At 46.9% G+C, this 144179-nt stretch overlaps 2 protein-coding genes across 3 annotated transcripts; one reads left to right on the top strand and one right to left on the bottom strand.

Moving 5' to 3' along the window:
- Positions 1-25588: 25588 nt before the first annotated feature.
- On the top strand, positions 25589-30650 carry SOD3 (superoxide dismutase 3). Its single transcript, XM_045771446.2, has 2 exons — positions 25589-25801; positions 29255-30650. The coding sequence occupies exon 2, from the start codon at positions 29271-29273 to the stop codon at positions 30009-30011; it is 741 nt and encodes a 246-aa protein (XP_045627402.1). The 5' UTR covers positions 25589-25801; positions 29255-29270; the 3' UTR covers positions 30012-30650.
- Positions 30651-33838: 3188 nt separating this feature from the next.
- On the bottom strand, positions 33839-135824 carry CCDC149 (coiled-coil domain containing 149). Of its 2 annotated transcripts, XM_045771338.2 has the most exons (13): positions 135684-135824; positions 101518-101679; positions 99118-99156; positions 84297-84404; positions 69017-69133; positions 68055-68227; positions 67272-67344; positions 65736-65820; positions 63493-63637; positions 55326-55402; positions 53860-53892; positions 49213-49329; positions 33839-39115 (listed from the first exon to the last, which is right to left on the bottom strand). In XM_045771338.2, the coding sequence occupies exons 1-13, from the start codon at positions 135729-135731 to the stop codon at positions 38694-38696; spliced, it is 1599 nt and encodes a 532-aa protein (XP_045627294.1). In that variant the 5' UTR covers positions 135732-135824; the 3' UTR covers positions 33839-38693. The 2 variants fall into 2 exon arrangements, with proteins under 2 accessions (XP_045627294.1, XP_045627293.1); XM_045771337.2 differs by lacking the exon at positions 53860-53892.
- Between the last annotated feature and the right edge of the window lie 8355 nt (positions 135825-144179).

Below are 144179 nucleotides of genomic sequence, written 5' to 3'. Positions count from 1 at the left end.
CTTAATGTCTCTGATCCTTACTCCTTTTCTGAAAGGGAGGAATAAAGTCTACCTTACAAGGCCATCGAAAGGATGAAATAACATATGCATGCCTCACCGTAAAGTCTCAATCAGTGGTAACAATAACAGGCTAGAGGTAAACCAGAAAGTCAATATAGCTCAGGGCTATTTTTAACAGACATGCAAGCAAAGCTGAGGACTGGATATAGGCTATGCTGCTAAGGCTCTCCTTGGCCAACTTTCCAGAAGGAAACTGGGGATACAATAGAATAATTTTGTTGGGATTGAAAAAAAAAAGTACTAACCAGAGAATAAAGAACTGAGTTAGACTGAGTGGGAGAGAGCTCTATGGCTATAACGAGTGTGGATTCCTCTCTACAAGTAGGGAAATGGAATTCTGCACTACGTCCAGCTTTTAAATTTGTGATGCTTTTAAATATACCTAAAATTACAACACTCAAAGCTGGAGAAGTTGCAATAAAGCTGCTATACCCATAAGTTTTTGGTGGCAAATTGGTATTATCTTTTAGGAAAGTAATTTGGCAGTGTGAATTAGAAGTTATAAAAACGCTCATATTCTTTCACTTGGTTACTTTCCTTTTGGAAATGTATTCTAAAAAATTATCCAAAAGAAGGAAAATGAGGAAAGTGATAATTATCTGTATTTGAGCAAATAAATTGGAAGAAGCTATAGTAATTTTTATTTTTTATTGGGATATAATTGACATATAATATTGTGTAAGTCGAAGGTATACAATATCTTGATCTCATACAGTTATATATTACAATATGACTACCACAGTAGCATCAGCTAACACCATTATCATGTCACATTGTTTCCTCTTTTGTGATGAGAACATTTAATATCTACTCTTTTAAGAACTTTCAATTAGATAATACAGTAGTGTTAACTATAGTCATACTGCTGTGCATTAGGTCTCCAGAAAGTATTCATCTTCTAACTGCAAATTTTTACCCTTTGACCAACATCTCCCCAATTCCCCAAGCCCCCTAGGCCCTGATAACAGCCATTTTACTCTCTGTTTCGCCAAGTTCGGGGTTTTTACATCTTTAGATCATATAAATGATATCATGTAGTATTTGTCTTTCTCTCTGGCTTATCTCAGTGTTATGCCTTCAAGGTTCATCCATGTAGTCAGGGATGGCTGGATTTCCTTCTTTCTCATGGCTGAACAAAATTCCATTGTAGATATATGCTACTTTATATATCTACTCTTTGCCCATTCATCCACTGATGAACACTTAGGTTGTATCCATATCCTGGCAATTGTGAATAAGGCTTGCAATGAACATGGGAGTGCTGGTATCTTTTCAAGATCCTACTTTCACATCCTTTGGATATATACCCAGAAGTGGATTGATGAATCACATGGTAATCCTATTTCTAATTTTTTGAGGAACTTCCATACTTTTTCCACAGTGGCTGAACCAATTTATATTTCCACCCACAGTGCACAAGGGTTCCCTTTTCTTTTTAGTTAGATGCAGTCCCACTTATTGATTTTTGCTTTTGTTGCTTGTGCTTTTGCTATCATCTCCAAAAATATTGTTGCCAAGACCAATATCAAGGAGCTTTACCTCTGTATTTTCTTCTAGGAGTTTTATGCTTTCAGGTCTTATATTTAAGTCTTTAACCCATTTTGAGTCAATTTTTGTGAGTAGTATAAGATAGGGGTCCAATTTCATTCCTCTGCATATGGTTATCCAGTTTTCCCACCACAGTTTATCCTCTTCCCATTGAGTATTCTTGGCTCCCTTGTCAAATATTGGTTGACCCAATATATGGGGGTTATTTCTGGGCTTGTGTTTCTATTCCATTGGTCTATGCATCTATTTTTATGCCAGTACCATACTGTTTTGATTATTATATAACTTTGTAGCATAATTTAAAATCAGGATATGTGATTCCTCCAGCTATGCTCTTCATTCTCAGGACTGCAGTGGCTACTAGGAGCCCTTTGTGGTTCCATACAAATTATGAGATGGCTTTTTGTGTTACATAAAAATGCCATTGGGATTTTGATAGGGACGGCATTGAATCTGTAGATGGCTTTGGGTAGCCCACTCTTTCCCATAATAAACAGCCTGTGTTTGCAGCTGGGTAGCTCTCTCATTCTGCTTCCTTCCTACAGAAGGTCGGAGGTCCAAAGGCCTCTTTCATTTTGTGCTGCTTCTGACTCTTTTGGTTAAGATGGCATTACTTTGGCCAATATAATTCTTCTGAAAAATTTCTGGGTTTTTATGACCCTTATTAGAATTCTCTTCATTAGACCAAAACCACAATAGTTCTTTGAGACGGACTGTTCTCTATCTCAGACTGCCTATAACACTGGTAAGGGCAATATCCTGGAGAGCCCAGAAGCTCTATTATTTAAGAGGTATGGTCTACAAAGCGTGATTTTAAGATCCTTAAGACACATTTTCTTCTGGTTGACGATGTCTATGAGATGCCACCTGGAATCTTTCTGAAGCCCTTAAAAACATGCTCTAAAGTCATCCCTCTGACTTCAATTTTACCCTATGACCACATTTTCCCAAAAATCTTGCCCCAAGGCTCTTTCTTACTTTAAGAAACCTTTGCTGGCTAAAAATATTCTCTTGGGCCCTTTGTATTTCTTCCAAATTCTCCATGAAAGCTGAATGGTTGGTTTTTCAGCTTATCTGTTTATATCTCTCTGCTTTCATTTTATTATAGGCAGCTTGACAAAGGCAGAGGACATCTGAAGCATTCTGCCTGGAAGTTTTCTTAGCTCAATCACAGAGTTCACTGGATGCGTTTTCTACTTTCCACATGACAGCAGATGATGGTTTTGCTAAACCTTCCACCATTACACAATACTGGTCTTCGGCTCCTTATAACATTTTCCTTACTTTCCTTTAAGCGTTCACTGACGTACTTCTCAAGGCCTTCCAGCCCTTCCCTCTTGCCCAGTGTCAAAGTCAATGCTGCCCATTTTAGGTGTATGTCATAAGCCTTTAGGTTTACGTTATAAAGCCCCTCCTTTTCACGCACCACAATTCATTTTGGTTAGTATGGCTGTGGAGGACACTGCCGCACAACTTACTAGTTGACACCAAACATTTTATTTTGCTCATTTTGTGCATCAGAAATTTGAAAAGGGCTCAGCTGAACAGTTCTCACTTGGGGTTACTCACGCAGTTGCAGTAAGATGTCAGCTGGGCGGCAAACCTCTGATGACTTGACTGGGCCGGATGTCCAAGACGGCTCGTTCCTATGGTTAGGAGTTGACGCCGGTGTCAGCTGGGAGCACATCCAGGCTGTCAGTTTGTACATACGGGCTCTCCAGCATGGCTGTCCCAGGATACTTGGCCTTCTTACATGGTGCGAGTTTCCCCTAGAGTTAACATCCCAAAAGAACCAGGCAAAAGCTGCTTGGTCTTTTCTGACCCAGTCTAGAATGCTGTACAGCATTGCTCCCGCTGCACTCTGTTGGTACAAGGAGGTCACTAAGCCAACCTAGATATGAGGGGATGAAACACAGACACCACCTCTCAATAGAGGAATGACAAAGAATTTGCAGGTTTGTTTTAAAACTGCCACACAGCCCGTTAAATTCTCTAAGATTAAGTACAAAAGCAGAGTCTAGGATTGCATGTATACTGGGACTGAAATGATACACAAGGAATAGGCACATGGAAAACATTGGAAAAATATGCAAACGTTATTATAATTATTCTGTTGTTATGGATGATTTTCTCCATGTATTTTATAATAGGAAGGAAAGACAAGAAAACAACACATGTAACATATTTCTAAGTGATTCTATACTTTTGCTTTCTGACCCCTCCCATTTTCTTATAGTTTACACTTAGGGTAACTGTGAAGGGGTGAGATGGGGCACTGAGAAGGTGACCCGTTGGACATGGAGGCAGCCCTGACTGCACTGGGAACTGACTGAGCAGTGGTCTCCGGCTCTTATATGACACTTCCAGGACTATCGAATTTTGGGCCAGGAAGGAGCCCAAAGGTGTTATCTTCTTAGATACAGGCTTAAGAGCTCCCAAAATAGGTTTATACATTCCATTACAATCAAATTCTGTCTCCCCCATGAAACAATCTACAGCAGAAATAAATCAAACAACGAAATTTAAAAATGGTACCAACCTGGGCTTGCTTTCAGTCACCCAACCAGTGTGGGGTCCAAAGTCATCCACCTGTTATACACCACGCCACATCTTGCCTGCCCACCCCATTCTCATATCCAGAGAGCTTTCTTGATCCATTTTTGCTCACACAGCAGGGCCCATATCACAGTAGAAGTGGAAGAACTGCTATGAACTGAATCGTGTTCAGAGGTAGGGCCCATAATGAAGTAATTAAAGTAAATTGAGGTCATCAGGGTGGGTCACTAATCCCACAGGACTGATAAGGGAAGACACAAGAGAGCTCTCCCTCTTAGTGCATACAGAGGAAAGGCCAGGTGAAGACACAGAGGGAAGATGGCCATCTGCAAGCTAGGAAGAGAGGCCTCAGGAGTAATCCAACCTGCACCTTGGTCTTGGACTTCCAGCCCCCAGAACTGTGGGAAATAAAATATGTGTTAAACATATTTTTTAAAGATTTATTTATGAGAGAGAGAGAGAGATAGGGACAGAGAGAGAGAGAGAAGAGAGAACATGCCCATGGGGGCAGAGGAGCAGAGGAAGAAGGAGAGAGAGAATCTCAAGCAGACTCCCCACTGAGCATGGAGTCCTATGCGGGGCTCAATCCCATGACCCTGAGATCATGACCTGAGCTGAAACCAATAGTTAGATGCTCAACCAACTGAGCCACCCAAATGCCCCCCAATATCTGTTGTTTCAATCACCCAGTTTGTAGCCTTGTTATGATGCCAGAGCAGACTAATACAAGGCCCTTCAAGTTGGCTCCTGGAGTCCTTGTGATATGTCCTCATTATTTATTGAATACTTCTTTATTTTCTGGAACAATACAGTGTTTTAGGTCATCTAATGTTCTTCCTGCCTATGGCAAGTAGAAGAATGCCCCACACCCCATCAATGTCTGTATCTTAATTCTCCAAACGCATGAATATCTTACCTTGAAGGTGATCAGCCCAGTAGGTATACTACCATCATATAAAATTGTTTTCCACGAAGAAATCTTGAAACATACACATTTGTAATATTTTCTGATGAGAGAAATACTGAAAATGAACGTAACTGAAAGTCAAGAAAATGAGGAGCCGTTTCCAGGATGAGGATGGTAACCACTACTGTGTCGATAATTCCAAGGGATGTAGCTGGCCCTGGTGCTGAAGCTTCCAATTATTTATAGAAGTCGCTTGCCACCTCCGCACAGCAGGGGTAAGTGGAAATGGTACAGAGCCGCAATGGGATGGGCGTGGGTGGGTGGTACAGAGCGTGGAGGGCTTATACAGTGGGAAAGGGCCAGGCATGAACTGAAAACTATTCTTTGAGGGAAGACATAGAACACATAAACCAATTCCCAACAATTCCAATGCGTCTTACGGTAAGGGACAGATCTAGGAGCTGAGGGGAAGACAAAGGTACTTAAGACACAGTCCGTGTCCTCAAAGAATTTATAATCTAGGGATAGATTCTCATTGACATGGGCAATGAGAGAGATCACCTGGGATATATAAAGACATTGTTCTGGTATTGGCAAGTAACCCAGAGGACTCATTTAGTGACCCAACCGATGGCTAAATTTAAAAGAGGGGGAAACAGGGGTGCCTGGGTGGCTCAGTCGTTAAGTGTCTGCCTTCAGCTCAGGGCGTGATCCCGGCATTCTGGGATCGAGCCCCACATCAGCTCCTCCGCTGGGAGCTTGCTTCTTCCTCTCCCACTCCCCCTGCTGTGTTCCCTCTCTCGCTGGCTGTCTCTATCTCTGTCAAATAAATAAATAAAATCTTTAAAAAAATAAAATAATATAAAATAAATAAAATAAAAGAGGGGAAACAGAAAGACACAGCAATGAGAAACCTGATCTAAAAAGGTCAGCAGAGAAAATCATACTCACCCCAAATGAAGCTTTATTTATCACAGTTGAAAGAAGCCTGATACAAAAGAAACTACAGAATATAGCAGATCAAGGTCTTGTGAAAACACTTAGCTTTTGTGATCGTCACACCTGTTGTTTGCTGACTTTAAACAGCTGCACGTGAATAATGTGAGCAGGAACGAGGCAACCAAAGAACTCAAGAATGCTAGTGCTGTGGCTGAAGCTGCCTCTCTTGACATTACCCCCAAGATGGTGAAGAAATCACCTGGAAAATGTCAAAAGCATTCGGCTAATGTGTCCTTTTCTACGCTTCTTCTTGTTGGCTCCTGTTCCCTATGAACCCACCAGAGGTCTTCAAGTTTAACTTCATGCTTAACTCGAGAGTGCCACATGCCTTTTGCATCTTTGTAACATATTGATAATGGAAGAGTTTTAGGAACTCTCAGATCCACATAAGAAATGTGCTTTGTGCAATGGTAAAGCTCAGGGTTTGGAGTGATCACCCAGGTATAAGGCCTTAGAAGCTTTACAGGCTGTGTGAACTTCATTGAGTTACTAAACTTTTCTGGGCCTCAGTTTCTTTTCTATAAAATGGGAGTGACAACATAACAAGCACACTCGTGGTAAGTGGGGTCTGCAAGATGCTTGGACACTTAGAGAGAGACTGAACCTGGTGCTGTTTCACCTTGACTAAGCTAAGCTCTCGGTCTCATAGCAGGCCCTCGAGCTGAGTGAGAAAATCCTTTCCTCCTTTGTTGTAGAGCTTGGCTGTGTCAGCCTGGCCTAAACACTAAGATGTGGTAAGATCTGGGGGCTTTTGAATGGCAGCTGAGGGAAGCTCATCCAAGCCCCAAAGCAGCCCAAATTTGGGGTGTCTGTCAGGGAAACTGACCTATTAAGAATCCAGGATAGACCTGGGCCCATAAGAGCTATAAGCTTTTATTTGTACTTTCCTTTCCTGTCTTTACTGCCTCATCTACACTAGGCCTCCTTAAAAGTGACACCCTGGTCTCTGATCCCCTGTGGGAACCAAGGGGAAGAGGCTGCCCATTTTGGGGATTCAGTGGACACAGGAAGGTGAGCCCTCACTTCCTGAGGTCACCTGGCAGGAGTGGACTTACCAGCAGAGTAGCACTGAGGGCAGAGGCACTGAGTGGAGGCATGATGAAGAGGCCTGAGTGGCAGAACCCAGGAGTCGGTGCCCAAGCACATGGGAGAAGGCAGCCCAAGGCCTAACGTAGCTGGACCATGCGGTGATGAAATGGAGTATTTTCTGCAATTAAGTAGGCAGGGTCATGGATCTAGTCCCTCGGGTTACCAGCCCAACACCTGCCTTTGATGGAACACACACACCCCTACACCCACTGGTGATGGTCACTGTATTTAACCACTACTGTGTCGATAATTCCAAGGGTGTAGCTGGCCCTGGTGCTGAAGCTTCCAATTATTTATAGAAGTCGCTGGTGACTTGGAAAGGCTAAAAAACATTTTATAAAGGAGAAAAGGGGTAACTGGATTGTCCATGATCTTTGCAATAAACCATGGATTCCATCCTGAGACCAGCAGAGTTCTCAACACCAGCCTTTTTTGAATTCTGGATTTTGATACTGGCATTCTCTCTAGAGAACAGAGGGAATCAGATTTTCTGGATGCCCTGCTGGGCCAGGAATGAACTCTTTAGTTGCTGGGTACCAGGGGAGTCCAGGAAGTCCCAGAGGAGGGGATGAGTAGCCGGTAGTGAAGAGGCAAATAGGGGACTCATTAGGTCAATGTCTATTTACCAAGTAGTATGAAAATAGGATGAAATTCTAAAATTTTGACAACCAGAGCAGCTGGGTACTGAGGCTCACCAGTCTTATACACACAAAATCTATCCACAATAGAGGTGTCCCCACCCTGATGTCATTTCATGACAGGGTTTAGATAGAAAGTTGACGCTCTGGGTCCCCTGAACTTATAGGAGAGCAACAGTGCTTCAGTTTAGGCCACCTCCCATGCTCGGACGGCTCTTTCCACAACCCTCCTCCATAGCCAGGGAAGCTACACGGGCGAGACCTTGTGCTACTGCCCCTTCCCCTTGAGTTTCCAAAGAGAAGCAGGTCCACATGCCCCAATTCCCATTTTAGGGCTGTGCTCTGCCTTGCCTAAAAATAAAAGGTTGACTTATTTTTAACTGTAGCTCTTCTGCTTCTAGGCCTGCATGAATGCTAGTTGATTCGTAGCTGGCAAAATGAAACTATTTCCATGACCACAGAAACCCACTCAAGGTCCCGACACATTCAACCCACACCCTCCTACTCCAAATCAATGAGGCTGACTCAGTTTCCTGTTGACTCACAGCAGTTCTGGCTTTACCAGTCAGCTGGTTCCACAGGTTAAAAGTGGCTCAGGACAGAACCCAAGATCCCTGGGAATCAGAGCATCACATAGGGTCCCTGTGAGAGACTCAGGAGTCCTCAGACTCCCTGCATTGTCCTCATGGCCTGGACGTCTTCACAAGGCTGAGTATTTCTAGTGTGCACTCTGAAATGGGAGCTCGAAGAAGAGTGGGAAGTACAAGGCCACCTGAAAGCACATGGCTGAGACTGCTGCTGAGCCAAAGGCCTTCAATTGCTCATCTGTTACTTGAAATCAAACACCTTGAGATTTTCATGCAACCTGATGGTTAGCTACTTAGAAAAACTGGATTCTAGATTACACCCCCAGTCACTATGGAAGAACATAAACTCTGTTGCTGATGACATGAAAAGGCGCTAACACACTTTTTATAAAGGAGAGAAGAAATAATTAAGTTGTCCATGATCTTCCCAATAAACCACGGATTCCTTCCTGTGGAGACTGATAGAACTCTCGACACTAATCTCTTTTATTTCTGGGTTTTGATGCTGAGGTTCTTCTGAGAGAGCAGAAGGAATCAGATCTTCTTAAAGGAATATATTCCTGGCTTAAGATCAACCTTTTTATATCTACTCTAGTGAATCTCCTTACGCAATTAACAACACTCATTCCTGCTGACAAAAAGGGCTGATAATCTTCTAATAAAAACAGCCAATTCCAAGATGATGGCAGGAAACACTGTCTCTTCTCATAATTCTTAATTTTAATAATTTTTATAAAGTCTGTGGGCTCTGGGAGTAGGGCTTACAAACGGCAAGGAAAGGGTTCCTCTTGGGGGAGTAGCCAAGGAATTTCAGTGAGGATCTGTAAGCAAACCAGAGAAACACACCTTCAAGCTGTCGCTGAGCTCCTATCTCTGCATCCTCAAGAGGCCATGTTGGAGTCGCCCCAAACAACCGTTAAATTGTGATGGCTCATCGTATGTGTCAGCTTGGCTGGGCCACAGTGGCCAGACATGGGATCAAACATCATTCTGGATATTTCTGTGAGAGTGTTTCTAGATGAGATCAACATTTAAACCAGTGGACCTTGAGTAACGCTGGTTGCCTTCCCTAATGTAGGTGGGCCGCATCCGGTCAGCTGAAGGTCATCAGCAGGTGGCCTTTGGACTTGAACTGTCGCATCTGCTCTTCCCAGGTTTCCAGCCTGCAGGCCCATTGTCCAGATTTTGAATCTGTACCTCCATAATCACGTGAGCCAATTCCTTAAAATAAGTCTCCTTCTATGTGTATATGCCTCCCCTTGGTTCTTCTCCGGAGAATCCGAATACCAGTGTGTTTTCCTATTTCCCTAATTTGATTCCCTCCTTATATTCTTTTCACAGTCTTGGCTGAACAGGGGAATCACCAAGGGAGCTTTAAGAATCACAGATGCCTCTGTCCCCAACTGCACAGCCTGATTTGATTCGTTTGGGCTGTAGCCTGCGCATCAAGATTTTAAAAGCTTCCCAGAGCTAAAGCTCTTCGTCTATCCTATTCTTGACCAGCCGATTGGCTCCTTCTGCTGCGAGACTCCAGAGCAGGGTCACGATGTCCCAGGAATGGTTTTTTGTTGTTGTTGTTTTTTTTTTTTTCTCACCAACCTACTTGTGAGAGCTCCCTAGGTCACCAAGTGTGAACCACGTTACATTGTGTTTACACAAATTCCTGTCCTTAAGAAGAAAAGCATGCTTTTCAATTTCACTTCAAAGTTTTACATGAATTCTTTGGTGCTGGCGGGTGGATAGTTCATTTGCATCCATTTTACTCACAAGGAAACTGGGGCAAACACAGACAGTTTCTTCGCATAGAGTTCTTCCTAACACCATAACTGTCCAATGAAGGAATAAATTGCCTTTTGAGAATTTCTTCCCATAGTGATTCTCATGAAGCCACGGAAGCATGTCTGCTGCTGGATTTGCACATGAGCAGAATGACGCACACACGAGGTTATCCATTAAAACCTGGTTTGTGAAAGTAAAAGACTGGAAACAACCTAAGTATCTACCACGAGGGACTGGTTAAAAAATTATAGCACATCCGAAAATGACATGCTACGCAGTCATAAAAGGGAATGAGCCAGTTAGTTCTTCATGCTCTGATATGGAAAGATCCAGTTGTGCGCTGGCGGTACCTTGGACCAGTCCGTGAGGGCAGATTATTAGCCTGTGTTCTTAACTCTGCAGCCAGTAACCCCACAGGCTTGAAACTGGCCATGGTGGCAGTGAGGCCATGGAAATCTGTACATGCTACCCCTCAAGGCACTTCTCACCCCATGAGAGCTCGTGTTAAACATTTCTTAGCATATCATTGAAAAGATCTCCAAAACCTACTGTCGGGTGCATAAAGCAAGGTGTAGCACGATGTGCCTCGTACGCTAGTGACTGTGTAAAACAGGGGAAATGACATACTGAAAACCTCTGATTCTTCAATATTTAAGTACAGAATTACTGTATGACCCAGCAATTCTACTCCTAGATGCATACCCATGAGAAATGAAAACATACGTCCACACAGAAACTTGCACACAAATGTTTATAGCAGCATTAACCGTAACAGCCAGTGGGTGAAAACAACCCAAATGTCCATCGATGGATGAGTGACTTGTGGCACATATGTACAATAGACTGTTATCCAGCCATAAAAAGGAACAAAGAACTGATACATGCCAACACTTGGAGGAACCTCAACAACATTATGCTCTGTGCAAAAAGCCCAACAAAAAAGGTCACATATTGTGTGATTCTTTTTATATGGTGTATCCAGAATAGGCAAATCCATAGAGACGGAAAGCAGATTAGTGGTTCCCAAGGGATGGGGGAGGGGGAAGTGGGGAGTAATAGTTATTTAATGGCTGATTGTTTTAGCCTTTGTTTCTGGGTTGATGAAAAAGTTTGGAAAACTAGACAGAGTACAATAAAGGCCACTGAACTGTGCACTTGAAAATGACTATCTGTGAATTTCACTTCAATTTTTGGGGAAAAAAAAAAAAAGAAGAAGACCTCTGGGAGACTACACATAGAAACTGGTAAACTAACTGTCCCAGGAGAAGAGAATGAGTACCTAGGAGACAGGGCACAAAGGTGACTTTACCATGGATGCTTTTTTACTTTAAAATTTTGAACCATGTGGCCAAGAGGGGTTAGGAAGGTGTAACAGATACATGCATACCCTCTACAAAGCGCAAGATAAATAAGTGGAAAATGTGTTAGTGACAGATTGCAATTAATCCAGAATCTATAAAATAAGGCTCTAGCTCAGTTCTCCAACGACTAGCTTTCAGGCACCCATTGGTTGGGTTAAATCCACCATACTCTATCAGGTGGGAGTATCTTTTCCAGAGGGCGATCAGGTGGGAGTTTCTTTTTCAGCTGGCAATTGGTCATCTTGATTTACTCTGCCCTGTGAGCGGAGGACACAGCGGAATGCTCGGGAGAACTGGTAATAGGGTGGGTGAGGTGGATCTGGGAAATGTGCCTATGTCCTTGGGTTAGTCACATGACCTCTTTGAGCCTCACTTTTCTCCTCTGTAAAATGGGGATGATCAGACCTACCTTTCAGAATTGATAGGGAAATCGTACAGAGAATTCAGATAAAATAGGTACATGCCCAGTACACGACAGGTACTCATCAGGGTTAATGATCTTTCCCAGGAAGAGGGCAGGGCTGCCGGATTCTTTCTGCTCAGGAGACTCTACCTGGCGGCTTATCATGAAGATATGCTCAGCCTTCACTGTTCAACTAGTCCAGCCACTAGCATGGTCTTTCTCTGCGATCTTTACGAGACTTCCATTTCTTCTGCTTTTACAAATCAAGACTGTATCGTTGAAGTAGAGAGAGGATAAAAAAGTAAAAGTAGCAGACTCCTAAGAGTAACTAGAGCTGAGATTTATTGAGTGCTTACCTGGGGCCTCGTATTTTAAATGTATTATTTGTAACACTTAGAACAGCCCTAGAAGCAATATATTTCCGCTCTCATGTTACAGGGCGTAGAGTAAGGCACACACAGTCATATAGCGCCAGCAAGAGTCAGAGCACGGATGGGAGCCCAGGCCCGCCTGACTTTCCGCTTGATCCCACCCCACCATGGAACCCAACTTGCAAAATCCTGAAGTCAAGACTCCTGCTCTGCGTGGGCTTAGAACAATCAGAGAATGTGGATGCACGTTGGAAGGGGCCCCAAAGAGTATCGAGTCTAAACCCATGCCCCTGCCCCCTTGGCAAGGGACTCTTGCTTCCACAATCTTGCTTTTGAGATGGGGAGCTCACCACCTCATGTGACAGCCCCTTCCAATTTTAGACAACTCTAATTACTAGGAAGACCCATAATGTGCTATTTGCCAGTTAGATTCACCTGCTATTTTCATTACAACTCCATCCACCCTGATGAGGCCATCATTAAGACACCCTCAGCTGAAATCCTGAACTCCATTACCTCCTGGACTTGCAATAAGGCCCCTAACACCACTGCCAAATAAAGTTTCTCCAGAACATCAGCACTGCAGACAGAGTCACGAACGGGATGCTGATTACTGCTTCAATTGAGTCTGGGATAGGCGATTAGCTCTTCCTGAGAAAGGGTTATTCTGGGTGGGATGTTTCGTCACTCGGGATAGAGGTAGAGCAAATATCGCGGGAGTTTAGAATAATCGGCATCATGTGTATGCAACACAATTCCTTGGTTAATTAAAATAACGTGAAAAGCAATGAAAGCTGATTTTTGTGTTCCTCCTTCTCCGGGTTTTCAGGTTCTCTGGCAGTTTTTCTGTGAGTTGAAGGACAGTCCGTTTTAGATGATCAAAAATGAGCTAACGTTGCTAGCTTCCTGCCCCATGAGCTTCCTGTAAGACCCAACGACTGACGGCGGAGATGAGAAATGGGTAGGAATTGAAACGGGGGTATCTGAGGTCTTGTGAGCGTGTGAGCTGTGCTCCTCCGAGTTTCCACAGGGGAAACAAAATATGTTTCTGTGATTGAGCGAGCTGCGGGAAACGAAAAGATGCCAGGGTCAGAAGACTAATGGAGCTCCGCTGGGATTTCAGGTGGCAAATAGGATTGAGAATCTTAACTTTAATGAAGACAACAAAAATCACATAATTAACACACACTGTTAACACCTCATTAGTCTCCCGGGGCTTAAGTTATGCTAAAAATAATCAACACATTTTGCTTAAATAAGGTGCTCTTACAGGTGGTCATGAAGTCTGCCTTGGCCAGAGCAGCACGAGACCGTGCCTCTCCCCTCTCTTCCGATGCTCAAAAGCAGGCTTCATCTTCCTTCTGAGGAATGGATTACTAAACACAAATGTGGAACTGTGGAGTGGAAATAAGGGCATTATTGACTCTCTCTGACTCTGAGCCAGACTCCCAAATTGCACACAACCCTATTTCATCACCCGGGCCGCCTACGTGAGGATTATCTTCTAAATAAATCTGATGTGAGAAGGGCACGGGTGCTGACTACAAGTCAAGTCGGGAGATAGGCAAGTTATATGTTCGGTGCTTTCTCCTCTCTTCTGTGTGGCGTTCGAAGCATTAAAACTCCTCTCGTATGTTTATACACACCCTTCCACCTGATCTGAGTTTGGTGCTGGACTGCTTTGACCAACAGAATTTGGGGGAAGTGAGATTTTAAGCATTCTGACCCCAGGGAAACTTCTGCCAGGCCCTGAGCCCCGAGCAGGGGCTATCCAGCCTGGTGGCAGCCCCAGCAGCCAAGGGTCAGCAAGTGCGAAAAGAACCCCAAGTTCCTAGCTGGGAGCCTCTTTATTCACACCTAAGTTAACTGTTAGCAGGTAATTCCATGGAACGAGCTTCGTCCTTCTCATCTAACCTTCTTGCTGTCTTTATAAAATCCTAAACTAAAGAACTTCCTTAGTTCCTTAAAGGGCTAAAGATAAATATCTGAACTCGTGTGGCAGACGCTGCTAGCTGCCTACCTAATAAACAGTCTTCCCTCCTTCTTAATGAGGAAAATTCAATTTTGTTAGGGTAGCAATAGGTTCAGCTAAGACCACTCATTCTGCCAAATTCTTATGGGTCGAGGGAGGCCCTGTGGCCGTGAGACATAGATTGAAGTCTGGGACATAAGGTGCTGCTACTCCCCCGCTTTCTTCTTCCTGCCTGAAATAAGATGCCACATCTAGATGGGTGAAAGCCAGCGGGCAGCCGATGAGGCAACAGCATGAGCTCAGAAGTCTACGCACTAATGATGGTGGAAAGGAGAGATGGGAAGGCTCTGGGCTCTGATGGAATAACGGAGTCACTCTGCCGGCTGTGGACCTTTTGTTCTATGTGACCGACATCTAAGTGCTTAAGCAACTTTTTTTTTTTTTTTAAAGATTTTATTTATTTATTCGACAGAGACAGCCAGCGAGAGAGGGAACACAAGCAGGGGGAGTGGGAGAGGAAGAAGCAGGCTCCTAGCGGAGGAGCCTGATGTGGGGCTCGATCCCATCACGCCGGGATCACGCCCTGAGCCGAAGGCAGACGCTTAACCGCTGTGCCACCCAGGCGCCCCTTAAGCAACTTTTTATCATATTTTCTGTTATTTGCAGCCAAAGGCACTCCTGGCAGATATTGTTGGGTTGATCTCATTGAAAACTGCAGTCTGGATTCTGGTGCCTAGAGTAGGTAAGGGAAAAAGCATTCTTTACTTAACACTGCCTGGATGAAGGCCAGTTCCTCACAGGGGACACTGTACCAGTTTAGGCTACAAATAAAAGAAACCCCTGGCTTGCACGGACTTAGGTAACAAATCACAGAGTGGCAAGTCCAGAGGTAAAAAAGACACAGGTGCGGAATCATCACAGCCTTCGGGACCCAGATTATTCCATCTCTCCACTTGGCTACCCTTGGGGAACGCTATGTGCTCATTAAACTAGATGAATCAGAAAATTTCCTTGGTGAGCCCCTGGGTCCCCTGGGGTAGGATTGGATACCTGAACAAAAGGAAAGGAAAAGCAGGGATTGATAATCATAGGGAACCCAAAGTGGGCTCTACACACATGTTGTATCAGGGCTGCGCAAAATGCCGAAAGCCCCAGAGCACAAAATGATGCTGATGGTTCTACCAGCCTACTGCCAGCATGGTTCAAGCACTTTCCGGCAGCCACTTAAAAAAGGAGGGCTTGTTTTCTTGTCCATTCAGCTAACATTTATGGCTTCCAACTGAATGGTCTAATTCATTCATCCTAGTTGACTGGTCTCATAACAGGAAGCAATTAAAGTTTCCCAAGGGACCAAGCAGTCCCCTTGTAAAAATGGAATATCTGGGAAAAAACACACACACACACACACAACAACAATTACTCCCTTCTCTTCCTCCCAACTAAGCCACCTTCGCATTACGAGAGCGTGGCACTGAAGGAAACCCAAAACTCTGTTTAAGTGGAAAGATAAAGATTCCAATGTCTGTTTAATAACAAAACAAAATCATGGCTGCGTCTTGGAAATAGTCTCTCAGTGCGGAGCTAACGTTCTTAGGAATTTCAAGAGCAAGTGCCGCACTGGGAATGCACGCGATAACGGAGCGACAGGATCCCATGATGGGTAGGCAGCTTCACGAGAGTTCATTTCTCGCGAGAACACCAAACTGCTTATGCAGAAACCACCATGGCTGTGGCATGCGTAGGGGAGAGCAATCCGTAGGACCAGGAACCACCTGCCAGACAGACGGAGCTAGGACCGAACAGAGAGGCACCTGTGTTTTCCTTCGGGCAACTATGCCTTTCCCTCTCTCCTCAGGAGGTTCTGGGGTGCTGGCCCAGCTCCTGGCTCGAGGGGCGGGGCTAGGACCCAGTCTCGTATGCCATCCTCGGTAGTGGGTTCAGATGTGCCAATACGGCCCGGATAGGTTCCGTGAGACTCACCCTGGGACTTTGTTGGAATTATCAGGAGTTGTAGAGTTACCGGAATATAAGAGCCTGGATTTTTTAGTTATAGAAACAAATAAAACCCCATTTGCTGAAGTTGATGTGAGTTGCATTTCTGCCATGTAAGGAGATCTAGCTGATATACAGAAACAAAGATGCCAGACCCTCTTGAGTCTTAAAGAGGAAACGGTCACCTGTGACTTTTTGAAAAAAATAATTTTCTATTCACAACTGTCTCCCTAACCCCAACTTAATACCTTCATGTATTTCCTAGCTCAGTGTATAAAATGAAATGTCCTCAAAAACAAGTAATAAAATTACATAATGGGGTGATTACCATATGCCACGCCCTTTGCTGATTACTTTCACATACATAGCTCATTTAATCCTCACACAATTCCTGTCCCTGTTATTACATATGAGGACCCCAAGGTTCAGAGTGGCAAATGCAGGGAGGAGGTGCCAACCTGGTTAGCCTGAGGTCAAGAGCAGTGCTCTCATCTCTCTGGACCTGGGAAAGAGGGTCCAGCAATGGTCTCAGTTGTTTTAATACCTCAACAAGACAACCATCGCCGCAATGAAGCCTTCTCTTTTTGCTCTAGAATGCTGGCTCATTAGAGGTCTGATCTCAAACTCTGTTAAGACTCAGTTTTAAGGCCAGCAACATATAATGCAGAGTTCCATTTAGATGACTGCCTGGAAAGACCCTGAACTTGAGGTTATCCTCACACCAATGAGGTCAGCCCAACAGCTGCCAACCTTGGGTATTCTGCTAATGTTTACAAATGTCTCTGCCTTTCAAATTTATCAAATTAATAAGCAATAAAATGTATCTTTGGCAAATGTAAACCCTCATGTAAGAATCCTGTATTCAATATATAGAACGCTTCATTGCCCCAGAGAGACTTCTCATGTCCCTTTGCAGCTAATTCTAACACACACCCACATCCAATGCCCCTTCGCCTCATTCTTGGAAGCCACGGTTCTGACTTTTATGATACTAGAGTTGTTGACCTGTTCTAGGACTTCATGTGAACAGAATCATACAGTATGCACTATTTTGTGTCTAGCTTCTTTCAGCCAGGGTTAAATATTGTTGAGATCCATTCATGTTGTTGTATGTATCAGTAGTTTATTTCTTTTTTTTTTTTTTTTTTTTTTTTAAAGATTTTATTTATTTATTCGACAGAGATAGAGACAGCCAGCGAGAGAGGGAACACAAGCAGGAGGAGTGGGAGAGGAAGAAGCAGGCTCATAGTGGAAGAGCCTGATGTGGGGCTCGATCCCATAACGCCGGGATCACGCCCTGAGCCGAAGGCAGGCGCTTAACCGCTGTGCCACCCAGGCGCCCCTTATTTCTTGTTTCTGAATAGTATTCAATTGTGGAAATATAACACAAATGATCTACTCACCTGCTGCTGAACATTTGTGATGTTTCTAGTGGAGCTCTTAGGATTAAAGCTCTTACATACACTCTTGAATAAGTCTTTGTATGGACATCCATTTTCATTCCTCCTGAGTAAGTATCTAGGACTAAAATGATCAGACCACATGTTAAATGCATATTTGACCCTATATGAAACTTCTTATCAGGTTTCCAATGTGGTTTTATAGCCCCCCCAAAATGTATGAGAGTTCTAGTTAATCTATGATCTTACCAACATTTACACTGTCAGTCTTTGTATTTTTAGCAAGTAGACTGATAACAGAGTGATGTTAAGTGTGATTTTGTGTTGCATTCTCCCGACGACCAATAAAGATGCTTATTGACCATTTGTATAACTTCGTTGTGAAGCATTGGTTAAATTCTTTGATCTACTTTTAAAATTGGACTTTCTTCTTATGCTGTTGTAAGAGCTCTTGATATATTCTGGATACAAGTCTTTTGACAGATATGTGTATTAGGAATATTTTCTCCCTGTTTGTGACTTGTCTTCTCAGTTTCATAAAGGTGTCATTTGAAGAACATTTTTTTTAAAAGACTTTATTTATTTATTTGAGAGCATGAGACAGGGAGCATAGGGGGAGGGGTCAGAAAGAGAGGGAGAAGCAGACTCCCCGCTGAGCAGGGAGCCCGATGTGGGGCTTGATCTCAGGACCCTGAGATCATGACCCGAGCCGAAGGCAGACACTTAACTGGCTGAGCCACCCAGCCGCCCCTCTCTCTATATTTTCTTTTGCTATTATTTTGTCGAGGAACTTTTTTCTGCGCTCATGAAGGATATTGGTCTGTCAAGATTTTGGTTTCAGGGTTATGCTAGCCTCATAAAATGAATTGAGAAGAATTTTCACCTCTATTTTCTGCATGAGTTTAAGTTTGGTATACCTTCTCTCTTAAATAGTTGCTGACTGTTTGGTAGAATTCACCAGTGAACCCATCTGGGCTACACTTTTCTTCGTGGGAAGAATTTTTTAAATTTCAAAATAGACATTAAATATATAGGGCCATTTAAACTATTTCTCTTTTGTCAATTTTGCTGTTAGGTTTTTCAAGAATTTTTCCATTTTATCTGTTATTGCATTTATAACCATAAATTTGTTCAAAATATTTACTTTTCCTTTTGATAGCTATAAGATATGAAGTAATATGCCCTTTTTCATTTCTTTTATTGGTAATTCAGAACTCTCTCTTTTAATTAGTCTTGCTAGAGCTTTATCAATTTTATAATCTTTCTAAAGAAACTTTTGGCTTTTTAAACTTTCTGTAATGTTTATCTGTTTTCAATTTCATTGATTTATGTTCTTTATTATTTCTTTCCTTCTATATACATTGAGTTTAATTTGCTGTTATTTTTATAGCTTCATAACATTTAAACCTTAGTATTTTTCTAACATCGGCATTTAAAGTTATATATTTTCCTCTAAACACTGCTTTGGCTGCATCCCACAAATTTTGATATGTTGTTTTCATTATGACTCGCCCAGAAATATTTTCTAATTTCTCTTATGGCTTCTTCTTTGACTCATGGATTATTTAGTGTACATCATTTAATTTCCATATACTTGGGGATTTTCTAGATCTCTCATGGTTGTTGACTTCTCTTTTTACTTCGTTGCAACCAGATAACACAGTCTGTAAAGATTTAACCTTTTAAAATGTAGTGAAAACAAGATACACTAGGATATGAACACTCCACGTAACCTTGAACACTTATTCTGAACTGTTGGGAAAATATCATTTCTGTCATGCTGGTTGATAATGTTCCGATAATCTATATACTGTCTATTTCTTCTATCATTTAGTAAGAGGATATGTTAAAAAATGTCCAACTATGATTTATGGATTTGTCTATTTCTCTCGTTAGCTTTATAAGTCCTTGTGAAATGCATTCTAGAGCTTTGTTAGTAGCTATGTAAACATTGAGGAGTACTGGCTTCCTGATAAATGTGCCTTTTATCATCATGAGCTGTCCGATTTCTGTGACAATCTATGGCAACAGTCATTGTCTTGACATCTACTTTATCTGCTATTAATATAATCATGCTCATTTTATGCTTACTGCTCTCATGGTATATCTTTTTTGCATCCTTTTACTGCCAATCTATCTGTGTCTTTCTATTTGCTATCTGTCTCCTATAAGCAGCGAATAACACTACTGAGCTGCTTTTTAAAAAATGAGAGAGATCACATGGAAGTCTGAATCTGGGCCTCTCTTGAGAAATGGAAGATATGGCAATGACAGGCTGCCTTCCCATATGGCAACACATGGTCGAGTTGCCGCGGCCCCCTATAGACTCGGTGTATCCTCTTCCATGTGTCGCCATCCCCACTCCTCTCTGCTGTGACCAGGCCGTGGGGCTAAATTGCCATTTTTCAATGAGCTGCACACATTTCTTAAGATAAATATCTCCCCTACAGTATGAGGACACAGTGGAGATAAGAAGGCTGTGTGTTTGGAGACAAAAAGAAGAGGACATATATCTGGCCCATTTTATTCATTATATAACCTGTCTGGCCCCCATAGGCATTTGAGTTTTCAATTCCTGTTGTAAATATTCAAGTTCTGTTTGAGATGATCTAACTGTGAGGGTTAGAATTAAAAAGGAGAGGTGCTGGTTTCAGGCTATACAAAGCCATTTTCTTTCACAAATGGATGCTCTCACCTGTAAACGCAATTTCAAGTCTATACTAGTGCTTATATAATGAATATATGCTTACAAATGAAAAGATAACTTTATTCTGGCCGATAAAACCCAACTGGAACAACACTCTAATTATTAAAACATGTCTCTGTAAGTAAAATAAAATAGTTGCACCAACACTTAGATCCCATCTCTTTCGCCGTAGCTTTTGAGGGAAATAGGCTAATGAGAGATAAATTCCTCTTTTGGATGTAAGTTTTGAGGACAAAGACCAGTGTGAAAAGCCTCTTACACCAAAATGGACAAAAGTTGAGGGAAAGATTTAAAAAGTTCCATGCCTTGGCCCCTGGATGGAGCTGCCGGGAGATTATGTGAGGAGAATGCCATAAAACCCAACCCTATTGCTCCCGTTTGCTCCAAAACGGACAAGAGGGCGTCCTGCACAGCTGGCCCAGGGCCCAGGAGTACTATGAGAAGGCCCATTGCTCTGTTAAATTGTTCCAAAATTAATTCCATTTAGTAACTGCTGTAACTGCTCCGATCTTCCAGATGCTGCTGCCCCCATGAGTGGTCCTGGTGGGTGATGGCGATTTGGAAGTTGTGGTGGGAGTTCCAACCCACTCCATGCGAGACCATCACTGAAGATGGGCCAGAACCATATTGGATTCATTTTTCTGAGTGAATCACATGGCTGCTTCCCTGTTTTCTTTCCTGAGCCTTGAATATCCTGTCGGCATTCAGACTTTCTAATTTCTTTTTAAAAACAGAGGCTGAGTCAGAGGACCTCTCTTTTCTCCATAGCTTCTTCCAGCAACAATTTTCCATAATCCTAAGAGTAGAGAACATTCTAATACATTTGTCTCTAGATTTTATTCTCTACATGTTGTGATGTGTGAGCATTCTGCACAAGCTCCTTGAACTTTTTATGCCCATCTTTTCTGTGAGTTTGGTCACTCCATGAGTGTGCAGGAAAGGGGCTGGGCCAAACCAGCCACCTGAGTGGGGAGACTACTGCCTCTTCATGGTGAGCTTGCAGGGTGTGTGTGACGGGAGCAGCACGGGAAAAGTGAGGAGATGGTCGATGGAGTCTCAGAACTGGTGAGGTAGGAGGTTGGCAGTCAGAAAACCTGGTCATCTGGGCACGAACCCTTCCTCTGCACCTAACAGGTGTGACACTGGCCAAGTCAATTAACTCCCCTGGGTCTGTTTCCTTATCTATAAAATATGGGAGTGACCTAGAGAGGATGCTAGGGTCTCTCATATATTGGTCTCTCCAAACAGACTATGGGCTGCTTGAGGTAAGGCTGGGATTTCTACAACCTCATAGTCATGATGCCCAATGAAGGGTCTGGCACATAATTGTATCAGTTGGGCATGATTTTGGCTGCAAGTAACAGAAGCCCACTAACAGTGAAACATACTGGGGCTTCTTTTCTCCTCTACAAGAAGACCAGGGCTGTGCCGGGGTTGGTTAAGGTGCTCAGTGAGGCACTGTTTTCGTTTTTCTTCTTTTCTTTAGTATTTTTTTCAGTGAGGCTTTTGAGGACCCAGATTCTTCCCCTCCTCCATCCTGGGCATGTTGGCTTTTGTTCTCATTCCTGCCAACATATAGTCCAAAAGGAGCTGCCACATTGTTAGACGTCAAACCCACATTCAAGGCAGGAGAAAGGGGAAAGAGTTGGCACCAGCCACTTCTGTCCTTTTAAAAATGAAAATAAAAGCTTTCCCTAAAGCTGCATCAGGTTCTATATCTCACTGGTGATAACTGGGTCACATGACTATCACTAGCTGAAAGGGACACTGGGAAAGCAAGTGTCTAGCCTTACAGTGTCTACAGTGGGAGGCAGCAAGAAGAGGAAGGGGTAGTTGTGGCTGTTGGGCTAGACAAATATTTTTATTTATTTTAAAAAGATTTTTATTTATTTATCTATTTTGGGAGAGAGAGAGTGTGTGCGGAGGGGCAGAGGGAGAGAGAGAGAGACTGTTAAGCAGACTCTGCGTGCAGAGTGCCGAGCCTGATGCGGGGCTTGATCCCAGGACCCTGAGATCATGACCTGAGCCAAAATCAAGAGTCAGACGCTTAACAGATGGAGCCACCCCAGCACCCCTGGGCTTGGCAAATATTTTTAAATAAATATGACTCAAAAGTGAGCTGAAAATGCTTTTCTTTTCCCAAAAGGAATGTCCTCTGCAGCTATTTTGAGGAAGCAGCACTACACTGGATGTGCTTTTCAGTTACGCACACTGCTGTCGTTTTTTGTATGGCAAAGCAGGAACGACCTGAGTCTCCTCTCGCAGGTACAGGCAGGAGGAGGGACTGCAGGCAAGGTCAGAGTCCACGAAGACCTCGGCCAGAGGGGCTGCCCCCTGGTGTTTTCCTGAGGGAAGAACTTCACGCACACTAACTTTCCGGTCGGAAAGGCACTGCTTTCGTGTCCTGTCACTGGTCGTGTTCCTCACACGGCCAGCCACGTGTCATTAGCTGAGAAGTTCCTGGCTCTTGCTGGCCTTCATTACCTTCTGATCCACACGCATTGACCTGACATTGGAACAGAAGGATGCCACGTTCACAGTGAGAAGGCAGCTGGCCAGAACGTGGCACCGGGACACAAATGCCATCTCTCTTCTTCGTGGCGGGGGGGGGGGGGTTGTGTGCTCTTAATATGAATGAGAAGGTGCAGGCAGGCGTGCCTGGGGGACTCAGTCAGTGAAGCGTCTGCCTTCCGCTCAGGTCATGATCCCAGGGAACTGGGATCAAGCACTAAGTCGTCCTCCCTGCCTCTGCCTCTCCCTCTCCCCCCTGCTTCTGTGCTCTCGATCACTCTCTTTCTCTCTCTCTCTCCCTCTAAAATAAATAAATAAAATCTTAAAAAAAAAAAAAGGTGCAGGCAAATTGCTTAGTAAATGCCGAGCACACGAGGCACTTTCATAAATGCTGGGTGTTCTGATTTTATTGCTATTAATAAGAACGATGCTTCTTTCCCCCTGCCCACCTTACTCACGAGGACCTCCTTTTCCCCATATCGCCTAGAGGTATTTGGACAAAATGCCAAGATCCAAGCCTGAACTACGAAGTTCCTTCACTCCATCTCCACTCCCCTCGGGGTTTCTGGGCCGACCTCGGGCAGAAAGACACACTGGGAAGCTTTCTCAGGTGTGTTGAAAGTACTCGCCATGGGTAAACTGTCATCACGGAGAATTTGGCCTTTTTGGGAGACAACCTTGAAACCCTAATTATTGCTCTCAGGAATTTTCTCCTCATGGGAACCACTCTGTTTCCTGGTGGAATTTTATTCTATGGGTTTTCTGAACACAATGAAAGGGAAACTACAACAGGGATCCCTGCACGCAAGAAGTTCAAAGTTCTCTGGCAGAGATCTCTTCTACACGGATGGGAGTACTTCTGAGCACGTCTCCGAATACTGCGGCTTTTACAAGCCTCACTTGGTTTTTTGTTGTATTATACATTAACAGATGTGGAAAGAAAGAGAGGTCAGTGGTTCAGCGTCTCGCTGCACGGCAGTCACTGATGTTAGGAGATAACTGTGGGTGTGGGCTCACCTGTTGGCCCTTCCCTTCATCTCGCAGGCCGGGAGGTTGTAAAGTATAATGATTAAGGAGACAGGCTTAGGAATCTGAGCCTTGAGTTTAGATCTTGACTTTGCTGTTTTCCAACTCTGCCACCTTGGGCCCATTACTTACTCTTCCTGAACCTCATTTCCTTATCTACCAAGTGGGCAAATTCATACCCACCCCACGGCATTACTACAAGCATTAAATAAAATGCTATACGAGAAGGCATTTCTCAAAGTGTTCTGTTGCAAGTTCAAAAAACTGAACCTGGACAACTTAAGCAAAAGGAGAATGCACTGACTGACATCATAAAAACAGACCTTCAGGTATGGCTAGATCCAGGCGCTCACACTGCCATTAGGTCCAGATTTCACTCTACTTTTATTCTGCTTCCCTCCACATTGGCCCTCTCCTTAAATGGGTTCTCCCTTAGCGGGGCAAGGGGGCTACAATAACTCTAATCTTTCTAGCAGTCCAGGAAAGGTGTCAATGCATCTCGTTGGCTCTGAATGAATTATCCTGGAACCCATGCAATGTTTTGATTAGTCACACTCCCACGTCTGGAGCGAGGGATGGAGTCAATGTCTTCTGCATGGAATGAGCCCTGGTTTCCAAGCAGAAAACTGAGGTGCTGTTGCCAAAGGAAGCAGGAATAGATGTTCCCAAAGCTGACTGCACACCAGAATGACCAACTTTAAAAAAACAACAACAGTTCTAGGAAGCTGCCATTTGATTCACTCAGCCTGGGGTGGAGCCTAGAAGTCTAGAGTTTGAACAAACTTTCCTGCTGCCAAGACTAGTGTTTGGGTCTCTAGGGGCCCCTCCATCCCTCCCCAGCTGCACTCCCTACTCCACACTGGATGGACCTGTTGACATCACCGTTCCCTCCCAGAGTCTGAAGCCCCAGACCACAGGGGCTCATGCAACTTTGGGTACCCAGCCTGGAGGGAGCACCCATAACCCATTTGCTGAAGGAAGGCGGGAAGGCAGACAGGCAGACAGACAAGCCGTCTTCTTCCGTGTGGGCTTTTCTGGGAGAGAAAATCTTCTATTTCGGGAAGGGGCTGCCATGATGGAGAAAAGACCATGGCAGCAAAGGCAGGCAGGCCGCCAGGAGTGGAAAAGGCTCACGGTCCCCTGGGCCACACACTCTTAGAAGACTCCTCCATAACTTGAATAATAAAGCGACCGCAACAGTGATGGCGATGGCGTGTGAGCGTGACTGTGTGCCGGCCGCGGGGTTAGCATTAGATCCCCATTTTACAGATGATGAAGGGGATACCCCCAGGGGAGCTGGTCCAGGAGCACAGTTAGGAAGTGACACAGCTGGGCCTGGGCAGCCTGGCCCACGTGACCACTACCCACCTGCCCCGCACCTCTCAAAGGGCTGGCACCCCAACTCGGGGAGAAAACACCACGCATATTTGCAAGGGGCCCATTTCCTTCTTAGAAGCATCCAGCAAAAATAAGTCAACAGCGGAGGAAATCAGGGGAGAGCAAGAAAGAGACCATTGTCCCCCTGTCCAAAAAGGCTGTTTTCTGCCGACTTCTCATTCCCCGGCTGCAGGCTGAAGGTCACTGGCTATGCCTGCACAAACCAGTGAAGTCACAAGAAGGAAAACTTGGCCGGGGTACCCGGGCTGGGGAGGGCGGAGGTGGAGACAGAGGAGGGTGGAGTCAGAGAAGGAGGTGGCCTGGCCATTCCTCTCCCGGAGACAGGGCTTCCTGAGCCTCCCGCAGTCAGCCCAGTGGCCTGCCTCCCTGGCTGGGACCCCTCCCGCCGGCTGGCTTCCACAAACGGCCCAGCCTAAGGAGTCAGCCTGCATTCCTGCGAACGCTGGGTGCTGCTCCCCGCTTCTCAGAAGGAAAGCTCTCTTGGAAGAGCTGGAAAGGTGGGTGCCAAGTTGAAGTGCATTTGCTTCTTCTCAGAGGGTGCTTTTTACACGTTTGGAACTGGGGCGGGGCGTCTGACCTCTGCTTGGAAAAGTGCTGGGTCATCTTTTTGCGAGGGATCCATTGAAGGACAGAACCTGGCTGCTCTGAAGGGGTTGACTTGGGGGGGGGAGGGGTGAGGGGGACATTTCACCTTTGAAGGCCTGTCCCAGTGGACTTCAGGGTTAAAAAAGAGAAATCTGGAGGGAGGAAGGCCGCCTCTCTGGATGCTGCAAGCCTTGGGTGCCGGGACCTACGAGGGCAGAGCCACCTGCTTTAGGGGAGCCTCAGGCTCCCATCCAGGGCTCCTTCTAGCAACGAGCCAAGGAGCTGGAACATCGGGAAGGTGTCAGAAGGGCCACTGTCTTCCCAGATCCAGACCCAGGAAGGAGGCACAGGCTTCGTGGCTTCCTTCGTCCTCTTCCTCCGATAACCTGTCTTCCCTTCCAGACCAGGCAGAAAGCCCCCCAAACCACAACCACGTGGCCATTCACAGCGCAATCTCAGGGGGTCGGTGTGCATGTGTGAGATGGGTGAGCTTGATGCCGACTGGCCTCAGGAGGCAGAAGTCAAGGTTTAGAGCCACGGAGTCAGGGCTCACCTGGGGTTGAGGAAGAATTTTTTTCTCTTAAGAGAGAAGAATCTCCTTAGAGCGTTCTCGAAAAAGAAAGATTGATTGACACACACGAACAATCTGTTTTTGCTCTGTTTTTAAGGAAGAGCTTTCTAACTGGCAGAGCCCTCCCGAGGGGCAGGACTGCTGGCAGGGGCGGGGGAGGCGATGATGATGATGGAGAGCTCGAGGCTGAGGCCTGGGGTGGTCCCTGACACCCGCACCTGCTCCCTGGGGCTCCGGTGTGGAACCCCACACCAGGCTATGTCTTAGGTGGTGGTACCCTTGACATCACTTTCTGGGCTTCTTCTACCTTCCTGCCACTCCTTCTTGGAGCCTCTCCTGGGTACCTCCTCTTCCCATGGCTTCAGCTGGTCATCCTGAAACTTCTATCAGAATTTCCCTCTGGTCTGTAAGAGCTGCCAGACACTGGGAACTTTCTACCTACCAGGATCTGTGCTGTATGCCTTCCATGTGACAGCTGTTCGGTGCCCTTGGACCACACGCTTTTACACCTGGCCCTCAGCTGCTTATCAAGTATGTAACCTGGGGCAAGACTCTTGCTTCTCCGTGCCTCAGTTTCCTGCTCTTTGGAAGGCGGAATAACAGTAACACCTACCCCACAGGGTTCAGGTGAGGCTTCTATGACTCGACAGAGACCAAGTGCTTCTAACAGCGCCTATAGGCGTGTACGATAAATGTTAGCCCTTCAAATGTCTCTCTGAAGCGTCACGGCAAGCCTCGTGCATCTTATCCCTATTGGCCGATGAAAAGAAATGAGGCTCCGAAAAGAGGTGGAGCCCAACTAGTTTTCAGTCCAGCAGTTTCTCTGCTACTCCGCACGAACGGTGAGCTCCAGAATCCATTCTTTTCATTGCCATACTAGATTGCCTTCTCGTCATGGTTCCAGAAGGGATAAATACTCCACCCTGCAGTTAGCTTTTCAAATGGCACCTGCCTTTGAAAGCACAGCTGACCTGCCAACCAGTTCTGTGGAGAAAGCACTGGTCCGTGAGGACAGACTTAAAACTAGGAAGACGGCCTGCCGTATAATATCTCACTGAATCTTCACCGTGATCCTTGGTGACGTGACCTTCTTTTGCGGGTGGCTGAGGCAGAGTCAGTCACTTCCCCAAAATATCGCGATTAGCATACGTTGGGATTGGGGTCTGAATCTGTGTCTGACTCTAAAACCATGGCGGACTCCCAGAGTCTTTGATGGAGCTTTAAAAAAATAAGAATTCATGCCCACTGAATCACAGTCTCTTGGGCGAGGCTTGGGCATGTGCAGTCAACAGTGAAAACCTCTTGCAAAGACACCGCCTCTCCTAGGTGCCAGACCCATGTTTCCAAACAGCTACCAACACCCGACCTGGGCACTGACCAGCCTCTCACCCCCAGCGGGCTCAGGCTGAACTCACTCTGTCTCCCGACTTCTCAGGGCCTCCTACCACCATGCATCTGCCCGCCTCCCCTGCTGGGAACTCAGGCATCACAGCTGCTCTCGCTCCTTCTCCGGCCCGGCTGTAAGCGCTCTTCAAGATGTCTCCCCAATCCATGCCCCTCTATCTTTGCTGCCTCCATCTTGGTGAAGTCCTTCATCAGTTCTGGTTTGGGCTGAGGCAACCAGGCAACTCATCACCCTCTGGCTCTCCCCACTTTTCCTTCTCCGTGTTTCCATCTCTTGCTGGGCTATTCCCACTCCCTCTCCCCTGTTCCCTCCATCCCCAAAGACCAGCCCATATCCTTTCTCTGGCCAGGTCAATGAACTAAAGACTATCTCATCGTCCTCTGCTTTAAAATTTCCACCGGCTCTAGACCCCCCACCCCCACCCCCCAGCCCAATATCCACACTCCTGAGCACAGCAAACCCAGGCCCTCAGCCCCTGGCTCTAAGTCCTCTCCTCCCTGGCTGCAAAGGCCATGTTCCAGCCACACAAAGTTTCCCCCCATTCCTTAAACAAACCATGCCCTTTCACAGGCTGTGAACATGTCACTTGTGCTTCCTGCCTGAAATGGGCTTCCAACCTGACTCAGCTCAAAAACTGCTTGCCTTATGAGACCAACTTCAACTGTCATCTCCTCTCGGAAGCCTTCCTGGAGATCCCCCTGGGGGTGGGTACTCCTTCCTCTGTCCTTCCCCAGCACAAGACTCCTCCATCTTCAAACCCAGGATGGCGTTAGAATGATCTGATGACATGTCTGTCCCTTGGTGAATTCCTCATTCAACAATCACATATTAAATGTCGCCTACAGCCAGGTGCGGGCCCAGGTGCTGGGGATGATGAGTAAAACTGAGTTTCTGTCTTCAAGTCTATTGTGCTTGGCAGACAAGAGGGGATAGGGCACTTCAGAGAGAGGGCACCGCTTGTGCAAAGCCCAAGAAGGCAGGGACAGCAAGTCTTAGTATGTCTGTAAGGGAGGATGCTTGGCCAGGGTGGCAGGGCATGCGGTGGGGTGGTCAGGGGGCGGAGGAGGTCTGGAAGGGCCATCCTTACACACCCTGAGACGTTCCCCCGATTGTCCCAGGCCTCCCTCCACGTGATGGAGCCAGGACTGGAGAGGACCATGATCACACTGGTGGCTCAAAAAGATCCCCATGAGTTGCCCGAGACTGTGCCAAATCCATCTTTACGCCCTCAGCACCTAACCCAAGTCCTGGAGCACAGCAGGCCGGGAGACGCAGGGGCGGAGGCAGGAATGCCCACTGGGCCAGGAAGCCCCGGGGGCCGGGGGTCCCGAGACCCCCCGGTGCCAGGGACTAAGGCTTGCTCTGCCCCACCCCTGGGGGTGCCCGCAGGTGCCCGACTCCGGCCATGCTGGCCCCGGCGCTGCTGTGTGTCTACGTGCTGCTGGTGGCCCCCGCCTCACGCGCCGGGCCCGACCCCAATCCGGAGGAGCCCGGCTCCAGCACGGAGGCGCAGATCCGCGACATGCACGCGAAAGTGACGGCCATCTGGCAGGAGCTGACGCAGCGGCGGGCGGCGGCCGACGGGCCGGACGCCGCGCTCCACGCCGCCTGCCAGGTGCAGCCGTCGGCTACGCTGGACGCCGCGCAGCCCCGGGTCAGCGGCCTCGTGCTCTTCCGGCAGCTGGCGCCCGGCGCCCGGCTCGAGGCCTTCTTCGACCTGGAGGGCTTCCCGGCCGAGGCCAACAGCTCCAGCCGCGCCATCCACGTGCACCAGTTCGGGGACCTGAGCCAGGGCTGCGAGTCCACCGGCGCGCACTACAACCCGCTGGCCGTGCCGCACCCGCAGCACCCGGGCGACTTCGGCAACTTCGCCGTGCGCGACGGCCGCCTCTTCAAGTACCGCGGCGCCCTCGCCGCCTCGCTCGCCGGCCCGCACTCCATCGTGGGCCGCGCCGTGGTGGTGCACGCGGGCGAGGACGACCTGGGCCGCGGCGGCAACCCGGCCAGCGTGGAGAACGGCAACGCGGGCCGCCGGCTGGCCTGCTGCGTGGTGGGCGTGTGCGGGCCGCTGCCCTGGGCGCGCCTGGCGCAGGAGCAGGCCGAGCGCAGGAAGCGGCGGCGGGAGAGCGAGTGCAAGGCCGCCTGAGCGCGCCCCTCCACCCGCCGGGGTCACGGGGGACCCTCCCCCCGCCCCACTGCGGGGCCCCGAGGCCCTTCCCAGAGACCTGCCCCCTGCCTGCGTCCAGTCTCTCCCGCTGCTCCCGGAGACACCCACCGCCCGGGGTCCCAGGGCTGCCGTGGCTGAGGTCGCCCCGAAAATCCCCTCCACCCCGAGGCCTCCAGCCACGTATGCTGGGACAGCCCTCTGTCTCCAGAAGGCAGCGCCCGCCCTCTGAGACACTCATCCTGAGCTCTGAGGACCCCTGGAGGTATTGAAATACCCCATCTACCCTCCCAGACCCCCCCCCCCTTCCCTTTCCACCCTGACACCCCTCCCTTCATTCCAGGAGCCCTGAAATCCCTCTTTGCCCTAAGGACTCACCCTCCCACTCCTTAGATTCCTTCTAGGAGCTCCCAGACCCCTCCTGAGGTTACCCAGCCCCCACGCCCGCCCCGCCGCCGGCCGCTCACGCACGATGCCAGCACACGTAGCCTGCAGTTAGGCGCCCCTGCCCAATGTCCTCAGCTGTCGCTCGCCCACTGCCACCCCGCAGAGAGCTGCTCCTTTTGGGGGCTGTTTGGCAGTCTTTGTGTTGCACATTAAAACTCAGCAATTTCAGACTTGCGCTGGGGCCTTGGTTACTTATTTTGTTTGTCTGAGGCTGTGCTCCCAGGCTCAGCTCCTCTTTGGAAATAGCAAAGATATTTCCCAAATCCCTGCAGGATTTCTCGTTATCCTCCTCTCTCCAAGTCGCTAACCACGGTGTTCAGTCTCTGGTTGTCATGTTCTTCTGTTTATCCCCAAGATGGAGGGCACCAGGATCACTCAGGAAAGTGAGGAAAAAAAAAAAAAAAAAAAAAGACGGCTTCCTGGGCTGGAATCCAAAGGGAAAGATGGACATCTATTTGCAACAAGCTTCCTGGTGCTTCCCAAGATGGAACCACAGGCCTGGCACATGGCTCATGCCACCTCACTGAGCCTTGTGTCTCCTGGCACGTGCCTCTAAGTGCAGCCTGAGGTCCATCTCCCAGATGGTGGAGAGAGGGCCTGTGAAGCAGTCGAGTGTGTAGTTTACAGGGAGGTTGCCATTGCTATCTGAAGTTGCTGGCCTTCTCCATGACCCGGACAAGGACATTGTTCTTCTTAACTTCTTGACACAAAGGCAGTTGGAACCATGGAGCCCAATGACAGGCTGATTTTGATTAAGATTTGAAGGTTCAGCCTCTCTTTTTGAAAATTATAATCTAGACACAGACTAGATCAGACAATGTATCCGCCTTCATTTATTTTATTTTATTTTATTTTATTTTATTTTGAGAGCATGTACGTGCGAGTAGGGGGAGGGGCAGAGGGAGAAGGAGAAAGAGAATCCCAAGCAGACTCCCCGCTGAGCATGGAGCCTGACGTGGGGCTCGATCCCAGATCCCTGAGATCATGACCTGAGCCAAAATCAAGAGTCAGTCTCGTAACTGACTGAGCCACCCAGCAGCCCCTATCCACGTTCATTGATTGAATACAAGCACTCATAATAACTTTTCAAGCTCCTGGGGTAGACCCACTCTGTAGCTGTAGCTTTTCCTCCCTGTTACTCAGAGGCAGCTTCCATTTCTCCCAGACTCTCAAAGGCTGTGAGTCAAATGGAACCTTAGCCAGAAACCCATCCCCAGTGGTTATTTTTTGCTCCTTACTAGGACTAACTTGTTATTTAAAAATCTTTCCTTGAACCCAAGTGACAACCAGAGAGAAAGGTTTTTGCCTGGTGACTTTGCTCCACCAGCTGGTCCTCACTGGTTTGAAGCATGAACTTGAACTGTGCAGATCAGCACTGATAGCGAGCTAGCAAATGGAGGCTTTAAATATCCTGATCTCAACAGATGTGTGTGCCTATCCCCACAATTAAAAGTTGTGAAAACGAGGCAGGAATCACTAGGACATACAGTGGAGGCATAAACACCCCATGGATGGATGCCCAACACCCCATCTTCGACTCTGTTTCCCCTATTATAGGTTAATTCAGGATCGGCGAGGGAGATTTGGACTTATTTTAGAAGGAGACCGGTACTTGTCATCACTAACCTTCTGTCATAGTCCATTTGGGCTATCACAAAACATCACAGACCGAGTGGCCTATAAACAACAGAAATTTGTTTCTCACAGCAGTAAAGACTGGAAGTCCAAGATCACAGGAACAGCATGGTCGGGTGAGAGCTCTCTTTGGGCTTCACAACCATTGACGTTCACTGTGTCCTCACATGGAGGAAGGGATTAGAGATCTCTCTGGATCCTCTTCTATAAGGCTCCCCCCGTCACGACTTTGGGACCTCCCCAACGTGTCACCTCCTGTTACCACCACCTTTGGGGGATAGGATTTCAATGTATGAATTTTTGGGGGACACAAACATTCAGATCATAGTACCTTCTGTTCTTAGTTTCACTCTTCACTACCCTTGGCCCCCCAAGACTAAAGAGATACCCTAGCAGACCCATTCCATTTCCTTTCTGTCCATTAAGGGGAATTGGATTGATAAAATATTCTGTGGGGCTCCAGAGACAAGAAGCAAAGACAGGAAGTAATAGAAGGGTAAATTACAGTTCACTGTAAAGGCAAAGGACTACATCTTGCAGAGCGGTTGACAGCTCAGGCTCAAGTAGAAAGGCCTGTTTGGAACCCCCGCTCTGCCACAGTTAGAAGCTGTGTGACCTGAGTAAGTCACTTCGCCTCTCTGGGCCTGGGTTTTCCCATCTGTAAAATAAGATCATTTTGTTGTTGTGAGGATTACATCAAGTGTTATTTGTGACAGCTGTATAGCATAGCGTGAAGACCTAAGTATCTAGTGAGTGTCTAATTAATAACAATGGCTAAGGTCAGAAAAAGAGCTACCTACGAATGGATTGGACTACCTTGTAAGGTAACGAGGCTCCTGCAACTAGAAGGATTCAAGTAAAAGAAAGGTTGCTTCCACTTAGGTTTGTAAGAAAGTTTCTGCCTCTGTGAAGAGGCTGGCTGGGATGCACTTTGACCCCAGCTCTTGGGGGTGGCGGTGGTGGGGCGGGGCGGGGGTGGAGTTCTGAGACGAAGGAAGATGGTGAGCGGTCCAGGCAAGCATCTGGCTTTGGGCACAGAACCTGATGTGTGCCACCAAACCCGCCCACTGGACCCCGCTTGGCCCCTGGAGGCTATTTTTACTCCTCTCATCTTACAGATCTGTTTTGTTAATCTCCTTATATTCGCTGTTTTGACTTCCCAGCCAGCTTGCTAATCAGTTTGCCTGTTTGACTCACAGGGTTTGCATTTGTCACTGAGACTTAAACACACACTTGTTTTGATTTCTTTTTGTAAAATTAGAAGCGTTTGATGTAATGACTCTACCTAGACACAGCTGGTAAAGTCAGAATAATGCTCAAGTTTGCACAGTTTAAACACAATGTAGACAATAATTAGAAATGCTATCTTTAGACGTTTAGGATAAGCTTTTTCTCAGAATTGCAGTGAATTTTTTCCGAGTGGGGCTTTTCAGTGAGTATATATACAGAAATACTAAAAACGTAAGAAAATAGAGCAAATCAGTGAGTGCTTTGGTCAACTTGAAAGACTGCAGGAAATAAACCAACTGATTTTAGATCTGGCATTTTTGACTGAATGCATAAAATCTTTACATTCTCCATAATTTTCACGACTGCCGTATGATCTAATAATTTTTAGGTGACAGATTGTAACTGGTAAGTTGTTACAATATGCTAGAAGCCTATATCGTTGGCTTGCAGCGAGGGTGGAGAGGGAAAATGGTGCAAATAATAAAGATAATCATCTATATCAGGAAAATTACCCCATGTTTATTTCAGGTAACAAAAAAAAAAAAGATACAGTTCCATTACATGATGACCGTAGACATCAATAACACAGGGTCTGCAAATGAATAGAAGTTACTTCTTTCTTTAAATTAAACTCTAAGAGAGCAGCTGGTTTGCTTTTTTTTTTTTTTAAACCAATTGTTTTAAATTTAATAGGCTATCACTGGCCTCGGCTAAGATCCAAAATATATTCCTGGGCTCACATAGATTCCAGAAAGTCGAACTTGTCCGTATTGCACAAACTTTATCTATTAAAAAAAAGTCCCACTCAGTCAAGAGGTGATGTGAAATGTAAGGCAACACATCTGTGTCTATCATTTTAAATTCCCTTCATGCTGTATCAACTTGTTTTGTTTTGTTTTTGTGAGCAATCATAATATCAAGAGACAGGTCCTTCTTTTTTTTTTTCTGCTTCTCATTTCTAATTAGATTCACTACTGAGCTCTCTATTGCATCTCTGATTTTCAAATTTTTCTCTGTTCAGAAAGACATCTGGAAAAAAAAAAGGAGTATATTAAAGCAGCGAGTTAAGGGGAATCTTGGATTCTCGACATCCTAACTGAGCCGTGTCATGGTACCCTCAATATTTATTAAAGAGATTTTTCCAAATGGAAGTTTTCAGAATGAAAGCAAAGGGCAGATGGAGAAGATACTCAAAGAGAGGAGCTTTTTTTTTTTTTTTTTTTTAAGATTTTATTTACTTATTTGATAGAACGAGCAGGGGCAGAGGGAATGGGAGCAGCAGACCCCGCTGAGCAGGGAGACCAACATGGGACTTGATGCCAGGCCCCAGGACCCTGAGATCATGACCTGAGCCCAAGGCAGATGCTTAACCGACTGAGCCACCCAGGTGCCCCAAGAGAGGACTTCTTGAAGGAGAAGTAGGATACCAAGCGGTCCAAAGGGCTGCAGCAAAGCAGTGAAGCCAGAAGAGGCCCTGTTTTTTGGAGGAGCAGAAAACCAAAAGGGGCGAAGTCATGCTGTAATTTTTAAGAAACAAGGAAGGTAACCCCAATGAGCAGGTAGCCAGTCTTTGAAATTCCTTAAAGAAGAGATTGAACTTTTTATGTCACATGGTGAGTCGGGGTGTAAATGCCCTGGTGGGACTAACACATGCAAAGACTCACCCCAGCACGTGAATGACTGATGCCAGAACCCCTTTTTGGAATTTCCCGTTGTGATGGTGGTGCGTGCTGGGGATTGAGGGCACAAGAGGCACAACGACAGGAAAATGCATTTAGTTTAAGATTGCCAAGTGGAAGGCGGCTCCAGCCAGGATTAAGCTGAATGCCGCCAGGAGCCTCCTAGCTAGAGTGGCTTCTGGAATAGCTGTGTGAGGTGAAGAAGACGGAGGGAGGGGAGAGGAAGGTGGGCAGAGGAGACTTGGAAAGAGGCGTTAGGGATGAGAAATGCCTGGTTTAAAAAGCCAATCCATTTCCAGGAGCCTTAATTAAAAGAGCGACACCCGCTCATATGTAAAAATCTACACCTAAAGGCTCTCAGGTACAGAGCGGTCACAAGAAATGCAGTGTGTGCAAACAAGCTTTCATTAAGAGACCTGTCGTCTCTGTTTCATTTACGCAGACTGCTCATTGTGCTGGCAACCGAGCTGGAAAAATAATGGAAGGACAGACACACTCGAAGAAGCAAACAAAGGTGGGAACGTCCCAGCTACAAAACAGAACAGATGATCAAGCAGCCCTGCGAGAGCGGAGACGCGACGGCATTCTTCTTAACAAACTGCCACCGCCCCGCCCCCACCCAGGGGTAACTCAATACTCAAAACTTACGAGTAACACAATATTCTGGCTTTTTAAGGGAAGAAAATGAAACAAAATCAGATGTGGGGTTCAGAGACAGTGCTGCTGGTGGCCTATTTAAATCTATTCTGAACTTCCCTATACTGCTCGATTTTGTTTTGCTGTTCTCCCTTTTAGAGTCTGCCTGTCCAGGGACAGGCCCTCCGCAGCTCACATGGTGATCCTGATGAGCCTAAACCCTTCTCAGCAATTCCATCTCCCTTGCCAGGGGTTGGTTTAGACGTAGGCATGCGATAATTCTGACCAGTGAAATGTGACAAGAGCTAGGTTTCTTACTCTTATGCACATGCACACACACACACACACACACACACACACGCATGCACACACATGGGGGGAGACTTCCTTCCTGCCTTGGACACAAATGTGAAAACAAGTGACCGATGCTGGAGCTGTGGCAGCCATCTTGGCAGCTTGAGGGAGTAGCTGACACGGAGGCAGGCAGAGCAGAAAGATGGAAACCCAGATCCTTGATGACTTCTTGAATAAACCAGCCCTGGAATACCCTACTTATGAAGTTCTTGTTATGCAATATAATTCATTTTCCTATCGTTTAAGTTTCTCAAAGTGTGAAATGTAGCTGAGAGTGATCAGACTGATGCAAGGCTAGCCGGTGGAGCAGGGGAAAGAATGTTGTGCACTTTCACGATGACTCTCAAAAAGACAAAAGACAGCCGTAAGTAATTGCCGAAACTCCCTTTAACGTCTGCAGAACAGAGGAACCACGTTGGGCTGGAACGGCAGGGGTGGGACAGTGTCACGTGTGTGTATGGGGCATTGTCAAGGTTACTCATGTGACAGATCAACTCATTGGCTCCAATTCCATCTTACAACACAGAACCCTCCGAGGCGACTGCAGGCATGGTTTGGGTTACCACTCCCTCTGACCTCCCCACCCTGCACGCTCTCTGGGACTCACAGTAGTTTCCCTGCCCCTGATGGAATATGGTCGCGTTTATTATAAGCGCTGCATTCCAGAAGGTGATGGAATGGGCCCTAAAGATGTGCACCTGGCCGACTGTGTGTCATAACCAGAGCTTCCGTGGGGAGAGGTTTTTCTTTTTAGTATTATTGGATTAAATCCGGCGGGGATTTCCTTTGGTGGCCCTGGCGTGCTATGCAGTAGCGCTGAACACGTGCAGACAGTTAAGGCCTCGTGCCGCAGGGACATGAGTTCTGTGGCTGCTGGCCTGTGCCAGCTCCACGGCAGCTGCAGGAGCCACGTCCCCCGGGGAGGAAGTCGAGGGGGCGGGTCTGGGGAGCAGGGAGAGGCTGAAGCACAGAGGGCTGGATGGGGCATTGGGGCCTGACGTGCAAGGGGCAGATGGTGTGTTCAGATCCCAGCTCCTAGGTCTGGGAGCAACAGAGCACTGATACGGGCACGTCCCCTCTTCCACTATTGGGGTGACCTCTGGTGAGCGGGGAAAAAGCAGCTGGAGGCCCACCCAGGCCCCAAACTGGACCTTCCTGCTACACCTCACTCTCCTTCAGGGTGAGCTAGCGCAAAATCGGACCGAGCTCCTTCTCGGCTCCCAGAGTAACGGCAGAGAGAAAATGAGGCAGGGGAGCGTCAGGGCGGGCTGGCCGGCCCCGTGCAGGCTTCACACCTGGGATCACACGCCTGCTCTAGGCATCTGGTGTTTCAGACGAATTTTCAACTTTCCCACATAGGGAGCCTCTCTTTTTCCTGCAGCAGAGCCTCTCCAAGGAGCGATTCTGGTTCTCAGGAGTGTTTTGAGCTTTGGGATCTGGTATCAGGGCTTTCTGGACTAATGAACTGAGTTTCGCTCAAAGAAAAGTCTATTGTTTGATGACCCTTCAATTTTCTGCAGCTCCAGAGGCCACCCAGAAGAGCTAATTTTATCCCTAAGGAAAGAACCAGGAGCGTTGATATCCCCTCCTTTCCCACCCTTGGTACTTGGTTCCACAGTTCCCTGAAACAGGCTGTAATGAAGTTATTTTGTTTTCCTCTCTCTTTCCACTACCAGGCCCCGCGCTCTGTGTCTCATCTCTTAAGATCCCAGTACCTGGCGGCACAGGGGAGGCAGCTTTAACACCCTGCAGGAAGAGCGAGGGGTTCAAGGTTTCACGTGGCACAGGAAACTGTATCGGCCCTTAGAGTTTCCTGCCCCAACTGCTTATCTTGTCCCAAACCCCCATGGCCATAAACATGCAGCATGGGTTGAACGCACAGTGACCCAGCATTCCCAGGCTCTGGCTCTTATCTCGGAAACGAAAAATCACACTACCACTGGAGTCCCCTTCCTCCCTTCTTCTCCCTCCCATCACTCCAGGTCAATTAATCCTTCAGAATTACAGGCTGGAAAACTTGGCTCTAGCCGTCGGCAAACGGGTCTCCACAGGGGCTGTGGATTTCAAACTGGAAACCCAACCTTCTAAGCCCACTTAAGCCCCTCTCCACCTGCCAGTCGGTGGCATGACAGACAGTGCCGCGGGCAGGGTGCCAAGAACACCCACGCTGGGAGGTCCTCCCGGGCCCTGACATGATGAAGCACAGCCCTGGGCCCTCTGGACCCATTATGCTCCATTACACCTTTCTCTCCAGCCGCCTCACCATTACAAAGACGGGGACCTGATTAAAAACCCCATCGGTTTCAAGCTCTTCCCATAATTTTGATCGACAACATTAAACGCTAATAGGAAAACATTTTCTCTCTAATAAAACAAATGCTGACAGAAAGACGGATGCCGAAAACCAGCCATATGGTGGACACGATTCTTGCCCGGCCATGTTCACAGCAGCGCGTCCCCGGCAGAAAGAGATGACACCGAGAAGCTGAGGACCCGCATTTAATCAATCAGACTGTGCGGACGCCATCAGGATATTCACAGTTTGCCACAGGACCTGTGTCTCTTCTCACGTGCAGGCTTGGAAGTGTGTTAGGAGAAAGCAGCTTCCGAGAGAGGCTCTGATGCTTCATTCTTTACCGTCCTCTGCGCCTTAGACGTGTCACCACACGGATCCCTTTCCCCTTCAGGTTTTCACGGCGCTCCTCGTGCCGCCACCCTCTGGGGTCTCCTTGCCATCCTCCGGGGTGGAGGCTTCGGTTGCCGCCTGGCTGAACTCCAAGGAGCCCGGGCAAGATTTCGGGGCCTCCCCCTTGGAGGCCTGGCCCGGCAGGGCTGTCCCCATGTCATTCCTCCAAGCCTCCCCGGGACTCGCTCTTCTGACCCCTTCTGGTTCTGCCTCTGTCAGTTTCATGATTTCCTCTCCAAGCCTGTTTATTCCTTCTTCCTCGGACACTGCCTGGGGTGACGAAGGATGAAAGGGGTTGCGCTGGCTCCCGTGGCTCTGATTTGCTGGGGAGCGGACGGCGGGCCTTCCAGCGTCCTCCCGTGCTGTCAACGCTTCGGTGGCGGCCAGCCTTTCATCCCGTTCTGGCTTCTGGACCTCCCCTGAAACAGACCCAGGACAGCATCAGACCCCCGGCGGGAAGTCAGCCCTCACGTCCTCTCTCCTCCCAACCTCAGGCCCCCGTCACAGGGGCTCAGAGACGATGCTGCCAAAGGCGATCACGGGCCCCACGTTAACAAAGAAAGCAGGTAGCCTGGTGACGGCAGCGTCATTCACGGAGGGAAAGGGAGTGCGTGGCCATGGTCATCACCCATCCCTTCCGGGCGCCTAGTTATCTCCTGCTTCCAGCTCTAACCATGCTTCCTCGTGCCCGGTAAGCATCTAAACTGAGGGCAAGGGTTCTGTAGATTCGGCAGCTCAGGAAAGGCTTGGGATCTTTAGTCATGAAAAGAGGGGCTGGCGGCCTTCCACGTGGGTAAGAGAAGAACAGCGTGGGAGGGATTTAGGGTCCCCCATTCCTCCCCATTCATTCTCCAATAGCACCCCATTCTTCGATGCAGACTGCTAATGTTTCCTCAGTTTCAATAAAATGTTATATGCAGAAGAAGTGTTAAGCTCCCCACCCCTCTGAACTAAATTGTTCTGCCCAGCTCGAGTGGAGGGGGATGGGAGAGAATGGGGTCCTGAGAACTGGCGTCTAGCCCCATTTTCCTACTTACTCATTGCTTTGTGATCAGAAGAACCTGTCTGGCCTCCTTTCCTCAGACACAAAACGAGGGGCAGGACTCTCTGATGTCCCTTCCAGACCTAAGCACCGGTGGCTCTGCAGGACGGACACATGCTCGGGGAGCCGCCTCTCAGCACCCGGTCATGTGCATTCGACACTAGACTCTGAGGTTCCCAGAAGTCCAGATTTTCTTGGTCCTCAGGCCAAACGGTGGTGACATGCATGGAAGAGCCTCACGGGGCTGATTTCAGGGGCGAGGGGTCTGGGGAACACTTCCAGGTACCCCCAATGGGACCAGGGTAGAGTCCCATATGATCGGGCTGGCGCCAGATACATGCAATGGCTTCAGGCTGACAGCTGGGACTTGGGGAAGCTGAGGGAGAACTCAGGATGGTTGAAAGAACTTGACCTGTTCTGACCATGCATTTTCCTGCTGGATTTTTCGCCGGAGCCTAGCTGCTTCCAGGATAAATATTAATTCCTTTCACTTAGGTCTCTGACAGGGTCCTACCGGATCTGCTCCTGCTTCAGCCCACAGCCTCATTTCCTCTGGTTCTCTCATGTTTGTGTGTCCTTCTGTCCATTCTATGCTATCTTTCAGTCTCCGTAGCCACCTGTGGTTTCTCCCTCTCTAAAGTGAGTCATACCAGCTAATGTTTTTAGGTGCTTTTCTGTGCTGGGCTCGGTGCTCAGCATTTTACACGTTTATCTTATTCTAGAATGTAAGCGGGGGCCTCACCTGACTTTTCCACAGTGCTTGGCACATTCTAAGGATTCAAGAATGTTTATAAAAAGGCTTTGCTTTCTTTTTTCCTTTTGATGGGAGTATAACATACATAAAAGTGCGTTGATCGTTATGTCTACGACTCACTGAATTTCTACAGCATGGACACACCCATGGAACCAGCAGCCAGGACAAGAAGCAAAATATCCAACCCTCTAAACACACTTCCCAGTCTACTCCCCTAGGCCCCTTCCTAGTCACTTTTCTACCAAGAGTGACCTCTATGCTACTTCAGACACCAAAGATGAGATTTGCCTGGTCTTTGGAGTTTGTTTACCAGAATCATACTGTATATGCTGGTTTGTGTTGCATTATTTTGTGTTTATGAGATCGATCCATGTTACTGTCTGTGGAGTTGGTTCATTTGACGGTACCCCAGTATTCAACAAATAGTCAAGTATGGAATGAAAACAGGCAATTCACAAAGAAATACAAATGGACGGCAAGCATGGGAAACGATGACATCACTCTAACCAAAGATTTCTAAATTGCAAAGAGATGCAATTTTTCACCCACCAGACTGGCAAAAATGAAAAGGTTTGATAAAGCTCAGTGTTCCTGAGGATGTGGGGAAATAGGTACAATCATACATTAGTGAAGAGAATAAAAATGAGCAAAACTCTTTGACAGGGCATTTAGGCAATATCTATCCCAATCCTAAATACATTTACCCTTTGACTCAGTATTTTCATGATTAGGAACCTAAGGATATTATCCCAAATATTTCAAGGTATATGTACCTGGAGGCTCACTATGACGTTGTTGTTGTTTTTTTAAAGGTTTATTTATTTATTTATTTATTTGGGGTGGGGGGAGAGAGAGTGCTTGAGTGAAGGGAGGGGCAGAGGAAGAGAAGCTTCAAGCAGACTCCCACTGAATGTAGAGCCCAACTTGGGGCTTGAACTCAAGACCCTGAGATCAAGACCTGAGCTGAGATCAAGAGTCGGACGTGTCACAGACTGAGCCACCCAGGCTCCCCTCTGTGTCATTTACATTTTAAACATGTGCTTATATTACTAGTTTAAAAAGGTAACATATGCAACCCCCAAGATTTTTTCACCAATTACCACCGCATCTTTCCTTTTCTGCACGAAACTGTAGACCTACGAGCCTAAATCCACTGCTTCCAGTCCCAGTGCTGATTCACAACTCAGATCCTTCAGTCTGCCTTGCACCCTCCCTACCAGTGAGCAAGCTCTTGTCACTACACCCAACGCCCTTTTCTCTGTCCCCTCCTGCCTCCTCTGTAGCATGTTTCTGATGCCACATCCTCCTCCCCAGCTCTCCCTCCTTTTGGTGTCCAAAACACCGTGTTCTTCTGTTTCTCCTCCAGTCTAGGTCAGTGAGCATGCTGTATTAGTTTCCCACAGCAGTTGTAACAAATGGCCACAAATTCGGTAGCTCAAAAGAACACACATTTATCTCTTATAGCTCTGGAGGTCAGAAGTCCAAAATGGATTTCCCCGGGCCGGAACCAAAGCCGCACGGCCTTGGAGGCTCTAGGGAAAGAGCTGTTCCCTGCCTCTTACAGCTTCCGGTGGCTGCCAGCACTCCTTAGCTTGCAACAGCATCCACCCAATGTCTGCCCCTGCGGTCACACTGCCTTCTCTTCACTGTCAACTCTCCTTCTGCCTCCCTCTTACAGGGAGACATGTGCTTCTATTGAGGCCCTACTTGGATAATCCAGAATAATTTCTCCATCTCAAAGTAGGTAAATCAATCACACCTGCAAGGCCTTTTGCCCATCGAAGGTAACATTTACAGGTTCCAGGAATTAGGACCTGAAGTCTTTGGGGGCCATTATTCAGCCTACTCTGCATGCTTTCTAGTTTCCCTTGTCCATCCCAAATCTCCTTCCAGCCTCTCTGAGGCCCCCCTCCCAACTACCTGCTATGCATTTCTCTTGTCTTCATTCACTCTCACTCACTGGCCAGCTCATAGCCTTAATTCCTGACCATGAGTACAGCTCCCAAATCTATATTTATGGCTCTGACCCCTTTCTGTGGGAGATATACACCCAGGTTTCTAGCAGCCAACTGGGTTCCCCCACCTGGATGATCTGGAATTCCCCCCCTCCCCAAACTGCCCCCAGTAGATGTCCTCGTGCCCGCCATGTCAGTACTGGTTCATGGCAATACGGGCTTTACACCTTGAAGCCACCCACATTAGTGTACTTCCTTTTCCTACCCGTCAACCGCCAAGTACTACTTACGTCCCTCAGTGCTATGCACCGAATGTATCCTCTCCCCCACCCAAATTCATACGTTGAAGCCCGAAATCGTCAATGTGATGGTGTCAGGAGGTGGGGCCTTTGGGAGGTGATTCAGCTTCAATGTGGTCAGGAGGGTGAAGGCCCCATGATGGGATTAGTGCCCTTTAAGAAGAGGAAGAGATACCAGAGTTCTCGTTCGCCCCCCCCTTTTCCCTCTCCCACTCTCTCTCTGTCTCTATCTCTGTCTGTCTCTCTCTCTGCCATTGAGGACACAGCAAGAAAGTGGTTGCCTACAAGTCAGGAAGAGAGGATTCTCACCAGACACTGAACCTGCCGGCACCTTGATCTTGGACTTCCCAGCTTCTAGACTTGTGGGATATAAATATTTGTTGTTCAAGACACTTCCCTGATAGTATATTGTAACAGAAGCCTCAGCTGATTAAAACACTCACAGTTGCTTGCATCTGCCTCTCCTCTCCTTTCCCAAGGCAGACCCTCCGCAGTCACGGCTTGATTTCTAAGGCTTCCCTTAAAAGGGAAGGGGCATTTCCCCAAAATTTTAGCTGCATTTGACTTAACATCACCTCAGCCAATGAGCAGGGAAGCATTCAGAAAGCGAGCGCAAACCACTCCTGATAGTTCATAAACCCACACCCTGGCAGGCAATAGCTACGTGGTGACTATTTATAAGATTCATATGAATTTTTGAGGATTATTTATATCATTTAGAAAGACCGAGTATTCAAAAGTGTATACATCTAACTACAGGTAGCCTAAAAAGTCGATAAGACCTCAAAAGTCTGAATTAAAATGCAGCCTAGAATTTCTGCAGCACATAACAGTATTACTTCTGTGTGTTCCATTCTAACTGTGGGGTAGTGCATAAAGGTATTTGTTAATAAGAATAGTATGTGCGGCCACCTGGGGGGCTCAGCTGGCTAAGCGTGTGCCTTCAGCTCAGGTCATGATCCTGGACTCCGGAGATCGAGCCCCACATCGGGCTCCCTGCGCCGTGGGGAGTCTGCTTCTCCCTCTGCCCCTCCCTCTGCTCCTTTTCTCTCTCTCTCAAATAAATAAATAAAATCTTAAAAAAGAGAGAAGTATGTGTTTTGAACATCGATTTATTTAATTAAATAACTGCATGTGATTTTGAGGCTTTATTAACCTAATCAAGAATTTGCAAGTGCTGAACCCCGGTAAAAACTCTGAGAAACTCCAGAAGGAATGAAATATTAGTGAGCTTAGATGCACTGTAAGTCTGAAATGAGACTGAGAAGAAGGGGTGCAGGAGGAGATGGTGGTAGAACGTAGAAGTGGCAGATGTAATACCTCGGTACACAGGAATCACGGGGGGCGCTCAACTCAACCTTGACCACTGTCCCCACACCCCAGGCCCCATAACTCCAGTTCCTCTGGTACAAATTGGCCTCTCACATTCAAAAAGAGCCACTTTCTTTCTCTTTAGCCTTTTTGATGTCCACAGACAAAGTCCCAGGGACAGAAGTTCGACCAAATCTACTTTATACTTTCTAAAGCCTGTACGTAGTTACGGACAGCTACGTATTACTGTCGTAAGAACTCACTGACTTTGGGAAGTACTGTAACTGAAAATGAGGCCATGACTTGTGCTCACAATGAAATTCACAAACACATAAATGAGTGAATGAAGCAAGCCTTGATTTTTGAGAAAATAACTATTCAGATCGGTTCAGCCAGGATAATGTACGTTCGTACCTAACAAGTTTCTTTGCTTCTAGTCTCCCCCTGCTCCAGTCCAGATGGCCTGGAGAGGGGCCTTGCCTCAAGTTTTGCTACTCCAGGTGGGGTCCCTGGAGAGCGCTGGCACCATCACTTGGGGGCTTGTTAGATGTGTAGGATCTCAGGCCTTGCCCCACACCTATTGGTTCAGAGCCTGCATTTTAACAAGATTCCAGGCAATTTGGGTGCATGTGACAGTGTAAGAAGAACTGGGAGCTTTAACACAAATCGGCTATGCCTTTCCCCAGCTGTAAACCCTTCAAAGGCTGTTACTGTGTCCAGTACACTGACTGAGCTCTTGGCCTGACATTCAAGGCCTTCAATGATGCAACCTCCATCTACCTTTCCACCTGACATCCCAACTCTTGCTCTTGTATCCCTACACACCAGCCACCCCTAACCCTTCATGGCATCCCAGCCATGCCCTCTGAGCCTTTGGTGGATGCTACAGCCATGGCTATGATTCCTTTATGTATGCAGATGGTCAGCCTCGACAGTCAACTCTCCCTCCATCTCCACTACAAAGCCTTTTTGATGAAATCCAGACAGAAGGAATCTCCACAGGGCCGTCATCTCCACAAAGCTGTGTCTAGACCGCCAAGGAAACTGGGTATTTTTTTTTTTTACTTTTTTTATCCTTGTTCCTTATGTAAAATTAGCTTATAAAAATCACCTGAAGTATAAAATCTTTCCTGATACACTTTGCCAGTGTTCTATAGCGGGACTCAAATAGCTTATTAAATGCTTGGCTCTATGGACATACATATGAATGCATGAACAAATAAATATATTAGTACATATATGTAAATGCCATGCAGCAGAACATGAAAGCACTCCTTGAATTTATGGTATTTGTTCTAGGTTGCATTCAGGTTGCTACCCTGAAAGTTCTTGAAAGGGCAAATCTGGAAAAAAAAAAAAGATTTCTAACTCACACAAACATTTGGCTACATCTGAGTAGTTCAGGGAAGCAATAACGTCATTTTCATACTAACGAAGGAAAATTTTCATGGTAGTTGTACAGGGGATATGGGAAACACGGAGTCAAAAGGAGCAAGTTTCCAGCAGAGTGCGAGAAGCTTTATTCAAAAGGAGTAAATTATGGTCCTTTCTGCAGTTAAATTTTTCAGCAACGTGAGATGAATAAACTCCTTCTGGAAATTACTCTTATGAAATTACTTCTTCCAGGACACTTAATAGTATATTCTGGTGCCCCTGAAAAATTAATTAACCTTACCTGTAACAACCTAACCCCTAAACCATTTGCGGTGTTTTTACTGTGGGTCAGGCTAATCTTCTCTACCTTAATTTACATCTAAGTAAGGGTGGTCAAATTACACTGGGGCCTTTCGGTCGCTGGTACTTTGCCTTGTGCCATTTCTTTAGATGGCATTCTGCTCATGTCCAGACGCATGAATCTTTTTTAAAATGGCAAACCTCTGAGATTACCAGGGAGAACTTTTCCACCTTTTTTGGGGAGGTGAGGGGTGGGGAGCAACACTGTCGCCATCCTTAGAGCTCAACACCCAGCAGCAAACAGAGAATGGGCAAGGCTGTAGTTCTATTGTTTGGTCCTATCAGGGATTTATTTTTTTTCGCGAAAGTCTGGATTTTCAGAGCCTCGGCACCATAAAGATGTAGGGGCCAGGCTCCATCTGGGATTAGATTAGATTACGGGTCAACAGCAAGATTTATCAATCCTCTCCCCCCTTTTGTTATCCAAAAGATACCTAAAAAAGATACGCAAGTCATTATCAGGAGAGTTACTGAAAATGCCACAACTGTTGATCTGTATACCGAGGGCCTCTGATACTTGTTGGGGAACAAAACTCTTCCTTTAACTCTGTGATTCTGGAATGTTAACTCTTTAGCGGCAGGAGTTTTCATTCTCCTTTGAGGACAGACGCATGGCATTGCCATTTCCAAAAAAAGAAGGATTTTTAGCTCAGCATGGGAAAATATTATTAGAAAATAATAGTAATTATCCTGTGCTGTTGTACAAACAGAATTAGTGTCATTAATACATACTAATAACAAAACACATATCAATAATGATGAGGCAATCAACTGATACAAACGCATTATGACACAAATAGTACGGAAAGAAGAAATATTTTCTCGAAAAGATGAAGAAAAAGTAGCTCTTTGTAGAAAGACAGTTAGTCTCCTAAAAATGTGTCACCCTCCCACATTGGCCCAAAGGGGACATTCGTCTTCTTTTGTTAACTGATCTCTGACGGGCTTTGTCCTCCCAAGTGTGAGCTTCTTTCAGTTGGAATTAATCAGAGATGCGGTGGTGATGAGACCACCCCAGCCTCTGCCAGCCGCTACATAAATGCTTCCTTGTTCCCACCCGAACTGGCGAAGGACAGGGTTGGAACAATGAGAGCTAATGATGGAACTCTGGAAGCTATCATTTTGAATCAGGCCATTACTTATGCAACCCTTGTGAAAATCAAGCCAGGCTCCTGTTCCGCTTCAGCTCAGGGGGCCCCGGGCCCACCCAGGGGCTAAACATGCTCAGAGCAGTCAGAGGGCTTCGGGTCTTCACGTGGACACTGGATGCTGGCACCGGGTGACCATCGGCCAAGGCACGTTCCAGACTGCATGGTGGGCCATGGCGTGTTACAGGCCAGGCTTGCAAAGAGCCACATGCTGCTGTCTGTAAAGACCCAGCCTTGCCTTCTGGCCAGTGTGAAACCCACCTGAGTCAGCAGCTCTCTCTAAGAATTCTCCCTGCATATGCTTGGGGATCCTCTCTGTTGAAATCGCAGATCTGTGCTATTCTTACCATTCTAGGTACTATTGTGAGTGATTGAGACAAGTTTCAAAACAGGTGTACAGGTGCACGAGTGAGCCTTGCTGAGCCCAGCTCAGATCAGCAGAACTGCTCGTCGGATCCCAAGACTCATGATAAATAATGCACAGCAGCTGCTTTCAGTTCTAAGTTTTGGGGTGGTTTTTTACACAATGGTAGCAATTGATCAAACTAGTTAGTATAGTTTGATACAAGCACAATTTTTATGTCAGATAATCATCAGGTTAGAAAGATAGGGTAGGCCAGGTTGCAGGGTTGTGATTTTAAGTGGAAGGCAGTCGGGAGCCACTAGAAATTTCTGAGCAGGGTACACACATATTGGAGAGCAGTTCTCCAGAAGCGTTATCCTACAGCAGCAGGGGGAAGATGGGAATGAATCAGGGAGAGTCTAGAAGACAGGGAAACTGGGACAGAAGCTGTGCAGAGGAAGTAAAGACAGTTCAACCAAAGCCAAATGTGGGAGGAATGGAGGTGTGAGAAATTCTGAAGAAAGAGTGGCCACAGACCAGATATGGATGGGGACGGGAAGTTGACAGTGGTCGATGATGACTCCAGAGGTAGCTGAGAGAGTGACAGAAAAGGGAGGAAGTATGGTGAGTTGGTGATGTCATACTTGAGAAGTCCACAGAATATTCAGGTGATAAAGTTTGCCCTTTGGGAAATCAGGGACTGTAGCTCTGCAGATGGCACCCAATGGGGGGAAAATGTTTTGAGAATATTTTCATAGAGGTGGTGGTTGCAGGCATGACTCAGAGCAAGAGAAAATGGAGAGAAAATACAGAAACTAAGGAAAGAGCCGTGGCACCTGCATGCTGGGTATATTAGTTACCTACTGCTGTGCCACAAATTACCTCAAAACTTAGCAAGTGGAGACTCAGGAGCCTGGGAGCAGTTTATCTGGGTGGTTCTCACTAGTGGTCACTCATGAAATTGTCATCAAAATGTTAACTAGGGCTGCTGTCATCTGAAGGCTTGACTGGGGCTGGAGAGTCTGCTTCCAAGATGGTGCACCCAAACAGCTGGTGGCTAGAAGGCCTCAGTCCCAGACCACATGAACAGCATGTGGGTCTGCTTGGGTATCCTCCAGGAATGGCAGCCGGCTTCCTCCAGAGAGAATGACCCAAGACAGAGAGAGAGCAAGGAAGCCCAGGAAGTCACATAACATCACTTGTGCTGTATTCTCTTAGTCACACAGTTGAACCCTGATACAATGTAGAGAGGAATATGCAAGGGCATGAATACCAGGAAGTGGCGATCATTTGAGGCCATATTGGAAGCTGGCAATCACACTGGGGGTAGACAACAAAGACAAACAAAACTCAGAAGGATGGGAGGGATGGTTTAGCTGGGGAAACAAGACTGTCACATGGGAAGACAGCTGCCTCTCATGCTTGCGGGCTCCTCTGGCACCTAAATGGGCCTGTGATCTTCAAAACACTCTGCCTCCAGGAAGTGGGCCTGGTAGCGGAGAAGCTTTTATTCTCCTTTCAACTGGTTCCCAGACCACTTCCCCTACGCCCGGTAACGTGCCAAGATCTCCCCGAGGTTGGCACCATCATCTCGCCAGTTTATAGGTAACGAGACAGGCAAAAGTTACTAGTCCAAATTCTCAGAGTCAACACAATGTGGGTGTGGACTATGAACCTGAGCTGTTCAAACCCTGAGCCCCTTTCTCTTACCCTCCGTGCCAATGTGCTGAGTACAGAGGCCTGCGTTCTTCTGCTGGAAGCTCCAAACAAGACAAACCCATATAAGCAACAGGAGGAAATGCAAGGGATGACCCCACAGTGCCCCAGAAGCTACAGGAAGAGAAGAACTGATGTCCACTGAGCCCCGCCTCTGTGGACAGCCCTGCCAGGTACAGGTCAGGCAGAGACAGAGAAATCAAGGTGTGCTTACCATCCTCGAAATTTGCTTTCTTCTCAGTGGGCTGCTCGATGAACTTCAGCACTGGGGATCTTGATCTCTGTATGGTGGGAAGAGCAGGGTCACCGAACAGTATGGTGTCCTTGCCCCCTGTCATGGAAAAGGGGAAAATGGACATAGTATGTCACCAGTGGAGTTGTGGTTATGTTCTCCCCACACAATGGACTGGCTGTTTGGGTGAACGAGGCACTTTCTTTAATCATAGGGAATGCTGTGGAAGGGCAATGGCTAGCCGGCCCCTTCTGTAGCATGAGGACCAGGCAGTGAGGTCCAGGGCCAGTCTGTGAGTCTGCTCAGGACATGGCTGTCCAAAACTGCCACCATGAGGGAGCAGCCTGGTATATTGGCCAAAAACCAAATGGCTTTGGTCTGGTGAGATGGTAACAGGCACACCCACAAGCAGAGGGTTGAGGGGTGTGGGCTTTGGAGCCACACTACGGGGTTGTGTTCGGGACTCTGTCCCTTGCTAGCGGGCTGAGCTCAGGCAAGTCACTTAGCCTTGGAACCCTCGTCTGTAAAATGAGGAAGAAGGACAGTACCTACCTCATTGGGCGGTGGTGATGAAATGAACCGATTTCATGCCAGTAAGCATTTCACTAACACTCAATAAATGTCATGTATTAAAATTCTTATCTTACGGTGTAGACAGCACTGCCGTATACACTATCTTTGATTTCATTCAATGCGGTCATTTAGACTGACTAATGACTCTGTCATAAGGCAGGTAGTATCAGGTCCCCCAAATTGTCACAGCTAAACTTTCACTTAGAACATATAGTCCCATGCCAACCAAACCCTTGTATCTCGTTGTATGAACTCCCCAAGTGGATAGAGAGGTTGAGGGAAAGAAGACCATTACAACTCTATTGTGGAGGAAACGGCAAGTTCTGAAAGTCAGGAGCAGGAAGTGTGGCTCTGATATGCAAGCACCGTGAACACAGACACACGGACACAAAACACGTGGACAGAAAGGGCTGCTGCCCAGTGGTCAAGGGACAACAACAAGCAGCATTTGATCCCTGACTTCTGTCCACGAGGCCTTGGGATTCCCTCGGTAGGAGCCGCCGTGCCCAAAATGAAAACCCCGGGGCTGTGGGCCCAGCCTATGTTCCAGCCTTAGCTGTCTAACTTTGAGTAAGACCTTTTCTAAAGCCAAGCCCCTAATCTCTCTGGGGCTCAGATCAGGGGCCCCAAAGCTCTGTGATTTTACTCGGTTTCAGGTTCAGCGGCACAGAATGGTATTTCTGTAAAGACGCTCCCACCTTTAGAGAGCCAGGTGAACCCTGGACTGCGCCTCTGAGCCCTCCGTTTGTTCACAATACTGTCTTGCCAACAGGGAGCTTCGTTTCCAGGACTGTAAGGGAGAGTCTGGCATACAGTAGGTGCTTAATAAATGGCCAACAAGTATCTGAATACATGGGTGAAGGATTCTTGGGACCCCTGACGTCTGGTGGGCACAGGTGCTCGCTGCTGCCTCCAGCAGGTGGAATACGTTGTTGGCAGAAGCAGCCCTCTGGTTTCTGCTGAGGGTCATCCCGGAAGAACAGAAATCTGATAGGAGCCCATCCTCAAGCTCTCCACCAGCACGGCTATTGCCTCACATAGAAAAAATCCCCCCATCTTCAGGGACACAGTCTGGAGAGGTGTCCCAAAGAGAACTGTAGATCTGTAGGTGGCGATATGGTTAAGAGGCTCTCAGAAAGAGATAAACACAATAGGGTCTCCCTCTGGACTGTAAAGATACAATCTGGAGACACTTTGAGGGATTAATGGTTCCTGTGAACCCAGAGCAGACGCCTCAGCGTGGACTTCTTTTGTTTCTCTCAGATCAAGGCAACAGCTACTGTCCTCAAGTCAGGAGAGACTGCGTTTTGTGAGCCATCTTTCTCTAGCAGGTGGACAGGCTGCTCTTGCAGGAAGAGGCACACTCTGCCCTCTGTGTCCCAAACAGCCCCCTAAGCCCCTTGTGTCCTCGTGGCTGAAGACTCAGAACTACGGGCAGAGCTGGGAGCTGGCCTCGGCCAAGGGACAAAGGTGGCCGGAGGGAGGCCCTCAGCCCCTCCTGTCACCAGGGATTCTCTAGGGGCAAGGCGTCCCTGGTCCTCTCCGGCCACAAAGCATCATCTGTTCCATAGTAGCGCCGCAAAAACGCCGGAGCCAGCACCACGAAACCTCTCCCAGAGTCTGAGCAACAAGCATTAGCGAAGGAAAACCGAAGCCACGACTCGTCCGTGGCCAATCAAGGTGGGGCTTGGGGAGAGGCTGAACACTTCCTGAAATTCCTGCCTGGAGAGATCATGCCCAATCTGAAGGTAAAATGGCAAGATTTGGTCACTCTTGCAAAGTGTTCATTGAAGGATTCAAAGGCCTCCTTAGAAGCCTGTGCTATTGTTTCTAAGTCTGAATTCCATCTACGCTGATGAATGTGAGCTCTAATCTGATAGTCGGCTGTCTCGCTGTTTCATTTTGGTGCCTCCGCCTGGAGGAAAAAGGGTGGGGCGAGGTGACCCGTGAAGAGTCCAGCAGCAGCCGGTGTGGAAAGCCACACAGGCCCCTCCACTCGCTGGGCATGTGAGTGCCTGGAAACTTTCCCAATTCCCTGGGACATGGCGTCCCTCCTCCCTTCTCCCGAATGTACCAAGTACATTCAAAATGCACATTTTCTTCCTCAGGCTGATGCTCCAAGTGGAGAAGAGAGAATTAAAATGAAAAACTCACAGAGCCAGGCTCTGCTCTTGCCAGGTTTTTTTCTGGCTTTCAGTGTTTCTTTTTAGAGCAGAAGCACATCCAGGAAATCTCCCCTCAGAGCCCCCAGGCACCACTCTCCCTGCAGAGGCCAGCAAAGGGCTGGGGGACTGAGGCTGGTGGGGGGGATGGTGTCATTCCCTCCTGGGGGACCGGGTCCGTCGCCCCCCCCCAACTTTCTCACGGGAGCCCCATGCCTTCCCACCTCTCGGGAGCCAATGAAACAGTCTGGAATATGTTCTGCTGTCCAGATGATTTCTCCACGTGGACTGTGGCATTTGTCAGACTGGCCTACTTCCCAGCAAGATCCCAAATTCTCCCCAGCTCTATCGAACAACATGAAGAACTACATATTTGTTGGCTGAGAGAGTGAGGAGGGAGGGAGAAAAGACTCAAAGAATCTTCATCAGGTGCTTGAAGTCCAACAACAGTTCTGTCTTGGAATAAAGCAGAATTTACCCCTGCCCTTCGGAGTCTCAGAGGAGACTGTTCTGGCTTCTGCATCCTTCTTCTCCACTCCCCAGCTGATCTAACCCCCCCCCCCCCCCACTCAGTCCTCTCTTCTCTGAACGACAGCTCCCCAGCACAGGTGGAAACACCTGAGTTCTAATACCAGCCTCTGTCCCTTCAGTATCCTCTTATTTCCTAATCCTTTGTTTTTTCCATCTGAAATGAGGGGATTAGACTAGATCAGGGAAGGAAAATGTTTTCTCTCAGATGTCAACTCTACCCAGGAGGGGGCTTCCTGGAAAGCCAGTGTGGACGTCTGTTCTGAGGGCGACCGGTGAGAGCAGCATGCAAGAGCCCTGGGATGGATTAGTAATGTCTGCCACTGGCGTGGGAACGGGTGTTTTGTAATACACACCAAGTATTCGCCATCCTTGAACTCCTCGCTCTCAACTGTCCTTCCAGGTCTGACATTTGATGACTCTTCACACTCTTCACTTACACCCCAACACCTTTCTCACTCAGCACTTAATTATATATCATTTTGTGCTTTCTGCTCACTGCTAGAGGTGTATGCATCTTGCTTCCCTAATGGGACTACAGATTCTTGGAGGGGGTGAGGGGCATGACTAGAATGCCTGGTATAGAATTGAATTCACAAAGTGGATGCTCGAAAAGGAATCAACACACTGATGGACTGAGTTATTGAAGAAGACACTGATCCTTTCAGATGTTAGTAAATAAGAGACAGCTAGCAGCTCTCTGAAACTATTGGGACTCAGTCCCCACCAGGCTTCTACCTGGGGAGAGGAAGAAGAAGAGGGCAAAAAGTGGAAGAGAAAGAGGAAGAGGTGGAGAAGAAGAAAGGACGAGAAGGAGGTGGGGGTGGAGGAAGGGGAGAGAGGGAGGGAGGGAGGGAGGAGGAAGAGAGCACACTGCCCCTTGCTCCACTATTCGGTAGGTTAAATGGGGACCGCAAAACAATGAGCAGATGCAAGGGGCTGATTGGACTGATACTGCAAGAGGCCCTTCCCTTAGTATTTCTCACCGTGGTTTAAAAACGATCACAAGGCGATGCCTCATCGTGACATCCTTCACAACTGCAGCAAAGCAATGCTCTTTCCCTTACATCAACTGTAGCAGATCTGGGGAGCCCACCGTTTTCCTGTGCTCCCACTCTGTGTGTGTGTGGAGGCCAGACACCAGAACAAACATAGCCATGGCATAAAATCAATTTAGCCGGGTCCCTCAAAGCGCATTTTACCATTTAATATTTGCTTGGTACTAATTGAATTCTCTATTTCAATGGACTGTTCTAATCAGAAAAGTGCAATGATACATAGAGAATGCATTTCTATTTATTTACATGCAGGGGTGAAATTAATGCTGATTTTAGCCACAAACACAGATATTTTAAATAGAACATACTCCCGAATCCTACTGAAACATTGTAGCTCAGGCCTTCAGGCAGCAAAAAGGAGGAAAGAAAGAATTGTTAATGCATAACAGCCATTCCAGCCCAGACCAAACAGCACCAGAGAGAGAAAATCCTCAGCATTCCTTTCCTTATTCAACTTCCATCTTTTTTTTTTTACATAAATTGGAGAAATAAAACATCGTGAAATTTCACTAAGTCATTTGGAGGAAAAAAAAAAATCAAAACTCTAGTATATGCCCAGAAATAGAAATCTGACTGCACAAATAAATGATAAATTTGCCTGTGTTGAAATTCAGTGCAATACAAGAAACGCCTTCAAAGAAGATATGGTTTTAACTGCATCAAAAGGTTCTTGTGCAAAATGGATCATTCAAATCCCCAGAATGGCACTTGCCACTAATTAGTTCTGTTAGGTCTTTTGACATCAAGTTCAAGGAATCTCTGCTAAAACTACCAATTTATGAAACGCACTTGCAGGCAACCTAAGGCAGCTATTCAAATTTACATTAAGAAAACGTTGCTGTCCATGTCCCTATGGCAAGTTTCATTTCTTGAACATTACAGGGCAGCAACAGATACGATTCAAGGGTAGAAGAGGCTGGTTTGTGCAGAAAGGTTAAGTAACTAAAAATATATATACAATGTTGCTTCCCGGGAAAGAGGAGGGGGTGGGAAATGATACATACAAGTTTCCGGAGAGCAAAGACAAGGGGAGTAGCTGATGGGGGTCTCACGAAGGGGGTATTTTACCAAGACAAACAGGCTAAATATAGCTAATTAAAGTGAAATATCAGAGTTTCCTCACAACGTGTACAATTGTGGGGGGGAAAAAATCTCCAAAGGAAATTTTGATTATTAAGCTGCATAAAATGGAATAGGGGAAGAGAGGAGAAGAAGGTTCTTATACTCATTTTTGTATTCATTTTTAGGAATGGTAACTAAATAGAACAAATTTTTGTCAGTATATTTATTTTTAGTTATGATTCATTCATTTTTTTAGGAATGATAATTCACTAGAACAAATTTTTGTCAGTTCTTATATTCATTTTTAGGATTGAGGAGTAAATTGAACAAATCTTTGTACATTCTTATATTCATTTTTAGGGATGATCATGAAAATGAGCAAATCTTTGTAAGATACCTAGAGGTAAAAAAAAATGAAACAATTTACTATATTCCCAAAGGTGAAAAATAAAGCGCACACAGACACATACACTGACAATTTCTGAATTTAGGCTAGCAAAACTTCATAGTTTCACAGATGGGAACTTGCATATTTATATGCGTTTTTCTGATTTCCTCAAAATTGATGGCTTCTAAGTTTAAAGCCCTTGTAGGTTTTTTAACAATGATCTTCAAATAAAAGGATATTTAAAAAGTAGAATCTTCTTTGCAAATGATTTGAGGGCTGCCTTTTTTAAAAAAAGGAAAATAACTTTCAGGAAGTTCTGCTTACCTGGAAGACTCCACAAACCAGAAACTTCTAGAGTTCTTAATTTTTTCTCTAGTTCAGCCACTCGATTCCCTAGGATTCTAGAAAATGGAAGAAAATGACAACAGACAAATTAATGGGCATCTCATCAGCTCTTGGGGCTATGAACAAGCTACTTGGGGGAACCCCCTAGAGTGCCTGGATAGAAAATGTTTTGAGATTTAAAGTATATGCGGGAAACATAGTATGTGTGCACGCACAAAGAATATACATGTATATATATATTATACACACTTTGTTGAATGTACACGTGAAAATATAAAGGGAATGATAAAAAAATATTAAATGTTGCCATTCCAGTGAGTCCTCTCCCATAAAGGTGGAGCTAAACAAGTACTCCACCATTGCCCAAACGTCTTACACAGTTTCTATCGGGCACTGCTCATTGCTAAAGATTAGAATTCAGTTTGAATACCCTTAGTAGTATCAACCTGATTCTTTGAGGGTGGACCTCAGTTCTGGAAACCACCAAGTCTAACCAATAAGATGGTGAACATGCGTGGTAAAGTTGTTTTGAGTCAATAAAATAATAAGAGCTACCTTCTTTGACCTAACCTATGTCTTACTGGTATCCATATATCCTTGATACCCAGCACAACACCTGGTTGATTGTAGATGTTCAATAAACATATTTGGTTAAAGAAAATGCTTTCCTTTTTTCCAGGCTTGCAATTATCTATGGACAGAATGAAGAAACAGGCCTTTCATAAGAACTTCCACTCATTGTAGGATCACTAGAAGAATTATATTGCTTTCCAAGGTGACCATTCTGATGCACTGGGACATATAATTTCTCGAACGTGTATCTGAAAAGATTATACCATTTACGTGGAAGCCAAACTTTATGCATGGAAAGACATAAATGTGGGCATGTATTACCCCTCTTCCACTCTACACAAAATTAAACATAGTTGGGAAATGATTTCATAGTCATCTCAAACTTGAATCACTTTCCATTGGCTTGGAAATTGAAAAACCAGGCTTTATATTATTTGGGGGATTTTCCTGGCTCTGCCATGCTAAAATGATGCGGAAATCACCTTAATAGCAAAGTTTCAATTCCCTTCAGCAGGAGAAATCAGAATGCTAGAATTGTTCTCCTACCTCTCTTTATATTCCAGAGATAGCTGCGCACACCCACGTACACACAGAGGCATGAATATGTATGTATCTGCACACACACACACACACACACACACACACATATATATATATGGCTTTGGATTCATCCTTATTTTACCTGAATTGACTCGCAGCATCTTAATTAATATTCCCTTTGAGCTCCCAGAAAACTCTGACGTTACTATATGTGGTTTTCTTCACCTAGGTACTGTGAGCTTTTCTTCTTTTCTTTAAGTCTTAAATTCTGCATAGTCTTTATCAATTACTTTCAATTTTCACCCTATTTGTTGGGTCTATTCTGCTTTCATGTCCCTGACCCTTCAATAAACACCGTTCGTCGTAATCTCGCTTTCAATATTTTGCTCAGACCTTCTGATCCGAGCTCCCTTTTCACCAGCTGATGGGTTTGAGATGCAATCACAGCAGAGTTCAAGTTGATGCCTGTTTCTTAACGAGATCAGATCATCTGTGTGTGGCTGCCTCTTGGAAACCAAAGATAAGGCTTAACGTTCTGTGTATGCTGAAGGATGCCATCAGGGCAACGTTTGAAGGCGTGGTGAAAGGACATTTGGTTGCCTTTTTTTTTTTTTCCTCCTGGTGTTCCCGGATAACAGAGCCCTGTCTCCCAGAAATGGGAAACACCATTCACAGGAACAGCGAGAGCCCCTGCTCAACACCTACTGAGCTTACCTGATCTCATCTGACCTGACAAAAACCCTGCGGTGTACATTGTATTATTATCCTCCTTTTACAAATGTGGACCCCAAGGAAAGGAGGCATTAAGCAACCTGCCCAAGGGCACACAGTTTATCTCCAAGCTGTGTCTTTTGCCGCCCCCCGTGCTCTCATCCAGCCCGCTCTACTCCTCCCATTGGGAAACAGAGGCATAGAAATTAGTTAACTTGACCAGAACCACAAGCAGGACTCAGCTGGTGATGACTCTGGATTTGAGCCTACAGCTCCGCTGCTGTCAAAGTGCATGCTCTTAACCAACACCTCACAGTGGCGCTTTAAACCAAGCATTCTTGCGTCTGGAGCGAGACCTCTTTAAAAATTGTTCCTAATTGAAATGTGGCTGCAGCTGGGCTGACCTGTACGCTAGGACCCAAGATTCTTCAAATGACAAAAAGACACTTTCTGATGGGTTTCACGCTGAACAAATATGGCAGGTGGTCCACGGAAGGCGGGGTGGTGCAGCCCAGGGAGAGAGGGCAGTAGGCATTGAGGAAGGCAGGAAACAGAGGCACAGGGTCCGCTGAATTCAATTTGACCAATTCAACACACAATTATTGAAGCTGTAGGGGATACTGGAAGGTTTTAAGCAGAGAAGCAGCCTAACGCCATTTAGGAAAAGTATTCTTGATGCAGAGTGGAGAATGGACTGGAACGAGTATGAGTAGAAGCAGAAAGACCAGTCAGAAGGGTGATGTCCAAGTCAGTGATGGTGGTGGCCCCCAACAAGCTGGGGGGAAGGGGCGATGTGGGAAGTCAACCGAATGGAGTGATAATACGGAGGTAGGTGAGGAATTCGAGGTGCCTGTGGGATAACCATGGAGACAGCTGACCATGTGGGAGAAGGAATGTCTGGGAGTGCAGAGATGAGCCTGGAGGCTGGGGAGTAGGCCCGCTCACCAGCAGAGTATGAGAAGTCAGAAGAAGAGGAGCCTAGAGAACCCCCTTGCCCTAGAGGCAAAGCTGGACAGGGAAGAGGGGAGCCAGGCCACGTACGGCCAGGAAGCCAAGGGGAGAGAGAGACCCAGGTGGGACGGTGGGTCAATATTGTCTTACTCTGGAAGGTTGGTCACATTGGATGAAAAAGTCCACCTCGAAGACATGCCTGACCCTTGAGAGGGATGTTTCAGGACAGTGGAGGGGGTAAACACAGAATCCAAGCGACAGGGTTGGGAGAAGCAGACTCGGGGAAACCGTAAGAGGTGAATACAGATGACTCTTCAAGTAGTTCAGCAGGGAATCGAAGGAGACAGCGAGGGCAGTAGCTTGAGGCATAAACAGGTTTGAGAGGGTTTTGTTTTTTTTTTTTTTCGGTAGGAGGGGGGAGATTTTAAAATAAGGTTTTTATTTAGCTATAGGAGGGATTTCAGCATATGTCTACCTAGCAGTCTAGGAAAATCCTCAGCATGTCAGGCCTCCAGATAGATTTTCAGTAGTAGTTTCTGATAGTAAGAACGTCAGAGGGGACCTGCAACCACAGACCTGATTTGGGAGCTGGCCACCACTCTGTGTCCGCTCCCGTTCCCCAGACCACGCAGGAGCAGAAATCCCTAAGTGAGGGTTCTTGGGGAAAACCCGGTCATCAAGAAATCACTGTGGCTCTACCCTGCCCCCACTTCCACCCTCGGTGGCCTTGACTCTCTACTCTCATCCATGACAGCTCATGCTGTTCCCAGTATCTTGAACTTTCAAGTTATTTATCATTGGCCAGAGGTGGGGGAGAGCAGTAACAGAGTTAGCATGGCAGGAAGGGCAGTGAAAGGCCAGTATGTCTTCATGTATCCACCACCAGCACCAGCACCAGCACCAGCACCCTCCCACCGGCGAAGTGTTGACTGGAGAACTCAACAGGGCTGTCCAGTAAACGGGATTTCAACACCTGCTTCTTCCGTTACTGCTTTGCTTCCTGTTGATAAGTCACATGAAGCTCATCCCTTCTTTAGCAAGTCAGACAACTGCCAACTCTTTGGCATTGAGCACCTCAAGCAAAATGCCCATTGATTGAAAATCCTCTCAAAAAATAAAGTCCTAAGTGGATTCCTCAGTTCTTCAAGATGGCTCCCATTGGGTCTTCTCAAGGGGGGGGGGAGGTGTCAGGAGGTGGAAAGCCAGCAGGGGGAGCACAGGCTTACAGAACAGAACACCTTTGTTCTCGCTCATCATGCTCCACCAACACAAAACTATTGTGTTATTTTAGTTACAAAAGGTTAAGTCAAGGGGGAGGTGTCAGAGGAAGCAGACCGAATTCAGATTTTATTCCTAGCCCCACACCGTTTGTTGTATAATTAGTTTTTTTTACATGCCCCCAAATAAAACAGTTACTGAAAGTATGAAACCAAACACCTTCTAAGTTTTAAAAATGGCACATTAGGTACTTTATGTACTGATATGAAGCAATCTTTAAGATCTATTGTTATGGGGGAAGAAAGCAAGGTGCAGAACAGTGAAAAAGAACCCTTTTTTTTTTGGTGAATATGAGCTACCGTTTGTAAGAAGAAAGAAAGGAAGGAAGAGAGAAAAGACGATATTTATACAAGTATACACAAGCATATTTATGTGTCTGTGGAAATGTGTTATACATTTATTTACATATGCACCCTTGGAAAGGGATACGTAAGAAATAAGGAACAGTGGTTCCTTCCGGGAAGGAGAGATGTGGCTGAGAGGTGGTAGTAGTTGAGAGACACATTGCTGTTTAACCTTTAAAAATCTGAACCATGAGATGGTACAAAATTATTAAATAATAGTTACAAATGACAAGGTGCATTAAAATAAAATTAAACTTGAAAAAACAAAAACAAACAAAGAAAAAACCCAAAATTAAACCTGGCAAAACGGACATGTGTGTTTCTCAATGGAGGGTGAGAGCCCGTGGAGCCTGGGGCATGCTGGTCGCAGTAGGGTTACGGTAGGAACACGTTAAGAAATGAATCTGTCCTGAGAGGTGAGAGTGTCAGGCTGTTGGCCTGGGGTTACTGAGCTCTGTGGGCAGCACGTCTCTGCTTTAATGGTCCTGGTTTTTCCTGAAATCCATATTATACTATATGTTAGCTAACTAGAATTTAAATAAAAACTTGCAACAAACACAAAAAGAAAAGTCCAGCTGTTTAATGGAGGCTTGTGACGTGATCAGAACTGTAGCTGGTGGGCAGGTGTGAGAGTTCGGGGGTTGGGGGTGGTGGAGGGTCTGGGGTCTGTGGTTGGAGGATCTATGGGAGGGTCTTCCTAAGGAAGAGGTGATAGTCTGGTGGGAACAAAGCAGAGGGGGCAGCCAGGAAGAGTACATGGAAGGCCCACGACAAGGGCCTGACATATGTACTGAATCCATGAAAGCTGTAAAGAGTACTAGGGAACAAGAAAAAGGATCAGAAGATGATTCTATCATCCGTTCATTAAATAAGCATGAGCACTACTGTAGGCCCAGCACTGTCCTCTGTCCTGGGAGAGAACAGCGATTCTAATGGGACAGCTTCAACCCGCGTGACATGGAGCTTTGTTGAATCTGAGTATGAGGATGGTGGGCAGAGCCCATTAAATATTCTTCAAGTCATGCTTTAAATGGCTGCATAATATTCTATCTTATGGATTTACTATAATCCAACCAGCCTCCAACTTAAAAACATTTTGGAGGGGGCGCCTGGGTGGCTTAGTTGGTTAAGCGTCTGACTCTTGATTTCGGCTCGGGTCATGATCTCAGGTTGTGAGATCAAGGCCCGCGTCAGGCTCTATGCTCAGCACGGAGTCTGCTTGAGATTCTTTCCCTCTGCCCTTGTGCACTCTCTCCCTCTCAAAATACAACACAACACAACACAATACAATATAAATAAAAACATTTGGGTTGTTTCTGTTTTCTCCCCATTATAAATGAATCCGTTTATGTGAACCTGAGGGCATCATACTGATTTTTTTCTTTAGGATAAATTCCTAGATGCAGACCATGTGGGTCAAAGGGCACAAGCATTTTCAAGGGTTTTAAAACGTACTAAGGAGTGGGTAGCCCACAGTCTAGAGTCCTTAAATGTGAAGAGTTGAAGGGATATGAGGGAAACCGCCAACCTCGCAGCTGGAAACGTGGGTCCTGCTCTGGATGATGAGGCGGGGATAAGAGTTCTGAGAACCGCCTGCAGAGAGTGTGAGGCAGAGATCGGGGGGAGATGAAGTCCCCCAGGGGTGGGGAAGGAGAGCAGAAGGCCTGGCGGACACCTGGGCTGGAAGTGAGGGGCATGGAGGGAATTGGGGGGATGAGGAGAAAGTCAGAGGAACCCAAGGAGATGAGTGCAGGGTGGGAATTGGGATGCAGAGGAATGATAAAAGAAACGGACTCACAAAGTGGGGCTTGGGGGTCCTGGAGACCCTCAAAGGAAGACTGCTGTAGAAGATCGGGGAAGAGGTCTCAAGAGGTGTTGAAGCCGAGGTGGGCTTTCTTTCCTGTGCACGGTATCCCCTGGGGCTGGTTCAGATCCAGAACCCTCCAGAAAACCCCCGATTCTGCATTTCAAAACCAGTGCCTCCGAGTAGTTCTGACATGGGCGTCCCCAGAACACACTTTGAGGGGGTGGCTGCTGAAGAAGAAAAGGTGGTCTTCTTATTCACAAAGATGCTGGGTGAGTGGAATTCAGGGGCGCTGCAGAGCTGGGGAAAGGCTTTGGGGGTTCAAGGAGCTCCGTGTGGTTTCTGGGTGAAGAGGCTGCAGCTGGGGGTTGGGTGGGGCAGGACTGGAACAGGTGGGAAGCATTGCTCACAGGGGAGCCAGGGCCAGAGGAGGGGAGATGGTGTGGACCCACAGGATGGTGGGCGGGTGTGTTTCGCAGAGCCAGGAGGGAGAGGGTGGAAGGCACTGGCTTCAGGGGAGAGAAAGTCTTGGGGTTCCTGGTGAGGAACATCTATTTTCTCAGTGAAAGAGCAGCTGAGGTTACCTGCTGAGAACAGACTAGGGTTTAGAAGACCTGAGGAGGTTTGAAAGAGCCCCAGTGGGGTCTTTATAGGGAGTCAGTGAGGACAAAGGAGGCTCGTGCGGAACACTACCGGCTACAGGGGATTCTGCCTGGATAAAATAGACCTCGTACCTATTCTGGGGAGATTTCCATTTCTCCTCCCTCCCCTGAGAAGTATCTGCATTTTAGCACCTGACTGTTTCATTCCTTGGCTAAGATTTCTTTTAAAAGAATTTAAAAAACTTCTTCTGTCAATAAATTACCCTTGTCATCCCTCCGAGATTGCCCAGACTCCCTCCACTGCTCCCTGCCTTCTTTATATATATCTTAATCTCCTGCGCGATCTTCCCTTCACTCCCAGCTTCTCTTTTTTCTATTTTGTTTTTACAATACTCTCCATCATTTTCCAGTTGCCTCTCTCCCTGGGCCCCTCCCTCTCACCAGGACCCCGAGTCCGTCACCCCTCCCGTCCTTGCTGGAAGCCCAGCTTTTCGGAGCCTGCTCACTTCTATGCCTTCGTTTTGGTGCTACATGTAGGTTTATAAGCAGGACCAGCTCCATAATTTGGGGGCCCACCGCAAAATGCAGATGCAGGCCTCCTCATTCAAAAATGATTAAGAATCTCAAGAGGGCAACTGGGGAGTTCCAAACCTAGGGCAGGGCTCTTCCACGGTTGCTTGCCCTCAAAGCCAGCCCTGTTGGCCATGTCTGCTGCTTTAGCTTATAGTTTCTTCACCATTCTCTGAACACCTCCAATTTTGCATGTGTCCCTAATGGCCACTTTAACTTGATTTTGCCCCACCTAGTCAATACGTTTATAAAAGCCAAGGAAGACACCCTATTTTAATTGTTCCGTCCCGCCACCTTTTTTGCCTCTCTGGAAGAGTGGCATGGCACTCCCTTCCAGGCCCAGCTAGCTCCCTGTGGAAGCTCATGCTTGGCGTTCCTGCTGGTCAGAACCCCTCATTGCCATGCTGGAGGTTAAGATGGCACTGAGGAGGGGCCTTCCCTGAAGAAGACCCGCAGGAGAGGGAGGTTAAGTTACCCAGGCAATTGTACTGTCAACACTGCGCATGACGTCTGTCTTCCTCAGTGGGTGGATCAGGGTAGGCGTTCAATACGTCATGGCGGGTAGTATGCCCCCTCCCCCACTCTGGCCAACGGCTAAGATGCTGTCATAATGCACACACCCCATTCTAGTTTAGGAGGTGTCCTTCCAGACTTAAGGGCCCCCTTCCTGGCTCCCCAAAGGCCTGCTGTCCCTCCTGGTTGCCACCCACCACTGGTAGCCAGCATCCCATGTCTCTCCCATGCACCACCCACCCGAGGGTCCAGCCACCTACTTGTTGGTCTGTCTCTGGTGCTGGATGACCATGTTTTTCTCGTGGATTGTCTCCAGCAGGGCCGTTGCCAGAGATTTCAGATCAGAAATGGACTGTGGAGTAGCTGGGAGACTGCACCCGTGATCTTCAGATAACAGATCCTGAACTAGGTGGGATATAAAGTTTACAACTCAGTCTTTTTTTTTTTTTTTTTTATAATGATTTTTTATTATATTATGTTAGTCACCATACAGTACATCCCCGGTTTACAACTCAGTCTTAAGTCCTTCTAGAACCCTGGAATGCAAACCAATGTCCGTTCTTCCTGGAAAATGAAGCTGGGCTAGGTTCCCCGCTTCTAAATGCTACGAGGTTGTGTTGAAGAATCCACTCCAGGTGTCAAAAGTAAAACAAAATAAAATTCAGTGTGAGGGTTGAGCAGAAACAAGAAAGTCTCGTGGACTTTTACTGCTGATTTTTTAAAGGGTTAATAATCCTTTGCATCTGTCCAGTATTTTACCCTTTCGAAACACTTTTGTATTAACTCATTTGAGGCCCCAAATTAAAAAAACAACACCCCACCTGGGGAGTATTATTTATTCCCATTTCATGGACAGGAAAGCAAGGTGCTGATGAATGAGACACATCAGCTGAAGGTCACACAGTCGTGCAAATGGCAAGGACTCTGGTCCCGAGCTCCTCACTTTGTGGCAGAGTTTCCTACGGAGTGCTATGCTCGGTGGGTGGCAAGATCATACGGGACATCATTTAAAATACAAAATATATTTTGTGTCTGCATGTCTTTAGAAACCAAGAGTTACTACAAAAAAGACACCGTTTGTGCTCTTATCAGACAGAAAAAAAATAAACCTCTCACTAGATCTTTGGACATCATTTTCTATATGCCTATACACAGATATACAGATTCATACATTTTCCTTCTGAAATGAGAAAAAGCTCTTCTTTTTTCACTTAACCCCATTCCTCATCATCAATATCTCCTAAAACATAAAATGTAAAGGCAGCTTGGGAGCCCATAGAGAGATACGGAATAATTTCTTTAACTCCTGCTGGACGTTTAGGTTACTTCCTATGTTTTTTTTTCTTATAACTAATGTAGGAAACACTTTCCTCAAGCAATATGTTTTCGTACAACGGTAATTATTTCTTGCTGCTCAAAGGGGATGAGTTCAAAGTTTTACAAAATAAGTTGCCGCAGGGTTATCCAGAGAGGCCGTGCTGGGCTTACAGCTCTGCCGTGGCGTTTGAGTGTGGCTGGCACGCCCCACATCAGTGATAAGACTGGGTCTCGCCGTTCAAAGCGGTTTGGCCGTCAAGCGTACCCAGAGCTAAGCTTACATGGGCTACTCCACCTTTCTGTGGAGTAGTGTGGTTTTCTGTTTAAAAACAATTCTAGGGTATCCTTTTTTTAGTTGAGTGGAAAAACAGAAGTTGCTTGGGAAAGTGCCTTGGTTATGAGGCCAGTTGGAGATTCAGCACCACCCCCCCCAAGCCACTCCAGCTCTGATGACGGCTCCCGCGTGATGGCCGCTGGTCTACGCAGCCCACAACCCGAAAGCGGGCCAGGCAAGCATGTTCTACCCGCGGCTTACGCTGAGAACTGAATTCCCAAATATTAAGTGTCAGAAGCAAGCTCTCTGCTATTTATTCCCCTGGACTGTTCCTGGAAGATCATTATTTTTCATCAGAATCGACAAGGAGGAGGAACAGAATTGCAATCAATAAAAGCTTCTTTGAAAAAGGCACATGTTCCATGATAAAATGATTTTAGCAGCTGTGAGACTTTTCTATTCTGGTCACAGAGGCCAGAAAAAGGAGAAACTCAGCGAGGTTGGAACACAGACTCAGGGGGATGCTAAACGGGTGATCAGAGGAGGGAAAGCATTCTTGAAGGAAGAGCACAGGATAGGGGACCAGATGTGAAGGGGGTCCCGTTATTAGAAAGACGTCTAACGTGGCGGTTCCTGAAGCAGGATTCCAGAACCGGCATCAGCAACACTCAGGAACTTTTTAGAAATGCATATTCTCTGGGGCCCCACTGGACCTACTAAATAAAAAATTCTGTGTGTGGGGGGGAAGTAATCTGTTTTCAAATAAGCCCTCCAGCCAATGCTGATGCAGCTGGAGGTCTGGGAAGGGCTGTTCTATGAACCACCTTGGTTCCCCATCCACAAACGGAGATGCGGACCCCGAGCTCCAGCATTTTGTGGTCCTAAGAGGTCCCTCCAGAGAACAAATCCTACCTTGCTTTGCAGAGAGGACTCCAGTCAGCGCACTGCTGCTAGATTTACTCTGGCCTTTCGAGTTTTTCCGTCTCTCGAGAGCATTCTAAAGCAGCATTGGGAGAAAATACAAATCTCTATCAAAAAAGCCAAAAAAAAAAAAAGAAAGAAAGAAAGAAAGAAAGAAAAATACCTACTTAGAGTAGATGCATCTCCCTTCAGGCACACAAGAACCCTTGGCAAACCCCAAACGCTGACCCAACTTGTACGATTCTGAGTCCCCGCCAAAGAGTTATGAAATTTATGGACCTGGTCGAGAGTTGTTTTTTTGTTGTTGTTTTTTTTTAAAGTTAGTGCCCAGTAGAATGATAGCAATTACTTTCTCCTATATATAAAAGGCACTCAATGCGTATTCATTAAATTAAATCAAATCTGAAAGCAAGAACTCCGTCTAATGTGTGAAGTCACTGGTTATGGAAACCCCTTCTGAATAGACATGAGATGGAGAACAGGTTTACTTGCATTTGCTGATGCCAAAAGATCGTTATTGGTCTTTGGAAGGCTTCCGTGGCTGGACTGGAAAAAGCCACGACCAAAGAATGACGTGTGCCACGGACACAAGGTTAGGAGGTGCACGGGTGCCCCCCAAAGTGCCATTCCTATCTCAGACCCTTACATTACAACTGATATGCACTGTGTAGCCAGTGCTTGGCACATTGAAGAACCAAATAAAGGCTGTTAAGTGAATGCATACACACATTTTTTAAATGTATGTATTAATTATACAACTTTAAAAGCTGCATTCTTCTTTGGCTCCGTGTGCGTATATATAGACTGGCGTAAAGTGTGGCCCCCACAGCGTGGAAAAAGAAGAAGAGCATAGAGACTTCGGAGGAAAAAAGCTAACGTCAAAGCCAGGAAAACGAGAAAGTTCTCCCAAGCATCTAGACTGCTGTAAAACTTTACCCCTCAGGAAGAGAAATCAATCTATTTTCAAAGCAGAGAAACCCAGGAGATGTTTCTAATTATAACGCTTACAACGAACATCTGCAGAAATAGATATTATCAAACTAATGGGGCTGGAATGAGTCTAAACAACAGTGGGAGAATTTAAACATTCTGTCCTTTCAGTGTGACGTGAACATTCTCTCCTAGACTGTGATTTCCCCATCTTGGTTTCCTCCTGTCGCTCGGAAACCATTTTCTTATGGATGATTATGAGACAAATAGCGTCTGATGATGGAACATTTTTTCGAAAAGCTGATAAGAAACCTAATTGTATGTGGACCGAAGCTGTGAAGTGGCCACGTCCAGATCCGGGCGGGCTCCATGTGCCCTGTCCAGGTGACAGCAACGAAGATGCTCTCGCAAAAGCTATTTTTGTTGTGTTTGTCATTTTGGGCTTAATTCTTCCTGGTTACCTCAGTGAAAGCTCTTCGTCTATCTGGGAGGACAGGCGAGCACTCCAATGTCTTTGGCACATCAGAGGGAATTAACATAGGATGGCATTTAGATGTCTAATAGTGAACCATTACCGGCATCATCACGATTCTCTACCTTGTACTTGGCGATGTTTGATTTCAAGAGGTTGACCTCTTCATGGAGTTGCTTTAATCGCTCTTGAAGGTACCTAGGAAAGAAAACAGGCAACTAGGAAGTGTTGGAGGCAAAATAAAAAACACACACGCAAGTAGGAGAAGAAAAAAAGAAAACAACCCGCCCCCAGGGCCATCGTGTACATACAACGCCTTCTCACCACCAAAAGGAGGGGAAAAGTACATCGCGGTGACCTCTTCTTAAATGGATGCGATCAAGGGCAAATATGCCCAAATCACAGAAACCCCACTTTAGAACAGCCTTCTGCAGAGAGCCCTAAGGGATATCAACACAGTTTTCACATAATTCTCATTAAGATGATTCCACTGGGAAGGCAGGCAGGAAGAGGCGACACCAGACATAACATTAAATTAGACACACACTCACATGCACACACACACCCTGAAATTTGCCTCGGGGAAAAGAAACAGCTAAGGGAATTTCTCAATTTATTTTCTTATTCTTTTCCCTCTCCTTGATAGCAATACCGAGCAGCTTTCACTGGCTCCCTACCCTTCTTGCCCAGCTGGGGAGTGGGGAGGGTAGGGGGAGAGAGAAAGGGGTTGGGGATGCACGCACGTAGGGGTGTGCTGCTTCTTTTCTGACTTTCACAGCTAATGCGTGGCATTACTATCACCATTTCGGTGGTGGGACCATCCTTTCATTGCAAGGCAAACGTAGCTCGGGCTCCAGAGAACTCCCGGCCAACGTCCTGCTTGAGTGCGCCCGGGCCTGGCCACTTGCCTATTCTCCATACAGAGGGCGTCCACGTCAATGATGCGGTTCTCGTGCCCACCGAGGATGTGGTTCAGCTCCTGGTTGAGCCTCTCCACCTTGTCCTGGTAGGAAGACCGTTCTTCCTTAACGTCCTGAAGCTCATCCACGGAGGCCTGCAGGTCATGCTCCAGAGACTCAATCTGAAACCAAGGAAGTGTCCTTACTGAAGTTCTTCAGACGTCATCTTAGGGCCACAGATGGGGCCTTCCGCTTGGCTGACCGACCCCGACAGGGCATATTCATGCCCCCCGAGGACGCTATAAAACCACAAGCACCCCACGCTGGATAAAAGCTTAAGGGAAGGGAGCAACTCCCGGCCAGACACTCGTTATGTCTAAGATAGGGTGGGGGACAGCAGCTCGGGAGCAGACCCCAACCCTTCCCCACGGCCGCGTGCCCCAAGGCCAGAGGCTCGGGGACGGCAAATCCAGACTCTGGCTACAGCAACCGGGGTCTTGCACGTGCACATTTTCTCCAGCTACTCCAGACCCAGAAATCTTGTTCCGCTCTTCAAAACCAATTAGCGAGAGAAGGGAAATGAAGTCTAGGCTCTCCTCCCTGTTTCCTAACTAGGGCTCTGTACCCGTTGAGATTTTGCCTAAAAAGCATCACTCAGCACTTCAGGAAACTTGCAAATTAAGGCCAGTTTGTCACATCTTGTTCTTTCCCTGTCTATCCTGAGTAGGGGGAGGTTTCCTGCATTCAGAGCAGTGGTACCCCAAACTAGAACAGACCTGCTGGAAGCAAGAACCACAAGAGGCAGATGGGGAACTAGCAGAGTAAGGAGAAAAAGTAAAAGCATTCAACTCACACCCTCCTTCGGCCTCCAACTGGCATCCCAGGCACCTCGCCCCCCTCCCCTGAGAAACAGGGGGCCCAGTCCAATGGTACAAACCTATCCCCCACCCTTAACAGATGTTAGCAATAACCTGTTCCTTAGCTCTCTCCAGCTGCTGAACCAAGTCTTCACGCTCATGAGCTGCAAAGTGCCGCACGCCAATTTCTTCGTCTCCAAGCCTCTGCTTGGCAATTGTCATCCTCAGGAGCTGCATTTTCCATTAGTAGGAGAAGGAAGAGAGAGAACGTGTGTGTGTGTGTGTGTGTGTTAAAATGAATAGATCCAAACAAAAACCCAAGCATTTTAGGCAGAAATTTGTGGAAGGTAAGACTTTTCAAGTAATACTAAGGAAAGGCACAAGACAAAGAAATTCCTTGCCAATATCATGAATTAAAAAAAACAACACAATATATATTGTAGTTTGTACACACATGCATATATCCACATCTGCGTGCATACACAGTATAAGTCTAACAGGAACGTAGGCCTGGGCATTTGAAGGTGGAGGTCCTTTGCAGCATTGCCACAGTGAAGAAAAAACTCTGGGTCTCTTCTACACTTAGCAAAGATAGCAAAATGGTAACGCAATTTTTGGAAGCATCTAGTAAGATGGGTGTGTGCTCCCACATCATAACGATGAGACTACATCATCCAGGGCCTTAAAAATGTCCCCACCAATGATCCAGTAACCCTGCTTCTGACAACCTGGGCTAACAACAATCCCAGACATGCACTAGCTTTAGGAAAAAAGAAAAAGTGGATTGTACTCTCATTTCCAGAAAGAGCTAAAGAATGAGAAAGAACGTTTAATGAGAGCGAGATGGCTAGCAAAGTGTAGTGCAATCAATCAATGGGCTAGTTTGCAGCTGTTGGAAATAAGGGTGATGAACTGTGTAATAACACAGAACATGCTTATGATAGCATGCTAAGCGGGGAACAAAAAGCAGAAGACTAACTTTCATTTGCAGTAAAATTGAAATTATATAAAGAACCTGTGCACAAAAGAAAAAATGACCCAATATACCAAAATTTTTAAGTGTGTGTGTTTTGGTCATGGTGAGACCGTGTGTTCTCTATGCTCTATGTTTTAACTTTTCAAATAAGCACACACAATTTTCATAACAGACTTGTATTTATAGGTTTTTAAATGCCTATGGATAAAATTCCAGTCTTCAAAATGTAATTTTCCAAAGGATCTCTGCAGAACCCAGAGCTGCCCCAGACTCTGGCGCCTAGCCCCACACACAACTGCAAACCTTGCGGTAGGGTCATCATGGAAACTGTGATCTCCAGAAGATCTGATGGGGCCAGAAGAGCCCTTAAGTGCGCAGCTCAGCGCCAAACGGGTGGCCACGAGACCGACTTTTTCAAGTTATGGCCCTGCTTCCTGAGCTGCTTCTGAAAAGGTTGTAAGCCTGATTCCCCCACCTCCCCGTAGGGTGTGTGTGGATGGGCTTTGTAGATAGAGGACATCCTGGAGATAGATTTCTATGACCCAGCCAGCAACGCCTCCTTGGGGAAAGCTCTTCCTCATTCCAGCATGGGGTTCGTGGCTAGCCAAGAACATGGATTTTCGAGTCTCTGAAGTATTTAGGGGCAGGTGAGAGAAAGTTAAAAGCCAAGGTGGACTATTAACTAGATTGGGACAATAAATAGCAACGGATATGGAAACAATGGTGCCTAAAGAAAAGCAAAGAGCATTTTCAAACAACATCGATTTGGGGTCCTTATTTGAAAACCACCCAATTGAATGTGACCAATATTTACTGTGCACCGACTGTGCACTAAAGCATCGCTGATACTGAGCAGACAATGCTCTGGGCAGCTCGCACAAAGGGCTGGCAGAGGACGGAGGATACTGAGGTATACAGACGGCCGTGCTTCATGGAATCTGATTATAGCTGATTGCCATTACTCAAGGATCCCGTCTGTGTGACTTTACCTACCTGCACATTTATCTGTAATCTCAAAATCAACATTCGTGGCACTTTCGCATCACAGGCAGACATGTGTGGGTTAAGTACGGAGTTGCAAAAAATGTAACTCATCCGACAGGAGTGTTCCCAGCTGAGGTAGCACGAGGCGACGCTCTACCGTCTTGTTTCAGTTCTCATACTGCAAACAAGTGTCCCTTTCATGGTCTATTCACTGCCCTGTTTGTTCATGCTTTTGTGCTTTTTGTTTGGTGTTTTGCTGTTTAAAATGCACGCTGCTGAAGCGATGTCTCGTGTTCCCAGCACATGAAGGCTGTGAGGTGTCTGACAGAGAATACTCGTCAGGTGTGAGTTACGGTGCTATGCGCCCTGAGTTCAACGTGAAAGAATCAACCGTACAGGGTAAGTAAGATGGCCTTACACAGAAACACACATAAAACAAAGTTCTGTGTGAATTGATAAAGAAGATGTTGTGACCAGAGGCTCAGAGGAACCTAGTCTTGCATTTCCCCTAGGAGCAATGGTTCGGTGTTTGCTAATTCGCTGTTCGCACAGAATTCAGAGAGCAGAGCTATCGTGAATAATGTGAATCACCTGCATGGTGGGGGGGAGTGGAGTTTAGGGCAGAACTGGTTCATTCAACTGGAAGCTGATAAGTGAAAACATCTCCTACATCACACAATTTCTTGGCTCAGAACTTTCAGAACCCTAAGGGGATATGCAGAAAGACGAACAGCTAACCAAATGGGAAACGTTTCTCAGATCAAAGGGTCTAGGAACAAGAGGGCTTGGGCCTTTTTTGGCATGAGGCCACAGGAGGCCTTGGACACGGCGTGGAATGAGGGCCACTTCTCTCGATATGTGAAAAGCCAGACTGACAGCCTGAACTTGAAGTAATAAAACACTACTGCGGTTTTCCACGCACAGAACGCTTCACCGAACACCTAATTTAGAATCACACAATTATGTTTGCTTAACGCCAATTAATTATTAAACATGTTTATTGAGGTCTGACAGCCATATAAGAGAGTCATCTTTTATATGCCCCATGCCTGTTAAGCTTCAATAAATATGTTAACAATCATTTGGTGTTTAATATGCATACAATATTGCCTATTAAATTACAGGGCTGGACTGGTTGAAACATTTATTTTTAAAAGTGAGGCCCAAACTGGTAATAGCTGGATCGTTAGTTGGTCTGAAACTCAAGTGCAACCAGCTGAAGGGGCCCAAGGAGGGGGTTGCGGTAGAGATGCGGCAGGAAGAGTTCCCCTGCCTTCCAGGGCGACAGCCTCACAGGCTCTGGAGTCTGTCTTGGTTGGGGTCTGGGTCCTGGCTCCACGGTCTGCTGGCTGTGCAACTGTGCACCGGCCTGACCTTCCCTGAGCTGCAGTATCTTCCACTGAAGCAGGAGAGTATAGCTCCCGGGGGGTGGGGGTCGGGGGGCTGCTATAAGCATAAACTGAGACGGAGTGGAGTTGCTTTAAGTGAGCATTTAACTTGGGGTTCAAATTTCCATGCTTGGCAGAGAGGTGCAGGAAAGTAAAAAGTGGAGGAAGAGAGCGATGGAGAAGAGAGGATGAACAAGCAGAATGCTTTAAGTTGGGTGTCTACGCACCCCTGCTCTCAGGGTCCTGGACAGAGGGGCATAGGAGAACGACTGCTAATGCATTTAGACACACTCACATTGTTCATATTTGTCCATACTACCCGGTTCGGGAACCTAAATGCCACGTGCCCTGAACTTCACCGACAATTTAAGCGACCATCGGGAGAACGGTGGCTAGACGGAAGTGTTTGCCTCTCGTGCTGAGTTCAGGACCTAATCCTAAGAGAGGAAGGGATTTTTTTGCAATACTGAGCACAGCCCCTGAAACACAAGAAGCGTGCAGTGTAAGCTGCTGTCATGATTATTATGACTGTCATCACTGTCATCCTCCACGTGAGTGTCCCCATACATACGCCCACTGGGGCGGTCCAGTCCTCCAAGGGGCGGAAGCAGAGCTCGGGAGCCAACCTTATCTGTAGACCGCAGGCGATGATGTTGACTTCCCACCTTGGAAATGGCTATGAAGCGACTGCTCGGGGCACTTACTTCCCCCAAACGGGGCCATCAGAACTCCAGGGCCAGCCTCCCCGTGCCAGCCCGAGAAGCGGATCATTGCCCTGTGAGGCGCGTGCCTGCCTCCAATAGATGTATTCATTTGCTGATTTAGATGGAAATAAACGTTTATGAATGAATTATGGGTGTGAGTCGTCGGCTGATGGCTGCAGAGCAGCTGCAGCTGGGATGTGGCTGAGGGACACGGCCACAAAACCATGTGGCAAAACGGCTCTTGGGTGCCCTTCCCCCACCCCGCGGATGGAGTCCGACGGCTCCGCCGAGGCCCGGTTCAAACTCTGGTCCTCGTGGGGGGCCCCCGTTGGAACGACTCACTCCCTGCCACTATCTCATCGCAGGCTTTGCTCCTCGGCCCTCCACATCCTCTCCTCATCTGGTCTTCGCTTGCCTGGACCCGTCTTCCCCTGTCAATGGTGACAGGTAGCCAGGGGCAGGAGCGGCTGCTACCCGCAGGTGTTACCTGTGTTCGGATCCCGATGCTGCTCCTCCCCGTCGTGCCACCTTGGCACGTCACCTAACCTTGTTGGGCCCCAGGTGCCATCTGTTTTCCTGAAAATGGGGATTGTCTTCATCCATCCAGGCCGCTGAAACAGACCGTCACCGACCGAGTGGCTTAGAAGCAAGCAGCATTTATTTCTCGCAGTTCTGGGGGCTGCGAGCCCTAGATCGTGGTGCTGGCAGACGTGGTGTCGGCTTCCTGTTTCAGAGACGGCGGTCTTCTTGCTGGCTCAGGAGATGACAGAGATGGCGCGGCCTCTTTTATAAGGACCCCGATTCCATTCATCAGAGCGCCCCCTCTCCTGACCCAATCACTTCGCAAAAGCCCCACCTCCTGCTACCATCCCATTGCACGTTAGGATCTCAACATACAAATTTGTGGGGGGACCCAAATATTCAGTCTCCAACGGTTCACCCCCAGCCCCCTAAAATTCATGCTCTTCTCACATACATAGTATATCCATTCCATCTCGCCAGCCCCCAAAGCCTTCACTCAGGCCAGCATTGACTCCAAAGTCCAGCACCTCACTGAAATAGCATGGAGAGCAGATACGGGTGAGACTCCAGCTATGATTGTCCTGAGGGAAACCTCCCTAGGTGTGAGCCTGTGAAACCAGACGAGCCGTGCGCTTCCACAATACAAAGGCGGGACAGGCAGAGGATGGACACTTCCATTCCGAAAGGGGGAAACAGGGAAGAAGGAAGGGGTGATGGGTCCTAGGTTAGTTTAAAAACCAAACAGAACAACATTAAACCTTAAGGCTCAAAACTCATCCTCTCTGGCTCGATGTTCTGCCTTTGGACCCACTAGAGGTGGCAATCTCACTCCCGTGACTCGGCAGGACAAACCCATAGGGGCTCTCTGCTGGCCCTACGGGCCTGGGCAGCCCCATCCTTTGTAACCAGGCCACCGTGACCCCAGGCCCATACTCACCAGACTGGGTTATCTCAGATTTGCCTTCATATTCGTTCTTTCATTATCTGTAAGAACAACACCTGGCTTCTGTCTGAGCTGCCTGGTCAATACTTATCTCCTTATCAAATGGTCACCTCGGCCATACCCTTGGTGGTCTCATTTGTTCCACACTACAGATAGACTAAGGACTGTCCAAATCTTTATGTTCTGGGTCCTTTTTGCTTAACAATTCCATCTGCAAATCATTTTTCTTATATTTCATAAGCAATCAGGAGAAACCAAGTCATGTCTCCAACACTTTGCTTCAAGATCTCCTCAGCTAAATATCAATTTTCATTGGTCACAAGTTCTACCCTCCATAAAACAACGGACTCAAACACAATTCATCCAAGTTCTTGACCAGCGCATAACAAGGAAGGCCCTCCCTCTAGTTTCCAATACGTCCCCATTTCTCTCAGGGGCCTCCTCCATGGCTTTCACTGTCCATATTTCTATCAACATCCTCCTCAGGGTTACTTCGGTATTCTCCAAGAACATGTAGGCTTTCTTTGCAGCTCTCCTCTTTTCTTCCTAAGCCTCACCAAAATCGCCCTTGATGGTCCAATCACAGCAATGTAGGCTTTATCTGGTATGCACCTCCAAACTCTCCCAGCCCTACCCATTATCCAGGTCCAAATTCACTTCCACGTTTGTTATTTGTTCTAGCAATATCCCACTTCTCAGGACCAACCCCTGCCTTAGTCTGTTTTGGCTGCAATAACAGGACACTATAGCCTGGGGAGCTAATGATCAACAGAAATGCACTTCTCATAGTTGTGGGGGTGAGGAAATCCATGCTTAAGGCACTGGTGGATTTCATCTCTGATGAGTCCCTGGTTTGTCATTCATAGACAACCATCTTCTTGCTGTACCCACACTTGGCAGAAGAGGCAAAAGAGCTCTCTGGGGTCTCTTTTACGAGGGCACTAATCCCATTCATGAGGGCTGTGCTGTCATGACCTGACCACCTCCCAGAGGCCCCACCTCCGATACCATCCCTGGGGGTTAGGTTTCAACATATGAATCTGGGGGGGACACCTTCAGTTTATAAGAAGGATAAAAGCTATTTTGTAAACAGGACAGCCACATATAGCTGCCCAGCCTGTGCACTGCACAATGCCAGCTCTGGGGGGAGGGCTTTATCCTCATGAAGTGCAGCTACAATGCCATGATCACTATTGATGTAACTCTCCGAAGAGCTTTTAAAGTGCAGTCCCCAGGTACAGTTGGTATGGTTACCGTTCTTAGGCAGAGACTCTATTTGTCGGGGTTACTGGGAAGATCAGCTGAAAGAATTGCTAACAGGAAGTGGACGCTAGCCCTCCCTCACCCCCAGGTCTTGTGTACTGCTGCACACAGCTCACCTAGGGAGAGGTCAGCATCAGAAGGCATTTATTAGACATTCATCTGGCGTAGTGCCGTGCCTGCCAACTTAATAAACAAGGCCCTGCCTATCTTTACTTTTCCTGTTGGTTTTCTCCATATGCTCTCCAACTGCCCCCTGACCTTTTGAAATACCCTCGATAAAATAGGACATAATTGCTTAAAAAGGCTCCAGTGGGCAACTCTATTATGTATATCAGAGTCCAAATTCCTAGATCTATGGGACAATCCAGTTCTAGCTTTAAACAAAAGAATTTGTCACTAAAAAAAAAAAACCAAACCAAAAAAATATATATAGTTGTTTTCATTGTCTTCTTCCCAAGGCTCTGGAGATGATCACACACACTCATTAGTGTGTATATCAACGTCTCCCGGTTAACCAGCACACAGTTTGAGCCAAACAATGTGCTAGAAGCTTTTCTGACACATCATATCTTCAGTGGCTTTTCACTGCATTGGAACAAATGCCAAAGTTTTTAGTCAGGTTGACAAGGCACAGCATGAGGACGTGAGCTGCTCCCCACCTGCCTCCTGACTTTATCTTCAGCCACTTGCCTTTTCTCTGTTCTCTAGCGTGGCTGGCTCCCTTTCAATGCCTCAAACATAAATGCTTGTGCCTGCCCCCGGGCCTTTGCACATCCTCTTGGTCTATCCAGAACCCATTTCCTTCCTGTCTTCAGGTCTCAGATCCAATGTCACCTCCTCTGTGAAGTCTTCCCTGGATACCATCAAGAGACCCATTCACCCCAAAGTGGCTCTCCCTCATACCACCCGGCCCCACTGTCTTCATCTTACCAGAAATGATCTCAGCCATCTCTCGTGCCCTCCCTACCATCAGCTCCACCACAGCAGGAACCTCCCTTATCACGTGCCCTGGAATCCCCGGTACCCATAGCAGTGTCTGGCTAAAAGGTCCTTAAATGCTTCTTAAACATAGGAGGGCTCGCATTTGATGCTTGCCATGATTCCCAGAGGCAAACACTGTCACGTCCTCTACAGGAGAGACCCCCCCCACCCCACCCCACAGAGAGGCTGACACAGGCTCTGGAGCCAAGACTCTTGCCCTGAGTCCCTGCTGAGGTCAGTGAGCCACAGCGCCCCCTCTCCGAAGGTTGCAATCTCTTACCGCTTACAGCAAACCTGTATGTGGCTCTTCCCACACCCCACGCCCTGGCCTCAGTGCTTACACACCCGAACCCGGTGAAGTCCAAGGCATCCTGTGAGGTACTGTTGTAGCCCCGTTTTCCAATGAGCTAAAGTCACCTGCCCACGTTACAAACCTGGTAAATGGCAGGGCTGGGAGGTCCACCCTGGCAGTCCTGGGTCCTGGAGTTGATCCCTCGCTCCACAACAACTACGACAGCTACCGCGCACTGTTCCCCCAGTGAAGCGTGTTCTGTGTCAAGAGCTTTGCATAACTTTTCACAGTTAATTCTCATAAAAGGTGCACTGGCCTCCCTTCCATGCCTTTATCATCCCAAGCTTGTCCCTGCCTCAGGGCTGTGCACCTTATCCTTAGGTTACCTGACCACCTCCTGCCACACGCCCTTCAGGTTTCTCGGCAAAGGGGATGTGAGCAGATGTGCCTTTCCCGACCACGCAATATAAATAACGTCCCCATTCTGCCCTGGCTGCACCCCATAGTGCTCTAAGACATGTTTCCACTTAGCGTTAGACACCCTCTGATATATCGTACTGTATTTCATACAACAGAAAACTCCAGGGGCACCTGGGTGGCTCAGTCAGTTGAGCGTCTGACTCTCATCCTCAGCTCAGGTCATGATCTTGGACTTGTGGGATCGAGCCCCGCACCAGGCTCTATGCTCAGCATGGAGTCTGCTTGGGATTCTCTCTCTCCTTCTCCCTCTGCCCCTCCCCCTGCTCACACTCTCCAGCTTTTTCTAAAATAAATAAGCAAAATCTTAAACAAAAAAACTCCATCAACTTTAAGACCCACTATTACATACTTCTAAAAAGAATAAAAATTGTCCATCATAGCAACACGATACCACTGACTATATATCAGAGATGTTCAGATGTGAAAATCTACATCTCAGAATCTATGAAATAGAATATATTTATTTGTTTAGTTGATTTCTGTTCATCTATCCCTACTAGAATGGAATCCCCATGAAATCAGGGACTCACTGTTGACTGCCCAATCCATAGAGCATATAGTTGGGTCTTCAATAAAGCTCTGTTGAAATGATTTGCACTGAACCATGAACTATAAGGCAAATACTCCTGTTATGTCCATTGTACCAAAGAGAACAACTGTGCACAGAGAAGTTAAGCAACTGGCCCAAGACCACACAGTTAGGGAGCCCCTGAATTACCTTCAGCCAATTCAGTACACATTAACCTCAGAGCCACAGTCTTTATAGGGCCCCACCAAGCAGATGGAAGGTGCTTCAGTGTCTCTGTACTTGAGTGTGATTGGGATATGGTGTGCTGTAAAAGGAGTTTTGGGCAGCTATCTCTCAGAACCAGTTCTCTATGAATCACTAAACTCTACTCTGAAACTCAATGTATGTTAATTAAATTGATTTTAAATTTTAAAAAAAGAGTAAATATTACTTAAGAAAACAAAAAACTAAAAAGTAAGTACAATGCCTGGTCTATGGGATGAATGTCCAAAACCACTGGTCTCATGGGCCACCCAAGCTATGCGCTCATAGAGGGCGGGACAGGCTCCAATATGGTCTCTGAGACCCAATGTGTCTAATTCACCTGACAGTAAAACACTAGGGAATACTGAACCAGTCTGGCTGCTTGCTGAACTAACTGAGCGTTGTCTATAGTCCATAATCAACACCCCAGTCAGAACAAGATACGCTGGGGCTGGAGCAGGCGACGGGCCCTTATCACTCATTTTAATTCTTTGTAATTAATTTCTAGAATGCCCCAAGGTAAGCGCTTTTCATTAGAGCGCTCTCTTCCTTTGGGTTTCCTACAGAGGACATCTCTCTGTTCCTTTGAAGCATAAAGAGGAACGGTTTACAAAGAGCTTTCTGATACCTCATCCTGGACCATTACAAACAGCCACAGCTGGGCACTCTTTCTTAAAAAAAAAAGAATAATTAGTCACCTGCATACTCATTGGTCTGTCTTTATGGGCTCGCAGCTTTGACTTAATTGGTTTCCTCTCCGAATCCATCCAAAAGTCCCACGTCAATAGAGGTATGTTCACAGAAGGGCTCTATCATTTTATGGTGCCAACGCCAGATAAAACAGAGGTGCTTAAAGACCATCAGCTGGTGTAACATAAAGCTCATTATTAAGGGCAAAACCCCGTGTTTATGCAACATCACACACAGCTACATTTAAATTGGCCAGCGGGGGCCCAGGAAATGCGGATGCAGGACACTGGGAGGAGCCGCTGTCCACCTGAGCTTCCTTGCTTTCGAATACCTGGTGTTGCATTATTGTCCTTCTGCAATAAAGTGCCATAATCTGTCACATGAAGAAGAACAAAAGCGAACGGACAAGAAAACCAAGTTCTGGCTGTCTCAATGGAACATGGGTTCCTGTTCCTGGCATCCTCTATTAGGTGCTTATTCTACAAGGGGCATGCAAAGTGCAAGGAAGCTTCCAGGAGCTCTGTACCAAGCAAGCATGCTTGGTGCTGGTGAAGTCTCGGGGGGGGGGGGGGTTATAAGGAGTGCTGAGTTTGGGGGATCCATCTTCCAGAGGCCAGGTTTCTCACCACAATTTCTGTCTCTAGTGGGAGGCACATACCCAGTTCACTGGAAAACAGTTGATCAACAGGAAGGAAGACTGAGTTTCCTGGTAGGATACTTGCACAAGAGAATTCTAAGCCAATCTGGCCCCAGGTCATGCTAAGATACGAGCAACACTTACCCTTCATGGAACACTTACTGGGTGCCAGGCATTATGCTACACCCTTTACAAACACTGAGTATTGCACAAACACACACCCCATTGTTAAATCTCCTTGTTCCGCTTTCTTTTCTTCCCAGCACTAACCACTGTCTGATGATCTTATGTATTTTATTTTCTTACTGTATGTCTCCCCAGCTAGAATATTAGCTCTATGAGAATGGGAACCTGTCTTTCTTATTCCTTGGTGTATCCACAGCTCCTGGAACATTAAGCACTATGTAGCAAGTCCCCAGTTTTGTGTGGATGAATAAATGATAAAACCTGACAACAATTCTATGTGAGGTATGATTGCTCCCATTTTCCAGATGAGGAAGTGGAGGCCTGGAGAGAAAACTGACTTGCTCAAGGCCATAAAACAACCACTGGTAGAGCTAGACTAAAAATCTGGGTCTAACAATTTCCAAAGTTGGACCTCTTGGACTATATTTCTCTATACCACTTGACATTGGCAAGGCTGGAGCTGGCCTTTCCTGGAGTGCCAATCTTTCCAGCTCCCAGCTCCGTGCCTTCACATTGGTGCCCTCATGATTTGTTATGGAAATCAGCAAAGCACTATCAGCCAGCCTTCCTCTTTCTTTAGCCAGCCTTCCTCTTTCGGAGAGCTGGTCTACCAGCTCAACTCTGGCTATCTGATCCAAGCGTGTTCTGCTAGTTTTGTTGATTGACTCTTACTAATCCTTAAATTCTCAGGGAACCCCTTCTTTCTCCTGGTCCTCTTTCCCAAAATCCACTCTTTTAATGCCCAGAAAAGGAGCAGGCAATCCTCTAGGGCAGGAAGGAAAGCTGTACTTCTCTTAGCGGGCTCTTTTTAAACTTGAGGCCCCACGTTGTCTGGTCTTTCCCTATAACTGGTCCTTATTCCTCATAGACTGACACCCTGAGAGCCCAAGGCAATCTACCACCCATGAAAAGCTTTTCCCAGGGTGATTTGTGGAGATATGAGTCCTCCCTTTCCCATGTGCCTCCTCTCTCCTCATTAACCTTTCAGAACTATAATTATCAAGGAAATGGAGGGTGCCTGGTAAGTTTCCCTTCTCATGCCTCTCTTCTAGCTTGGACTGGGGGTTTGTGTCTACCCAAGAACTCCGAGAAATTCTTGGGCACAGTTCAAAGAGATGGCAGGTGGTGTTTGATCATGAGACCCCCACCCTATCACAGAAAACCCCCCAACCTCCCAACCCCATGGGAGGGCTAAGCTGCTTGCAAGCCAAGGTGGCAACAAATCTTTCAAGAGGCTGTTTGAAAATGCTTTATGGCACATAGGGTTACAAGGCTCTAGCTGAACAAATGGAAAAATTAGTCTACCTTAAAATATCCAAGGCAAGTAATTTCCTATCACCTTGTTTCTTAAATGTACTTAACATCTAGAATCTGGGCTTCCCAAAATATGGATAAGGGTCATCAGTTAAAATGGCAACTTGGAGATAAAAATCTTCTGCTTTAACAGTCGCTCATAAAATGATGCCATCGGCTCTTCTGTTTGGAATTGGGGGGAGGGTAGTCAGGAGTCCAACAACAGCAGTTACTAAGTGTTCTTGAATTTCACAGGCTTGAGGCAGCCTCTGAGCAGGGCTTTTACCCTGAGTCCAGCAAGGCTCAGCCTCAGACACTCTGCTCTCTCCACCAAGGGCTTCTCAAGGTCTCATACCTGGGGTTGGCTTTGGTTTTGCTTTTTCTTGGATGAAAGTTTGCTTTTCTAGCTCCTTTCTCCAAATTTCGAAACTACTTCTCGGCCCGTGAATGGAGTTCCTGATGACGACCGCACCTTGTTTTCTCAGTCTGCTTATTTTTTTGTATTCTTTGCCCTTTTTGTTCTCCTCTTCCTCTTTCTTGAACCTTTTTGCTCTTCTTTTCCTTCTCTTCATTCACTCAGTTTATTCATTCACTCATTTATTCCATTCCATTCCTTCAAGAAAGATTTATTAAGTAATGTTTATGTACCAGGAACTAAGAGTGCTAATTCCTAGCAATAAAGTAGTACACCAGTCAGGAATTCTGCCCACAAAGAGCTTACTCTTGGGGACGAGGGTGCCATATAAGTTTAAGCAGAGGGAAAGACCAGAGCACTGTGGGCATGCACAGGACCTGCCCCTAAGGTTGAAGAGGCTACATTTGACCTAAGACCTGAAAGATGAGCAGGAGTTGGAGAGGGAAGGAAAGGCGAGGAGTGTCCCAGACAGAGCTAACAGCAGGTGCAAAGGCCCTGAGGCACAAGGCAGTATAGCTCAGCAAAGGGGCTGAAATTAGTGCTGCTGTGCTGAAGCATGAGGTGACTAGTGGCAAGAGACGTGGCTGGAGAAATCAGTAAGGGGCCAGATACTGGAGGGCCTAGCCCACCATGGCAAGTATGTTGAACTGGATTTGGAAGGTGATAGAAAGGTTGGAGTAGCGAGAGACATAATGAATAAAAAAAAAAAAAAAAAAAAATGAAGGGTTAACCCATTCTTCACCAAACACCAAGGAACAGGGGCCTCTGAGTTTCCCAAGATGCCTGGTGTCATTATCAAATGAGTAATCTGGCCCTAATGTTGAAGGCCGGGGGTGGGGGTTGGGGGAGGGTGGCTATGACTCACAGGGATCTGAAAATAAATCAGCCCTGTAACTATAGATGCAAATGAGAATAAATGGATTCTCTGGGGCTCACTGCAGTTCGGTTTTTTTGAAGAGGAGAGGCTGGATACTGAGATACGGGGTCTGTTGAACATTGTAACATCTTCCCCGTACCTTTTGGCGGGCGAATTACTTCACAGACCATGAATATGAGTCACTAAATTCTAAACCTTGGGCAAGAAAACAAAGTTTGATAAATGTGTCCAGCTACTGGAATAAAGACCCAGAGCACAAACAAATCAAGTTCAGACTGTGCCAACACACAAGGAGCCCCAGACCTGTGCTTAGTGTGACATGCGCATACACATACACACACTCAGTCCTGCACACACTCACACATGCATACACACTCACTCACATACACACATGCCCTCCCTTTCTTTCCTTGAAATATCAGTTGCAAAGGTCGAGTCCTAATAAACCCCATGTCTAAAAGGTGACAAAATTAAAAGCGACCAAAAGATGAGGTAGAAGTATATTTCGGAAAGTTAGGGAGGGGTAGCTCATTTAAGAGGAAGAAAAAAAGACATAAGCAAAGAAAAATCAGTCAATCAAGAACCATGAATCCAAAAATCATATCTTCTTCAAAATGTTCTAACATTCTGTGGATTTATTATATCTCCAAAATTACTGTAGTATTTTGTGAGTTTAAAGGAAACTACTACACACATCTCATTGTATTCTTCATTGTATTCTCTAGAAAACCTTGAGGAAGTGACTAAGAAGGTCTGGCCTTTAATTATGGACCGAACACCTAGGTTACAGAATTTAAATCCTTGTAATGGTGCATAAAACCACACCAAACGCCTGATTAGCTTGTCCAGTGTTAATTAGAACCGTTCTTAGGCATTCTGTCCTACCCCCTACTTCATGACCCAGAATAGTCAAAGTCAAGCCTAATTTTTCAAATATATGTTAAATGCGAGAGGTTTAAAAAAAATGTAAAGGCAGATTAAGTGGAGAAGAAGCTATGTAGGAAGACCTTCCAGTTGGTCCTTAGACTGAGCCTCAAATCAGCAGTAGCAGAAAATCCTTTCTGATCTTTTGTTATGGATAACCCAGACTCTGGTGTGCATTTTTTTACGAGCCAGCAGCTTTCAAAATGGCGCCTTCCAATAACCGACAACTCCCAGAAACAGTGAACGCCATCAACATTCGTCAAGAAAATGTGGTAACATTTCAAAGACGTTTCCCAAGAAAGGACCTCCTCCCTGCCATGGAGTTTTCTTGAGTCAAACTCCAATGGCCATCTCTGTCAGGAAAGCTGCCTCTGGCGAGGAGTTGAAAATGAATCTATTGTGGCAAAACAGAAAATTTTGGGGGGTGGGGGGACAGAATTAAACTTCGATAGTTTTTCTTCCTTTTCTCAACTGTACTTGTGTTCATAGCTTCCGCTGGGAGAGAGAGAGCACACATTTAGTTTGGAGTTTATGAGTTCATATTTTATAATTAACGTTGCCAACAGGGGAGTTTGATTAATACCACGCAGTGGATTTTGAGCAATGTTCCATACAAATTGCCAAATTTAGCAATAAAATAAATTGGTTATGTGAACATAATTAGTAGGATGACTACTTAAAATTCAAAACTGAATGTGAATAATTCCAAATCATCTGAGCCACAGATCCATTATTTGTAGAGAAGGGGGAAAGTATAGCATTTTGGGTTTTATTTTGCCCTCAACCGCAATGTTATTCACCACCAAGCTGAACATAATGAAACTTCCACGATGGGTTGTGGCAATATTTTAGCGCAACCCAGGAACACGCACATAGGCGTGCGCACACACACAAAGGGAATGTCATAAAGATAAGAAATGCTAAACTGTGAATTTTCACTGCAAATGTAAAAATCTATAACAAATTTTTCAGCAAATGCGGCATTACATTTTTCTGATGTGCTATCCATAAACCTCTAAGCACACAATTACACAACAGAGCTTTTTCCCTTTAAATAGTCGCAGTACCTTATTGTCGCCCTGGACTTCTGCAAGCCTTTGCTGAAGTTCTTTAATTTCTTCTCCCAGATGTTTATTTCGGTCCTGAGAATCTCTCAGTAGTTGTGCAAGATTAGCCTGGAAATGTCAACACATTATGGAATACAATCAGAAACGCAGGAGTGGATAAACGTGGGGCTTTGTTCGGCTTACCGAGGCTGGCGTCCAGGCCGAGCGGAGCCACGCAAAGCCCATTAGATAAATGCATACACGAGCGCAGCAAGTGTGCAAATCACACCACGACAACTGCACGGAGGGGAGCAGTGTTGGCTGTGAACCTCAGCATGGGGATGTTCTTTGTTTCCAGGAGGGCTCACGGACAAGTAATGGAGGAATCAGTCATATTCGACTTTTTGCAAAAAAATGTTAAGAGCTCCGCAGTGAAAATCTTGCAAGTGGATATAAGAGTTCAATTCTAAAATTTGAGCCAACAGTACAGGAAAAAGCTTCATTTCCTTGTTTAAACAGTTTTCTTCCCTTTCAAATAGAACTGGTTTAGTGAGCTTTTCTTTGCTACCTCAAAGCCCATTATATTGATCACAAGATGAGGCAGCCAGAGAAGGAACGAGGAATGAGCAACCACTTCAGAAATCGGGGTCCAGAGGTAATCCAACAGTCTCCTGGGTCCCTCAGTACCAGGACCATTCACCTGCCGGTCCTGGCTTCATGACGTCATCCGTTCCGTAGGGTAGGACTCCTGCTCAGACCCAGATCCCTCTGACCCGTGTGGACCAGCCTCCCCCTCTCAAGCCAGCTGCCCCTCATCGCATCACTGCCCCCCGTTCCCAGAGCACGTGAGCACCTCTTACCATGTTCCCACCCCTTTCCCAGGTGCCCTGAGCCTGGAAATGCAGCCACGTGGCTGCTTGTCATCCAGCACTGTCTGTATTTTGGTAGCTGCAACTTGCTCTGGTTCGCGCCTTGCTTCCTGCATTCGTATCTAACCTCAGCAAGAAGACTGTGAGCTACGGAAAGGCAGAGATTCCGTTCTCTCCTTCCTCAGCACCCGTGTCTGTTGCTTCAAGAAGGGCTCGTGTTCCAGCAAATGTTTTAAAGACTCATGAGAATAAATGAATGAAAGAAGGAGGGAGAGAAATAAGCAAGCAATGAGAATATGGCCTTTGGGGAATCATTCAGAAATAGTTGTACAGGGGATTTTTAAGATCATCTTGAAGATTCCCTTCATGTTATAGCTGAAGAAACCCAAATCCAGAGGCATTAGGGGACTGGTATAAGTGCAGTGGTCAAAACTCCAAAGACCTCAAGGCTAATAGTTTTGGGGGCACTCCTGGCTGGCTCAGTGGGTACATTTGACTCTTGATCTCAGGGTCATGGGTTCAAGCCCCACATTGGGTGTGGAGCCTACCTGAAAAAAAATAATTTTTTAAATGCTAATATTTTGGGGAATACTCAATTATGTCAGGTACTAAAAAAAGAACGAAGGTGAAAGAATAAAGAAGTTCAGCCTTGGCTTGGCTCCTCCCTGACCGGCACTCTATCTCATCTCCCACGTCCCATCCGTTGGGGTATCAGGTTGTCTCTACCCTCAGGTTCCTCCCTACTCCAGGTCAGCTCCCCCCAGGTTTACTGCCTCGTTGTTCCCCAAGCATACCAGGTATGCTCCCATCCCAGTGCATTGTTCTATGCTCTCTCATGGGAATGCTCTCCCTCCAGAATACCTCCTGGCTCCCTCCCCCTCTCACCTTCTTCAGGCCTTTGTGCAAAAGCCACAGTCTCAACAGGGCCCACCTGGACCACTCGAGCTAACACGGCAACCTGCTCTCCTCCACCCTAATCTTCCAAGCCCCTTCCTCTACATTATTTTTTTCTTTTGTAGCCCATGCCACCTTTTAAAATACCATGTAATTTATTTCATGGCCTACTACTTACTACTTATTTCCTGCCTCACTCTCCCTACAGAAATAGAAGTGCCATGAAGGGCAAGGAACTTTGTTCTCTCTATGGATCTACCCCAAGCATCTAGTAGACGCTCCGTAACTATTTTCTAAATGAGAGACAATAGGCTGAGTCTGGAGGTTGTGGTCTCAGCCTAGGGAAGAATATGGAATAGTAACAATAGGTACCAACACCAAAGCCAGTGCTGGGTACAGAGTCTTGACTCATCCCCACTGGCTGGATTTAACCAAGCCCTGTATTACTCAACAATGTGATCCCATTTGCAACCTCATATGTGCACAATTCATATTTTAGAATAGTTGTACTCTGATTTTCTCAGATTTCCATTCTTATCAGATAAAATTTGGTGAAGGACGTGGCAAATTAGTTCCCATCTTACACTTACAAAAGCAAAAAAACCCAAGAGACACTGTGACCCACTGACTATTTTCAGAAATTTTTGGAAATCAGATCAACTAAGCTGAATCCCAGCTCTGCCACTTACAGGCTGGGTGACCGTGGGTGAATTCCGCAACCTCCCGAGTTTCCCCATTCATAAATGTCGCTCACCACACGTACCTCCTGTGGTGATGGGATGCCTAAACTGAATACCACTGGACACATCCCACAGTGCTTGGTATACAGTAGGTGACAGTTAAAGGGTCGGTTAGCTCCTCTTGATTGTGTCCTTCCAGTGGCCCCAACTCAGCCAGTCAGTGAACAGTTGGGTAGACGCGGCTGAATGCCTCCTTGGACACAACTGGCTCTTCTGGGATCCTGCCCCTTCACTGTTTCTTATTTATCCATTTGCTTTACAACAAAGATTTATTGAGCACCTACCATGTGCTAGGCACTGTTTTTAGAGTCTGGATACAGCAGTGAGCAATACAGACAAAACACCTTGCCCTTGTAACTCACATCTGAATAGATGATATTACATTAGTTACTTTATGCTGCTATAAAATACAGAATGACCCAGTGCTTGGATGATGAGTACTATGGAGAAAAATAAAATGGGCAAAGGGAACAGAATGTGCCCGAGGAAAGGACCACGTTTAAACCAAGACTTAAAAAAGCAGAGAGAGCTGGCGTGAGCCCTGTGCATGGGAGGGGGGTAACGTTCCAGCTAGGGGAAAAGGCACCTTGCTCCCTCTCTTATCAAATCACACGATTTCCATTTTGGAGAGCAGTTCAAGGCCACAAGAGCAGGCCGACCTCAGGGACCGCAGTGCAGTGATGATTCAACCCTTGTCTTCCCTTTCCTGGTTCCTCCCCTCCATCTGCAGCTCTCCTTCCTCAGCCCATGGCAGCACAAGTGGGCTGCCTCTGCCTTCCCGCCACGGAACCCCAGACCATTTCCCAGACATTAGCTCAGCAAGCATAATCGCTCCCTCACAGACCGGAGAGACCGGCCCCAAAGAGGGGAGGGGAAGCAGTATCTCAGCACCCCCTCTGCAGGAGACACAGCAAAATTCACCTTCACGGGACCTGCCTCTTCCTAACCAGCGGAAGGAGCGCTCAGAAACAAATGCTTCTGAGAGTGACAGGGAAGGGGATCAAGAGGACACTTACCATGACGAGCAATGAGTAATGCATAGTTGTGGAATCACACCTGAGCCTAATATAACACTGCATGTGAACTATACCAGAATTAAATTAAAATAAAATTTAAAAAAGAGTACCAGTGGAAACTTAATAAAAGACACCCCAAAAAGTATCTGCAATACCTTTAATCTTTCCTTTTTTTAAAATAGATTTTATTTATTTATTTGAAAGAAAGAGTGAGCGACAGAGAGAACACAAACGGGAGAGAAAGAGGTAGACGCAGGCTCCCTGCTGAGCTGGGAGTCCAACGTGGGGCTCGATCCCAGGACCCTGGGATCATGAGCTGAGCCGAAGGCAGATGCTTAACCAACTGAGCCACCCGGGCCCCAATCTTTCCTCTTTGAATCAACAGTGGCTTGAGCCCCTCAGGTAGCGGGAAGACCCTGATGTCCACTCGCCAGCCTCAAGCAGTTGCTGAACGAGTACAACTTGATCTGTCAGTGGGGAAGGGCTGGTTCTCTACCTCCAACCCGGCACAGAGCAGAACTTTTATAAAATACAATGAAAATCAATTACTAGAAAAATGAACTTGGGCGCCTGGGTGGCTCAGTCAGTCAAGCGTCCGCCTTTGGCTCGGGTCATGATCTCAGGGTTGTGGAATCAAGTCCCACGTTGGGCTCCCTGCTCAGCAAGGAGTCTGCTTCTCCTTCTCACTCTCCTCTGTGTTCTGTCTCTTTCTTTCTCAGTAAATAAATAAAATCTTTAAAAAGATGAATTTAAAGTGACATCAGGATAAAACCCCCAAGTGTTTGGTACATTCAACAGACATAAAATCATGCTGTCAAACTGCCATAGAAGTTTCCAAACACTTCCTCAGTTTCTATGTTTATCATGGACCAGAAGCAAGCAGCCTACCTCCAGGCATGGTCCTTGGGCCTCACTTTGAAAAGCACCGAGCTCCTCGACAGAGCTCCCAGGTATTTGGCTATTAGTGCAGGGCAGGCATCCGGTATACACATCAAAGGTTCCAGTGCGATGCGAAGCAGAGGAAAGGGCTGCTTCAGGAAACAACATTTACTACGGAGCCAACGATGGGACTGCCAACCATTATCTACCCTGCAGCCGGCTGGAAAGAATTCTACCAAAATAAAGCCAGGCATTTCTATAGTAGCCGCAGAATGGCGGTCAATTAGGAGCACAGAGCCTCCATGCTGGGTTCTAGTAAATCTACCCCTGTTTTGAAACTGACCCTCCCGGTAGGGTAGGGTGGGGGAGGCACCCCGCTTCAAAGCTGGGGACTGTAATTTCACATTTCCCAGGCTGGGTTACTTGTCAACACACATTTCTTTTCTATTCAGTCTTTTCAGTCCTTCCGCCTCCTCAACTCCAAAACAATAACTTTGGGAACTGGAAAATGACTGCTCTGATAGGGTACCTAATTCCTTGACATATACCTTAAGGACGAAAAAAAAAAGAAAAAGAAAAGAAAAGAAAAGTAGTCCATTTGAAAGCACTCAAAATAGAGGAGAAAAGTTCACACGATTCTTTTGACCAAAAATAACACCCGTGACTCACACGCGCTCCCTCTAACAATCCATCAAGCGAACACGTGGCGCCTGCTTATAATTTATCAGCTATGCACAGCGTTTTGTCTCCATGTTATTGAGAAGGACTCTGTGACCATCGGTGGGCAATAGCGGCACTATGTACAGGAAATGTCAAAGAAAAAGTGGCAGACCGCCTAAAGCTGGGAAGGCTTTCACAGGGAAGGAAAACCAAACTGAGAGATCATTTCGTCTAAATCTCTGGGGCAGGAGGTAGCATAAATAGCAAACCGTAAAAAGGTTTAAAAAGAAGCCCCTTTTAAATATTCAGATCTAGCCGGGGCCAACGTGAAAGGTTGACATTTTAGCTTTGGTAACAGGGGAATGAATACAGTGGCATATATCATAGGACCCGTATACCAAAGTGACTCTTTCTAGCTGGAAGTTGACTAACATTGTGATGGGGGAAGAGAGGCGAGCGAGATTGGATGAGAATGTAGCTGGGACACCCGAGGCGGAAAGGATTCAGACACACCTTCATCAAGGAACAATTCAACCCCCAATTACCAGCGATGTCTGCACAAGCGTGCTGCCAAGGCCAGCCCTTGGTGTGGGCGCCGTGACGCTCATGGCAATTCTCTCTGCACAGAGACGAAGGACACAAATCCTGACAGTTATTGTGAAAGCAGAGATCTGGAAGGTGAAAGAGCAATGTGGATCTCACCCCAACCTTTCCGCCTTTTGGGGGGCAGACATTCTCACTAAGGCAGATAGTCACGTGGGCCAAGGGAGCTATTCATCCAGCTTTCTTCGAGTCCCACTGCATCCTAGACTCTAGCTCTTGCCTCTACCACTGGGTTTCGATTCCTCTATAAGAGCCATAAAATATGTCGGAACAGTTTACATTCTAGATGCAGTACACTTTTAATACACTTATAAGAAGTGATGGCAGGGAGATTTAAAAAATAAACGATATATCACATTCGGCAATGACAACCACTGTTAAGGACTCTTGTTTTCAATGATCAAGTAATCAACATTGGCTCACAAGGAGGGGATTTCACGACCCTAGTTAGAGGAAACCACCCTGAATCCTTCAGATGGGGAGAAAAGGATCCACTATATACCATTTTTCTCCCAGAAGTAAGAAAAGTAAAGATGGATATGAAGGGGATCAGAATATGTGACTCCAAAATATTCCACTTTGCCATAAGGACATTTTGAGCCGAAGGCAATTGAGAATCAACAGATAACAGAGTTCCCTTACCTCCTCCCTATTTCTGCCTAAAAGCAGGGCATAAATTTCCCATTGTGAAGGTGACCTGCCCTCTTCCATACCAGGAAGAAAAAAGCAACCCATCACCAGAGAGCCACTCCGGGCACCCCAAGTAGTCTGCATAAACAAACCTTACTAAAATAGCCCTTAGCTCCCATTAATTTCCTTGTACATTTCCTAGTCACTTTCCCATAGCTGATTATCCCTTGAAGCCCAAACCCCTTTTCTTTTATTAAAATGGAATATAAGCCCCCGTGCCAACCACTTCTTTGAGTTTCCCTTCTTCTGTGAACTCCCATACACATAAAATAGCCATAAAATTGTACACTTTTCCTTCTGTCTTTTGTTCGTTAAATTTGCAGGCCCCCATGTAATGAACCTAAGAGTACAGGGTGAAGAAAACACAAAATAAAAGAAAGCGATGAAAAGTTCAAGATTAACCCTTCATCCCTGCACTAGCCCAGACACTGGGAAGAGCAGAAAAAGGGGCGGGCCACATGTTTCCACCTGAGTCCTTAAATAATTCAGACCCGCGACCAGGGGCCGGGGGCAACACTCCAGGGACAATCCCTCATGTCATCCTGAACCTCTATAATTTATTAGATACATATCATTGCAGTAACTGAGGCACAGAAAAGTTAGTCTACATCACAATGTAAAAATGATGTAGGCCAGAAAGTCCTGTAACTTACTTCTCAATTTGCTGACATATCAAAAGTGCGAATCAAAAGTGGGAAGGAAAAAAAAGTAAGAGAGAGAGAGACAGGTAAAACCTTGATGTACGCACTTCCTGAAGAAGAGTAAGGAAAAGAGACGGCGAGGGGGAAGAGACCGAGATCAGACTTAGAAACTATGCTGCTGGACAAGGTGTTAAGAAGTTGGATGCTGTGCAGAGACGCCTGGGTAGCTCAGTGGGTTAAGCATCTGCCTTTAGCTCAGGTCATGATCCCAGGGTCCTGGCCTGGGTTCGAGCGGGGAGTCTGCCTCTCCCTCTTCCTCTGCCCCTCCCACCTCTCATGCTCTCTCTCTCTCTCTCTCTCTCTCTTGCACTCACACTCTCTATCATGTGCGCTCTCCCTCTCTCTCAAATAAATAAATAAAATCTTAAAAAAAAAAATGCTGTAGACTCCCTAAAGAAGTACCTCAATAGGGCAAAGTACTAGATTAAGCAAGAATATGTTTTTAAAAATGTTTGATGAAACATCAAGTATCCTAGAGCAGTGTGATTGACAGCAAATTTAATTACAATTTCAACTCCACTGCTTTGGTCTACGGCGACTCCTGTGTTAATAGTAATAGACGAGACTTGCTTTGCTGAGCAAGGGCCCCCTATTCATAGCAAGTGCCACAGTGACAGTTTTCTTATTTACACAGAAACCACCACCCAGAGCTCATTCCATGCTTTTTTTTTTTTTTTTTTTGGCTGTGCAAGGAGCCCTCAGCAGCCTGCTCCCACCTCATAACCTCAAAACACAGGCTTGGAAGGAAAGCATTTCCAGGCCCACAGGCAAACGCTTGTCCACAGGTTTTGGGAGGTTGCTGTTGACAAGGATGTTTGCTTCATCTTGGCCATTACGTTTCTGCACCTGCCTCCTCTCAAGTTCTCTAGATTCCTCGAGCTTAAACATCCTCACCTATAAATTGGGGGGCGCTCCCGCCTTGCTCGCAAACTCCCTGCAAGGATCCACAGAGCTGATAGCAAGAGGCTCTAATGCTCAGAATGAAGTTACAGTTACTAAGACCTGGGAGGGGCTCCCGCAAGCTGCACCTGATCTCTTCCCAATCTCCCTGGTGGATCGGGAAAGTCGTACAGTTCGGAGTCATGAAACGAAACATCTCAAAGCACTTGAGATCTCTGAAGGAAACTTTAGGTTGTGAGCCTCAAACCCAGGATGCATGTACAAAGTTGCTCTGATTCGCAGTCACCGGGGAATGAAAGTAAGATTGACTAAGAAGACTTTTCTACCGAAGTAAAAGGCTCCCCCCCCAATCCCACAAAGGGCCACTCTACACTCTGATTTCTCCAGGCTCGGCATTCTGGCACATGTCACCATTGAAATAAGCTGTCACTCTTTAAGGGAAGAAAGCAAAGACTCCCTCTTAAACCAGCAGGAATACCTCCCGTGGTACGTCGGCTTGAAATCAAAACGGGAGAAGACAAAGATGCATTTGATTGTTTATTCAAGGAGGAGTCTGAATGGGGAGAATGTGCTGCTGTGACCCCAAGAGTCCCATCTTCTAAGAACATGAACCCAAGATAATTTAAATTCCCTTCGCTTCCTTTGGAGGAACTGCTTGTTTAACGAAAGAAAAATACTGAAAGGGTTGTCTGAGATCTTCTGGCGATCTCTCACTGCGGCGAAGAGGTGTATGCTTCTGCCTAGAGTATCAAGAAGATGTTTTCATTTCAATATCCCAGGAGAAGTGATTAGTGCATCGCTGTTGTCACGATTTCTTCACAGCTTCCTTAACGGATGATTTGCCATTGGAAATTGAGTTGTTTTAAAAGGGATTCTAAGTTCTAAAAGAAAGCCTCGACAACTATATTTCTAGAACTACCAACATGAAAGTTCTGGTCTGTCCTCTGAGGAGGAGACAAAAGAGGCAGGAAGATATTTATGACCAGACCCTTGGTTGCCATGGGAAAGAACACTGGCTTCACCAGGTAAAGATTCCGAGCTGTTTCTGGTTCTCCACCACTTCTAAGCCCTACAAAGCCCTTCGTCTCTGGACTTCCAAAATGGGTTAGGTTAAATGTAGACTATGCTTCCTCCCCACTCGGTCCAAGAGTCAAATATAGAACAAAAAAACCTGAATGAGAACACAGAAGTATAAGCTAGCAGATCTGGATTTTAGTGCTGCTCTATGAACTGGCTGTGTGACCTTGGACAAGTCACGGGAAAAACAGAAACTAGCCAACATTCACTGAGCACTCAGCAAGTACCAGGCGATGAGCACAATGACCATTATACCGATTCCTCAGAGGAGCTTTGAGTACGTCTCATTTTTACGTTGACTCTGGAGAGGAGGAATGTGAATCTAAGAAAGGGTAAGCAGCTTGCCCGAGATCACCCACTGACAAGCGGAAGGGTTAAATTCACATCGGGTCTATTGGACGCCAGAACCCAGGCTCTTACCACCTGCTGTGAGCCACGAGGCTGCCTTGCGACTCTGTGGAAGCCCTAACTTGCCAGTGTGACTTCAGAAGACAGTTGGGAGATCACGTTTGTACACCCGTGCATGCATACATGGTCTCTGAGAAACACAAAACCCTACCAAGGCTGAGGGTGTGCTATTGCTTCTACCTACATTTCAGAAGAAGCCTCAGATACATTTGTGGTCACCTCAAGCTGCTATGACAAAATACCATAGTCTGGGGGCGGGGGGCTTATAAACCACAGAAGATGATTTTTCAGAGTTCTACAGGCTGACAATCTGAAAGCAGGGTGTCAGTGCGGTCAGGCTCCGGTGAGAGCCCTCTTTGGTAGTGACTCCTTGGGGCATCCTCAGGGGGCAGAGAGCAGAGCAGAGAAAGCAAGCTCTCTCGTGACTTCTGGAAGGGCACTAATCCCACTCATGATAGCTCCACTTTCATGACCTCTTATCCTAACCATTTTTCAGAGGCCCTATCTTCTAATACCATCACACTGGGGAGCAGAGTTTCAATATATGAATGTTGGGGGGACACAAACATCCCACCCAAAACACTGATCACAGCAATGTCTCCCTCTGAGTTGAGACATGAGCAGGGGAAGAGTGAAGTAGAGGCCATAGAAATTCCTCCTTCACAGTCAAGAAACAAGGCTGATGGGCAATGAGATGGCTTCGTGTGGCATCTTCTCCTTTTCCAGTATGTGGATCTTTGACCTCCATGTTCCATCTGTTAACCTGACAGCTGGTTTTTGTTCCAGTGCCTTCTGCCTAAATAAAGTGTACTTGCTTTGCAGCTGGAGGGGTCAATACTTTAACCACTGTCTTTTTTTTTTTTTTTAAGGATTTTTAAATTTATTTGACAGAGACACAGCAAGAGAGGGAACACAAGCAGGGGGAGTGGGAGAGGGAGAAGCAGGCTTCCCACCAAGCAGGGAGCCGATGTGGGGCTCAATCCCAGGACCCCGGGATCACAACCTGAGCCGAAGGCAGACGCTTAACAACTGAGCCACCCAGGCGCCCCATTACCCACTGTCTTGCCTTTGGGATAAACATGTAATATAATATAGGAGACACTAGGTCAGAGTGCATGCTTCTACACCCACTTCCTGCTAGATGAAAAAGTGAGGAAAATCATGGTACCTCTCCCTTCCAGGCCTGTCACATGTGTGCAAAGCTGTCTGCTTCCAGCTAAATGCAAAGACTCATTGCAACCAGTACCTAAACACTTCTTGGTGCATTTTCTTCCCCACACCGAGCTCATGAAGAAGGCACCTTAACAACCACTCCCCCAAAACCAGTCACATGCTTCCATAAATTAACTAAAGGAAAATAAAATTTATTTATTTATTTATTTTAAAGATTTTATTTATTTATCTGACAGAGAGAGAGAGAGCCAGCGAGAGAGGGAACACAAGCAGGGGAAGTGGGAGAGGAAAAAGCAGGCTCCCAGCAGAGAAGCCTGATGTGGGGCTCGATCCCAGAACGCTGGGATCACACCCTGAGCCAAAGGCAGACACTTAACGACTGAGCCACCCAGGCACCCCAAGAAAAATAAAATTTAAAAAACATATTTTGAATGGGTAAAATTGTTCATTTTTCCAAATCCTGGAACTATTTTCCATCACTATTTTTGAAGACATCTCTTCCATTACTAAGCCAGAATTCTCTCCCTTGCTTTGGGCTGTATTTTTCTCTCCATGCCACCAAAGGCCATTAACATCCAATATATTTTAATTATTTTGTTTACTGTTTGTTCATAGCATGTCTACTAGAATTAAGGTGACTATGTTATTTATCATCTAAACCAAGGGGTTTTGCAGGGTAAAAAGGAGCGCTAATACAAATTATGCCAGGACAAAACAGAAACATTCCCGGGGAAACAAGGGTGTTGTCATCCCAACTACAATGCGAGTTCCACAAGCTTGGGGATTTGGGTCTGACTTTTCTCACACCCGTGTCCCTACTGTCTAAATTAGCACAAGACACCCATTAGGTGCTCCATAAATAGGGACTGAGTCATGGTGGCTCTGAGCATGAGCTCTGAGCGGACAGCGGGGGTTCAAACTCTGGCTCCAACACCCATGAATTACATCATTCCCCTGCGGTAATTTCCTTGACCACCATATGCTTCAATTTCCTCATCTGTCAGATGGCGACACTAATGACAGCACCCACCTCGTACGGCTGGCTGTGTGAGAGACAGAGTCAACACACTAATATACAACTGATTAAAAAGAAATTTTTAAGGGGGATGAGGAGGAGAAGAAAAGGATGATAAATACTTATTGGTGCTCATGCTTTGCCAGGTACCGTGGGGAGGGCTCTGCTGGTACCACTATGTGGTGGGTTCCATACTTATTCCCATTTTATGGATAAGACTGCAGAGACTCAGACACCCAAAGGAACCTTCCCAATGCCAGACAATTAGTTTCCTGGGTGTCACTGCTGGCTTCCTCACAGCCCTTCTATCCTAGGTGATTAACTGAAGCCAATCAACACATGGCACTCTCCTGGGGAACGTTAGCAGACCAGGAACGGGAGCATGTCCTACACTAGCCCAATTAGACTGGAGAGAAACACTTCCATTCCATAGCTGGGTTTTTTGCCTCTCCTGCTTAGGGGAACCAGCCTTAGAAGAAAGTGAAGTTCTTTCTTCTAAGCAAAGAAGAAGAGAAAGTTCAAGAGTTCTCCTTCTCTTCAAGAGAGAAAGATGGTGTTAAAATTGGCACAGTGGTAGAGTGGTCAGATAAAATATGGGATGCCCTGTTCAACTTGAATTATAGATAAACAACAAATAACATTTTGGCATAAATTCCATGCCCAGCCTAGAGCCCAACAGGGAGCTTAAACTTGGGACCCTGAGATCATGACCTGAGCTGAGATCAAAAGTCAGGTGCATGGGGCGCCTGGGTGGCACAGTGGTTAAGCGTCTGCCTTCGGCTCAGGGCGTGATCCTGGCGTTATGGGATTGAGCCCCACATCGGTCTCCCTGCTCCACTGGGAGCCTGTTTCTTCCTCTCCCACTCCCCCTGCTTGTGTTCCCTCTCTCACTGGCTGTCTCTATCTCTGTCGAATAAATAAATAAAATCTTTAAAAAAAAAAAAAAAGTCAGGTGCTTAACCAACTGAGCCACCCAGGTGCCCCAAGAGCCATACGTTTATATTAAAAAAGTTTTAATTGTCTATCTGAAATTCAAATTTCCCAAGTGTCCTGTATTTTTTTTTTAAGATTTATTTATTTATTTGGAGAGACAGCATGTGCATGCAGACAAACACAGGGGCTCAGCGTGGCACCCAACTCCAGGTTCAATCTCACCGCTTTGAGATCATGACCTGAGCCGATGCTTGAGTTGGATGCTTGACCAACTGTGCCCTCCCACAGTCACCTCCGAGGTGTCCTGTGTTTTTATTTGCCAAGTGCGGCACAATGGAGAGAAGGAGTATACGCAATGGAGAAGAAGTAGGATGCACTACCTCTGAACTTCCGGTTATGCAAGGCCATTGATTTCTTTATTGTTTAAACACTTTAGAATTTTGGTCATCTGTACCCCAACCCTTCCTACCTCATGCAGCAAGTCAGAGGTTCCAACCCAGGCAGGAAGGATACACAGCCAAAGTCTCACTATTGTACAAATCCCAAAGGGACAGACACTGAATGCCATATTCAAATCTAAAAAGCCAGCGCTTAGGACATTGAACTTGTTTTTTCGGAGCTATATGAATGCAGCTTGACAGACTTACTGGAATTCTTCAGATTCTCCTCAGTCAATGTAAATTTTTTATTATAAAGTCACGGAATGTGAATTCACTTAAACTGTAAAATCCCTTCATGAATACTAACAAACTCGAAAATCTCAACAAAGATGACTGTTCAGAGCCACCAAAACCACAAAAACATCTAGCAATTCCAGATTAAGGAGCCCAATTTTTAGACATTCATGATAAAATTACCCTTGTAATTTTGTTTAGAAAAAAATTAGCTCCATAGAAAAATGTGACTTTAGGTCAAACCTGGAGGATTATAAAATAATCAAATAAAATAGGAAGAGAGTATAGGAATGAGCAGAACTAAATAACCAGATGGGTAACCGTAGGACTGAGTTGCACTGCTGTTTAAGGGTCAAAGTCCCGTGTCTGTGTGTGTGTGTGTGTGTGTGTGTGTGTTGGGCATACTATTTACCCAGCAACAAAAATCTCAAGGAAGCGACCCAACGAGTTTACACGTGACATCGGGTATATTGTCAATGAACAAAAACAGGATGTTGAGTTGGCCGTTACGGCTATGAAGAGACAAAACAATTCCTGTATCTTTATTTGCATCTCCCTCTTTTGAAGCCCTGGTCTGGGGCAGAGGCTTCCCCATAACGTGGAACACACAGCATTAACATCACCATCATCTGGGCTCCCTTAAAGCCCAATAAAAAGCTGTAATTCAGGGCATGTCAGTAGAGAACAATTACCAAGTTGAGGAAAGGTCTGACAGAGGTATCTTTGGAAAACAACAACATATATATGTTTGTACACAGCTGGAGTAAAAGAAATACGATTTACGATAATCCTGAACATAATGTTACGAAAATCTTCACTGTCCCCAAATTAGTCTATAAATTTAATGAAGCCCCAATCAAAATACCAATAAGCTGGTTGGTTTGTTTTGGTGGAATGAGAAGAAGGCTGATAAAATGTTTGTAAGTTTTATCTGGGAAAAGTAACAAATAAGAAACACGTGCATAGCAAGAGCAAAGGGAAGGAGATTAGCCTAAACCGATGTCACAAGTATTATAAAGCCAAAACCACTGGAATAATGTGGTACAACCCCAGGACTACACAGGAAGCTCTTTGGAACAGAACAGAACAGAAAGTTCAGAAACAGATCCACAAATAAGTAAGGATTTGTTCAATGACACGAGTATCTAAAATCTGTAGGGAAAAAATGGATTCATCCATAATGTTGGCTATCATTTAGTAGAAAAGAACATGTGAGTTTTGCTGGTAAGAGGGCTTTTAAAAGCCTGAAGTGATAGAAGCAAAATAGGAGAACAGAATCCATCCATGAACAATATGAGCTCCCAACTCATGGCTCCTGACAGGATTCCCAACAAGAAAGGGAATCGTGTCAACTCGTGTCAACTCGTGTGCGCTCTTCCCCCTTTCTGGACCTTACTGGGTCTCCTTCCACACACACCCCCTCCCCCATCGCCAACCCCTCTTCTCAAAAAGCGTTTCTCTACTAACCCCCTATGTAACACAAAAGGATTCTGGGAAGCTAAGAGAAGCTCTCTATACATTTTGGATCCTCTGACTCCCCCCCGCCCCCAGTCATTGTTAGACATCAGTATGAACAATCCAAGAGTTACCAACTTCAGGAATAGTCTTACCTGTTTCCTCTTTTCAGGGGGAAGTGACGGGTCTCCATCCTACAAAGAAACAAATGTTACACTTTACTTAAAAAAAAAAAAAAAGGTGTGCTTAGATTTAAGGAACTGAACCAAACTCTGAACTAAATTCAGACCCTCCCACTCCTGCCCCCTGTTATCAATAGTGTGCTGAACCAAATTCAAACATACTTTTTTTAAAGATTTTTTTTTTTATTTATTTGAGAGAGAGTGAGAGAGAGAGCAAGAGCAGGTGGGAGAGGGAGAAGCAGGGAACCCAACGTGGGGCTGGATCCCAGGACCCTGGGATCGTGACCTGAGCTAAAGGCAGATGCTTAACCAAGGCGCCCCTCAATATACTTTAAAAAAAATTAAGTATAAACCGAACCAGTTATTTTGGAAAAACCTCTAGGAAATCAGTTCCACTTAGGACCAAACCTATATACTTTCTAAAACCTTATGAACCAAGTAAATGCATGAATAAACTAGATTTATGAATATTGTTTTTGAGCAGAGCCAAAACTGAGACAGTATTTCATCTGGTTTGAGTTGACTCTCTCTTTTAAATAGTTAGATCCAAAGGAATAATAGTGGACACACACATGCTTGAGTTTTCCCTACGGGCCGAACAATTTTGGAGGGCGGTAGGGAAGAGGGGATGGGATATGCTCAAAATGAAAGAGAATTAACTGAGAATTTCCAGTCCCATCAGACTTTCTGTCTTAAAAGGATTTAATCCCCTCCGCCCCTTTTGGTGCCACCTGGGAAAAGGAAGAGCTCAGGTGAAGGTATAAATGCTCAGTAAACGAGTACTCTTCTCTCCCATGCAGCCCGAATGTAAGTCAGCATTATTTTAACCCATGGAATCTTCCTATTCTATTTCTGCTCCAGGACAGTTGGATGATCCCAGCACCGACAGCTGAATGTTAGCCATTGGGTCTGCACTCAAAAACAGAGATCGTATCTGTGAAAGAAAAAAGGAGAATGCAAAATACTGCTCTGCGGTTGGTACCCTCCATCTCAGTATAATCTGTATGCTTAAAAATCTTGCCAAAGAGAATCCAAACGCCCGGGATAAGGGAAAGGTTACAGAAATTAGGGAAATCTTATAATGCAACTGTTTTAACAAGTGAATTAAATTTGTATGTATGGCCTAGAGAGATGACCCAGACAAAGTACTGAGTGAAAAGCAGGTGCTGGAACAACGTTTATACAGTGCTGACGAAGAGCCCCCTGCAATGATGGAAAAGCTCTCTATCTCGCTGCCCAATACAGTGGCCATCCCGGAAATCTATATCCACAGAATCCCGTACGGTACCCACGGGCCACCTGCAGAGGACTGGGCCCATGAAATGTGCTGAGACTCAAGAACAGAGTTTTCAATTCGAGTGAATTCTAACTAATTTGAAGTGAAATGTAAATAATCACATGTAGCTAGTGGCTTCTGGATTAGTGTAGATTTAAAATACGAATCCTCTTTAAGAAGTCCCATGCAGGGGCACCTGCCTGGCTCAGTCGGTAGAGCATGCAACTCTCCATCTCCAGGTGGTGAGTTCCAGCCCCACCCGGGTGTAGAGAAGAAAGAAAGAAAGAAAGAAAGGAAGGAAGGAAGGAAGGAAGGAAGGAAGGAAGGAAGGAAGGAAGGGAGGGAGGGAGGGAGGGAAGGAAGAAAGAAAGAAAGAAAGAAAGAAAGAAAGAAAGAAAGAAAGAAAGAAAAGAAAGGAAAGAAAGAAAGAAGGAAAGAAAGAAGGAAAGAAAGAAGGAAAGGAAGGAAGGAAGGAAGGAAGGAAGGAAGGAAGGAAGGAGAAAGAAAGAAAGAAAGAAAGAAAGAAAGAAAGAAAGAAAAGAAAAGAAAGGAAAGAAAGAAGGAAAGAAAGAAGGAAAGGAAGGAAGGAAGGAAGGAAAGAAAGAAAGAAAGAAAGAAAGAAAGAAAGAAAGAAAGAAAAGAAAGAAGGAAAGAAAGAAGGAAAGAAAGAAGGAAAGGAAGGAAGGAAAGAAAAGGAAAGGAAAGAAGGAAGGAAGGAAGGAAGGAAAGAAAGGAAGGAAAGAAAAGAAAACAACAACAACAAAAAGGATAAAAAGCTCCATACAAACAAATTAATCAGGAGGCACGTACAAACACTATGTATGTGTGCATATTTCACAGGTGCCAGAGCAGGCAGTCTGGAAGCATACACATATTCGCTAGCGACTGGGAGGAAACAGGGGTGACAACCTTCACTTCATTTTTCCACTTTGGAACTGTTTGAATGCGATCCTTTTTTTTTTTTTTTTTTTAAGAACTGGCATGTTAAAACCCTCACTTTATTTCTTTTCTTTTTTCTTTTTAAATTTTTAATTCCAGCTTAACCCACTTTCTATCCTAATGAGGGCACAAGAACGTCGCTGTGACGTAACACGTACGATCAGCTCCCGGTACTTCTTCTTCAGGGACTGGTGGCGCTCTCGAAGCTGATTGGCCATGAGTTTGTACTGGTCCCTTTCTTGCTGGCATGTGTCCAGCTCCTTGGAGAGGATCAGCAGGGCTTCCTTTTTACTCTCCAGCTTTCTTTTGCATACTAGGTACTGCAAAACAAACGAATCCAAGCAGCTGGTCAAAAACATCAATAGACCTCGTGTATTTCACATGTATTTCATGTGTATGAAATACACATGCCCTGCATGGTTGGTTTTGTTTTGTGGAGTTTTTTGTTTTTAACAGTCGGTCAGTAAATGACATGTGCAGTAGGTTTACAATATACAGACTGCTGGTGCCTGACACACTCCCCTCATGACTGAACCAAAACCTGGGATGTTCCTCAACTTTAGCAAACTGGGATTGATGAGGAAACAGAAGGCAAGCTGAGGACAAAGCAGAAACTGACATCCCGCAATCCCCCCCCCCCCCCCCCCGCGCCCATGGGATGTATGTGACATTCTTCAGGCACTCCTGGCTGCCCTAAAGGAAAAAGAAATAGTTGGCCTATTAAGACCACAATCCTGCAAGACTTGTGTCTCCCTCAGTTTACAAACGTTTTAGCAGTCTACAAGAACAAAGCATTTCTATCAATAACCTAGCTTCCAGAAGGGAATGTAGATATAATTAAATGTCTTTATAATCTGAAGCCTCCAGGAAGTTCCCAACCATCTTAATGTTAACGCCTTGCCAAAGGGAAAAACCACCTTAACTTGACAGTGGCAAGGCTTCCGGTAACCTGTGAATCTTCTTTAACATATGAAACTATTTTCTTAAACCTCCCTTTTTCCTTACCTCCCCCAACCCCATAGTATGTAATCAGCCACCCCTCACAACCCCGGGGCAGCAGCTCTTTCTGCCCACGGGTCCTGTCCCCGTGCTTTAGTAAACCACCATTTTTGCACCAAAGACGTCTCAAGAATTCTTTCTTGGTCGTGGGCTCTGGACTCTACTCCACCGAACCTTACCTATATATTACACAATCTCATCAGGATAAACAGATTGAAATAATTTAACTGACGTAGAAGTAAAAAAGAAAAACAATTTTTAAGTGACACAGATAGATAGATAGTTGGACCCAAATTTTGTTTTATTTTTTATTTATTTATTTTTTTTAAGATTTATTTATTTATTTATTTGACAGAGATAGAGACAGCCAGCGAGAGAGGGAACACAAGCAGGGGGAGTGGGAGAGGAAGAAGCAGGCTCATAGCGAAAGAGCCTGATGTAGGGCTCGATCCCACAATGCCGGGATCACGCCCTGAGCCGAAGGCAGGCGCTTAACCGCTGTGCCACCCAGGCGCCCCGCAAATTTTGTTTTAAAAGGATTTATATATTCAGGTAAGATTATTAAAATTTAATGAAATGATATACACAGAACGATTATTCAATACAAATTTTGTAAAAATATCAGTAACAACTCGTCATGTGTTTTTTACAATTTTACTCTTTATGCTTTTCTGTGTTTTCTAAATTTTCTAGAATAAACCCATATGGCTATACTATAATAAAGACATACAAAAAGTGTTATTAGAAATAACTTAATTGAACTATAAATCACTGCAGTAGATTTCACTTGCCCATTCAACCCAGCATTTGCCCACCTGAGAAAGTTTGTTCACTGACTCCACCAAGATGTGTACAACTTCCATAATTCCAACGCAGGCACCCACTACCCAGGGACCAAATGAGCTAAGTATTTTAGCTACACCTTGATTACCCCCAAACAGTTGGGTGTACCCACCTGGAACTCTTCCTCAGAGAGACAGGATTTCCAGGTCCTCCCTTCTCCCCATCCCCCCACCCTCACGCTGACCCTGAACCACCCTAACCTGATAATCACCCACTTCTCGGGCCAGTGTGAGCCTGACTGGGACTCTACTTTTACTGGATATACTGCACCGTCTGGCGTTATTCGCGTATGTGAAATGTGGCATTAAATACCTTTTGAATTTGCCCCGTAAAAGACCAAATTCAGAGCATTCATGAAAACAATTTATAGTTTCATTATACACTCTGACATGAGCACTTTGTCATTATGGACGCGGACACAAAGCAGAGAGAGCATCAGCGCTCCCATACCATTGGAGTCAATGCTCTTTTATGGACAAAAAGCATTACTCATATATAGTGCTTGCTTGGAACTGACTTTGTTAAGTTCAATTTCAAATAAATGAAAGGGGGGAAAAGAGAGTTTTGTGCATTAGCACAATTTTTTTTTCCTTAAAAAAAAAAGTAATTGCTTAGCTTCAAAAACAAAGGGGAAAGAAAAGCCATTCTGAGACGGATTTGAGTTCTAAGAGAGGACACTTCCACCTTGGGTGAATCTTATTTCTGGCAGTAATGAGGCTGGAATCCTGCCTTAAAACGTCCTGGATTTTTAAGACTGACATCGTCTTCATGGAGGCAAAATGGTTCTGTTGCCACTGTGATTTCTCGGGAGTAAAATCCCCAACGAGTAAATATCAGAGGAGAGTAGCTAAATATCAGAGGAGAGTAGCTCAAAAACCTGACCTGCAATGTCCTGAGGGAGGTATTGAGATTTCACAGGAAAAAATCCCATTTACACACAATGTAACAGATCTGCCCTTGCGCCTGCAGATCTTTGCCCATGATCGACAGCCTCGGTTGTCAGTGCTGTTAGTATTGGTGGCACAAAAATGGCCATCTTTGTCCCCTCCGTTTATCAGATCCAACTCTGAGACCCCAAAGATACTGTCTTCCAACTTTGGGGAAGAAAATTGCAATTGCACGGAGACATTGTAAGGTGCCATAGGCGAGACTGGCTGTAACATCCGGTCTCCTGAAGGGGAACAGGTAGGGGCCACCCCTATCGGCAAAGTGGAAATCCAGGCTCCCTGAGCTTGAACTGCTGTCTGTTAGGATCCAAGCGAGAAGCTGTTTGCCCCCCAAGGCCTGGTTCACGTAGGGGCTTCGGAAGCTGCGAAGGGCAGGAATAGGACTCCCTTCCCTCAGGTCCAAAGTGCCTGGCAGAAAAAACAGGCTCACCAGTCTCTGTGAAGACAGTGACCCGGGATTTGCTGAGCAGTGTCTCTGCAGTCTGATTCCCCCCAGGGCACGGAAAACAGGACAATTACACCTGCCCCAAAGGGTCAGAGAGCAAACACCTTCCGTATTGAACCTAAAGCCACGGCAGCAAAAGGGTGGTCATTAGGAAGCCACTGCTCGACCGCTCTTTCTTCTGCTTACTCTGGTCTCGAACAGCAAACTGCAACACTTGGGCTCCGTGCCATTTATTTTTATCAAGAGAAGGAATCTCAGGCTGAAGCCTCATTTCAGAAGCCGCTCCAAGTGGTGCTGCCCCGAAGATGGGAGAGCTCCCCTGTAGTCCCCTCGCCCTGGTATGGCAGCATCAGGAAGGCAGGCTAGAAAACACTGCTCTATGCCCCCCCCCCCGCCCTGCCCCGGGGATGGGGTGCTTGTGAAGATGTGGATGCCCGCCCCAACTCCGCCCCGCCGAGTCGGAATCCCTGGTACCGGCTCAGGAATCCGCGTTGTCAGCCCGCGGCACAGGAACCCAGGCTCTAGACAGAGACCTCCAGCTTCACGGTGTCTCGAGAGTTAGAGCCGCAGCTGCACTAGTTAGGCCAGCAGCGGCCCACGGGCGTAGGGGCAAGGCACGTCTCAGAACTGTTCTGGGGATATCAGAGGAAGGGGTTCTGAACAAGTTACAAGCATGGGCTCTGTTTTCCTACACCCGGCCAAACCTACATCTGTTATCAAAATAACCACAGAAAACTCTGGGAGGGGTGTGCGTGCGTGTGTGTGTGTGTGTGTGTGTGTGTAGGTGAAGGAAAAGGAACAGAAGGCAAGCTGAAGACAGAGCAGCAGCTGACACCCCACAAGCCTCCCTCCCATGAGATATATGTGACATTGCTCCTGCACTCCTGGCTGCCCTAAAGGAAAAACAAATAGTTAAGAGTTAAGATCTTATAGAGATCACAATCCTACAAGATGTGAGTCTCCCTCAGCTTACAAAAGTCTTAGCAATTTACAAGAACAAAGCATTTCTATCAATGGTCTTCCGGCAGAGAATGTAAATACAATTAAATGTCCTTATAATCTACAGCCCATTGACAGATAGTGAGGCGGGCAAAGTGTAATGTTCCTCCAGGAAGCTCCCGACTATCTTACTGTTAATGCCTTACTAGAGGGGTAAACAATCGTAACTTGACAACAGCAAGGCATGGGGCGTCCTGTGAGTCTTCTTTAACTTATGAAAGCTGTTTCTCAAACCTCCCTTTTTCCTTACCTCCCCCAACCCCATAGTATATAATCAGCCACCCCTCTCAACCCCACTGCAGCAGCTCTTTCTGCCCACAGGTCCTGTCCCTGTGCTTTAATAAAACAACCTTTTTGCACCAAAGACGTCTCAAGAATTCTTTCTTGGTCGTCGGCTCCAGACCTGACCCCACCGGACTTCACCTATATTCCAAAACCATATCAGAGGGGGTGATATTGGGGAATGGGAAGAAATTTCTTGTACTCATTCTAAAATGGTTATAGTTTAGTCCCTGTGGTGGTAGTTGTTAAAATGACCCATTTCCTAGCCTTCCAACTGGAAACAAAACAAAAAAACTGGAAGGAAAGGAAAAGGTCCTGAAGAGCCTCCTTGTTGGCCCCTCTGAACAACAGGCAAGTGTAAGGACCCAGCCCCAGCCTCGGGAGGGACCAAACACAGAACAGAAAGCCGGACCGACCAAGTTCCTGTGCTTGAGAGAGTTCAGCTTCTCCAGGAGGATGGGTCAGTGCAGAGGATGGAGGAGGTGGACAGCAGAAAATCGCCAGGCAGAGCCAGGAGGCCTCCAGCCCGAAGTAGGTCTCGCGAGGAGCTAATCATAAACCGTGGGGCCCCGGGAAAGCCACAGAACAGAACACACACACACACACACACACACACACACACACACACCCCGCCTGGAAGATGAGAGGAGTTCCCAGGGTGCCTCGCAACTTGAGGAACCCACGATTTTACCACCACTATCCAATATCACTGGGGGTAAAGGGTGTCCAGGAAAACGTGGGGGAGGGAGGGGCTCTAGTCCAGGAGGTAGGACTCACTTCAAGCACTCAGAAATCGCTTCCTTTGCCTTCTGTAGCGTAGAGCTGGCTCTATGGTTTCCAAAGATCACCCGTGACAGTGGCCGTTCCAGAATCTCTACGCTGCAGGGGCTATCGGGCGCCACCTGGCTGCAACGGGCGCCGGGCTGAAGCTGAGTTTGCAGTAACAATTTATGGCAGAATGAGAAAAGGCTAATGCCTGTGTGGTTGACATGAGTGTCTCTCTCTAATATTTCCAGCTCTCCTTTCCTTCCAGGCCCATGGCAGGACTGTCCCTCCCTGTGCTTTGGAGCAGGGTAGAGCCATGTAACTTGCTTTATCCCCTAAAACGGGCCTGGCGGGGACAGGAGGTTCTCCCAGGGTGAAAGCACTCAAGAGTCAAGGTAGGAATCGCCGTGCCTTCTCCACCCCTGCTGCAGCGGGTGTGGGGGCAGGCAGGGCCACAAGAACCAAACGGCCTGGAGTGTGGTGTCAACACAGGAGACGACTTGCCCTGGAGAGTCACTGGGGTCCACGGAGAAACTGACATGATCCAGAAGTAAGGTTCTGCGGTGTTAAGGTACAGAGATTTGGGGAAGGTGTTCGTTACCACAGCCTAACTTGGCCTGTCCTGACTCATGGCGTCCATATCAAAGAATGCGAGCGTCGGGAGACCGGTGGAGAGGATATTTGCCCCTGCTTCCGCGGAGCCACCACAAAGATGACGATCCGTTATCACTAGTATCATCACTATTAACCAAACACGAAGTTTTTGTGACAAATGCTTTCCGCGTCTGGGTGCCTTCAACCCTCACAGCCAACACCGTGAGGTCACTCTGCTATCATCACGTCCAGCGTGGAAGGGTTTATGTAATGTGCCAAGGGGCGGGCAGAGTCAGAATTTGAACCCAGGTCTCTGTAGAGCCAACCCAGAGGAGGCCCAATGCCCGAAAAACTAAGCATTCTGTGAAAAATAAAAGAAGGAAAGAAAAATACCACAATATTCATGGAGTCGGTTCCTTCGTTGAGTTGGTATTCCCAGCACAAGGAAGCTAAGGGAGGCGGTTTTGAACTTGGCTACTTTTTAGACCTGGAATGAAAGAGTGAAACCTTTATCTCTTCACCCGCTCCCCTCCACATCTCGGGGACTGGCCTCTCCTTTCCTCAGACGAGGCCTGAAGGAAGAAGGGAAAAAACAAAGCCTCCACAAGCATCTCTCCCTTGTGCTCCTTGAGGAGCCGAGAGGAAGCAATAAGGTTTCTACCCACTTATAAGAAATGGGATAAACTACAGGGCATCAGAAAAGAACCGAAGGGCTATTTCCTCCGAAGCGGCTAGGTTGGAACAGTTTTCTGTAAGCTGTAGCTGGTCTCGGCCACCCATTCAACAAATATTTTCTAGGTGCCTTCTCCATGTGGGGCAGGAGCCAAACACTGGTCTCCTGAAGGGTAAACGGTCCTGTTGATTTTGAAAATGAAAAACATGATACCTGAATAACAAACTTAATTTCCACAATCCTTTATGGGTTTTTCTGAATTCCCCAGTGTTCTGAAAACCGAAAACGTGTTCAGGTCCCGTTAGTGACCTCAGTGCGGTGAAGGTGTTTATGGTCTTTGGGCCACTACACGAGAATATTCGGACTTCTGCTGACGACAGATCCATGTGTTTGATTATTGACTAAGTCACCACCCTAGAGTCTGCTGGGGCCGATACATAGTGTACCGCATGCTTATGGCATTACCTCTCGATTCCAGTAATTCCTGCAGCTGAAACGCCTCTGGGGCCCAAGGATTTTGGGTAGGGAACCTGACTTTTACTTGAAAGTCACCCTCGCAAATCCCTACGTAGTCTCAATGACACGTGTGTGACTAACACCCAATCTTTCTCCAACAGTCATTGTCCCAAACCCAAGCGTTTATGAGATTTTGACTTCCTCACGTAGACCAGGAGAAACTATACGTACGTTACGTGCAATAAATCTTCAAGCTGCCGTAATACTGTTACTATACTATTCCTATAGCTTCCGATTTTCTTTTTTCTTTAGAATTAGCATTGAATGCTGACACTGGGATAAACCTCACAGATAACCCAAGCGACTTGTCCAAACCCGCAAAGAACAAGGTTCCTGGCTGCTGTATATTCTCTAACAGTGTTTTCCCAAGTCGTGGGTCATGACACCCTCATCCGGGTAGCAAGATCAATTCACTTGCAACCTCTCATTTTCTTAAAAACAAAACAAACAAAAAACCCAGAAGACAACAGTGCACATCCCATGCAGTTTCATCACACTTTTCTTTTTTGAACACGTGTGTAAGAATAAACACACACCGCCCTGCGTACTGTCACACCGTACTGTGGGCCGTCATTCTACGAGCTTGGTCGCTACTATTCTGTAGTGGTCACTCTGCACATTGACTCGTTCACTGGACAAACAGTTAATGAAGGTCACCGAGAGAGGCAACGGTGGGACGGGCGGTGGCTTTAGGGGCAGGAGAGGAAAACTACGGGGAGGAGATGGAGGTTGGTGGGTTTTGAGAGATGGGCGGCCATAACAGCACCCGAATAAAAGCCATTATGTAATGTAGATAATTAGCGCTTTGGGATTAAGGCACAGCCCCGATTAATTAATACCTGCCCTGCCCACACCTCACGGAGCTCAAAATGGAAGGCGCTATGCGAAAATGTGACTTTGTACACTTTTTTCAAAATTAAAGGTATTATTCTTCTTGTATTTAAAGGGAACAAAACGCCTTCACAGACACTCCCTCATTTGATGGTTCACATTATATGACAAGTGGGACAAAAACGGTTTCTCTCATTTGACAAAGCAGCTGCGATTGCCGTTCCCAGAGTCGCGTACCTAACTACTGTCAGCTCAAACAGGGACTCTTTTTTTTTTTTTTTAAGATTTTATTTATGTATTTGAGACAGAGAGCACAAGCAGGGGCAGAAGGAGAGGGAGAAGCAGACTCCCCGCTGAGCAGGGAGAGCAACTCGGGGATTTGATCCCGGATCGCTGGGATCATGACCTGAGCCAAAGGCAGCTGTTTAACCCACTGAGCCACCCAGGGGACCCTCAAATCAGGACTCTTAACTCTAAACTCCAGGCCATTTTTAGTATTTTATATCGGTATCAAACACGTTATTAGCAGGTCCACATATTACCTCTCTTGGGTCTAACCACATTTCTAATAAGACACTCTCAGAGATGATCATGTACCGAGAGCAGCACACTTTGACTCAGTATGTTGAGGCCCTGTTTGGAAGACAGGCAGCTCTCCTGGGGCCTTTTCAATCATATCCACGGGGAAGGCCTGAGGTGCAAGAGGCCACCTAGCCATCTGCTCAGGCATCAGCCAACCCCGATCCCCCAGAGTCCTGGCTGGCCGCGTGCTGATGACCACACGAGGCTCATCACCAGCTGACTCATGGGCACAAAGCACTTACTATTTCAAAGGGCTCTTGCACAGTTATGTTGGCTGTGATTTAGGCCCCGGGCCCTCTTCGGTAACTCAAATCCTCCCCGCACTGCAACCAGGGGGATCCCAGTCATTCCAATGGCTTTTCTGTCATCTCTGTGCCGGTTTCACCCAAATTGGTGTCACCAGCTCAGACTCTCACCTGCACTCACTCTCAGGTCTAGGTGGATGCCTCCACCTGAACATCTGAGAGGCAGCTTGGTCTAGGACTACATCCAGCCCACTCCAACCTCAGGGCCTTTGCACGGCTGTTTCTTCTGCTTGGATTGCATGGCTCGTTCCCTGGCTTCCTTCAGATCTCTGTTGTAACGTCTCCTTCTCAGGAAGCTCATCTCTGTCTGTCACCACCCAGACTCTCAATCCTCTTACACTGTGTTACTTTCCTTCATTGCACTTATTACTTGACCTTGAGTTATATAACTATTGGTTTATTTTCAACATCTCTCTCCGGCTGTCCGTCACTAAGAACAATGCAGGGTACATAGCTGGGGCTCAATACATACTTATGATGAATGAGAAAATGGCATACATTTTCTTACCTCGACATCCTGTGACTCATGTGGTTCTGTCCCCTTTTGACAGATTCTCAAACTCCCAGGTGCTAAAGACCTCAGGAATCCTCTAGGCCAGGCCCCTAATTGCACAGATGAGGAAGCTGGGACTCAGCATGGAACACTGGCTTACCCGGGGCTGACGAATAGGACCCAGAGCTAAAACCTAAGCTGAGCACTCCTCTCAGTCCAGTGCATTTCTCTCCACCCCCCAGATCAAGGAACACATCCCTGGTGAGATGTAAATGCCTATAAACTTAGAATGGTGCCTGGTACTTTTTTTTATAGCAATAAAAATTATTAATATCATATAAGAGATAATAATAGATGATAATATGTCACCTGATCATCATTCACTAATCGTTACTAACTACAGCATGCTAAATGCTACAAAGAGATACAAACGAAGCTCCCAGAAACACAGGGGAAGGCAGCTTAAAGTAACAGTTGACAGATCAGATCAAACTGCAGGAACTGATCGGCCTCTTTATCTCCAGCCAGAAGGAGCTGCAATAGCTGCATTTGGATCTTGGCTTGACCACTCCCTTGCTACGTGATCAATTACTTAGCCTCTCTGTGCCTCAGTTTCTTCACTTGTTAAATGGGTACAGTTACAGTATCTTCATAGGGCTCATGCAAGAATTTAAAACAATTAGTATGCATAAAATTTTTAAAATCATAAGTGCTGTCTGTGTATTGCTATTCTACTCTTTTTAATCATGAGGAGAGGATCACAGCTCGGCAAAGAAGGGGCTCAAAGAGCTGGAGGAAGGTGTGAACATTGGAAATGGATCCCAAAGGACAGGTGGAGGGGCTCGTTTTGTTGGGGAGCCGATGAAGTTGTGACAGGTAGCGGTGATGGGAAAACCATATTCCCGGCAGGGAAACAGCCAGAGCAAAGCACAAAGGTGAGACACGGGAAGACATGCTGTCGGAACAGCGAGCGACATGCTGGGCTATCTCCGGCGTTGGGGTGGGAGTGAAGCCTGCATCAGAGAAAGCTGGAGAGAGAGACAGATGGGTGGTCAGGTCAGAAAGGGCCTGGAAGTCGTGCTGGAGAGTTCAGATTTTATTCCTGCAGCAGGCAGGAGCCCTGAGGGGCTCTGAATAGGGGAGTGACATTAAGAATCCTTTGAGGAAGACAATTTCATCCTGACATCATGTGGTGTAAATTACCTCTGACTCTACAGCTTGGGTAAAATTGGTTGCCAAGCTCCCAGGGGAGGGGAAGGCAGCTGGGGATCAGGGCCTGCTTTGCAGATACCCCTCTGGATCCTGCGGTTTGATCTGATCTGTCAAGCCCACAAAGAACACACTGACTTTGCTGTTTCTTAATATGGATTCTGTTATCACCTTGTCTAACGCAATTCTGTTAGGTAGGGTGCTACCCAGGCAACCAGAAGCAGCCATGGGTTTAGGCTCGGCCACGGCAGCTGGTATCAGTATCCTATCGGTGGGCGAATGGGTCACATGGCTGCCCAACCACCTGGCAAAGGGCTCAGCCCAGGGGGCAAGCTGCAGGAAAACGCCCCCACTTTCTGGTCACTTGGGTGGGGCCAAGGGATATGCACTCGGTTTGCCATATGCTTCCATTTTGCTCCCTAGTCAAGGTGTAATTCTGCCTGTTAAGTTCAAGTGTGGTGGAGGGGACAGGGATATCTGCTCTCTTCCCTATCCAAGGAAAGGAGGGTTTGGGTTTGTTTTCAGTAAAGAGGAAGGAGAAAACAAATTCGTATTTTTGGAATGTCTGGTATGTGCGAGGCATTGTCAGGGGTAATACTAAGGAGAAGGAGACTTCTATTTAATTATAACACTAAGTACAGCAGCCACTATTCAGTGAACATTGTTATTTTCCAAATTGTACTAAATGCTTGACTTGAAACACCACATTCAATCCCTACAGTTGCCTATGGAATAGGTTGTACAATTAGCCCCATTTTAGAGACAAGGACACTGAAGCTCAAAGAGGTCAACTTATCCTTCATTACTGAAGTCATGAGTAGCAATGCCAGACTGGTCTCTGCATTTATCAATCAGGATCCGTGGGTCGTAAGCAACAGTAACTCATCCCCTCACATAGGACTGTATTAGAAAGACTTTGGCACTCACAGAATTGGCAGGAGGACAGAGAAGTTGGCTTAGAAACAGGGAGGCAATGAGGTGACTCTGGAGGCTGGAGAAAAGATGAGGTGTTAGCGCAGGAAAGATCAGGTCAGAGGCTACCGATCGATCAGGGTCGAACCTGACTCCGTTAAGTTTCAGCCTTTTTATCTCTCTGTTCAAGGGGGTCTCCAGCCGGCCTAAAGCAGATCATGTACCATCGCCTGGGGGAGCACAGGGCACCAGACTGTCGTCCTGTGCTCTCTTGCAGATTATCCCCAGCGGTTAATACCCTCCAAGCGGGCGTGGCTGGAAGTGAGAGAACAATGCGTGTACCACATTAACCTGGGTAGAGCCATTCTACTGAGCATATTTCTCAACTTTGCTACAGTCCCCCTTCCAGTGGTTTACGAATAAAGGTTGAAAAAGAAACAGTGGGCATTTACTAAGAATTCCTTTTATTTTAATGAACCCCTGAGGCTCTACTAATCACATCCAGAAACACACATACAGTGTGAAGTTTACAGGCTGCAGTGGGTTACACACCTACCAACTGGAGAAAGGAAAGAACCACACACCAACTATACTGGGTCATCAGTGAAACGTGAACGGAATAAACTTGGTAAAATACACCCAGTTTTTGGTATGTATACTAGATACTGTGAAATATTTTTATTATCCTCTCAAAAATAGATTTCTTTTGAATCGCGTTTCAATTATATTTTTAAAGCACAACTCCCAAGTCATTTGTCGATGTTCATTCATGCCCACACGCAAACACCATGAAGGTAGCCTTGTGCTTATCATCTTAAGAACTCAGACCCGCAGTTTTCACCACTGAGTGGCTTTTATCTACCCATTTACTGTTATCTGCAATAAAGCAAATCATAATTTGCTAAGGAGGATCATAATAATTAAATGTCTATCTGACATACTACATTACTAGTTAGATGGCTTTACAACCAGATAAATGCTGAGACAGATGAAGGTAGCCGGGATGTCAGGGAGGGGACCTCTCCCCCAAGTGACTCTCACCCTCAAACAGTGACTCGTGGTCCTTGGCGATTTTTACTGATGGAATCAGGCTAGTTCTCATTAGCTGCTGCAAGAACATACCTGCCAATCCCTAAAGGCTTCACAGTGTGAGGATAAACACATGTGGCTGAAGGGTTCACATTCAGGAATAATTCAGAAACTTCTCAATTCGCAGAAACTTCTCCCCTGGTCCCCCTCTACCCAGTCACACTCTCTTTCTACCCTATCTTCCATCCTCCATCCGGGATACCTCCTTTCTCATCCAATTTGCCGCTTCAGGTAAAGAGTATTCAACAAGCAACATAACTTCACCTTCAGATAAGCCACTCCCCCCATTCCTGGAACCCCTACTTTGCCCTGCCCGGTGACAGCTGGCCGGGACCATCACGATGGCCTCCTCATCTCTCTACCTGTCTAGTGCAGGTACCAGTTGCTTTGAAAACCATAAATCAGGTCCTGCCACTCACTCGTTTTTTAAAATATCTCTGTTAAGGAGATCGAAAAACAAGGGCTCTTCGATATCTGGCTGCAATCCACTTCTGACTCTTCCCGGCTCCTCACAGCCATGTGACATTCTGGGTACACCTTAATTAAAGCATCACAGCCACCTGCCCACCTGTCCGCCTCGCTACAGACTGAGGCCTCCCTGCAGCCAAGGTCCAACTCATTCCCCTTTGCATCTCCAGAGCTAAGCTCCTGACCAAGAACGAGTGCTTAATAAATAGTTGAGAAATAAATGAACTTTCGTTCCCACTATGCTGAATTTTATATATATAATATATTTTATATATATTTTTTAATTTTAATTATATATTATATATTTATATTTAAGTATTTTATATATTTTATGTATATAAAAATTTTAATTATATATATAATATATATATAAACTTATTTACTGGTATTTGTAATAGGTCTTTCAGTAAGCTAACCAATTATTATTTATCGTTAAGCCTAAATCTCTAAATTGCATTTAGCATCATTTAGAAAAAGAATTCTGTTTGCAAAAACTTGGTATGTGTGGAGAGGTCACAAGACGGCTCCTATAGAATTAGCAAAATGGAATTTGCATCCTTTTTATCGCTTAAAATGAGCCCTTCCCTACATCACTATGGCATAACCTTCCTTTACCACCTTCATTCTCTGGATAGGCATCCAGGACTGTCACTCGGAGATACCCTGAACCTTGCCAGGCCACGTTTGGGCATCTATGGAGTCAGAGGCCAAGTGAGGCCACGCCCACGTGGACGGTCACGTCGCTGAGGTCCTGCAGCCCGCAGGCATCCGGACGGAGCCGCGCTGACTCGCCAGCCCCTGCGGGAGCAGGCTTCACTGGTCGTGACTGTACCCCAGTCTCCCAACAGTGTGGCTCCCGAGCATTTCCACAGCCCTATTCTAAATCTGTGTTCACCTCTGTAATTTTTAGATAACATTTCAGCAATTTCAGGTTGGTAACTTAATGATTCTAATGCCATTCTCTAAGATGACTTTTTTTTTTTTTTTTTTTTTTTTTTTATGATCTATCTTTCTTGGAGTCACCATGGTGGTTTTCCCTCTTCGGTATTACTTTCGACAGGCAAACTTTGATTATTTGAGTGCCCCAGGGGATGTGCTGAAATTTAAGTTAAGTGAGATTTCAGGTAATTGGAAGAGTTTATAATGTGAACTATAGTAGCTGGGGGGTATGTGAAATTCACTGACAGTCTTGGTTAAGTTAGGAATAACGAAGGTTTGCCTGGATATCTATTTCAATCCTTTGCTCCTGTTATTTCTCCCTTCCCCCCTCTCCCCACCTTCTCAGTCTCTATACTGTCTGGGTGTGCCCCTGTTTTCTGCAGGCCTACAAAGATGAGGAGCAAATGCAAAGAAAAAAGACTGGCTTTCCTTCTAGTTGGCCATAAATGGGCGAGGAAATTCCTCTCATTTGGTGAAGGTAGCATATATTTTTAAAAATCGTTGCTTGCCTTAGAGTGAGTTTGCGCTCTCCCCAGTGCTGGGCTGATCCGATCTTGCCTCCAGCCGAGATGCTGATGACAGGGTGTGTGATTCTGGCTTGTTTCAGAGATCCAGTGTTCGGGATCGGGCACTAAAATTACCCATACATCTGAACTCTCCCTTTTCCACCCAGGTTGCCAGGGGCCTGGGATATGCTAGATACAGGTGACAGCCCATGTCACCAATGCTCACATATGCAATGACATATTATAACATGCAACGGTCACATGTGGAATGTGATGATAGATTCACTCGTCACTTCATTATAGGATAATGATTCAGTTCAGTTGCAGAAAGCTTTTCTTGAGGGCTGGGTAGCAATAAAAAGCCGGCAAAGCATGGATAACATTTTGGTCAAACTGTCTTTAAAAGCTATATAATTGCCGTGGCTTATCTTCCCCTGGTCTCAAAAAGAAATCATAAAACAACAACAACAACAAAAACCTTAAAACTCCTACAACAGATGAGCCACAGTGGCCACTGTAGGTCCACCTGCTCCCAGCTTCTGAGATGTGTCCCCAAACGCCGTGGGGCAGACGGGACCTCTAGCAGTGTCTCCACTTAACAGACAAGGCTCAAGGGGTAGCATTTGCAGGACTACAATTGACTCCAGGACTATCCTTTAACAAAAGGGAATTTGGAAGGCACAGAGACAAAGGGACCATGAACAGACCAAACATGGCAGCTGGGATTTAGAGTGAAATGATGTGGCTCTCACGGCCATCACCTATGACTGGCCATGAGAAGCCACTCACCACCCCCACCCCCTGCTTCAGTTTCCTCTTCTATAAATGCTCTGTGAATGACCATCAACATCTTGGGGTCTACTCTGTGCCCAAAGGTGATTCAGCATTTCACATATATAAACCATTAATCCTTATCACAACCCCAACATGTAGACATTATCCCCTTCTACAGATGAAGAAACTGAGGCTCTGGGAGATTAAAAAAAAAAGGTCACTTAACTTGTAAGTGGCAATGGTGGGATTTAAACCCAGGCCTATCCCATGCCCTTCTTGCCACAGTGCCCTGCGCCTCCCTCAGAGAAGAATCATACAGATTCTGTAAGACAATGCATGTGTAAAAAAGCACTCGAGGGGCCTGGGTGGCTCAGTCGGTTAAGCATCCAACTCTTACTTCAGCCAGGTCATGATCTCAGGGTCGTGAGATTGAGCCCTGTGTTGGGCTCCATGCTAGGTGTGGAGCCTACTTCGGATTCTCTCCCTCTCCCTCTGCTCCTGTGCTTTCCCCACCCCCACGCTTGCATGCATGCTCTCTCTCTCTCTAAAAATAAATAAAATATTTAAAAATAAAAAAATTAAAAAGCACTCGATAAATTCTAAAGGCACTATTCTTATTAATAATCACAATAATCCACAGAACTGCATATGTCCTATTCAAAGAAAGAAAACCATCTTTATTCCTAAGTTTGTCAGCAGACCTTGCCTTTCTGAAAAATATCATCTCCCTGCCGGGATGAATGGTTCCATACGAGGGTCAGAGCGCTCAAGATGAAGATGCAACTCAAGATGGAGCAATTGTGGGACTATTCCCTGGCTCCCATCCCTCCGATACTCGAGTCAGGTGCAGATACTCCAAAGTAAGGAGGGGTTCCATCCCTGTCTGCCCCACAAGGCAGTCATCCGCAGACTAGAGATCTCGAAATCAGACATGCAAATCCATCACCGTTTTAATTATCCAAGTAAATAGGGCCCTTACCACCATCTGCCAAGATGCCAACCAGTCGTGATCATCACGGCTCTCCCAGCGGTTCTCGCTGTGTGAGAACCACGGAGTCATCGTTCAAGGAGCCACTTGGGCCCACATTTCTGGCCACAGGATGAAGGTGTCCGCAGCTGAAGCTTGCGGCTGGGAGCCGGTTCTGCCCTCTCTCTGTGCCCAGCTCATATTCTTCTGAGCACTGTTCGTTTGTTCCTGCACCTGCCACTTTCTTCAACCAGCTCCGGGCAGCACCGACAAGTGGGAAATTTCCCTTGACAAGACCCGTCAGTTCAGAACTCAGCCCCACAGCAGCAAGTTGGGTGGAGAGGTGTTCTGGAACACGGGAGGATGTGCAATCCCAGTGATTCCAATCATAGGAGTTTTCAGAGGATGGACTAAACTGTGAACACTTCTTAAGGCGAGGGCTCTGTCCGTCCACGTTTGTTTCTCTGGCTGCTAGTGGCGCACATGGGTCGATTATGCTAGCAAAGGGCTCCTGGGGATGATCTGAATTTATGGTGGCTTTCAAGGAGGAGGGCAAAATCCTCATTGGCTCCACATCGCCAACAGGCCACCCGCCAATACTGGGAATATTTTTCTTGCTTGCCTTCATAGTCCATTTGTCCACCACCATCATGGGTCATCAGAAGAGCATTTAAATGACAATAAAATGAGTTGTTCCAGTTTATTCTTCCGCAAGTAAAGACATAAGACCTGACTCTTAGAAAGAAATCCTTTGGAGAAGACATCACTGATGCAAGGTAGTGGCAAGGTTTGGGCATTTCTCTTTCAGTAAGGAAATACAGTGACGATTAGGATCACTGTAGACAGTAGTGTCAAAAGGACTGACTAAATATATGGCCAGGTGACCATTCCAAAAGGAGGGGAAATTTCAGGGGCAGAGAGGACTAAAAGGATATGGATGGCAGTGGATATCCGAGTAAGACCCTGAGCTTGGCCGTGAGCTTGGCGGGGAGGGGGCTCAGACTTTCCTGGATTCCAGTCTCTGCCTTGCCATTTCTAGCTGAATGACCTCGAGCAAGTTAATCTACCTCTTGCTGAGCCAAAGACACCTTATTTGTAAAATGGGGGCCATGATAGTATCTACTTCGTAGGGTTTGTGAGGTTAAAAGAGATAATGGATGAACAAGGCATTTAGCCCAGTAACTGGCATGTAGCTGGCATTTCCTGAGAAATTATCTTATCATCATCATCATCCATAAGCATCACATTCATGCCTATCATTAGGACTGTTGTTGTCCATACTGTGTGCGAGGGTGCAAAGACTGAAGTCATTAAAACGAGTCCTTGGGAAAGACCTACCAAGCCTGGTGGGCCTAGATCCCAGCTAGGACCATGGATGCACCAGACAAAACATTGATGGCAGACCTTCCTCCACTGCTCACTGTGTGCCAGGCGCCGTTCTGGGCACTTCACACACATTCCCAATTGTGCCCTATGAATAGGTATTAGTCTGATCCCCTCATCCATATAAAAGTGTTGGCTAAGGTGATGGAAGCAGAAGTGTCCTGGGAGACTTCTGGGAAGTTTCCCTAAAGGAAGGAGTCCCCTCTTCTTCAGGTCTTCTTCCTCCTCCAAAATACTGGTCCCCAGATGGAAAGCTCCATACTTGGCATGGTGGATGAGAGAAACAGCAGGTGCCTGGGTCCCTGACAAACTGCAAGCTGCCCTATCAGCCCGAGACTGTCTTCCTCGAAACGTTGTACTCGAGGGAGAGATACAGATAACTCCATCTTATCTAAACCACTGCTGTTTCTGGGATTAATCCCAAATAATAGGCCAACATGGCCAAACAACTGATATTGAGGAAATTGGGCACCTTTTAATGGAAGATACGTAACCGAGTTCACAAGGGAGCCCTATGTCACCGCTGGCCGGTGCCGCCGGATATCCACGACCTGAGAGCACAGAAGCCCTACGCCGAGGTCTGAATAGGGTTTAAATTAAACAATACTTCCCTTTCGGCTTGATCATTCAAACTACATACCTTGGAAACATGGGCACGACACTGTAGCAGCTTTGGTCGCTCCCTCACTCGCTCGTATGGTGAGGCTGGGGGCAAGCGGGGAAAACACAGACTCTGGGGTCCAAAGGACCTGGGTTCAGATCCCAGCTCTTACATTACCAGCATATTCTCTTATGCTTACTTATCAACTCTTAGCCATACTGATCACAGCAAGTGAAATGGTGGTAACTCTCGTTGCCCCTCAAGGCTGTTGGGAGGAATAAATAAAAGGCATATATCAAGTGTCGGCACATTAAACAGTGCTCCAATGACTGTGTCCTTTTTCCTTCCAACGTGTGCCTGGACCAAACCTTATCTGCCTGGCACGAGACAAGGGCTTAACAAATGGAAACAACGTAAGAATAACTTACTGCTGTTAGTCACAGTAACGGTACTGAGAGAGTAGTAGCGATTATGATCGCGGCAGTGGTCGCAGTAACAGTGGTAGTAAAATAATTGAAAGCCAAACCGAGAGAGGGTGAAAGCCAGGAAGGTCCCCAAATGTGCACAGTTAATGACTACATGATCAAAATGGAACTGTTCAGTACTGGGCAGGAGACTGATTCTGGGGGAAGCGTGGCATTTTTCTCATGAATCCTCATGACTGTTTCCAGCAATCAAAACAGCCGTTTCCCTCGCTCACTAAGCAATCTTGTAATTGGAAAAGAACCTCTCTCTAAACCCAGGTGTTTAAATTGTCCAATGAATTCCTCTCTTCTTTTAAAACTGAATTTTTAAGAAGAAGTTGAGGGATGAGATGAACGAACACTCTAGAATTTGCTCTCCTGTACAGCCGTTTACACACCACATGGTAGGGTGCGAGATGTCCTTGCTGATGCACGGGGGTGGTTGTTAGGACATTCAGAATAACCCATGTGTATTCGAAGAAACTAAGTGAGCCAGGGAAGGCATAAACCGGCCTTGCAAAAAACCACAGGAAAAATCTCGAAGTCACTGCCCCTGCAGCCTGTTCTAGAGCTTAAGAGAATGCTGCTGTCAGACATCTGGGCATTCTGATAGTGGGAACAAATGCAATAAGAATTTCTAACACCTAGCTTCAAAGTCCAGCAAATATAGATGGTTTGTCAATACGGCGGAATCTCATGGGGCCATAGAGACTGATGGTGGTGACGCTGATGAGTGAGGGACACGGAAACTAGTCTCTACGTATTGCTGAGTAGGAAAAAGAACAAGTTATAAAAATAGCATACTTGGTTACAGTGTGAGGGGGAGGTTGAGTCGACTGGGAAAGGCATACGGAGCCTGCCGGGGAGCTGGGAATGTTCTAGATCTTGACCTGGGTGGTGGTTACACAGGTGCATGCACATGCAAAAAGGCATCGAGCATTCACTGCACGTGTGTTACCCTCAATGCGAATGAAAAAAATAAAGCAGCATATGATATAAACTCATTTTTAGAAATAAAGGCATGGAGCGCACCTGGGTGGTTCAGTCGGTTAAGTGTCCGACTCTTGGTTTTGGCTCAGGTCATGGAGCCTCATGTTGGGCTCCATGCTCAGTGTGGAATATGCTTGAGATTCTCTCTCTCTCTTCCTCTCCCTCTGCCACTCCCCCTGCTCACATACTCTCTGTCTCTCTAAAATCAATAAATAAAATCTTAAAAAAAAAAAGGAAAGAAAGAAAAAAGAAAGGCATGGAAAAATGTCTGAGAGATTATACACTAAAATATTAATAGCAGTCAGCTCTGGGTACTGGAATTATAGTTATTTTCTTTCAAACATACCTATATTTTCTAAATTTGGGGAGGGTGTCAATCTACTCAGATATTTAGGGTTAAATCCATCCTGACCCAAAGTTTGGCCATCTCTAGGTAAAACCTTCAGCCACTCACTTGTCTTCCCCACCTGCCGTCCTTTTTTCTTCATTCGTAGATTCAGGCTGGCAAGGGCAGGGCCCCCACTGCTGCCTGAGGAACCTCTGTGATGGGGTCAAGTAGGCAGGGTATGGGTGGGTGGCTCCTTGGCGTTATTAGATTCTCACACTTCCACGGAGCCTCTGCTCGGACAGGACTGGGTCACCTGGTGCACCTGCCTTCAGCCTACACAGCAGAGGTGGCATCCTGACTGCCCTTCAGCTATGGTTACACCGGCAGGTGTCCCAGACACCACTTCTGCTCAACTTCCAGCCTCTACTGAAGTCTGGGCAGGGATCTGGAACTAGACTCCAGATCCAGTTCCTGGGGCTTCGATCAAGGTCAGCTGGCAAGAATGTGCAGAGGGTATGAACCCAGCCTTCTTCAAGTTAAGAGACCTGGCTCCACACACTCGTTTCTTGCCGAGTGACCATCAATAAGGACTCTGAATTTCCATTTCTTCATTTATAAAAGGACACTGGCCCCTGCTCATTCTAACTGACAAGGCAGTTACGAGGGTAAGGGAAGGGAGAAGAAGGTGACCACACCCCGTGGCCTTCTGAGTCCCAGCTTTTAGCAAAGTGCCTGAGGCTGCGTTCATCCTCTTAAATATTAGTGGAAGACAGACCGATGTAAGGTACTGTTTTTATCAATTATTTCTTGTGATGAGAAGACAACCGCAGGGACCAAAGAAATTGCCTAACTTCTTTGCATGAAAATTTGCACCCGTGGGAGTGAACAACCTTGCAGCCAGCTTCACGTCTAGTCCACAGCAGAGGCCGGGGCCGGTGAGTGTTCAGACGCGCTATAATACAGGTCAGAGCCCATTACAGAAAGCAGCTCCTTAGAACTGAATCATTTCCCACCCGTGGCTTCTGCCTGACTCCTTTTAAGCAATATATCTGATACCATAAAATTTCAGTTTGGAAGAAAAGGAGAGAAAGAAGGGGCAGCTGAGAGGCAAAGGGGGCCAGAGGAAATGACTTCTAGTGAATTCATAAATCCCTTGGAGCTTATTAAAAGGAGATTTGACTTACTACCTTTAAAAGATCACAATCTGTATTTTGAAAGTCAGAAGGTCTGTGAGATCAAACGGATAAAAGGGGGCTTTGGGGAAAGAAACAAATGAGAATGTTGTTCCGACAAACAAAAAAACGAATGTCCTTGTTTTAATTCAGTAGTTTTTCAATTCAGGTATTCACGGAGACCCCGAGAGGTTTGCCTTCTCTTTCAGATTTGTCTACTACGAGCAGGACATTGTGCTGGGTACGGTGGCAGATTCAAAACTGCATCCGCCCGTTCCTGCTCTGAGTAACTCCAGGCCGGAGACCAGGCACGGCCCTAAATCATTCCCACCTATGGCGCCCAGGGAGATGCTGGTCACAGAGGGGCACCCGGATGCCACGGGATCACAGAAGGCCGAAGACCTTCCAGTTGGAGGTGAAGGTGGTTACGAATGAGCCTCGGAAGAGGCATGAGGAGAAGCAAGAGAACCAGAGTTCCTGCCAGAGGGCCCAGCCTGGGCGAAGAGCAGGTGTGCGGAAACACGGGCTCCTGGCAGAGACCCAGAGTGGTTCTGGGTAACAGGAGCACAGGACATGTGAAATGCAGGAAGAGAAGATAAGGCTGGAACATTTGCTTTGGATGAAGGTAAGAAAGGCCTTAAAGGACAGTGGAGTCTCAGCCAAAGGGAGAGTCGGCAGGAGCGATGGAGGCTTCTGAGCAAGGAAGGGTCAGAAGCCCAGTCTGGCTCCCAGGTGCTGGACCAGGCAGTGAGGGAGAGGGTGGAAAGGCAGAAGGGGGTGCTGGAGGCAGGGAGGCTGGTGAGGACGCACCTTCTCCAGAGAGGGGGCTACTGCTAGCTCTCTATGAGCCAGTGCTGTGTCCTGAGCCCTGAAGTCAGCTCACTAACAGGCTTCTTCATGGCCAAACAAGCCAGGGAAGGAGAGCGGTCAGCAGACAGCTCTGAAGACCAGAGAGGGGTACGAGCAGGAGGCTGGACTCAGGGAGAGCAGGAAGGATGCAAGGCCGGAGCGCGAGGGAGAGGAGCACGGAAGAGGCCAGGGAAGTGGAAGGTGCCCAGGAACGGACTGAGCTACCTGCAAATGCTCTGGAAGGTCTGGCCAAGCTGGAGATTGTCAGGAAAGAAGAAAAGGTTACAGATGGACCCCGACGGCACTCACCAGACGGCAGCAAATTAAAAAGGAAATTGGAACTGGATAGAAAGAAGGGAGTTCCGTCCTTGCCATCTCCAATACTGCCTTGGTCACGGGGTCTGCAGATGGCAGTACGCGCAGGCACGTCCACCGGCACCCCATCGGTAGGAATTGTCAATGGCATCGCATTGACAACCAGTAGCTACCACATCATCTCTCTCTGCAGAAGCATCTCCGAAGCCCTGGGAAGGGTCTTCCTAAAGCCCAGGCAAGGACTGGTCCACCACCTCCACCAGAAAGGGTTGGGGACTTGAAGACACACTTTCATATATCTCACCTTGCTTTATCCCCCCCCGTCTAAGGTGAAAGATACAAGACAGATAACGTCATCCTCATTGCATGAAGTCCAGAAAATTGAGGTCTTGGAGAAGTCATGAGATTTGGTGGAGCTTGACGACTTATGTCACCCACTGCAGCCTGAGCCAGGAAGCTGGCCAGGACACTGGCCATGGGCTGAGGCCATGTGGACACTCACTCTCAGGGTCTTCGGGGCCATGATCGGTCTGGGGGAGAGGCTAAAAGTGGGGCACAGCAGCAGCTGAGCAGGGCTGGCTTCAAAGAGAGTATCAGAAATGGCAATGTGAACTGTGTTTCCTTCCTCCTTTCCTTCTCTTTGTTCCCTCCCCTCCTCCCTTCTTTCCTTCCTTCCCGGAGTCCCTGCTAAGTCTCACGTGCCTGGAATTGTATTAGATACTGTTGGCCACCCACCTCTCTGAGGGTCCCTGGCTTCAGGAACCCCATTACCTTGCCTTGTCATGCTGCCAACAGTCCCCCACACCATCTTCCCAACCCAAATATACCATCCACTTCCCAAGTAAAATATACCAGGCCCAGGGGAGGTATGAAACTCAATGGAGGAGGTGACATTTGATCTGGGCCTCAAAGTATGCGTGAGAGGTCACCTTGGACACAAGCAAAGGCCTAGAGATGCCTCAGGGCATGGAATGATCTGGTGTCGGTCAGGAGTTCTGTGGAAAGTGGAGGAGGTGGTCACCAAAGGGGAGTTACTGGATATGAGGAGGGAGTAGGGCCCCCAGAGAGCCTGGTTTTTCACTCCGCAGGGCCTGAAAGGCCATCTGAGAGCTTAAAGCAAAGGAGCAGTAAATCAAATGCTTATAATGACAACTCAAGCTAGACAGCTGGACATGGAAGAAAGATCTTACAGGATGTGGCAGATACTCTGGGGAGAGTGGATAAGAACCTGGGCCATGGTGGGATAGTGGGAGTGGTGACCCAGAGCCCTGATTAAAGACTTGTTCCTGAGCAGAAAATAGGGGCCTTCGTTAATAATGAGATTGGGTTCCGCTGGGAGGAAGAATCACAGACTCTGCAGTGACGTCATTAATTGAGATGGGATGGAAGAAGGGAAGAGAGGTAGGACCGGCGGAAGACAGAGGGAGGATGAATTCAGGTTAGGGCACATGGAGTGTGAGATGCCCGGAGACATGTCCAGGGGCCACGTGGAGGGATGCAGAAGCCCAGTGTGTAGGGAAGGAAGGGTGGAGTGTCAGAGGCTGCACGGCCAGGACCACGAAGCCTGGAGCCTGAAGACAGACCACTGTGTACGGCAAAGAGAAGGCTGGTCCTGCGTGGCCTCGGCAAGAGCATTTGCAGGAACACGGATGGGGCAGAAGGCAGACTCGGGTGGGCTGAGAGTGATGCGAGCCAGGGGACAGGGAAGAGGTAGAGGTGGGCTCCTGTGTCCGCTCAGTCCTCATTTCTACTGCTTACGTAGCTTCCCAGCGCATCCAGGTAATTTCTCCCCTGCTCAAAGGGTACAATCATGCTTTCAGTCACCTCCAGAGTAAAGGCCACACTCAGGACCCTAGCACGCACAATATAGCTAATAGGGCCTTCAAAGTCTGCCTAACAACTACCACCCCAAGCCCCACTATGCATTGCCAACCACAGACCAGACTCTGGTAATTCCCAAACAAGCCTGCATTTTGCCACCTCTGCACCTTTGCTATTTCTGTTCCTTCTGCCTAGAACACCCTTCCTTTATACTTCTACTTGCTCAAATCTTGCCCAACCTTCCAGGTCCGAGAACCTCCCTCAATCCCCCAATTTACACTACCTTCCCTTTGACCAGCAGAGCACTTACCAAAATGTACGTCACGGGGGAGTGGCCTTATTCCCATTCTCTATCGCCACTGGACTGCAAAGCCTTCAAGAGCAACTGTCTCATGTCCAGGGCACTGCACACAGTAGTTCTCACCTGTGTCTGGTATGTTGAATGCTGGACTTCTCCCCCGCTATCCCCTGTCCCGTTTTAATATTCCCGGCTGTCCTTTACTCCTCCTTCCTGCCAACCAACCAACCTAACGCAGAAACGGATCCCTCTTAATGTCACTAACACGCTACCCGTGTGTCAGCCATTTAACAAAGCTGTAGGCGGCCAGGCACGTGGATGAGTTACTCTCCGTAAGTGAGGACGTGAAATCGAAGTAGAGACCCTGCCTGTGGGCCAGAACTGGGTTGGTTCTTGGGTATTACTCAGTATCCTCACTCAGTTCCTGCTCTTCTTGAGTCACTGCATGAAACTCATTCCCATCTCCTACCCAACACAGGCGCTCATGGTCCCTTCTCTGAGGAGCTCACTAACTGGTGTAGGAGTTAAGATCCACACACAGAGAAGGTCCCTTCCTTTCTCTGGGAGCATTTTCATGCTGAATGAGTGGGTTGGAACCTGACTTACATAAGGCAACAGGGTGAAGAGCTCACTTCAAGCTGGTGGTCATGGGTGATTTTATGAGGGATGTGGGCTTCTGTTCCACTTGAAAGGACTAGGAAAGGCTGTGGTCTGGGAAGGGCCCGCCCAGATGAGATGAGGATGTGAGAATAAGGTAAAAGCCAGAACGCATCACAGGTCAGTTTGTCTGTGGCAGCCAATTTCTGAGGGGGGCAGTGAGACATGAAGCTTGAAAGGTCAAGGCTAATTTGAGGGGGCCTTTGAATACCAGGTAATGGGAAGCCATAGAAGGCTTCTGAGTAAGAAGACCTAGTGAAAAGGGCTTTTCTTTTTAGGGTGGCGTAACAGTTAGTTGATAGTTGATAGAGGGTAGACTGGCTTGAAGAAGATCTGGTATCCTGCACGTAAATAAGATGTTTGTTACAATAAAACAACATAAGGCAGTGGAAACAGAGTAGACTGTTTAGCAAACTTCCATAGAAAATGAAAACGGGAAGGCTTCAAAATAAAAAAAACCAACCAAAGGTTTTGCGTTCCTTGGAAACCAGGTATCCCCTCCCACTGGCACCATGTTACCTGATGGGCCAGAGAGAGATGCAGACTCCGCTAAGCTAAGTCTCCTGCCGCGAGGCACCCAAAGCCCCCGTGTGGTTTGATTAGTGGAAAACCAGGCGGTGAGTGAGCAGTGTCATTCACTCTGGTCATTCTCATTCAGGGACTAGCGAAGTCCCCTTCGCATCTTCAGCCAATGTATTTTATTCAATGTGAAAGCCACTAAATTAATTTTTTAACATAATAAGAGTAGAAATTGTCAATTTTAGAAGCACATATGCGAATTTCCGTGCACAGGAGAGAACACGAATTCTATTAGTTAAAAATAGCAGTTGTGCTCACTTTCCCCCACATGCTAATTTTAATAAACTTACTCTGAAATTAGCCTGCCACTAGGAAGATCGCTGCTCAACCAAAATGTTCCCAGTGAGCACGAAGCTTGCCTTGCAAGAGTTCAAGTACTCCCAGGAAACTCTGAACAATGCAGAGTTCTAAATGGAACTCATCCCTTCTCACCGGACTTGGCCACCCCCAACCCTCTATCACACCCAGAGCCACCAACTCTCAAAGGTCATCTCGGACTCCTTCGACGGCATCTTCCCAATACAGCTGGCTATGAAATCCTGCCAGGGTGTTTTTAAAAAGTCTTCCTCATAGCCATCCTTTTTCCTCTATCCCTACTGACGCTATGTCTCCTTATCACTTCATTTATTCAGACATCCGAATTCATATATCTACAATTAATACCTCCAAAGGGCAAAGTATAGTGCAAAAAGCTAAGGCCACAAATTAATAACACATGGTCCCTACTCTCGAGGAGTTCAAGATCTTTTGGGTTCAGTGGAGAGACAGACAAGTTACGGGTTAGTTAGAAAACCATATGATTAGTGGTATGACTTAAGTGCGAAAGGAATAATCAGGAACGTTGGTGGTGACAGAAAAGACTAAGTTTGTTTGATTCCTGGCAAAGTTACCAAATTTGTCTGTACATCCCCACTGCCTGGCATCGTGTCTTGTAGATGTAAGGGGCTCAGCGATCACTGAGTTCAGTGGAAATAAATCTATTCCAAATATTTTCATCAACTTGTACTCCAGCTAAAAAAGCACCCGGTGCCTGTCTATTACCAGCTACATTAGAGCACACCCTCTGTGTTGCTTTTGAAGTCGTTCACTGTACAGTCTACCCTGGCTATTCCAGGCTTAATGTCTGCTATACCCCAACCGACTAGTTCCAGCCTTTACCAGAAGCATTTCTGCAAAAGTCAACCACCAGCCCACGGCTCATGCCTGCTTCCTGTCATGATCACCCAAGCCCTCTTCAACCAAAGGGGAGAGACCCAGTTCGAGTTCCACTGCCTCTGAGAAGCTTTTTCCCACTTCTCAAGCCTTACCAATTCCCTATATATGTGCTCACTATTGAGCATGTTTTTTCATTTAATAATAAAATTACTAATATGAATAATACCTCGAAATATTAACTGATGTCCTATCTACCCACCTTGCCTCCATTTCCTATAACACTTACCCCGTTTCTCACTACATATCCCTCTCCCTTTTAAACAAGCCAGACATTCTGCTTTCATGTTCCCAGGAAGAGAGCACCCAGCAAAACACAGGTAACAAAGTGATTGGCTTTTCAGTGTTGAAAGCCTGGTCCTTTAGACATCAGGGCATAGAAGAGTCTCCCCAGGAGCTCCCTCCTCCAAGACCCCCCAAAAGACTAGAAAGATCTCCAAAGTTAAGGAAAGGGCAGGAATCAGTGAGTGCAAGGAAGGAGAGCCTGGTTATTAGGGAATCTCTAAGAATGAGCGCGGAGTTCTGCCCAATCAGCCCGGGTGGGGAGAGCGGAGTGAGAACCAGGGGACCGGGATGGGGAGCACAGCTCGTCTTGATGGAAACCTGATGAGGTGGGGACCTGGAGAGGTAAGGAGTAAAGCTCTCTAGAGCGATGGCAATCTTGACTATCCATCTCTCCCTTGTTAAAAAAAAAAAATTAGTTTATGGAGACATAATTCACAGAGAAAGAGTCCTCTTTTCTGAGCATGCAGCTCTATGAATTTGAACACAGGTGTACAGTCATATAGTCATCAGCTCAATCAAGGCACAGGATATGTCCATCACTCCAGAAAGTTCCCTCGCGTTCCTCTGTAGTCAATCTACTCAGCCCGCTCCCAGGCTCTGGCACCCGCCGGTCTGTTTCCTGCCTGTTGAGCTGTGCCTCCCCAGAAATTTCGCATAAATGGAATCTTACAGTAGGTACGCTTGGCTTGAGCCTCTGGTTTCTTTCACTTGCCAATTTTTTTTTCATAGAGTTGGCACGCAGTGTTACATTAGCTTCAGGTGTACCAAATGTTTTAGATTCATTCATGTTTTTGCACGGATCAGTGATCTGCTCCATCTCAAGGCTGAGCACGATTCCGTTACACGGATGTGCAGTGGTTCACCTGCTCATTAGTTCATGGACGTTGGGGCTGTTTCCATTCTCGGCAATTATCAAGAAAACTACTATGCACATTCACACGCAGGTTTTGGTGTTGACGTACGTCTTCGTTTCTCTGGGGTAGACTCCTAGGGGTGGGACTGCTGGGTTGTTCGGTTAAGCGTATTTCTGACTTGATGAGAAACTGCAAAACTGTTTTCCTGTCCTGTCCCTTCAGCGGCGCATGGGGCTTCTGGGCACTCGGCATCCTTGTCAGCACTTGGTATATCCATTCTTTGTCCCTCCATCCTAGCAGGTGTGTCGGGGGATCTTACCGTGGTTTTAACTTACGTTTCTCTAGCAATAGATGATGGTGCTTTTCTGTTCATGCGCTTGTTTTCCATCCAGATCTCTTGAGTCCAGTGTCTACTGAACTCTTCTGCCATTTTAAAAATTAGGTGGCTTGTTTTCTTATTCTTGAGTTGTGAGACTTCTTTCTATATTCTAGATAGGAGAGATGTGCTCTGCACAAATCTTCTCCCAGCCTGTGGCTTATCTTTTCATTTTCTGAATGGAGTTTTTCAAAGAGCCGAAGTTTTAAATTTTGATAAAGTCCAGTTTATCCTTTTTTCCTTTTATGGTTTGTATTTTTCATGTCCTATGTACCCTTCTTACTTTTGAGTCTCCTAAACTGTGAAAAAACTATCTCAAGTGGTGATAAGGAGAACCCTCCCAAATTTAAGCCGGGCACATACTGTAACGATTCTATTCCCTAGCCTCCCTTGCTAGGTGCGGCCATGGGACTACGCTCAGACCGAGGGGATGTGAACAGAAGTCATCCCTCATTAAAGAAAAACCCCTCGCCCTGGACTCCCCCTGCCCTCTTTTTCTCCATGCTCATGGGCTGGGGCAAAAACACGGCAGCCACCAGCTTTACACGTACGGTTGAGGACCGCCCTCCCCAAGACACACTGGAGTAACAAGGTGCCCCAAAATCCGGGTTCTTAAATGACTCGTGGAGCAGGGCCACCCTCCCCAGCTGGACCTCCACACTGTAATGAGACCTACGTATCTACTTAAAACGATATATTTTGAGGGTAGGTATCTTTGTTAGAGTGGCTTAGACTTTATCCTAACAAATTGACCCTTTTTTTCTGAGGAAGTAGGACATACTCCCAAGGGTCTGGGACCCAGCCTGGTGTCGTGTGGTACATCTAAGCAAACCACGACACACAGTTTCCACAAGTTCCCCTCAGCTCAGGAGTGATTCGGGGGCAGCAGAATAGGAACCCCTTGTCCTAGCCTGGGCCGGAAAGCGAAGTCCCCTACACTCAGAGCAGTGACCGAGCAATACATGACATGAGTAGAATGAGAAGGGGACAAGGAGGGACACAACGGTGACCTCTGACCAGATACTAGCCCCAAATGAGGAGACACCATGTGCATGCCCCCCACCCCATCACCCCTGCCAACGGCGGAGTCCTGCTCGACCCCCTAGAACTTAAAGACAAGCTCAGGAAAAGGGAGAGGCGTGACTCCAATCCAATGACCCTTCGGCCACCCTTACAATGGGAACCTGTAATCAAAATGCAGGCGTTGTAGGAAAATACAGAAGTTTTCATGTCATGAATACAAGTTCCTGTCCCGAGGTTCCCGCTCACTGCACTCACATTCACGGACCACCACTGCCAGGCAGAGGCCGCAGTGCTACCCAGCATTACTTCGTTTGAGCCTCACAGCACCCAGGAGGGGGCCGCTGTATTACTCTATTGAAGATGAGAAAAAAACGAGGCTCAGAGAAGTGATTCTTTCAAGTCCATTCTGCTTCTGGCAAACAGCCCCCACTGCCCTGACCCACTCTCGGGCCATGTGGCCTCCAGGGCGGAGCCTGAGACCGTCAGATCACCGTGCTCCGGAGCAGCTCCCACGTTCCAGGGCAGGCGAGTGATCTGAGGGGTTCACGGGGAGTGTCTCCTGCGGTTTTATGGAATGTACTACATAAGAGCTTCTGTTTTCCCCTCTGAACTTGAAAGTACGGGAGGCTGAGACTGAAGATAAACAGCAAGGAGACCCAAGCGTCCGTGCGAGTAGGGAACCCAGCTGTGCCCCAAACCACCCCCTCCTTGGAACTGGTCCTCAGGCCAGCGGTATCGGTTTGCTGGAGCTGTTACAACAAATTGCCGTAAGCCCAGTGGCTCGGAGCAACAGAAATGAACTCTCTGATACTCCTGGGGGTTAGAAGTCCAAACTCAAGGTGTCAGAAGGGCCATGCTCCCTAATAACACTCTAGGGGAGGCCTGTTCCTTGCCTCTCCCTAGCTTCTGGTAGTTGCCAGCAATCTCGGGCACTCCTGTTAGCTGCCTAACTCATCACATGGCCGCCTTTCTTCTATAACTTCACAGTGTCTTCCCTCTGTGTATCCCTATATCCAAATTTTCCTCTCCTTATAAGGACCCTAGTCATTGGATTAGAAGCCCACTCTAATGACCTCACCTTAACTCGATTACATTTTCAAAGAGTCTATTTCCAAATAAGGTTACGTTCACAGCTGTGTGGGGGGGTAGGATTTGAACACATGTTTTGGGGGAGTACAATTCAACCCACAACACCAGCCAATAAATTTCCTGAGCTGAACCACTTTGGGTTGGGTTTTTGATCATTTGCACCCAGAAAGAGGTAACCAAGATTCATGCCCAGATTTCAGTCGACAACTGAGACCCAAAGCTGTGCCGTGAACCACAGGGCTGACTATTTGTCTATTCATTCTCTCTCTTTCAAATGTCAGAGGCTCCACTCTGGGCAGAGGTCAGGGTTATACGACACACTGATTGCTATCTAATTAATTAACCAACACTCAAATAGTGAAAATAGTGAAACTGAACTTGGCATGATTTATCATAGGGCAGTAGGCTGAGGGGTGGTTAACATTTTTATTTTAGAAATACCAAGTTATTGTCTGCACTGCTGCATTTCAAGATTTCTCCCTGATTTGGAAAGATCACCTCAGGTGGTGTTAAGAAGAACATTTCCCCCTCCCCAGACATTTAATTTCCAAAATAGCACACCAGCCATGCTTTTTTTCACTTGCATGGCCCTGTTGACTTCGGGGCCTGAGAGGAGGCTGTAATTTCAGCTTGTTATACTAAAAATATGAAAATAAAACTGATCTCTGTAGGATCATTTTAAATGAAAACTGCTTCCTAGAGGCAAGCCGAGGAAGCAAACTGATTGAAAGAGAGCACGGGGCTCTGGGCAGGAGGGGTAATGGACTGCGCGGCCAGGGTGGGAGGCAGAAGCCAGGTCTTCCACAGAAAACCAGTGGGAGCTGTCAAAAAGCCCTGTCAGCTCAGGTCGGATGTCTGGTGACATCTTCCCCAGTTCCTTCGGCTGGGTTCCAAAATCACTGTGAAACACCACCAGCCACTGACCACTCTCTCGCTTGAATCCTGCTTGGCTGAGTATCAGACATCTTCTCCGTGCCAAACTCAGTCCACACCTAGCCAGCTAAACTTAAGTGGGCACGGGGATCCCCCGGGTAGCTCAGTTTCTGAGAAAAGCACATTCGAGGCTACACTCCTGGGCATTTTCATGCCATGGGTGTATCAGTTTCTCGTGGCTGCCATAACCAGTTACCACAAACTGGGTGGCTTAAAACAGAAATTTATTCTCTCACAGCTGTGGAGACCAGATGTCCACAGTCAAGGTGTCAGCAGAACTGATTCCTTCTAGAGGCTCTGAGGAAGAAAGCCTGTTCCGTGCCTCTTCCAGCTTCTGGTGGCAGCTGGCAAACCTTGACATTCTGGTATTTTCGCTGTACAACTCCAATCTCTATTTCCATCTTGATATGGCCTCCCTCTGTGTGTGTCTGTCTTCCCATGGCCTTCTCCCTTGTATCTCTGTGTCCGAAATCTATCTTTACTCTCTTTATAAGGACACCAGTTATTAGATTCAGGGCTCGCTCTAAATCCAGAATGATCTCATCTCACGGTCTTTAACTTGATTATATCTCAAAGGCCCTATCTCCAAATAAGGTCCCATTCACAGGTACTCAGGGGTTAGGACTTAGATGTATCCATGGTGAGGAGGTGGGGGCCACACAATAGATTTGGGGAGAGGCTCTGAAACTTGCATTTTTTCCCAAAAACGCAGAGTGACTCTTTGCACTCTTTGCTCCCCAAATGACTCTGGTGTAGGTAATTTGTAGACCCTACTCTGAAAAACACTGATTTAGTCACTGATTATTCAAAGATGAATAAGACATGATCCCCTCCCTTGGAGAACCCGCTATCTAGTTCAAGATATAGACTGATGAACCAATGATTAAAATACAAAGTATAGTCTAAAGATTCTAAGCTCTGGAGTCAGACAGACCAGGGCTCAAATTCTCTAAGCTGCGAGGCTCTGGGCAAGTTCCTTAGCCTGTCTGAGCCAGTTTCCTCATCTGTAAAATAAGAACAAATTCCTCCTTTATACCATTAGGAGACTGAGGCTATGTAAAATGCTTAATGTTACTCAAGAAATAGACATTAGCTATTATGAAAGCGGGAAACATGGCTCCTTGCTGTGTGCTTTCCACATCCTAAAGCCTTTAATGAATGTCTGTGGAAGGCAAGAAGGCATTATCCTGAAGAAATGCAGCTGGGACAGGCAAGGCAACTCCTGAAAGCCCCATTTCAGGATCTTGATTTATTCCATAAGCATTCTGGGGGCATCTGCTGTGTAAGGAGCTCAGTGTGTAGGCACTTGAAACAAAGCCAAGGAAAACACATGCCCTAGTGAGGCGACCACCAGGCTACAATATAGTGTGGTCAGTGCAAGGCCGAGGTAAGCCCCCCACGGAGAGGCACATTCGAATGCAATTAAGCATTTCCTTCCTCTGGTTTTCCATCCCCTAACATTTCATTCCTTAGCATTCTCTTCGTGTCTACTGTGGGACTCTCCCAAACTGTAGCATATGCACCAGAAATTCTTGGAGGGCAGAAAGGGTCGTCTGTCTCCTTTGCCACTGAATCCCAAGCACCATGTACCTGGCTGCTAATAGACATTTGATAAATATTTGTTATAGTGGTGAATATTCTGCTGCCATTTCAGAGCCCAACACTGGACTTTTATGAAGACCCACCTCCAGGCTCCTTCGACTGGGTATGATTTCTGAAGGGCCAAGAGAAAAGTCTTCTAGAGAATCTGTCCCTTGACATAAAGCCTGACAGAGGAGACCCGGGCAAAACAACATATCAGAATGTTGTCTAGTTAGGAACTCTCAACTACCAGACCAAGAGTAAACAAACTAAACCAGGGAGACCTTATGGCATCTTATTTCTCTTCAGAAATACAATGCTTCACACACACTGGACATTAAGTACTGTTATCAGACTGACTAGAGGCCCAGAAAATGATTAAAGGAGAAACAATACAGGGTTTCCCCTCCAACATCCCACAAGGGAAGGAAGAGAGCAAACCACTACACCCACATTGTGTGCACAGAAGCCAAGTCCAAGAAGTGAAGTCCAAGTTGGCCTTGGGCAAGGGGGATGGTTCTCAGGAGGGAGAGAATGGAAAATTTTGGCGGCATGCTCGGGAACATGGGTAATGGCCGTCACATACGGTGGTAAGGCAGGACCAGCAACCTATCTGTGAGAGGGAGACATCAGCCCCCACTCTCACCTGGAGAAGTCCGCGGACAGCCCCTCCCAGGCCCAAATATTCAGGCTGGGCAGAAGAGGGAATAGCTTAGGAGACTACAAGCGGACCCCAGGCGTGTTTGCGACAAGAGCTTGGGGGAGGAGAGGGCTGGTGTTTTCTGCTTCCCCAGATGGAATGACTTCTGCACCTGTCTCTCACGCCTTTGATAAACGGCTGCCCGCCTGACACGGAGTAGGCCCGCCATACACACGTGTTGACAGAAATGAGTAAGTGACTGCACGAAGGCTCCGGAGGACCCCGAACTCCCCCACCCGAACCTCCATGGCAGGTAATTCCACCTGGCCCGGGTGGAACCCCAAGGCCCTTACCCCCTCCCCCCGCCCCGGGGCACCAGCTTTCCGCTTAGGCAGCGGCCGTCCAATCGCTAGGCTCCAGAACAGTGGTGACCAGGCAAGCAGGTGGGGCTTGGCGCCTCTCCTCCCGGATCCCCGCGCTTCGCTCTCCAATCCGGGGCCAAACCCTGCGGCGGGGGGGGAAGGCCCCTCCCCAGAAGCCGGCGCCAGATGGCGCGCAGCACAGTGGCGCCCGGCTAGCCCGGCAAGCGCGGCTCGAGCGGCGCACCTGGCGCGGGCGGGGGGCGGCGCGTCCCCCGCGCGTCCCCGCCCCGCTCGGCCACCCCGGGGGGCGCGGGCTCCGGCCCGGGGCTGCCGCTCGGCCCGGCCCCTCCCGCCGGCCGGCGCCTCGGCCTCACCTCGCTCACCAGCCCCTGCCAGTCGCTCTCGGTCCGGTCGCCGTTCATGGCCTCCTCCTGCAGGCGCGGGCCGGCTTCATGGACGCCGCCCTCCTCCGCCTCCGCCTCCGCCTCCTCCACCGCCTCCCCCCGCCGCGCCGCCGCCGTCGCCGCCACCCGAGCCCCGCGCTGCCGCGAGAGGGCCGGGCGCCTCCGAGCCGCCGCGCCGCCGCCGCCGCCTGCGGCCGCCCGCGCTGTTGACTCAACGTCCGCCTCCGCGGGATGGGGAGGAGGAGCCGCGGCCGCCCCGGGCCGCAGCCCCAGTCCGGCCAGCTGCGGCCCTCCCCGCGCCTCCCGGCCTCCCGACTCCCCGACCCCCGACTGCCACGCGGGACCCAGCCCCTGAGCCCCGGTCCTCTGACTCCTGCGCCCGGGCCCGGCCCCCGCTCTCCACGTTCGCCGCCCCCCCCACCCCCCGCCCACGACCCTCGCAGGGAAGGGGCCGGAGGGGTTTCAGCTTGCTGGTCACTGCTGGCTCCGGGATTCCTGCCCTCCCCTGGCGGGAGGCGGCCTTCACAAACACCTGCAGGCCCCCTGCAAGAACCAGGCCCCAAATCCAGCCAGCCCCTGACCCGCTTCCAGAAAGTAAGCCCCACCAGGCCAGGGCAGTGGCTTTGTTCTCCAGCGAACCTTCGGTGCGGGGCCTGGCACATAGTAGGTGCTGTACAAATATTTGTTGGTCACAGGAATGAAGGGACCACACGTTATTATATATTTAACATTGTTTTTGAAGCTACTCATGTTTACTTATGTTTATTTCTCAAATTATCAGCTGTCATAAATACAAAGCAAATGAAAAAATTGAAAATAAAACAATATTGAATTCTAAATAGGACCAAAAGCTCTGAGTGGGCTGCTGCGCTCTGACAGGGGACGTGTTAAAGACCTGGCTGGCTTCAGACTGAGGTTGTCTCCTGAGAGGAAGGACTGAAGAGAATTACAGAGGGCAGGGAATCTTCACAAACAAGCCATTAATAGTCAAGATGGTTTTCCCAGGTCTCCTAAAATCCTCTCATGGACCACCACCAGTGTGAGCTTTCCAGTCTTGCAGAAGCCCTCCCTGTGGAGACAAGCAGGTAGGTTGAGAAGAAGAAGTGGACCCATGTTACAATTGTGGGAGCATCACTGCCAACATTCACCTATTATTTTTAGTCCCTGTGGATCCTGGATCAACCCTGTGAGATGGGTGTTCTCTTCACTTATCCAATGTGGAAATGGAGATCTGAAAAGTGGAGAAAGAGAGACTCGGTTAGGACGTCTGGCTCCCAGAGAGTCTCTTCAGCATCTCAGAAACCTGAAATATGAAATACCACACCTGGGAGAAGGACATACCACGTTTTATTGTTGGCCTCATTCTGTCGGCATGGTAGACTGCTTCTAAAATGGTGTTGTTAATTCCCTGCCCGTGACCCAGCCATTGTCTGTAGCTTTGACTCTAGGCTCTGCCACATAACTAGCTTTAGCTAATGCCATGTTTGCCAGTGCGCACACAAAGAGGCTTGGAAAGCATCTGTGCAGTAGGGCTAATCCTTGCTTATGCTCTCGGGAACCTGTGAGCACGACTGTAGAAGCAAGTCCAGGATAGCTTGCTGGATGATAGACTCACAACCACCCACCAGCCAACTGCCACATATGTGAGTGACGCCAATGACCCCAGCTGCCACAGAGGAGATGTTCATGCATGAGCCCAGCTGAAACCGGCAGAAGAACCACCCAGCTGAGCCTTGCCCAATTTGCTGACCCACAGATCACATGGCTAGATACATGTATGGCCATTGTGTTTGAAGCCACTGAGTTTGGGGTGGTTTGCTCTATGCAACAGACAACTGACATAGATCTGCTGACCTACTGATGAAGAGTCTGGATGGTCGGAACTGCCCGCGGCAGCCCTTAACAAGCAACAGCCCCGGGCATCGTGACCTTCCGTGCCCTCATCTAAAGAAAATTCTTCAACAGATTCCGGCAGGCCAGGGGCTACAAGAAGGAGCCAGTCTACCAGGCAGCACATTTATTCACTGCCTGTTGTGTACAAATACTGTACACATCCTGGGAACGTTCAGTAACATTGCAGACCATGGTCCCTGTCCTGGAGGGTTCGCAAGACTTACCATCGAGGTTTTGCAAACTAATGTTCTAGCGAACAGGAAGAGAAGAAAGAAGAAGCTAGAATGCAGCCTAAGGCTTCTGGTTTCCTGACCATGCTGGGCCACCTAATCCATTCTCTTTTTAATCCAAGGAGGTGGAAAGAAGGTTCATCCCCGAGCTGAGTGTCTAGGATTAACTCAGTACCAAACACTTGTTCCTAACGGCCTGTTCAATGTCTCATGCTACGAAGCAAGGTACTGTCTGCCAATATATTGCCCTCTGGCAAACCATCTGGTTTCATCCGACCTGTGGCTGATAGACACCGCAGGAAGAGCAGGCATAACCTGGTCCATCTGCCTTCCACTGCCTCCTGGTCTGTGCCTCTCTCATGGCTGGCATTCAGGTAGACAGGCAGCCCTTCCCTTCCTGCTACCATATGCAGCTAAGACTTTCAGTTCAGCTGCTGCTCTGGAAAATTCCCTGGTGATTTCAGGTGGCAGAACATCCAGAAGCAGTTGCGAGCCCAGGAATCTTCACCTAAGAGACCACATACTTTTAAGACAACCCTCTGTATGACTTGGTTTCCCCTATGTGCTTTCCTTCCCTGCAGTCAGTCGGCCAGTTATTGAGGTATTTAAAAATAATATTGGGGAGGAAAATCAAAGAGTGGCAAGCCTTTACCCACCCCAGCATGGGGGCAGACTTTCAACTCCGTTGGAATGGCCTCTGTGGTGGCCTGGGGTTTTCCTTAGAGGTTTCCATGCCTCGAGTGCCAGCTCGAACCTGCTTAGCTTGTGAGATGTGATTTAATCACGAACCGAGGCAATGGAGCTGCAAGTGATTCTTTTTTATCTCTTTTCATTTATGTAGCCTGACATTGAGTAATAATAATATTTAAATGCAGTTTAAGCTTTTAGGCACCTATACCAGAAGGCCTCTAGATACCTCATCAACAGCAGCCCAGGCTGCTAAAAACAAAGCTAATTACATTGTGGTGAACTTTTGTCAAAGAAAAAACTAAAACAGCTCACCAACTGTCCTTGTAGCTGATAAAAGCAGGACGTTGAATGTTCCAGCCCACAGTCCATTTGCACGGGACCGATGGAAAGCCAGGCGCCTTTGTCTTAAACTTGCCACCCAGGCACTCAGCACTGAAACGTTGGCTTTAGCCTCTATTTTCACACTCTCTTAGCGCTCTGAAAAAATCTCCAGGGTCCCAATTTTTCCATATCTATTCATAGCCCCAGGCACAGCTTTATTTATTTATTTATTTATTTATTTATTTATTTATTTATTTATGTATTTGTACATCTAGTGTTAGAAGAAAGGGCTTAGATGCTTTGAGTGATGCTTCTCACTTTCGGAAGTTTGAGAGGGTTTTAGATGTGGCAACCCCAAAATAGCTTAATCTAAGAAGTTGAACCAGCCGATACTGATGAAAACAAAACCAAACAAAAAAATCTCCGGAGAGACTGGGAACGAAAGGACGACTTGAACTTGTTGTTAGAAACCTAGCCTCTCATCACCGTGTCTCCAAGGACTTGCGAGATGACTTTGGCCCAGTCCCAACAGTCCCAGACACCCGGGAAAGCCTTAAAGCTTCTGATACAACCTCTCCAGACAGTATTTTCAATTCAAATTCTGGCTGCCCAAGCAAAAATGTCAGTGTTCTCATTAAAGGAAACTTAGCAAATCTCTAGTTGAGATTTTTGGCTCAGCTTTTCTCTACACAATCGGGGCAATATTCATGACTGCTCCTTTCCCCTGGTCACCTTTCTCCTGCCTGAATTAGGAGATCCAGTCTGATGAGCCTGGGAAGAAAATGATTCGTAATGATAATGGTTTATAGTGATGTATTATACATATATATATTTATATAATTAAAAAAATTAACTCCATATGAGCCAAGGTCCCTAATTCTTGCTTTTATCAAAGGAGGGACATTTAGACAGATCCTGGCAGGAGCCCTCCCCCACCCCACCTGGTTGCTAAGTGCATTCCTTTGTTCTTGATTTTAAGGATGCGGGGTGGGGGGGGGGCGTGCAGAGGACTGCAGGGGACCGTAGGTCCCAGAGACTATGGCAGTCAGGCTTCCTACAGAGCCCTGAGACCTGAGGTCCACTGGGCCCCTGACCTCAATTCTATAAAAGATAAGCCTCCTCTCTTCCCCCTACCTGGAGATGCTCTGCAAAGGCACCAGCCATCATTTCCCTCCCAGGGCTGGCAGCCAGACATCAGATAGACCTGGATTCTGCCCGGGGTTCCTGACTCAGAGCATCCTGCCTGTTTGCCTCCTGAGCTCCTGGGCCCTCTCTCTGCCACCACTAAGCCCTCCTTGCCCAGCAGCAAACAATCAGTTGCTCATGGCCCCCCACCCCCCAGCCCCGCTGGCTGCCAATCAGCCCGGCAGCAGGGGGTGGCAGGAAGTTCCACTCCCCGCTGAACCACTGCTGAGGTGCTCAAATGAATGAGTGGGGCTGATGATGGCCTGGCAGGCCTGGACCCGCAATTGCCATCCTGGCAGGCGTGGGCGTGATTGGCTGGGGCCTTATGGGGGGCAGGGGGCGAGGACCCGCCGAGGCAGAGGGGCAGCTGCTGCGAGGGAAGGGTTCTGAGAAGGGGGACCGAGAAGTCAGCAGGAAAGGGCCAAGAGCCGGAGGAGGCCAGAAAGGAAAGAAGGGACAAAGGGAGAGGCAGGGCCCGCTGGGGCTCCTGATCAGGGGCCAGAAAATCAAGGTGGGGGAGAGAAAAGCGGGAAACCGGAGGGGCAGGGCTGGGTGGGGGAAAAAATGACCCTGGCTGGTGGGGGAAGCGGTGTGAGTTGGGGTCCCAGGAAGGAGTTAAATGGTAAAGAGACAGGGAAAGTCACTCCGCTCCCAGATTATTCAAATTTGTTGTACTTATTGATAATGTATTTCATTTCTTCTGCGTGGGGGGGGGGATATGATTCAGCACAAATTTGATGTAAATTTATGGAAATGTAAATGCAGAGAGGCTGCAGGCCTGAGCAGCAGGGCAGGTTGGCTGCGTGGCCCTCAGCACAGCGGAGGGTAGCACTCTCTGGACTTGGGGATCCGAAAATAGAAACATCTGACTTGGGGGCCACTGGCCTCTCCTGCAGGCCAAGAGAGGGACTGACCCTGTCGCTCTGCGAGGCTTATTTAAAAAAAAAAAAAAAGTCTGATGATTGTCTAAAATAGGGTCACCTACATTATCCTCCGGTCTGATATTTCTGTTAGGGTGGGGGGACAGTTTTTCCCCAGTGGAGATGGGCAGGCTTATTTCAGTGAACAGGGCCACCCAAAGAAGAGAACTAACATTATCTAGAACCTACTGCGTGTACAGAATTCACTAGCGAAGCGGCAACAGTGTTGTTGTTGTTGTTGTTGTTTTCTCTTCTGCTCTTTGGAAAGTAATGGGACTTGGGGGAGGGAAGAAAACACAAAGAAAACAATTTGATAGGGTGAAAAGGTGGCATTCCATATAAATGGCCGGAGCTGGTAAAATATTTATTGTCCATTAGGCTGTCCTTCAGAACCCTGGATGTTGATTTTTATCATCCCCCTTCATACAGGGTCATGACATTATCTAATGACGTGCCTCTCCCAGTTGGGAGCGGCCTCTCCAGCCTGGCCATGACCGTGACTGCAAAGAGAACCAACCCTTCACGGTTTTTGAAAATAGCTTCTCTCTGAGCCTGGCCTTCCTCTGCAACTTGCAACCGCGGTGAGACTAGAGATTCAAGACTCCAGGATGCAAGGTCGACCGAAGGGTTTCACTGCTTCTTCGTTCCCATTAGAGGTGAATGGTACCGGTACTGGTTCCTGCTTTCCACCAAAGCTGTGATCTCTCTCAGTGTCCAAACGATTGAGCTGCTGTGGCTCCCCGGGGCTGGGGGCAGACAAAGAGTTGTTTGCCTGCAGTCCGCAGCCATGGTTTGTGGGTGTACTGGAGCAAATGTTTCAAAGAATGGCAGTGATCTGCTCGCTTTTATTACATCCATGGGGCAGAAATTGTCAGGCCTTGGTGACACCGAATATAATGCTTTGACCTCATTCAGTCACCAAAGGGCAAATTTCTCTTTGTTCTCTAGCAGAAACACAACTTGGAGAATAAACATGATTTCTAAAGCAGACCGTCAACAAGGGTACTTGTGAGCTCACCGTGGCCCTGCTTTTCCACTGAGTAGTTTACCTTTGGGGGAAAAAGTCACATATACGCCCACCTGTGACGTGAGAGCTGCTGTTGACGAACGCTGTTTATTCCCACGAAGCAGGAAAAACAATCTTTTTAAAAAAAAGATTTTATTTATTATTTGAGAGAGCAAGCGAGAAAGAGAGAGAGCATGAGTGGAATGAGGGGCAGAGGAAGAAGCAGATTCCCCACTGAGCAGGGAGTCCAATGTAGGACTCGATCCCAGGACCCTGGGATCATGACCTGAGCCGAAGGCAGCTGCTTAACTGACTGAGCCTCTCAGGCGCCCAGGAAAAACAATCTTAAGGTGATAAAAGAGATCTTAGGAGGGTCTTCTGACAACCAGGTTGAGGTGCTGTCTTATGTCCTCAAGGGTCTTAGTCTAGTGGCCAAGTTCCCCAAACAGCTGAATGCTGCAGAAATATGGAGAAATATTCCAGAATCCGCCTCTATGGCTATGTTATGTCACATAGTCACCCTTCCCAGGAACCGGGAATGAATCATGAAAACTAGATCCACTTGGTGCACTTAAAAATGGTTAATACAGCAAATTTTATGTTCTATATAGCCTACATTATAAAAATAAGTTAAAAAAACAAAAACAAATATGCTTTGAAAAAATTAAAAACACAGAAAAAAGAAAAACCAGGTCCAATTAGAAAGCTGTGAGAGGGCAGAATCAAAGACCATAAAGACACAGCAAACATGAGTTGGCAAGTTGACTCACCACATCCCAGATCATTTGAAAAAGAGGAAGCAATGAGTCCTTTCCAAGGTGAAGGAAGTAATAGTCGGACAAAAGCTTGAGAAAGGGAGCAGTGGGTTGGAGCAGTGAATGTGGGAGCTGGGACACCTTCACCACCCTGTGATTTGGGGTCCTCATCTATACAATGAGCAGACTGAGCCAGATGACCTCAAGGGTCTACAGCTCTGTGAAATTAAGCAGAATTTTACATTTGGGTGGAGCTCTGCGCAAAAGGTTAGTTCATCATCCAAGAAAGATTACAGTACCGTGAAGCATTAGAAGTATGAGGAATCTCGGAGATCTGGACCCCTTAGTTTACAAGGGAAGAAATAGAGGCCCAAAGTGATGAAGCACCTTGCCCAAGGTCACGGAGCCTGTTAGGACCAGAGCTGTGGCCAGAGCCCAGCTTCTGATTCCCATGCTCCAGCCTCTTCACAATGCTTTGAAGTTGAGAATATTTGAAGTTCCCAAAGAGCAGAATTCTGGTCACCCGTTGCTATGCAACAAACCACCCCAAACCTAGTGGCTCAAACATTGATTTATTATTGTCTCCTGGGGTTTTGTGGGTTGACTGGGATCAGCTGGGTCGTTCTCATGTGGAGTCTCCCCTGTGGAGGCCAGACAGAGGCTGGGCCTGCGGTTCTCTGAAGGCTCAACTGGACCGGATGTCCAAGACAGCTCGTTACCATGGCTGGCAGTTGAGGCTGGCAGGCAATGCTGTCTGCCAGCTGGGAACTCAGCTAAAGCTGGCGATTAGAACACCTAGTCCTGTCTCGCCATGTTGGGCTTTTCATTGCATGGCAGCCAGGTTCCCAGAAGGAGTTTCTCGAGAGCAAGTGTTTCAAGGAAGAAGTGTGTCTTAGTACAGTCAGGAAGCTATAACAAAATCCCGTAAACTGAGTAGCTGAAAAACCACAGATATTTATTTCTCAGTTCTGGAAGCTAGGAAGTCCAAGATCATGGTGCAGACAGATTCGGTGTCTGGTGAGGGCCAGTTCCTTGACGGCCAAGTCGTCACTGTGATCTAACACAGAAGAAGGGGCGAGTTGGGTCTTTGGCATCTCTCATAAGAACATTAATCCCAGTCATTAGAGCCAAGTGTTTGTGGTCTAATCACCTCCCAAAGGCCCCACCTGCTAATACCATCAGCTTGGGGGTAAAATTGCAACATTTGGATACTGAGGAGACACAAATATTCAGACCACAGCAAAGTGGAAAGTGCCTGTCCTATAAGAGGTCAGCCCTGGAACTGCCATGGAATCACTTCCACCACAAGCTTTTGGTCAAAGTAGTTACAAGTCAGCCCAGTTTCAAGAGAGTAGGGTAAGAGACGCCACCTCTAGATAAGGATGGGATGGAGTCATCCATGTGCACATAATGACAGATGAATTCCAAAGAATTCCATCTTTGGAAACACAACCACAGCAGCAGTT

The sequence above is a fragment of the Ursus americanus genome, chromosome 8 (assembly GCF_024610735.1).
Source record: "Ursus americanus isolate L20-20 chromosome 8, mUrsAme1.1.p, whole genome shotgun sequence".
In the NCBI taxonomy this organism is placed as follows: Eukaryota; Metazoa; Chordata; class Mammalia; order Carnivora; family Ursidae; genus Ursus; species Ursus americanus.
This window is presented reverse-complemented; position numbering and strand designations above follow the sequence as displayed.

Excerpts from the sequence above, each read along its gene's own strand:
- SOD3 (XM_045771446.2), top strand. The coding sequence starts at position 29,271 with ATGCTGGCCCCGGCGCTGCTGTGTGTCTACGTGCTGCTGGTGGCCCCC.
- CCDC149 (XM_045771338.2), bottom strand. The coding sequence starts at position 135,731 with ATGAACGGCGACCGGACCGAGAGCGACTGGCAGGGGCTGGTGAGCGAG. Across the intron at positions 69,134-84,296 it reads AAGTCCAGGGCGACAATAAG|CTCCTGAGGATGACAATTGC; the intron begins GTACTGCGACTA and ends TGGAAAATGCAG. Across the intron at positions 67,345-68,054 it reads GCCCTCTGTATGGAGAATAG|GTACCTTCAAGAGCGATTAA; the intron begins GCAAGTGGCCAG and ends TTTCTTTCCTAG.